Below are 136,228 nucleotides of genomic sequence, written 5' to 3'. Positions count from 1 at the left end.
TTACAAGAAGATAGGTGAGTCTGTAGTGAGCTGGGGGAGTCCAGTCCCTCCCAGGAAGGGCATCCTCTGACCCCACTTGGCCCCACAGGCCAGCAGCCCCAGCAGCCCGGAGCACCCCCCCAGCAAGACTACACGAAGGCCTGGGAGGAGTACTACAAGAAGCAAGGTGAGCAGGCGCTGGAGGGCTGGCAGGGCTGTGGGGACAAGTGCACGCCTCTCCCAACAGCCACTCACCCTCCTCCACCTACAGCGCAAGTGGCCACCGGAGGGGGTCCTGGAGCACCCCCAGGATCCCAGCCAGATTACAGCGCCGCCTGGGCGGAGTATTACAGACAGCAGGCCGCTTACTACGGACAGACTCCAGGTCCTGGTGGCCCCCAGCCGCCTCCCACCCAGCAGGGACAGCAGCAGGCAAGTGGGAATTGCCACCCTCCTCCTCCTCCTTTCTCCTTCCAACCCCCGGCCACCGTCCATCCTGCCTTAGTGGGTAGCGCCGGAAACCCCTTCCCCTGCGGGGTGTGCCCTTGATGCCTGCAGCGGGGCCGTGTGGCAGAGGTCTCCGGGAGTGCCCACGCGCCCGCCGGGAAGCGCACGCTGGGTCCAGAGGTTAACGAAGAGGCCTCCCTCCGCCAGCTGCTTGTTCCTGTGTAACGCTGTCGCGATGCTGGGGGAGCGCGAATCACACAAAGGTGGAACTTGTGAACTGGTGGGTAGTCCTGGGGGTGGGGGACAGGCAAGCAGCATCGCGTTGGTCGCCATCCCAGCTGCTAACCCACTCACTCAAAATCTGGCCACTTGGGAAGAAAACGTCTATTTTTCCCCCTCAATGCATCACTTTTTTTTTTTTTTTTTTTTTTTTTTTTTTTTTTTTGTTCTTTTTATTCTTTTATTTTTGTTAAGCCACGATCTTTATCCTGTGTCCAACCAAGTGACTGTTGCAGGCAGCCTGGCTCTGCGGGGATGTGGGGAGCCAGGAGCCCGCCCAGAGGGTTGGGGCACTGCTCAGCCTCTCGCTCTCGCGCTCGCCTCTGTGTCCCGGTCTTGTCTGTGAAGTGGGCATGACGATCGTTGCCACCTTCCAACCTACCTCACAGGGGTGTTGTGGGGACACCGTGATCTTTGATTGTCAATGTTGTGATGCGCCGGGAGCCCGCCCCCTCTTCTTCCTTCCTTCCTTCAGACAGGACAGCTCTCCTGCCCGCGCCTCTCTGCCTCTGCTTCTCTCTTGCTGCCGCGCTCCTCTCTTCCCCATCGAGGAGCAGTCTTGACTCCAGCGAGTCTGTGAGGCTAGCTCACTCACCTCCGTCCTCCTCCCTTCCACCTGAGCCAGCTGCAGGTTTGGGAGCGGCTTCCTGGCCCCTCCCGCCCCGTGTGGGTGTTCCAGCCTTTCCAGCCTCCTTGTCACCCCCAGTCCCTGCTCCCCCTCCCCGTAGTGACCAATTCCTATCTCTTCCCTCTCCGCAGGCTCAATGAATCGAATGAATGTGAACTTCTTCATCTGTGAAAAATCTTTATTTTTTTCTCCATTTTGTTCTGTTCGGGGCTTTTGTTTGTTTTATATTTCATGGTTTGGCGATAGAGCGATGGCCGCCTTGGGGGTGCCGGGGAGCCCTCGCGGTGAGTGCCGAGGTGGTGGCACAGGCTGCCAGGCTCTCGCTCTCTCGCTCCTTCTGTGTGTCTCATACTCTTCCTTTCAAAATCGGGATACTTCACGTTGAGCCAGCCTTAGAAGATAGCGAGAATTAAATCTCTGCCAAAAAAATTTTAAAATTAAAAACAAAGAGCAGAACAAAACCTATAAAATGATATATAAATATATATATATAAATCTCTATACCCCCCCAGCCTTCCTGAAACCGCCTGAGGGCAAAGTGATTCATTTTCTCCCTACTGTCCGTGGCCCTCTTCTTGTTTTTAAAATAAACTTTTAAAAAGGAAAAAAAAAAAGTCATTCTTGCTTTTTTTTTTTTTCCTTCCTTTTCTTTTCTTTTTTTTTTTTTTTCTTTTTCTTTTTCTTTTTTTTTTAGTTAGCGTTGGAACATTCCTTGGACCAGGTGTTGTATTGCAGGACCCCTCCTACCCGCCTCTCCTCCTCTCGCTCCTTTTCCTCCCTTAGCTCGGCCGCACGCCCCCCCCCCGCCCCCCCAGGACTGGTCTGGTCTTTTGTCTTTTCATCTGTTCAAGAGGAGATTGAAACTGAAAACAAAATGAGAACAAACAAAAAAATTGTATGGCAGTTTTTACTTTTTATCGCTCGTTTTTAACTTCACAAATAAATGATAACAAAACCTCCCTGTGTCTGCTGGGTGCCGTCTGTCTGTCTCTCCCTCTCCTCCTTCCTCCCTGTAGGGTTTTGAAGCAGATGTTGTTGTTTATAGATGTTTAAAAAAAAAATGGTAATGGTGATTGGAAATTACAAGCTTTGTGTTGTGTGTGTGTTTTTTTTAAGAAAACCAAAATATAAAATAGTTTTTTGCAGGTGCATTGTGCTTTCTTATCCCCCCCCCCCCCCCCGCTTTTTTTTTGTTGTTGTTGTTGTTAAATAAACTGCTTTTTGTTAAAAAAAAGAAAGAAAGAAACTGCATGCTGGCCGCAGTTCTGTTTGAGGAACAGGTTCAACCCAAGGGAGTGGGATGTGGTCCTCCAAGACTGCCGTTCACCTCTGGGAAGGAGACAGTGGCTGAGTCCTGGCAGGGCAGTCCCCTGTCCCTGTTTTTCCCTCTGGGAACTTGGGAAGCAAAGCACCCTCCAGGGACAAGGGTTCCCATGGATGCAGCCGTCACTGCAGAGCCTCGTGCAGTGGCTGTGCCTCAGGAGTGGCCCAGCTTGTCCTGTACCCATCTTTGGTTCTAACAGCCTGGGGTGGAGGTGTGGCTTGTGCCACTGCCCACTGAGGCAACTGGATGGCAGAGGGCACTGAGAGCTGCGACCTGTCTGGCCCAAGGTGGACGGTGGCAGGTCTCCGAGGTTATGGGTGAATACTAACATTTACAAATCAGGGTTCATAATCAAAAAGTAGTGGCCTGGGTCCACTGGCCAGGCCGACCACACCGGGTAGGAGCTCACCTTGTCCAGGTGTGTTAGGCACCTACCCCCACTGTAGGGACCTGGGAAGCAGGATCTGCTCAGGGCAGGGCTCCCTGGGCCCCTGGTGGATGTTGCAGGCACCACACCCCTCTTGAGTCCTGCACAGGCTCTGGGGTGGGGGCCGGCCCAAGCCCCCGGCCCCTACCAGCTCACCACAAACTTTCAATGACAGAGCAACACTTGGCAAAAATGTTCTCTGGAGCTTCTTCTGCCAAAATCTAGGAAAGGGGGAGCCCAAGAGTAAGGTGTAAGTCCCGTGGCAGGGACACTGCCCCCCACCCTCAGATACGCCTGGGACACCTGCAGGTTAGCCAGCCCAGGTGCCACCCCAAGGCCATGGGACATAGCAAGAGGGGTCAGGGTGGGAAATGCTGTCCCTTGGCCCAGTCCAGAAGGGTGGGTGGTGCAAGAGCAGCCCTCTGTCCATCCCATTCCAGCTAAAGGTGGACCTGGAGGTGCTGCACTTGAGCCCGGGATGTGGGAGGAGAAGGCACAGCTCAGACTTGGGACAGGGACAAGGATACACAGTCCCTGCATCCGCATTACGCTGAAGAGTACAGGAGCCAGGCAGGTCACCATGAACTGTGACACCCTGAGGATGCGTTCGTCTGTAAGGGAACGTGAAACCTAAAGGATTTCTTGGTGTTTTAGAGCCTGTTACGTCCTGTGCTTCACACAGCCTGTGCTTAGTGGAGGAAAGCCCCTGGTGTGTGCTGGGGAAACCAAGGCCAGCCTCGGTGGCCCTGAGCTGGGCAAGCTTGACTGACTTTCTAGGGTGTGTGACTGACCAGGGGGAGTTACCTACATTTCGCAGCAGGTTCTTCTGTTGGTAGAAGGTCAAGACAGGCTCACACAAGGTGTAATAGGTCGCCAGGTGACGAAACATGACCACCTCACAGTCTTCTGCCCTGTGTTCCACCTGGCCCCGGTGCAGCACCCGCCGGACCATGGTCTGCATGGAACAGTCAAACGCGATGACAATGTCGGGGGCCCGGCCCACCTAGGCACCAACCAAGGGGACTGGATGAGGAAGGGGCCCTGGGCATCAGTTCTCCCAGAGACCTGGCGTGAGAAATTCCGGGCCTCCCTGGTCTCTTTTGCTTAATTCAAGTTCTATGTACTTACTTTTTGGAGAGCTAGGTCAATTATGTTCACAGAGCTCCTGAGCCAGACAAGGCACATGGGAGAGTGGGTCTTGCTGCCCCGCCTGCCCAGGGCCACCCTCCTGGAGGCAGTGAGGGCATCTGCTCTTGGCCCTCCTGCTAGGACAACCTTAGAGTCTATGGCACAAACAAATATGCCTCTGATACTCTTCCTTCTTTTTTATGCAAGAGGTAAAAACATGATTTACCATGACTTCACTCAGCAGAGATGATTCTGTATCAGCACATAACACATTTCCTGACTCCATGACCACTGTGCAGTTGTCCTTCAGTCTCACCAGGGGACTGGTTCCAGGACTGCCCACAGGTGTCACAATCTGGATACCTGAATCTCTCATAAAATGAAATAATTCACACAATCTACCCACATCCTGTGTGTGTGTGTGTGTGTGTGTGTGCGTGTGTGTGTGTGTGTGTTGTACTTGGGATTGAATTCAGGGGCACTCTCCCACTGAGCTACCCTCCCCTGCCCTGTATGTATTTTTTGAGACTGGGTCTCACTAAGTTGCTGAGGCTGGTCTGGAACTTGTATCCTCCTGCCTCAACCTGAGTTGCTGGATTACAGGCATGAGCCACTCTGCCTGGCCTCCCATAGACTTTCAAATCATTTCTAAATGACTTGTAATACCTCATGCAATATAAATAAATATTTATATTGTAAATAGGTGTAAATAGGTAATTTACATTGTAAATAGGTGTAAAACTCTGTAAATAGGTGTTTATAGTTTATGGAATGACAGGGGGAAGCATACTTGTTCAGTACAGATGCAATTTTTTTTAAAAATATTTGTGATCAGTGGTTGGTTGACTTCACAGTGGCGGGAAACCATGTGTGTGAAACTGGCAGATACAAAGGGCTGACTATGTTATAAAGGAGCCAAGTCATCCTAAATTAGCTTATAATTTAAATGTGATAAGAACATAACTTTTTAATGGAGATAAGGTTGAAGAAATCAGCAGAAATGCCCAGGAGATGCTTGGAAGAGAAAAGCAACAGGTGGCAGAGGTCGGGGAGGGACATCGAATCCTACTAGATATTAAAACGTGACAAAGCCTCTATAATAGCAGCACGCAACTAGATAAATAGAACAAAACAAAGAACAGAAGTAGATCCAGGTCAATGTAGCAACTTGCTGTATGGCCAGGGGATATCCTACGTCAGTGGAGAAGGGATGGACTTTTAAATAAATGGTGTTGGGATAACTGGTTAGCAACTCAGAAGAAGCTAAAATTTGGCTCCTTCCTTCATTGTCCAAACTAGCCTCAAACAAATCAAAAGAAACCATATGGGAACTAGGAAAAAACAACATGGAAGAATCACCTTATATCCTGGGAGTGAAATAAATTACACCGCAAAATCCAGGAACAATAATGGTAAAGGTTGATAAATGGGGTGAACATTTGAAAACGAGTTGCCTTAGCCAGGGGAGTGCTGTGTGCCTTGGGCTTGGCACTTGGGAGGTGGAAGCCAGAGGATCACCTGAATCCAGGCACTGGACTGTGTGGCCATGGTGGCAACGTAGGGAGAAGGAGAGGGAGGAAGGAGAGAGGAGGAGGAGGAGGAGGAGGAGGAAACATTACTTGCTCTACAGAAAAAAAAAAAAAATAGTGTATAAACACACACAATAAATAAAGTTAAAAGGTAACTGACACACTGGGAAAAAATCTGCAAGCCATATCAAAAAAATTAACACCACTAATGTAGAAAGAGTTTCTAAGAATTAACGAGGAAGCAGAAATCCCTGGGGCTCCGGAGGCTGAGGCAGGAGGATTACAAATTCAAAGTCAGCCTCAGCAACATAGCAGAACCTGCCAAAATAAAAATAAATAAATAAATAAAATAAAAATAAAAAGCTTTAAAAGGGCTGGGGATGTCGCTCAACAGTTAAACACTTCTGGGTTCAATCCCTGGTACCGGGGGAAAAAAATCAGCAAGGAAAACACCAACAATTATTTGAAGAAAAATAAAAAGTATAGAAGGGGTTCACACAGGTGGCCTTTTAACTTTGGGGACTTAACTCGGTCAGAGAAACGCCGATAATACTGCACTGAAATATCACTTTTCACTTAAGCAGGTTGACAAAAATCCAAGACCCTGGCGGCATCCTTTGTTAGTGGGGCTGCTGGTACCCATGTCAAATGAAGAGCCGCCTGAGTGTCCAGCAAAATCATTTGTGCTTTGCTCTTTCACCCAGCAATTCCACTCCTAAGAATGCGTTTCAAAGATAGCGAAGTTAGGAGACGACAGTCCAAGTTAGGTAGCGTGGCATGGTCTGTGGAGGCAAGAGACTGGAAACAATCGAGAGCCACGAGAAACCCACTGCATACATGATCGCCCGGCTGTGCAGTGGGGTCCCATAAGGTCACAGGGAGTTCTCTGGACACAGACGGAGAACTGCATACGAGCAAACACTGAAAGTGGGGAGAGGGAAGGATGTGCAGAGAGAGATGGGGACACACACATCCCCACTTTATTTCTGAAAACAGCAACAAGACAAGAACTACTGAAAAGGCTAGCGCGGGAGGAGCAGGGCAGACGGGTGGGGAGGGGTACCGGACTCAGGATGTGTCTTCACATGGCTTTGGTTTTGGAAGCATGAAATAATTTCCCAGTTCAAAAATTAAATTTTAGGAACAGCTCAGTGGTAGAGCTCACACTTAGCACACACACACAATCACAAAAAATAAATGAGTAAGATGAAATATTTAGCATGCACAAGACCTTGGTTTTGATCCCCAGTGCCACCAATAAGTAAATAATAAACATCTCAAACAAAAAAGGAGTCCCTAATTATAAAAAGCCAAACGGAAACAAACGAGTTCAATTGTGTATCAGTCTCATCACACAATTAAAATTACAGAGAAAATCATTATTCCAAATGGCCTGGTATTTTTTATTTACATCCATCCATGGGGGGATATATTATAAGGAAGAGTAAAACTTTAAGAAAGCTTAAATTTATGTCAGCAGTTTTATTCTTAGGGAAAAAAAAACTGGTGGTACCGGGGACTGAACCCACTCAGAGGCACTTTCCCGCTGACCTATGCATCCCGAGACCTACTTTATTTTTTATTTTGAGACAGGTCTCACTAAGTTGCTGAGGCTGACCTTGAACTTGTGAACCTTCTGCTTCGGCCTCCCAAGCCGCTGGGATGACAGGTGTGCACCACTGCACCAAGTTTAGTAGTTAATAACAACATGTTGTTGGAAGCTATTTTGTATCTCATGGGATAATGCAAACGAGTACACTGATAGCAACCCAAATTTTTAGTGACAGGGAAGAGAGAAGTAAAACACTGTAAATGTCATGTGTGAACTGCTAAGATCAGTGTGGACTTGTGCTTTCAAAAGTATGTGTTCTAAAACGGCATGGTATTGGCACCAAAATAGACAGGTAGATCAATGGTACAGAATAGAGGACACGGACACAAACCCAAATAAATACAATTTTCTAATACTAGACAAAGGTGCCAAAAATATGCAATGGAGAAAAGATAGCCTGTTCAACAAATGGTGCTGGGAAAACTGGAAATCCATATGCAACAGAATGAAACTAAACCCCTATCTCTTACCCTGCACAAAAATCAACTCACAGTGGATCAAGGAACTTGGAATCAGACCACAGACCCTGCATCTTGTAGAAGAAAAAGTAGGTCCAAATCTTCAACTTGTTGGCTTAGGATCAGACTTCCTTAACAGGACTCCCATAGCACAAGAAATAAAAGCAAGAATCAACAACTGGGATAGATTCAAACCAAATAGCTTTCTCTCAGCAAAGGAAACTATCAGCAATGCGAAGAGAGAGCCTATAGAGTGGGAGAATATCTTTGCCACTCATACTTCAGATAGAACACTAATTTCCAGAATATATAAAGAACTCAAAAAAACTCTACACCAGAATACAAATAACACAATCAACAAATGGGCTAGGGATATGAACAGATGCTTCACGGAAGATCTACAAGCAATCAACAAACATATGAAACAATGTTCACCATCTTTAGTAATAAGAGAAATGCAAATCAAAACTACACTAAGAGTCCATCTCACCCCAATTAGAATGGCGATTATCAAGAATACAAGCAACAATAGGTGTTGGAGAGGATGTGGGGAAAAAGGTAATTACACTCATACATTGCTGGGGGGGCTGCAAATTAGTGCAGCCACTCTGGAAAGCAGTGTAAAGATTCCTTAGAAAACTTGGAATAGACCCACCATTTGATCCAGCTATCCCACTCCTTGGCCTATATCCAAAGGGCTTAAAATCAGCACACTACAGAGATACAGCCACATCAATGTTCATAGCTGCTCAATTCACAATAGCCAGAGTGTGGAACCAACCTAGATGTCCTTCAATTGATGAATGGATAAAGAAACTGTGGTATATATATATACAATGGAATATTACTCAGCTATAAAGAATAATAAAATTGTGGCATTTGCAGGCAAATGGATGAAATTGGAGAATATCATGCTAAGTGAGATAAGCCAATCTCAAAAATCCAAAAGACAAATGATCTCACTGATAAGCGGATGATGACACTTAATGGGGGGTAGGAGGTGGGCAAGAATGGAGGAAGGAGGGACTGTATAGAGGGAAAAGAGGGGTGGGAGGGGTGGGGGGGGAGGAAAAAATAACAGAATGAATCAAACCTCATTACCCTATGTGAATGTATGATTACGCAAATGGTATGCTGTTACTCCATGTACAAACAGAAACAACATGTATCCCATTTGTTTACAATAAAAATAAATTAAAAAAAAAAAAAAAAAAAGCATGTGTTCTGACCTGGGGTAGGGCTCAGTGGCAGAGGACGGACTTGCTTAACACCGGAAGACCTGGTTCGTCCCCAGACCCGCAAAGCGAAAAGAAAATATGAGTTTCTTCACTCTGTCCGCTGTTGGCTGGAAACACCCACAGTAATGTGCGCTCTCTGCCCCCAGACAAGCGCCACTTAACGAGGGTTCCTTGAGAAAGGGCCGGCCTGGGACAGGGCAGGAGGAGGGCCAGGGAGGCTCAGAGTCCTGCGCCAGAAAGCTGTGTTCAACGGGAAGAGGTCGCCGGGTCAGCATGAAGGGGCGCCTCGAGGCCAAGGTGCGCCATATTGAGCATCAGGAAGATAGCTAACTGAAAAAACAAATTAGAAATTTAAAAAGGAAGATGACTGCAGCTGACTGGAACACACTGAATAGGGACAGTTGCCCCTTGGCATCCACGGGGGACGGTTCCAGGAACACAACAGAACCAAAATCCAAGCTCAAGTCCCTTCCACAAAATGGCACAGCACTTGCACAGAGTCTCCGCACATCCTCCCACAGAGCTGAAATCCTCTGCAGATGACTTAGGACACCCCACACGACGTCGGCACTGTGTCAGAGGTGCTATGCTGGTGCTTCGGGAACAGCAACAAGGAAGCCTGTATGTTTTCGGCACAGAAGCCATGTTTCCCCCAGTTCTGGGGACTGAACCCAGGGCCTGAGGCACAGCTGCACCTCCGGCCCTTTCTGGTTTTTACTTGGAGACAAAACCTCACTGAGTTGCCCAGGCAGGCCTGGAACTTGATCCTCCACCTGTCTCATGTGCCATCACACCCAGCAAGGGGCGATTTTTAAAATGAATCTTTCCACCTGCGGCTGCTTGAATCTATGGATGAGAGACCCACAGACAGGAGGCCAACTGTGTGCACAGGAGTTCACAGCGAGCGAGAGAGCAGGACAGGAGCCACAGGACAACGGATCCTATCATCCGCACAGGGGTGGCTCCTGTCCACTGCTACAGGCCAAGGGCCAGGTGTTCATCCCAGCCCTCTCCTAGAGCAGGATTTCAGGATAACCAGAGTTCTAGTGGAGGAAGCAAACGTTCTTCATTAGGGAAAAATTCCAATGCATAAATATGGGGAAACTGGCCAGAAGGGAAAACTTAGCATTTAGCAACATTTAATTAAATAAACAATTCAGCTCAGCAACAGATGAAACCATTAGGCAAGAGGCTGATGGGCATTCTGCAACAGTAACGGCCGTGACCTTTCCTGAGGACGGTCTTGACAAAGTAGCAAGGAAGATCTAATGACATGAACAAGGAAAACTGATGTTCCCACAGTTCTGGAGACTGCAAGTCCAAGGTCAAGGTGTCTGCAGGGCTGCCCTCCCCCAGGTCCTCTCTCCGTGGCTGTGTTCCCACATGGTCACCCCTGTGTCTGTGTCCCCATACCTTCTTATGGGACCGTCCTCGCAATGGATTAGGCACACACTAATGAGTCCATTAAAGACTATTTCCAAATATATACAGTCACATTCCAAGGTCTTAGAGGCTAGGATTTTAATATTTATTTCATTTCTTGTGTGTATGTGCATGTGTGTGTGCACACGTGCTTGGGAAGGAACCAGGACCTCACACGTGCTGGACGAGGGCTCTATCACCGGCCACACCCAGCCCTAGGTCTTGGTCTTTTTCTTTTTCGGTGCTAGGAATGGAACCCAGGGGCGCTTGATGGCTGAGCTACACCCCGGTCCTTACTATATTTTTATTTTGAGACAGGGTCTCACTAAATTACCCAGGCTGACCTGGAACCTGCAATCTCCGGGCCTCAGCCTCACCCGGCACCTGGACGACAGGTGGCCCCCACTCCCTGCTGAGAGACACAATTCAGCTCCCAACAGACTCCGGCCTAAGAGCGCGGCCTCAGGCACCCAGGAGCCTCCGCCGCGCTCCGCTCGGACCTATCCGGCAAGCCCTGGCAGGACCAAACTGCTCAGGGACAGGCAGGATGTGATCCCCACCACTGTCAAAGCTCGGCAGGAAGGGACTTCTGTCTGTCCAACATGAGCTCTGGGTTTTGATCAGTTCGTTTTCCCCGCTGCCATTGAGCGGGTCTGGCTGTGGTGCTGCTGGGGATGGACTCCAGGGTCACACAGGTGCTGAGCACACGCTCCACGCTGAGCTTGTGCCGGCCCCCAGCGCTGTTCTCCCCTCTCCCAGGACCACCACTGGGCCCCCGAAAACACGGGGCCTGACACATTTAAGAAACCAACAAACCGTCTCGAGGAGACAAGAGGAGGCTCCTCCTGATAGATGGGACAAAGGTGATGCTGAGTCCCAGTTCATAGAACCGCAGAGGCAGGAGTTCTGAAAACCGCTGGCAGGGGTGGCTGGGGTGAAGTGCATGCTCAGCACGCGTGTGCCCTGGGCTCTGGCCCCGACCCGGCACCAAGAAACACTAACATAAATACGGCTTTGCCATCAGTGAGATGCACACCATGTGACACTGAGTGAGCTGAACACCAGGTTTCTTCAAGAAATTGCAAGAGGAAAAAAAAGAGAGACCGAGATAAAGGACGCACTGAGAGAAAGCGAGGCAGGACTCCCATCAGCCAACTGCAGCGCCTGCCTTGCCACCCAACAGGAGCGGCGGTTCCGCACGCAGACACCCGGGCAGGACCTCCAGGCTGCCGAGAGGAGGCCCCAGCGGGACGGCGGGCGCTCGGCTTTACCAGTCTCCTCTTTGAGAAACACATGCTAAGTAAAACACTCGTGCATGGAAAACAAAGTAGTGAACCTGGATCTGAGACCGCCTCTGGCTGACCTTCTGGGTGCAGGGAAGATGAGGGACACGGGAAGGGACACAGTGCAGGGGACAGACCCTGGTGGGCTGGGAGAGGCCCTGTGGAGACACTGGTGCTGGGCTCCCCAGGCTAACCAAGCCGCTTTAAGAGACATTCAGGAGACGCTGAAGAAAGTGAAGTTAGTACTGAGGAATGAACGTCCACGGCTTCAGAGGCCAGGTCACGGTCAGCGTGAGGTTTGGGGAGGACACAGATACACAAGCACCGCTGGGCAGTGGGCTGGACGCAGAGAGAACCAGTGTGGCCACACGGTGACGGTGGCTGTACCTGCTACTGTCCCACTGCCATGAGTTCCACACTTTCGTCACAAACATTGAAAGGCTTCACTGCTGGCTTCCCACTCAGGAGCAGTGAGAACAGAGCTGGCAACTCTCCCTCTCGGGTGAGGACAGTGACTGTGACCAGGGTGTCTGCTTCCACCGGCCGACCTGGGCTGGTGCCTCCGGATCTGCTCACTGCCAGCCCCGGTTGACACCCCCAAGCCATTCCCTTCCTTTTCATACTGCTTACTTTTTAAGGTAGTGATATCATTACTTGGATCCTTGGAAAATTAATGGCACTGGCCATGGGGGTAACTAAAAATGTTAGGTTCCGTCCTCTGTTTCTGTCTCTGCTGTTCAACCAAACACAGACCGAAAATATTAGAAAAATTGCATCTCCCAACAGGTACAGACTTCTTTCCTTGCTGTCAGTCCCTAAACAGATACAAGGGACAGCTACTCACACAGCACGGACACTGTACCAGGTGTTGTAAGTCCCTCGAGATGACTGAGGTCCACAGGAGGGGACAAGGGGTGTGTCTCAGTCTAGAGTGCTTGCCTGCAGGCATGGAGCCATGGGTTCATTCCTGGCACCCCCCCCAAAAGTAAACAAAATGTCAGAGCCTACAGAAGAGTGTGCACAGGTTCTATCAAACACTGTGCCCTGCATCATAAGGTCTCGAGCATCTCTCCATTTTTGGCCTCAGGGAGTCCTGGAACCAATCCCCATGAGGATGCCAAGGGGCTATCAATCTGCGCACCTCAGATAGTACTAGGGGGCGCGCTGCCTGCCCCTAGTCTGGGGATCCCGCCTTCATGGGACAGGTGTGGCCCCTGCTCCTCAGATGCCTGTGCGCGAATGCAGAGGCCCTGCAGCGCACAGGGCGGGGACGCAGGGTGAGCTCTGTGGGCGTGGTTCAGAGATGAGCAGCCCGGAGGGCGCTGGGAGAGCAGGGGCTCCTCAGTTTGGCGGGTGCACGTGGGATCCCCGTCAAGAGAGGACACGGAGAGTGAGTGACAGAAGGGGGTCAACTTGGACCTTACCAAAGGACCTGTATGGACACCAGATCAGGTGCCCTGTCCCATTGGGATCATTTCAATTCTACTTAGAAATGGACACGCTGGAAAAGAAATCCATGGCAGGCTGGAGGTCCTAGGCTTTTCTGGGATTTTTGAGATTCCACTTAAAATCCCTTCAAAGAAGTCCTGGCACTTTGATGGCATCAAAGGTCACTGGGAGCTGAGACAGCTGTCCCCATGTGTGGGTGGGGCCCTGCCCTTTGTTCACACCTCCGTGGAAGTAGTTCTGTTGTACTCACTGTGATGAAGTTAAAGGCTTCAAGCGGCCGCCTTTCTTTCCCTGCGAGGGCAAAGGCCCAGCTGATTAATTTCTCTGTCTGCCTCAGCCCCAGCCCAGCACCAAGCCTAAAGAGGTGTCCGGGGACAATGCCAGCTAAATGTACCCCACAAGTGGCTGCAGAGCCTCAGGACAGAAGCTGGAAAACCAGAGCCTCGAGCGTGTGGTCCACCTGTGTTCCGTCTGGACTACACAGTGCCACCCATTTTCTTTTAAGAATCAGTGCCTAACACTTAAAAACGGGGGAGCTTCCACACCAGCTTCTCTGGAAAACTGACTGACTTGGCAACTCGGGGGCCTGCACGTCCCCATGGCAATAGCAGTGTGAACGCTTCCTGAGCTTCTGCAGAGTCCAGTGCTGTTCTCAACACTCTGTGTGGATGAATTCATCTTCTGGAATGTTCCATGTGCTCACACCATTATCATTCTGATTTTTGGGGGGGAGGTACCGGGGAATGAACTCCGGGGCACTCAACCACTGAGCCACATCCCAGCCCTAGTCTGTACTTTATTTAGAGACAGGGTCTCACTGAGTTGCTCGGCGCCTCACTGTTGCTGAGGCTGGCTTTGAACTTGCGATCCTCCTGCCTCGGCCTCCTGACTCACTGGGATGACAGGCGTGCCCCGCTGCACCTGGCTCATTCTGATATTTCACAGGGGATCAAGGGGCTTGTCCAGGGTCACAAAATTGAGATGGTAGAGGCAGGAATGGAAGCCCAAGGACCCCCTCCACAAATGCCAAACCCGCCAAAAGGAGTGCAGACCATATTCCTTCCTTATGGACTGTGTGGGTGCTCGATCCACCTGCTCCTCACTGGGCAGTCCACCCACCAGGTGCCACCAAGATATTGCACCAAGATATTCCAATGACTTCCTTGCCCTGAGAGAGCTCACCAGCTCCTCATCCCAGGTTCTAGAAGCTTCATTTTCCTTTTATCATCTCTGCCCTGGGCCTCTTCCCCTCCAATCTCCATCCAGTGCAGCCTCACCTAAGGTGGGGAGAGAGGGACAGTCACACACACACACTCACTCACTCTCTCTCACTTTGGGGGCACTCACAATGCGCTCAAACTCCTTGGCCTGCTTCAGCTCCCGGGGAAAGCCATCGATGAGGAAGCCCCTGCTCTCTGGGTGGGACAACATGTTCTTGCTGATCATGTCTAGGATGAGGCCCTGGGAAGGAAGAGGGAGAAGTCAGTGCCTGGGCCCCTCCCCCACCGTCCTCAGAAGACCAGTTTCTACAAACTGGTGAGGATGGGGGAACACGATGTTCCACACTGCCCTGGATCCACACCCTGCTGTCCCCCAGTGCTGGGGATGCAGCCCAGGGCCCTGCACATGCTAGGCAAAGTGCTCCGCCACTGAGCCACATTCAGTCCTAAGCTGCCAGGGTTTTCTTTGTTTTGCTTTTTTGGGACAGGGTCTTGTTGTACCCTGGATTCCGGGTCTGCTCTGATGCCCTAGGGGAACAGGAAACACTTTTCTTTTTCCCTTTTTCTCAGTAAACGGGACTTGAACTCAGGGCCTCACACTTGCTAGGCAGGCGCTCTACCACTGAGCCACATCCCCAGCCCAGGGGAAACCGTTTCTGGGAACTGGGCATGTCAACCGTGTGCTGTGTGAGTATCTGCCAGGAGCAGACTGCTATTTAATCTTTACTATGATGCTTTAAGGTAGGCACTGGAATTAATTACCCTTCTTTACAGGTTATTAAACACCTTCAGAAGAGGCCAGTGACATGGGGTTACAAAGAGAATAAACATGTAGTCCTTTAGCACACAAGGGGAATTGGTTCAGTGCCTCCACATACACCAAAACCCAAGAATGCCCAAGTCCCTCATGTGAAACGGTGCAGCATTTGCACAGAGCCGACAAAAGTCGACCATAGACCTGGAGTCATGTCCAGACACACGAGGCCAAGTCCATGAGAACAGCTGTTTAAGATGGTGCTGTTTAGGAAATGCCCACAGAAGAAAAGGTCTGCGTATCTTCAGCAACTTTTTTCCTGAATATTTTTAATCCCCAGTTGGTGGAATCTACAGATGTGGAATCTGCTGACTATAAGATGTAATTTTATTAAGTAATTCTTAGGTACCAGGTACCTGCCCAGCATGACCTTTTTTGGGGAGCTTCTGGGGAGGGAGCCCAGGATCTTACACATGCTCAGCACATTGTCTACCACTGAGCTGCACTCCAAGCCACGACACAGCTGTTAATGTCGTCTCCCCGTTTTCCAGACAGGAGACTCAGCACAGCAAAGCACTGGCCAAGCTGGGAGCCACAGCCTTCCTAGAGTTTGTCCTGATGTCCACCCCGCACCTCCTCTGCCCATGAGTTCTCACCGTGGGTACCAGAAGCCCCTGCATCATGATGTCACGGATCTGCCGGCCCCGGTGGGTGCTCCTTTGGGCCTCCTGCCGCAGCAGCCGACCCAGCCCCACGTGGCAGAAGCCATACTTAATGGCCATATTCTTGCACTGTGTCTCTTTGCCACAGCCGGGGCCACCCACCACAAAGATGATAAAGGAGGACTTGAGGATGTCTGTGGTGCCCGGGAGGAGGAGGAACATGGTGAGTGCTGGTACGGGCCAGCTGGTACCGACGGGATTGTCCTCAAGCTAGTGTGTCTTAGGATGACAGTGGACACAGGCCTCAGGGGATAGCCTTTGTTGGCCTGGGGGGCCTCTGGGGGCACGTCTGTGCACAACACATGTCCAGGGGTGCCGTGCAGCAGTGTGGTGAGGGGGATCTGGGCCTGCACAGGCTAGGCCCCGGGAGCGGCCTCAGGGAAGTTGAGGAAACCGGGGCTGAGAGGGAAAGGACCTGCCCATGCCCTTAAGCACATGCTATGCTACCTGCCCAGTGTCCTCCTTCCTGTTCCTGAACTTGCCAAATTCCTTTCTCCTTGCTGTTCCCTCCACCAGGAAAATCCCTGCCTATCCCAATTTCTTCTGTTTCCAGTGCAATCATTAGGTCTTCCCCAATGCCTGAAAGAGACTCCTCTGTCCCAGAACCCCATTTCAGTCATGACTTTCCCTGCGTCGCTTGGTTTTGTGTCCCTAGCCAGCCTCTGTACTCAGAGGGGGAGGGCTGTTTCTGTGTTACCCATCCCTCTGCTTCCACCAGCACTCATGGTTCCTGGCATCTAGTAATGGATGGGGAATAAATAAATGTCCAAACACACCACACACATCTACAGTCAGTGGTTTATGGTCTAATTTTTGTGTCGTGCTTCCCTACCCCTTTGCTTAGCCAACTCCTATGCATCCCTCAGTGCCCACTTGAAATCTCCCCTTTTCCCTCCACCCTCAGAGCCCCACAGTGCTTCCCCTGTTCCCTCCTTGGGTGGAGATTCTATTTTTCCGAGTCTGTCTCCTCTGCTACATTGTAATCTCCAAGAAGATACGGAACTGTTTTAACCACGAGGGCCCAGAACTCAGAAGGCACACAACTACTTCCGAAATGGATCAGTGAGAGGATGACGGGGGATGTGCGGCTGTGTACGCCACGGATGGAGGGGTACCTGCACCTCTCTCCTGCCCTCTAGCCTCCTTTCCTTCCCCCATTAATCCAGCTAGCCCTGCGATATTACCCTTCTCCTGGGGCCTCAACGGCCTGCCCATCTGGGGCAGCTTGGACTTGTGTAAACCCATCCTGCCAGCATCCCTTGGGCTTGTCGCACCCCATCCCCGCCCACTCCCTGACCCCTCCGGGCTCTGCCCTACGTCACAAGGCCCTCCCCGCCCCCGACCACTTTGTCGGATGCTGGAGAGCCCCACTACACACCGGGGCAGGGGGAGGAAAGGAGCCCGCAACAGGCCCAAGCAGAGCCTAGCTGCTGCTTGACGCGACAAGGCGAGCCTTGGTTGCTACGGTGACGCGGCCCCCTGGCTCCCACTTCCGGAGCGCGGCGCGCATGCGCAAGGCACCCGGGCATCACCAGGCGTTTCCTCCCAGGTTACCCAGGGTGCCCCGCGGCCCCTGGCTGTGACGTCACGAAGGGGGTGTTCCCCCGCGTCGTGGTAAATTATCTGCGTTGTACACGAGTGCGTCTACCACCGAAGGCGGTTGATTTGTCTCAGATTGGGCCTGGGTGTGCGGAGTCTGAGATGGGGCAGGGAGGGGAAAACACAAGTGACGGTCTTGACTGGCCCACAACCACGGAGAGGGTGCCGTCTCCAGACGACTTCCGCTTCCGGTCGGGCTGCGGCGCAGGCGCGGAAGGAGACGAGGGAGCGCCGCTTCCGGGTGATTTTCCCAGGGTCGGGGGCGCCTAGTGCTTGGAGTCCTCGCTCAGGGTCGGAGGCTTGACACCTAGAGGGCGGCTTTCCCGGGACTGGGGGACGCGGGCTCCGCGCCAGGCGAACAGACTCCAGGTCGGACTGGACCTGAGCCACCGACCACTGACCATGGCGGCCCTGGTGAGTATGAATGAAGCAGGGTTCGGGGGTCCTGGCGGCGGCGGCCTGGCGGCACCTCCTCACTTGCGATCCCGCCACTTCTCCGCAGGGTCCTGGCACTCAGAATGTCACCGAGTATGTTGTTCGAGTTCCCAAGTAAGTCCCTGGCCCTGCCCCCGACTCCCCTCGCCCCCCAAAAAATTGAAACCTCGAGCTTCCAGGCGTTCTTGGCTCGGCGGGTGGCGCGCCCTGCAGACCGGGAGGCACTGGAGAGCAGAGCTGGGATTAAGCTGAAGCTTCACCGTGTTTTGAGGGAATGAACGAGTGTATCATACACTGCACGATTCAGCCCTCTGGCCTCTTATTCTCGGCCTCTGTGATCCATGTTGCCCAGCTAAGCAACTGTTAAAACTTATTCGCTATCGGCTACTTTATCATGTTTCAAACTGGTCAGGTCTTGGTACATACTGTCCCCTCTGCTACTAGTGTCCTCCCATACCTACTATAATTCCATCCTGTAAAATACAGTTCCAGCATTTTCTTTCTCCAAGAAGCATTCCCTGTCTGTGCTCCCTCCTCCCCAGGCCAAGTTATCAGTTACCCCCACATCTTGGGTTCCCCCAAATCTTTGTTACTCCTAATATTCTTCATGGGACTGTGAGGGGATGGGTCTAACTTGCTTGACAAAGTGGGGATCCTTGGAGTCTTTCACATGTTCTCAGCATTGTGCAGCACAAAGAGCTGAACCAGGGTGGATTTGTTGAATGACTAAGTTAGCACTACCTTTTCCTCCGCCCGCCAGGAACACAACCAAAAAATATAACATAATGGCTTTCAATGCAGCCGATAAAGTCAACTTTGCTACGTGGAATCAGGTAAGCCCCCATTCTGGGGAGTGGGGATGGGTAGAGAAACTGGCTCTGGACAATGTTAATAATACTTGTTTACCTGTAATGGCAACTAAGGTGTCAGATGCAATGGTGCACACCTGTAATTCCAGCTACTGGCAAGTCTGAGCCTGGAGGATCACAAGTTTAAGGCCAGCCTGAGCAATTTAGCAAGACCCTTTCTTAGAAAGGACTGGGGGTATAGCTCTATGGCAAGGCACTCCTGGGTTCAATTCTCAGTACTGCCATACACACAAAATAAACCAAGGTTAGCTTCCTCAGCTGTTCCCAAATGCCAAGCTGCTGGGTGTCCCTTTAAATAAGGTTTGTCAGACCAATTGGTGGCCATTTTGACCTAGATTTATCTGGGTAAGGGAGTGTACTGGTCTGGCCCCAGAGCTGCTATTGTCAACTGTTCTAGAAGAGACATTGGAAGCTAGTAAAGGGTTTTCAACTGGGAAATTGTACATTTTTCTTGCTGCAGTGGCTCTGAGGGCAGTGGAAGGGTGGGGTGAATACACTGGTATGGGTAAATGTTGATGGACTAAGAGCAAATGGAGGTTATGAAGAGTGGCTGGATTTGTTAGTGCTTTGGAAGGGGAGCTGCAAGGGTTTGTGGTCAGATTGACTGTTAAGGGATGAGGACCGGAACTACAGATGATTCCACAGTTTCACTTTCTATGGCTTCAGTTACCCACAGTCAACTGCAGTCTGAAATATTATGTGGAAAATTCCTAATGTAAACAGTTTGTAAGTTTTAAATGTCCTCCTATTCTGAGTAGCACGATGAAATCTTACTGTCTGTATCTTGTCTGGGACATGAATTATCTCTTGTCTAGCGTGTCCATGCTGTATATACTACCCGCCCCTCAGTCACTTAGTAGCTGTCTCCATTATCAGATCAATTGTTCTGATATTACAGTGCTTATGTCCAAGTAACCCTTCTTTTACTAAGAACCCAAAAGCACAAGAGCAGTGAGGCTGGAAAGTTGGATATGTCAAAAAGAAGGCATAAAGTGCCTCTTTTAAATGAAAAGGGGAAAGTACAAGATATTCTGAGAGAGCAAAGTCATATAACTTTCATTATGGTATATTGTTATAATTGTTCTATTTAAAAATTAGTTATTTTCCTGAGTCCCAAATTCCCTTTATCCAGATTCGTCAAGTGCTAGCATCCTGTGCTCTTTTTGCCAAGAGGGAAGTTGGCCTTGAGCATCTGGAGCATGGTGTAGGGAGAGTCAGAGGTGCTCCTGACAGGCGCACAGCCCAGGCACAGGTGAACCTCTGAGAGACTGCTTCCTGCCCCTCCAGGCCCGGCTGGAGAGGGACTTGAGTAACAAGAAGATTTACCAGGAGGAGGAGATGCCCGAGTCGGGTGCCGGCAGTGAGTTTAACCGCAAGCTCCGGGAAGAGGCTCGCCGGAAAAAGTATGGCATCATCCTCAAGGAATTCCGACCCGAGGACCAGCCCTGGCTCCTGCGTGTCAATGGAAAATCAGGCAGAAAGTAAGTGCAGGTGGGGAGGTGTGCCCGCCTAGGGTCCAGCCCCATCCCCCTCACACCATGCACTTGGTGGGTATCCCCTCTGAACCTCGGGTCCCCAGCTATGTGATACGGTGCCTGCGCTTCCTCCCTCATTTTGTTTTTGAGGATGAACCAAGTTGGTGCTTATGCCTGATTCTGTGGCAGCCCTGAGTGCCATCAGGGGCACCATGGGTGGGAACCTTGACTCTCAGGACGACCTCTCAGAAAGGGCAGCCTGTGGGCAGAGGGGGAAGGGTGAAGCAGGTTGGTGCAGGGACTCCAGGTATAACTGCATGTGGTGGTGATAGAGAGCTGGGTCATGCAGGGTCCTGGGTGCCAGGACACAGCTGGACTGGGGGCCCAGGGAGCCTTGGAAAGTTATAGGCTGGGAGGGACACTTAGAGCAAGATTGCCTGGATTTGAGATAGCAGCAGGTAAGGGTGGAGGCCACAAGGAAGCTGGGCAGTTGTTTGGGCTTGAGTTGGTGGCCTGGGTTGAGTGTCCCCTTCAGATCTGGTCCAGCCTGGCTTCTTGAGTTCTGGGTGTAGCCCATGCGGCAGAGCCATAAACGATCATGCTGCGTGAGCCCAGCATTGAACTCACTCTGCTAAGAGGGAGCGCAGTCTCTGCTTCCCAGCTGGGAAGATTGTAGCCAAGTTAGTTGGGGCCTGCCCAGGACCTGTGCTGGGCTTTCCTTGGGGAACCCTGGCAGGTGCTGTAGAGGGGACAGACACAGGGACACATGCAGGACCTGGGCAGGTCTTGTGTGCCAGTTTCATGGCCAGGCTGTGATCTGACTGTGGCTCCCTGCAGGTTCAAGGGCATAAAGAAGGGAGGCGTGACGGAGAACACATCCTACTACATCTTCACCCAGTGCCCCGACGGGGCCTTTGAGGCCTTTCCTGTGCACAACTGGTACAATTTCACGCCACTGGCTCGACACCGCACACTGACCGCTGAGGAGGCTGAGGAGGAGTGGGAGAGGTGAGCTGGCAGGGCCCTGGGTGCTTCCCTAGCAGCAGGCGAGGCAGCGCTGGGGTCTGGGCACTCGGGACCATGGCAGGTCCCACCGTGCTTCTGCCTGGTGCAGGATGGCACCGTGGACATGTCTGAAAAATTGCACGTGTTGGGGCTGGGGAGACAGCTAGCTCAGTCGGTAGAGTAAGCACGAGGCCCTGGGTTCGATCCACAGCACCCGAAAAAAGAAAAAAACTGCACGTGCTGTGGAGCGGCATTGCTCAAGGAGCCACGGCCCTGGGAGGCTAAAAGGCATCCTCCCTGCGCCCCACACCTTCCTGCAGCCATTCTGAGTTCTGAAACTTTCAAATTAGGCAGAGATGGCTCAGTTGCGACCCACCTCTCCCCTGGGTTAGCTCCACGGCCCCCTGCTGTCGGTATCTGCTCTGCCTCTAGACGCCTCTAGACGGAGGCTGCCTGGGCCCTGGGCCTGCCCCCGCCACCCACTGTGCTTTCTGTCCCGTTCTGTATTTGCTACATTGTTCTTAGAATCAGCTTTCACAGCTTCTAGGAGAAAAGCTTGTTGTTTTAAAGAATCAAACCCAGAGAGAGATGCCATCTCTGGGTCACAAGTTCAATCTGCTTAGCCAAGAAGTACCCTGGCTGGAGATCTTGATGGCCTTGACAGCCTTGAGAGCCAGGCCCTGGGACTGGGGACACCTGTTTTAAATTCGCTTTGTGTGTGTGTGATGCTGGGCATTAGAACCCAGGGCCTTGTGCATGCGAGGCAAGCACTTTACCAACTGAGCTGTATCCCCAGCCCAGTTAGCTTTTTTTAATTACTGTTTTTATTCTTTTTTGCTGTACATGACAGTAGAGTGTTGCTTGGTCACCACCCATTGCTTTGTTGTTTTGTTTTTAAAGATGTCACACTGTTGAACAATGGTCCCCACCATTCATCTCCAGAATTTTCCCACTTTTCCAAACTGAACCCCACTGAACATACTTAGGCACTGCCCCCAGCACCTGGCACAGCCATGCTGCCCCCAGTCTCTGGATCTGAGGACCTTGGGGCCCCTCCAAGTGGAGTCGCGCATGTCAATGCTGGGACAGAACCCAGGGCCTGGTGCATGCCAGGTACCTGCCCTGCCACCGTGCCACGCCCTGCCCAGGGTGCCTGCTGCGCTCCCCGAGCAGCCGTCCTCCGGTTCATTGGCGCTGTCCTCTGTCAGGGCTTCACTCTCTTTTTAATAATTGTGAAAATCTTAAGATCATGGTTCAAAACATAAAATTTACCATCTTCACCATTTTTCAGTGAACACTTGAGTAGTGTTCAAGACATTCCCAACGTTTGGGGACAGAATTTTGTTCCTTTCCAGACTACCCAGTCATTGTGTGCACTGTTAGATGCAGTCCCAAAGCTTCCCAGTCAGTGTGGTGCCAGTTTTTAAAATGGGTCGCCATGATCCATGGAACAGAGTATGCCCTGTCATCAAGAGAAAAGGAAAGGTGCCAGTAAAGGGTGATAAGGGGGCGTGGAGTGAATACGTGGTAGCCGGGTCCATTGCTGGGAGCTGAGACCCCCCCATCCAGGGCATCTCGTGGCCTGGGCCAAGTCCCTTACCAAGACTGCGTCTGGGTCCTGCTCCTGGAGCTGCAGGCCTGAGCCCCTGGTCACCCTCCCTTGCCCTGCCCGGCCCGGCCCACAGGAGAAACAAGGTCCTGAACCACTTCAGCATCATGCAGCAGCGGCGGCTCAAGGACCAGGACCAGGACGAGGATGAGGAGGGGAAGGAGAAGCGAGGCCGCAGGAAGGCCAGCGAGCTGCGCATCCACGACCTGGAGGACGACCTGGAGATGTCCTCCGACGACAGCGACGCCAGCGGCGAGGAGGGTGAGTGCCGCTGCCTCGTGCTGGCGGGCTGTCGATGTGGTGGCAGATGGCTGATGCCACCTTATGAGGCTTCTTTCCGGCCCCGGAGATACGGCACCAGGGCCACCGGGAGGCAGGCGTGGGGGCGCTGAGGCCAGCCTCCACTGGGGCTTGGCTGATCCGGGCCCGAGTTTCTCCCCTGGCCCTGGTGCCTGGGGCAGGGGTCCTGGTGTGTGAGCTTGGGCTTGGGGTGGCTCTGGACTGGGTTGTCGCCTGTGAGTGAGGTCAGAACGCAGTGGAACCCAAAAGCCCCCTCCCCTCCTGCAGGCAGCAGAGCCCCCAAGGCCAAGAAGAAGGTGCCGCTGACCAAGGCGGGCAGGAGGAAGAAGAAGAAGAAGGGCTCGGACGATGAGGCCTTTGAAGACAGTGACGACGGTGACTTTGAGGGCCAGGAGGTGGACTACATGTCTGACGGCTCCAGGTGAGGCCGGCAGGAGGCGGCTGAGGCCCTGGCTGTCCTGGGAGGCGCCCGCTCACCCTCTGCCTGCCCGCCTTACAGCAGCTCCCAGGACGAGGCCGAGGGCAAGCCCAAAGCCACGCAGCAGGAGGACGGGCCCAAAGGTAGGCAGGGGCCGCGTGGGGGGGCGCGGGCAGCCGTCAGCAGGGCAGGACCCTCCTGCTCACCCCCGCCCCTCCCCAGGCGTTGATGAGCACAGTGAGAGCAGCGAGGAGAGCGAGGAGGAGAAGCCACCTGAGGAGGACAAGGAGGAGGAGGAGGAGAAGAAGGCCCCCACCCCGCAGGAGAAGAGGCGCAGGAAAGGTGGGCGCCCCTGCCCTCCCCCGGGCCCCTGCCTGCGATGGAGGTGGGGATGGGCAGGCAGCAGGCAAGGGCCTTGCTCTGTCCCCTGCAGACAGCAGCGACGAGTCAGACAGCTCAGAGGAGAGCGACATCGACAGCGAGGCCTCCTCAGCCCTCTTCATGGCGGTAAGGAGCAGTCTGGGGCCGGGCACAGGGGCGTCTGTCCCCAGGCTCACCCCCCACCCTAACCTCTGCAGAAGAAGAAGACACCCCCCAAGAGGGAGCGGAAGCCATCGGGAGGCAGCTCACGGGGCAGCAGCCGCCCCGGCACGCCCAGCGCGGAGGGCACCAGCACCTCCTCCACCCTGCGGGCAGCCGCCAGCAAACTGGAGCAAGGTGAGCCCCTGTGCTGGGTCTCACTGCCTGTGCCCGGGCCCAGCCCTCCGCCCAGACTCAGTCCAGACTCTGCTCCAGCAGGGAAGCGAGCCAGTGAGACACCAGCTGCCAAACGGTTACGGCTGGACGCCGCACCCCAGAGCCTGTCCGGGAAGTCAACCCCGCAGCCGCCCTCTGGGAAGTCCACGCCCTGCAGCGGGTAAGTTGGTGAGGACATGGGCTGGGCAGGAGCCACCAGAGGATCTTGCTGACCCAGCCCCTCCACTCCTCAGTGACGTGCAGGTGACCGAGGATGCTGTGCGCCGCTACCTGACGCGGAAGCCCATGACCACCAAAGACCTACTGAAAAAGTTCCAGACCAAGAAGACAGGGCTGAGCAGCGAGCAGACGGTGAACGTGCTGGCCCAGATCCTGAAGCGCCTCAACCCTGAGCGCAAGATGGTCAATGACAAGATGCACTTCTCCCTGAAGGACTGAGACCCGCCACCACCCCAATAAACACGTCTGTCCAAACCTGCCCGCACACTGCCTGTTTGTCCTCCTGTGTTAGCAATCCCAGAAGCACCTGGGCAGCCCCCTTCCCCAGTCACTCTCCAGCGCCGCCTCCTGTTGCCTTTTAGGCACCTGTAGATGCGGCTCCTGGCAGCCCAGCGCATTGCACTGGCAGGACCCGGTGCACCGCCCCGTGGGGAGCCCGGGCCACTTGGCCTTTCCTCAAGGCTCTGCCTTCACCAGGCTCCTGGCCCAAGACCTGGCAAGTGTTCAGCTCTGGGGACTCTACTGTCCGTGGCCCAAACTTATCTTTTATTTTTCAGATTGACCGTTGGGCTTGGGGAGTGCTTGTCCCTGATGGTTTTGATTCCCTCGGGCATTTTGTGTTTATGTCACGCATCCTTACCTCACAGCCTGTCGGATGAGTCTGGAGTCTGCAGTTAGGAACATCTGCTCTGTCTTCTGCCTCCCCTTGAGGAGAGGCTATTTCTTGGGTTGTAATTTGGGGTGGGGTGCTTTTCAGGCAAGTCGTTCAAGATGGTTCTACCTTTGCTTCCACCAGCTACCGTGGGTAGCAGCCCACCCTGCCCGTTCTGTGTATGCCTCTCAGCTCCGAGTTTTGTTTGTTTTTTTATTGTTCTTTGGTACCATGGATTGAACCCAGAGGGGCTTAACCACTGAGCCACATCTCCAGCCCTTTTTAATTTTTTGAGATGGGGTCTCTCTAAGTTGTGGCCCAAGTTGCTGAGGCTGGCTTTGAACTCGCAATCCCCCTACCTCAGCCTCCCAAGCTGCTGGGATTACAGGTGTGTGCCACCAGCCCGACTCCACTCAGTCTTTGTCCTGAATGGCCACCAGAGCCTTGTGTCCTTGTTCCTGGCTTTAGCATCTGGACCCTATTTTCAGTTCCCTGGGATGTCTCTGGGGTGCCCTCCTTAAAAGTTAGGTAATGCTTCTGCATGTCCAGTCCCACCAGGTGCCCTGCCAGGACATTCCTAGACAGCAGTGTGGCTGAGATGAGACTTGGCTGCAGCCACTAGCTTTGAGTGACCAGGCTGAAGACAGAAGTCAGGCCTCTGTCCTTCCCTTAGCTGGAAACTGCAGGTGGAAAACCCCCACCCAGTTCTGCAGGCCCCTGGCTGCTGCGCGGGATGCCTGAGATAGCAGGCTAATTCCCAGGAACGCCCAGTGCGCTCCAGCTTCCCTCCCCGTCCTCTGCCAGCGTTCTGGGGCCTCACTCCTCACCCTGGCAGTCCCACCCCTGCAGTCCCTGCCATGTGCGTTTTGACCCTCTTCCCCCTCAGACCAGGAGGCGTCTGAGGCAGGCAGTGCCGCCATCAGTCAGGGTAAAAGCCCAGCATTCTAGGGACCTGGCTTCAAATCCCAGGCCTGTTGGTTCTGGATGACTTCAGACAAGGGACTTGTGGTCTGAAAGTAACCTGAATACGTACTGCAACAAGAACAACCACGACAACCACAGTCCCCTGCCAACACGTGGCTTCCAGTGGCAAAGGGGCAGCAAGTATCCCTGGGCTTGTGGCTTAGCTCCCAGGTGGGAGGAACGCCTGAAGGAGTTTTCTTAGGGCAAAAGGACATTTGCGATTTCAGTCACAGTTGCTCAGAGCTCATGCAAAGAGCTACCAATTTACACTCCCAATCCCGGGGTGCAGCGCCTCCAAGTTTTAACCTCTCTGTGTGGGATGGGGCACCTCCTCAAGTACAGCAAACAAGCTTTCAGTATTCTCCTGCCACAAAAGCTCTGGGCAGCTCCTAGAGCCCAGGCACAGCACTGACCACTCGCCTAGGGTCACGTGGGTGGGTGTGGAAGCCACCAGAGCCCATGCCTCGCTGTGGCCTGCTGCTGGCTCCACCTTGGACCCGGAAGTCTGTCTGTCTCCCCTCGGCTGATGCTCTTAAGTCGCAGGATGGGGCTGCAGGCGCGCGGTCCTCAGGTTTCCTTCCCAAGACAGGAATCCCTTCCCCGTGTCCCATGCTTGGCCATCCCTAGCCTCTCCCTTTTCCTGTTTTGATGCTGGCTGAGCCAGGCCCAGAGACAGGGGCATGATGTCTTAATCCTTCAGAAGGAAGCCATGCTGGAAGATTCCCCATTGACCTGCCCACCTGCCAAGCCGGCTTCCCAGCACACAACATGGGGATTCCTGACCCCTGGCATCTCCTTGTGGTGGGGAGGGACCCCACCCCTCCAACCAGACAGCAGGGGCAGGGGGGACACTGGTTGTCCACACTGGGCTCAGCCCTGGCTTCCAGCATGACTCGTAAATCAGGGGGCGACGGGGGTGTCGGAAATGGGTCTGTGGAATGTCTGGATGGGGTGCGGTGGGGTGGGGTGAGCCCTTAACTCTTAGAAGGACGGATGTGGGGCAGAAGGGACTGAAGCCTAGGCCTGGGGACTGGGGGCCAGTTCTGCAAGTGGCGGCAGTGAAGAGGTTAGCTCCCGCCAGGTGCGGATAAATTCAAGGCATGGGGCTCCCCCAGCCTTAGGACCTGCGTGTCACAATGGCCACGGGGAGAGTCCTGCTTGCCTTTCTGCTGCTCCTGTCCCTGCAGCTTGGCCTCAGCTGGAGCCCTGACACTCAGGGGGCTCCTGTGGCAGAGGAAGAGTTTTCATCCGAGTGGACAACAGAAGTTGGAGGGACCTGGAGGCCGCTGCTGGGTAAGAATCCCCAGGGACCCCGTGTGACCTCCCAGCTCCTTCCTGCTGAGAACTTGACCCTCATCTGTGCCCCTTCTTTCCCCCAGACACTCGCCAGCCCCATACCCGCTTACGCCGAGCCCCAGCCAGCCCCTGCCAACTGTGGAGCCTGACGCTGCCTGTGGCGGAGCTGGGCCTGGGCTACGCCTCGGAGGAGAAGGTCACCTTTCGCTACTGTGCTGGCAGCTGTGCCCGCAGCGCCCGCACCCAGCACAGCCTGACGCTGGCCCGACTACGGGCCCAGGGCCGAGCCTTCGGCGGGCCCTGCTGCCGGCCTACCCACTATGCTGATGTGGCCTTCATCGATGACCGCCACCGCTGGCAACGGCTGCCCCAGCTCTCGGCAGCTGCCTGCAGCTGTGGGTGAGGGTACCCGGCCCAGAGCCCTGGTTCCCTGTGCATGGAGCACTGGAGGAGCTGGGCTGACTTATTTATTGGAGGCCTGGAAGAAAGAAGATAAGGAGGGGCGGTGGGCTGGGCACTGGCAATGAGCACAATAAAGAATCTGCTCTCCTGGCCTTGTGACCTGCTAAGCTGGCATATGACCTCTCCACACTTGGCTGCGTGGACAGGTGCGACCCTGAGCCTGCCCTGCATGGGTCAGTCTCAGGAGAGCCAGAGCAAGGAGGCTGCTGTCCCTTCTCCAGTTTTATTCACAAACCCGGGGTCTGGGTGAAACAGGGATGGGGCTGGGGGTCAGCAGGCTGTGGGTTGCTGTCCAGGCTGCCCTGGTCCCAGCTCCTCAGGGAGGGAGCGGCAGATCACAGAGATGCGCCGGCTCCGGGGAATCCGACGCTCCCCAAAAAATGACTCTTCATCCCGAAGAATCTCATGAGAGAAGTCATAACGGGCTGAGCCCCTGCAAGAGAAACAGAGGCTAAGAGGGGGTGGGCTGAGGGGAGCCCTGCTCTAGGTAGACGGGGGTCCCAGTCGCCCCAGGGCAATGGTAGTCCCTGCTGTGAAGGCCAATGGAGAAGGGGCTAGCAGCACCGACGCTGACAGGGTGGGGCTCTTGGCTGGATGCACCTTAGGATGTAGAGGGAACCAGGCTCCAGCAACAGTTCCAGCCACTGCCCTGGATCCTGGGTGTGCACGAGTCGCATGACGCTGGGAGAAAGCAGGGATAGGCCAGCAATGGTGGCTCCACAGAACTGGAAGAGGCAGCAGCATGGTGGTCAGGGTCTGGCCTGGCCTGTCCACCCACCATTGGGAACTTCCACGTGCTGGCTTCTGCCCACCTTGACACTGTCCACGTGGGGCTTGATGTAGCCCCGAGGTTCCAGGTCTAGCACATGCACCCGGGACAGCAGGGTCTGGCCAGGGTCAAAGGCAGCTGACTGCACACGCTGCAGGATGGCCTGGCTGGCCTCTGACCAGCGGGACTTCTCTGTCTCCCGGAAGCCGTGGATGGCCTGCACCGAGGGCTTGGGTCATGTCTGAGAGCGCCCAGAGAAAATAAGGAACCCCAGGCACAAAGGGACAGAGTCCAGAGCAAGGGACTAGTTTTCCCAGCATGACCTTTATCCCTGCCCCCAACTCACAATCCCACCCCTAATCTGGCTCTGTCACAACGAAGGCCTTAGCTAAGTCTCATTTATACTGGGACACCCCCATCCCAGTCCCCTAGGTCAACCTCGGCTCCAATTCCAGGTCCCCAGGGCTGGCCCCACCCCGGTTTCATTGTTTCAGTCTCCGCCCTCAACCTGATCCCACCCAAGACCCTACTTAGTCTGCCCCAACCACTGACCCTCTCATCTCCTTCCACATCCATTTCTGACCCTAAACTTGGTCCGAAATATCCCTTAGCTCCAGATCCTGTCTCTAGTTAAGACCTTGCTCTCTTGTTGTCCCCAGGTTCCCATCCCCCAGGTCCCACCCCTCTGCACAAATTCCAGGCTCCGCCCCCACCAGGCCGACCCACAGCAAGGCCCCATCTCTCTAGGGCTCCCGGCCCCAGCCCCAGTGCCTCAGACACTGACACCTGCTCTAGGCCCCGCCCCCGGCGTGATCCCGCCCACTCCAGTGTTCGGCTTCCCTGTCCCCGCCCCTTAGCAAGACTCCGCCCACACCCCGCCCACATGGAGGCCCGCCCCAACACGCCCCTCACCCAGGCCCCGCCCCCGACGCGGACCCGGTCCCCTCTGGCCTCACCGCGTCCCAGTGATCGTACTCGTAGCGGCGGCGGCGCAGCTCAGGCTCCAGCTCCCGGCTCAGCGTCTCCTCTTCGTCCTTGCTTAGGAAGCCGGGCTGTACCACGGCCGAACCCCGCAGGCGTCTCAGCACCGCCGGGCCCGAGCCCCGCACCCAGCCCGACCCGGGGAGCGCCCGCAGCGCCAACCTCCCACTCCCGGCCATGGTCCGGGAGCCGGGTCACGGAGGAAGCCGAGTTCAGGGCACGCCCCGCCCTAGAGCCATTGGCTGCGTCCTCTCCGCCTCCTCCAGCGATTGGCGTTTACACGGCCCCGCCCCTTGCCCGAGGCTACTGGTTGCGGCTCCCTCGCCCTGTCCAGCTATTGGCTCCCCTGAGCCCGCCTCCGCTCCAACTTTGTGGGGCGCGCTCGACCTCGGCGGCTTAGGCTGCATTGGCGGTGTCGTCCGTCGCCCCTTCTCGCCCTGCCTCTTTTATGGGCGATGGGAAAAGGTTCAAGTTAGCTGGTTCTTGGCCAGGACCCGATATGAAGGCCAAGACGGGTTCTGGCCTGGCGTCCAAGGTAGGAGGACTGGGCCAAAGTCAAGGTTATGGAGTCGGCCTTAGAGGTTAGAGGGTTAGAGGTTAAGAGCAGAGTCCGGTCCGGGTGCGGTGGAGGGTCAAGAGAATAGGAGTCAAGCCTGTAAGTTTATAGGATGGGACCAAGTTTGCGGTTAGGGAGTTGGGAGTAAAGGTCAAAACCAGGCATCATTCATTTCCTCTTCTCAGTGCGTACTGATTTTTGTTTGGTTGTTTTTGTTTTGTTGAGGTTTAAATGTAGCACTGTGGTTGTCTAAATTTTAAAGATTCTTTAGATGATCCTAACCCTCCGAATGCTCCACCTTTTAAACAACAAAACCCTCCCTTTCCCTCCAGCCACATACTCTGTACTCCGCTCCCCGTTATACTAAAATGCCCTGAAAGACACGTATTGCAGTTTCCCTTGTTTTTCCTGGATTCACTGTAGCCTGGCTTTTGGTCCCCACAGCACCCAAGTGCTCTGATTTAAGGCCATCAGGAACATGCACAGTACCAAATCCAATAGCTCAGCCTGACAACCACTTCATCTGTACACTAATGGCTTCTGTGTCATTTTAACCCTGACCCTGGGATGTTGAGAGGCAAACATCAACCATATCACATTCAGCATCACTCCTGATCCTGCCCCCAAACCTGCTGCCCGCCCTCAGCTTCCCACTGTTAACAGCTCTCTACTTTTCTAACTGCTCGGTTTGCAGATTGCTCTCACATCTGTCTGATGAGCGGTCTTTAAAACCTATCTAGAGTCTGACTACTTCCTGCTGAAGGGTTATGGAAAATAATATTCCTATAACTCCCCTAAGAAAATGGAGGAACAGTGTGGCTCAGAAGTGGGAAAGGAAATTGGCTGAACATTAAACCTCTCCCAGTACATTCATAACTTTGGGCCCCAAAGGAAAGGGGTGGATATGGAATGTCTCACGTTTGCCTTCCCTGTGTCAACCTAGTCCTGCATGACAATGGGCAAGATTTGAATACTCACCCTTCAGGGTCTGGTTCTAACCTGTACAACTAGCCCCAGATGGTCAGAACTGCACGTGCACAATGATTACATCCTCCTCCTCCTCGTACCCTATAAAACCAGAATTCACTCTAACTGGCGGCCATTTTCCCATCTGGAAAGTGGACCCAAATGGCACCCGAATATTCAAAGGAATAAAGGCTTCTCTGAATCTGCGGAGGTCTGCTTCCTGTCCTTTTGCGCTTACACCTGCCACCCCATTAGAACTACAATTAATCTCCATCTGGATTATACCAAATCTCCTAATTGGACTCCAGAATTTTGTTTTTGTAGCACTGAGGTTGTACCCAGAGCTTCAGGAGTGCTAAGAGATACACTGCCGAGCCACATCTCAGCCCAAATTTCTGCTTTTGCTATGCTTCACCCCCAATTCCTTCAGGTCTTGGCTGAAATTTCACCTTGGCGAGGCCTGCTCTGACCACCCATGTAGAAATGTTACTCTCACACACATCTGCAAACCTGATTCTCTCTTTTCAACTGTCTACCTCCCCGCCAAGAGCGTAAGTCCACTGAAGCTGGCTTTTCGTGTTTTCTTCACAGCCTGGGATATAGGTTATGCTCAGGAGTTTGTTGAAGGAAGGGATGGTCAGAAACTTGGGGTCGGGGAAAAGAGGAGCCCTGGTGACATACACATGTGTGCCCAACGTCATGAAGCAAAAGTGCCTGAGACACAGAATAAAGAACACAAAGATTTAATTTAAAATCACAGTGTCTCAGCCAGACGGCCCTGCCCATCAGGCACCCCCCATCCAAAGTTCCTCCAGGGGCTCCTCCAGGCCCAGCAAGCAGTGAGAGCTGAGGTCTGGGGGTCTGGCTGGCCCAGGCCCGTGCTGTCCCGGAAGGGAGCTGTGGCTCTCAGGTGCTTGCCGTGGCGGGAGGGTCTGTTGGTGTGGCCACAGGCTCTTTCTGCACCAGCTCTGGCTCATCCTCTCCATCCTGGGGGGGATGGACCAGAACCTTGTCTAAGATGCCAAACTCCTGGGCCTCCATGGGGCTCATGTAGCGGTCCCTCTCCATGGCAGACTCTGGTGGTGGAAACAGGATGCAGGACACCATTAGGCTGAGAACAGACACCCGGACCAGGTCTGGGTCCCCCAGATTCATATGTCAAAGTCTCAGCCTCCGTGGGACAGTGCTGGAAGCTGAGGCCTGGGGAGGGGACAGGGTTAGATGCAGTCCAGAGGGAGGGGCTCCCAAGACAGGAGTAGTGCCTCCTCCTGATAGAGAGGAGGACTCCTTGTGGGCAGAGGAAAGACCAGGTGAGAACACAGGGAGAAGTGGCCTTCACGACCCAAGAAAACCCTGCCCAGGAATCAACCCTGCCGGACCTTGACTTCCAGCCTCCAGAACTGAGAAATAAATTTCTGTGTTGAAGCCACCCAGCCCATGGAATTTGGTGATGGCCGCCAGGGTTAGGATGGAGCCCCATTTGCCAGCTCCTGTGTAAGCTTGGCCTTCCTGCCCTCTGTGCTTCCCTCTCCCCTCAGGAAACGCCTATTCACATCTTCCCAGTCCTCACCCCCTCCCACACCCCAAGCAGCCTGTCCTCAGCCCAGCGCAGCACAGCTGGGCCTGTTCTCTGGTCAGGCGACTGTGCAGTGTTGACTGGTCCCTCCCCTTGCTGGCAGGGTCGCCCTTGCTGCCCATCACTGAGGTTGTTCCTGCTCGCTGCAGTGTCACACTCAACTGGGGAACAGGCGCCTCAGTGCACCCCCCACCTGCGGTGGCCAGTGTGGGCTCACAGGGTCCCACCAGCGTCCCTGTGCCAGCCTTCATGGAGACAAGTGCTCGATTCTCATGGCTACACACCGAGGAGGACGCGGGTCCTTTTCCGTGTTCAGCTTTGGCAGATGATCTGCCCAGCTCTGCAGAGGGGACAGGCCCCCCACCCCACTGGCGAGGGTGACCTTCCAAGTGCTCCGCATCCACATCCCCCTCAGGGTTTGGGGTTGTGCTTTATGTCTTGGCCCCTCTAGCAGTGAAGTGGCATCTCTCTGGGATTCTAATGCGCCTTTCTCCAATAATTAATTATGTTGTTGTCACTTGCAGCGCTGGGGATGGAGCCCAGGGCCTCCATGTGCTAGACAGGTGCTCTACCGCTGAGCCACACCCCAGCCCTTAGAGACATTCTTAGCTGTCTTAAGTGAAGGACACATCGGCAAGGAGTGGGTGGAGGCCAGCGATGCTACTCCACATCCTACAGTGCCCAGGATGAATGTCCACAGGGCCGAGGTGGAAAAGCTGTGGTGTAGAACAAGCCCACCATAAGGAAGTGGCAGGCCTGGCAGGGCACTCACCGATCACCTGCAGGCTCTGCTTGGTGTGCTTGGCATAGATGTTGTACAGCTGTTTCTTGAGCTTCATAATCTCCTCTGCCTGGATGGCAATGTCTGTGGCTTGGCCCTGAGGGATGGCCCCGGGGGAGTGAGAGGGCGGAGGTCAGAATCAGAGTCCACCCATCCTGGGGAGGCTGGAGGCAGGGACCTTCCCTGGGCTTTAGGGGTCCTTTCCAGGCAAGCCTCCCCAACACCCAGCTGCATCACCACCAGAAAGGCGGGTACTGGCTGTGTGTGTTTATTTGTATTTTTTATTGTTTGCATTTTTGCCATGCTGGGGAGGGAACCCGGGGCCTGGTGCATGCAAAGCACATACTACCTCTGAGCCACACTTCCAGCTTAACCTTCTAATCTTTTTCTTTTTTGCTGCAAACTATACTTTCTTACTTTCTGCATCTGGGACCTTGCTGACCAGGTAGGAGCAGCCCCGCAGGGCAGGATGGCAAACAGTGTGCCTACGAGAGCAGTGTCATGTGGAGACCTGCCAATCCCCCGTCCCCTGGCTGGGCTTTCACTCTCCAGCCACCATTGGCCTTTCCTGACCACCCCAGGGCCAGATACCAGACAGCCAGGGATGGCCCCCACGTGCCAGAGCCTGCCAAGCCCGCTTACCCTGCGTTCAGCTTTGGCAGATGGTCTGCCCTGCTCTGCAGAGGGGACTGGCACATCCACCTACTGGCGAGGCCTTGCCCATTCCTTCCCCAGCTCCTGCCCCCTGCCACACCCTGGTGCTTCCTGCATGGCATGTGTGCTGTGCCCTCTTCTGGGAGTAACAAGCTATCTTTTCAGTGACAGCTGTCTCCTGATCTGCTGGCCTCACCACACCTGAAAAATGATGAAACCTACACTTAAAGCCGCTGACAGGAGCAGGGGAGCCCGGTGGTGGCGCTCTTGCACAGCATGCCCAAGGCCTGGGGTTCAAGCCCCAGCACCACAAGAGCAGGAAAAATAAATAACACCAACACACCCAACTCCTGCCTGCCACTCCTGTCTAAAGCTCTGTCTGCACCCCAAGAGTGGCTCACAAGGTCAGGCACTCACCCGAGCGCCCCCAGAAGGCTGGTGGATCATGATGCGGGAGTTGGGGAGCGAGTGGCGCATGCCTGGGCTGCCGGCGGCAAGCAGCAGGGAGCCCATGCTGGCGGCCTGACCCACGCACCACGTGCAGATGGGGTTCAGAATGTACTGCATCGTGTCGTAGATGGCCAGGCCCGCAGTCACCACACCACCTGCAGACAGGGGCGCAAGTGAGGGGCTGTGCTTTCCTCAATCACCCCTAGCACTGGGGAGGGCTGAGAGGCAGCCCATTAGAGCAAGGGCACAAATGCAAATGTCCCCAGGGGTGGGGAGGTTGCAAACAGGTGAGGCACCTGGTGGGGGAAGAAAGGACAGTCCCTGCTCCAGTATTGGATGCTGTCGTGTGCACAGGTGGGGCTCAAAGGGCCAGATCTACCAAATTTTTAAGAGAAACTAGAAGCTGGAAGAAAGCAGTGGTTGAGAGGAAGGCCCTGTAGCCAGCTCCCTGTCCTTCAGGAAGTTACTCTGTGAGCAAGGTCTCTGCACGGAGACAACTAAATAGTAGCCACCATGTAGGGCTGTGGTGAGGAGACAAATGACTCCCACAACCTAAATATGTATCAGGCACTTCGAGAAGACTGGCACAGTAAGTGCGCAATCAAAATGGCTTTTTGTTGTTGTTGGGAGGAAACAAAACTCTACAAATTCTAAAATGTGAACCAGATCAAGTTGGTAAAACTGGGTGGAAGCAAAGAGACCACATCCTAGGGCTAAAGTCAGCAGCTGGTTGTGATCCTACACTTAAAAGCAAGCGACAGGCAACTGTTGGCAGTGTCTAGGCAAATTTGGGATTCTGAAGAAATCTCTCTGCACCTTTTCCCCTAGAATGGACATCCTGGACCACAGATGTTGTCCCAAGTCACCGAATGTTTCCAGAGGAGCGCCCCCAGCACCCAGGGCAGGCCCTGCTCACCAGGGCTATTGATGTACATGTGGATGGGCTTCTTGTTGCTCTCAGATTGCAGGAAGAGCAGCTGAGCGATAACCAGGCTGGCCACGCTGTCATCAATCTGCAGGTGGAGAGGGCAGAAATGTCCCCAGATTCGGGTGGGAGAGAATATTTAGGGAGAGAGTTGAGGGAGGTGCTGGGTATACGTCAGGGAACCAGGAGTAAGGTCAAACCCCAAATATGAGGGGTCAGGAATAACTTAGCACCCAGGAGATGTGGGTGGTAGGGACCCAGGGAGTTTGGAGGACGGGAGGAGGTTATCAGGGGACTCAGAGGTCAGAACGGTTGGGGACCAGGACTAGGGCTGGGAACGAAGAGAGGGCTCAGGTGTCAAGGAGGTCGTCAGAAAGTGGGAGGGGAGGAGCTGAGGACTGGAGGAAGGGGCGGGGGCAGGCGGGGCTGAGGCGCAGAGGGGCTTCCGGGGGAAGCGGGAAGGGACGGGGCGCAGCCGGGGAGGAAAGGCCAGGGACACAGGTGGGGGGCCGCGAGGAGGGCGCTCACCGGGCCCATGACGCACACGATGCGCTCCCGCAGGAGCCGCGAGTAGATGTCATAGGCGCGCTCGCCGCGACCCTGGGGGAGAGGGAGGAGGTGAAGGGTCAGGCGGCCGGCGACCCCACCCCCGGCCCTGGGGCCGTGTCCCCGCCGGGCCGCGGTACCGTCTGCTCCACCACGATGGGGATGAGCGGGACAGCCCGGGCCGCCGTCCCGTGCAAGCTCCGCCGCAGGGCCAGGCTGCTCCCAGGGGTCCGCTGCGCGGGGAAGCGAGCGGCGAGGCGAAGCCCCAGCGCCCGGCACTTGCCTGCCGCCACCCAGGCCTCCCCCGCCAGCATTCGGGGCCACATGCCGCCGAGCATCCGCTTCGGCTTCCGTCCGACGGCAGAACTACAGCTCCCAGCGTGCTTTGCGCCCGCGGCGCACGCTCAACGGGCCCTCACTTCCGGGAGAGTGGGTGGGGCCTGAAGGGGCGGGGCCAGCGGAGGAAGTGGGCGTTCTCCAACTCTTGGGTTCGATTTCTCTTCCTGATTGATTTGTCTTATGTTTACTTTTTTTTCCTTTTTAAAATTTTTTTCTTTTTCTTGGTGTTTTTTTTTTTTTTTTTTGGAGGGGGTACCGGGAATTTAACTCAAGGGCATTCATCCACCGAGCCACATCTCCAGCCCTATTTCGTGTTTTATTTAGAAACAGGGTCTCACTGAATTGCTTAGCGCCTGGCTTTTGTTGAGGGTGGCTTTGAACTCGTGATCCTCCTGCCTCAGCCTCCCGAGCCTCTGGGATTACAGGCGTGCTCCACCATGCCCGGCCTAATTCATCTCTGTATTTCTTACTATTTTTTTTAATCAACTCTATTGTGCTCACAGCTCCTCTTAGAAGTGGGATTCTAGAGAGAATTCAGCCTGGTGGGGCCAACTGCCCCTGAGACATCCCCATCCATTTTTGGTAACCTGTGAGATAGAGGAAGGATCCTCACGTTGTGGGAGCCATAGGTGCACATTGTGGACTCCTCCTGGAGATGGATCTGCAAAGCTTCCTAGGGAGTGGATGTTGGGACTGGGTTTTGAAGGATGAGTGGGAGTTCATTAGCTGGGGAAAGGCATTCCTATCAGAAGGAAGAGAATGGGCAAAGGGTAAGAAATAGGCAGCGGTCTGGTGAGGTTTAGGGCTCTCGTTTTCTTCAGATTTTTTCAAGGTGGATTCTTTCATCTTTCTGTTCTAATGTTACTTTCTAAGAATTGTCCCTTACTTTGCATGCAGAGTCTAGAAAAGTGTCTGATTCACAGTAGGTTCTGATTAAATTCACACTGAGCCAAAAGTCAACATGTGATAAGGAAGTTTGAGAGTAGAGGGCTTTTCCTGTTGGGGCAGCAAAGGCCTGTCATCAGTTGCCTGGTGGCAAATCAGGAGGCTGTGGCAGGAGGATGGTAAGTTAGAGGCCAGCTTCAGCAACTTAGCAAGACCCTGTCTCAAAAAATAAAAAGGACTGGGATATGCTTCAGTGGTAAAGCACTTCTGGGTTCAGTCCCCATTACCAAAAGTAATTAAGTCAGTCATTCTCAAGCAAACATTAACCCCCTGGAGAAGCGTCCCTGGACCACTTTTGTTGACCTGTCTTCTGTGTGGTACCACTGTCCAAAACAATTCCATTAATTTGTTTGTTTTCTCCTCTGTTGACTGTAGAACTGAGCTGTCTGGGACCAGAACTTCTGCTGTCTTATTCATCTCTATGATTCTTAGGAAGTATTAATCAGAACTTTTTGATTAGGCATCAGAATAAAAAAAGTGCATCTTCAAGAATTTTTTTTTTTTTTTTTTTGGTGATACTGGGGGTGGAACCCAGGGCCTTGCATGCGCTATCCAAATGCTCTACCACCGATCGCACTCCCAGCCCAGAGTGAACTGAAATCTTAAAAGAGGAGAAGGAACTTTAGAATAGTGCTTGGCACATTGTATTTACTCCAGAAATACTTAAAGTTTTGAGCCTGGTGTGCTGGTACACGTCTGTAATCCCTATGATGCGGAAAGCTAAGGCAGGAGAACAGCAAGTTCGCGGCCAGCCTCGGTAACTTAGTAAGACCCTGTTTCAAAAAAAAAGTGTTGGGGCTGTTGCTTAATGGTAAAGTACCCCTGGGTTCCATCTCCAGTACCACAAAAATAAAATAAAGCATGTTTTGTTGCTCTAAAGTTAGTTGGGCTCAGTAAATTCTGAATGAATGAATATTTTGGCCGTCCACTGCAAATCAGCCTGTCCCACGAGTTTTAAGTTACCATTCCATGATTGGAGAGGAGCTCTGATTTGCTGTTACCTTTGGGGTAATGAAGGCAAACAGGCCTGCTGCATTGGTAAAAATTCAAGATTTAAAAAGAAAAGGAAACTGTGCGGAAGAGGCTGTGGGTAAACAGACCCTGGTGAATGGTTCATGGACAGTGCTGCAGCTTTTCTGGGAACGAAGTTGACACCAGATTTGAAAGTTGCATAGTTAGCAAAGAATTGGAAGTAAATGTCCGATAAGAGAGGACTAAAAAAATGATTTACATTTAAAATCACTTTTAAAAATCTGGAACCCACATTGGGGAATTAACTCATCATTGCGCGACTGCTCTGGTCTCTACTTGTTAAGCATCTGTGAGGGAGGGAAGCACCCGTGACTGCATAAGAAGGAAATGTCTCTCTCTCCAAGTAACATCCGGGGCCTGGCTTGCAGGGTAGGCCACACAAACTCCAGGGACCTTCCCTCAGCTCACACCTCAGCCATCCTGACAGTGTTTTCAAGACCCAAGATGGCACATTTCCATCCCCAGAGAAGGATGGAGGGCACAGGCCAGCCAGCTGTCCCAAAAGGAAGCTGCTCCCCCCCCCACCACCACTTAAACCCATTGGCCAGAAGCTAGTCACAGGACCTTGCTGGGAAAGGTACTGGAAAGTGCATTTATGCACTCTAATGCTGAAGTCTCTGTGCCCTGGAAAAGAGCAGGAATACCACTCAGAGTCCCTGCCTTTCTGGAACTTACCTTGCGTAACCCAGATCCTCCTTTGAAGAGGGGCGTGCAGTCCAGCCCAAGGAACGGTGGTCCCCCAAAGCCTCAGTTTTCAGCTTTATGGTCAGCTCCAGCTGTAGAGAGCCACCTCCTTCCATGTTCCAGCCTCCCCAGGAAGCCACCCCCAGGGACTGAGCCCAGAGGTGGAAACAAGGATGGACATTCTGACTTGACTGGGATGCTGGTGGGCCACGTGAGACCAGAACCCAGCACCCTCTCTCCCCACTCCACGGCTGCTTCCCACGCCGTCACCACCAGGCCACTGTCACCTCCTCCCTTTTGTCATAGCATCCACTCCTGCCTGTCAAAAGCCATCCTCCCCATTGCGGCTGGAAGGAAGTCCTTTTAAAACTCGGGTGAGCCCCTGCCATCCTTCTGAGAACCCTCTGTGACTCCTGCCACTCAAGGTCCTAGTGAGAAGCCACCACGTTTTATGCAGTCTGACGGCTGCCCCCTCCTGCCCCGGCCACTGAGGGCACCTCCCTGCACCCTGCCTCTCGCTCTCCCACTGCTGCCACGCCGGCCTTCCCTGTGCCCCAGCCCACCAGGCCTGCGTCTGCCTCAGGACTCCTGCCCTGTTTCCATGCCTGGAATGCTCTCCCCCTGTGATCCCCACAGCCCCCTCCCCTCCTGCCCTCCAGTGAGACTGTTCTTACTCTCTGATTTCTAATTGCAACCCCTGCTGGGTTCAGGGTTGCGCAGGCCCCTAGTCCCAGCCACTTGGGAGGCTGAGGCAAGAGGATCACTTGAGCCCTTGAGCTCGGGGCCAGCATGGGCAACACAGAGACAAGGTCTCTTACAAAATAAACACCATAAATGGTAATAATAAAAGAAACTTGCAACCCCCAGCACACATTATTCCTTTTTCCTTCCTTATTTTCCTCCAGTGGAATGTTGAGCATAGTATTTTCCTACTCAAAGTGTACTCCACAGACAGCAGTCGCTGAGATCTTGGTAGAAATACAGACATGTGAAGCTGGGAGCCAGGGCACATTTCTGTAATCCCAGTGACTCTGGAGGCTGAAGCGGGAGGATCCCAAGTTTGAGGTCAGCCTCAGCAACTTAGTGAGACCCTGTTTCAAAATAAAAAATAAAAAGGGCTGGAGATGTAGCTCAGTAGTAAAGCACCCCTGGATTCAATCCCCAGCACCCCTCCACTCAACCCCCGCAAAAAAAACAAAAACAAAAAACAAAAAACAAAAAACCGGAAATACAGACTCTTGGGCTAGGGGTGTAGCTCAGTGGTAGAGTGCTTGGCTAGCATGTGCAGGCCCAGAGTTGATCCCCAGCACCTAAGCAAACAAAAGGGACTCTCAGGCTCCACCCAAGACCTGCTGGATCTAAATTTGCATTTTAACAAGACTCTGGACTGCTGGGCTAGGTGGTGCACACCTGTAATACCAGCAATTTGGGAGACTGAGGCAGGAGAATTGCAATTTAAGACCAGCCTCAGCAATTTAATGAGGGCTTAAGCAACTTATTGAGCTCCTATCTCAAAAACAACAACAAAAAGGCCTGGGGATGTGGCTCAGTGGTTAAGTACCCATGGGTTCAATCCCCAGTGCCAAAGAAAAAAGACCCTCAACTAATTCACACACGCTGAGTTTGAGAAGCCTCTCTTTGATACGTTGGCTGCTTCTCTTGCTACTCTCTTCCCTACTGAGGCGGAAGCCCAGGAGAGCAAGGACTTTTCTCTGTTTAATCCACCACAAGTCAACAGCCAGAACGGTGTTTGACACTCAATTAAAAAATGACCAGGAATGTGTGCCTTTCGGGTTTGTTGGTTGGAAGCCACAGAAACTGTCTCAGGCAAAAAGCGAATCCTGCAGGCGTGAAGCGTACCCCAGCCCGGGTGGGAATCCAGAGGTTCACCATGGAAACAGGCAGAATGTTCAGAGACAAGCACCGGGCACTGGAGCATCCGCGGATGCTGATGAAATCCAGCCCCGGTGCCTGGAGGGGACAGAACCACAGCCTGGGGCCTGGAACTGTAGCTTAGCCTCTCACTGCTCTGCGGGCTGTTCGTCCAAGACCACACTGTCAGGAGGGCCATGCTCCCTCTGATCTACCAAGGGGGCTCCTGCCTCCTTCCAGCCTCTGGTGGCCTTTGATATCTTGGGTCATGGACGCTTCACTCCTGTCCTGTGCCTGCACTTGGCTTCCGCCTGTGTCTCTAGCTGACTTCCCCTGTGCCTGTCGGTCCCAGGTCTGCTTTACAGACAGATGCCTGTCGTGTTGGATGGGAGCCCACCCTGGTGTCCTTGTTCCCGTTTCAGGTCCCATTGCATTCTTCCATACAGCTTTTTGGGGAATGTGATCCAAGCCACGTGGGTCCCTCTCTTCTCCTTTTCCCTCCAGGAGAAAGCAGGGGAGGACAGGCAGAGTCCCTCCTCCCCACTGAATCACCTGGAGCGCAGCTGCCATCGAAGGCACAGTGATACGCCTAGAGCCTCTGAGCCTGCAACCCGGCAGAATCCCCCGCTGCAGTACCCCGATGCCGGCAAGGATGGTAGGAAGCGCCCCCTGCAGTACCCTGATCCCCAGCAGTGAGGGTTGGAAGCGCCCCCTGCAGTACCCCGATGCTGGCAAGGATGGTAGGAAGCGCCCCCTGCAGTACCCTGATCCCCAGCAGTGAGGGTTGGAAGCGCCCCCTGCAGTACCCCGATGCTGGCAAGGATGGTAGGAAGTGCCCTCCTGCAGTACCCGAATGCGGGCAGTTAGGAAGAGTGAGACAGAGGTGAACTGCGGGCGGGAAGGGAGCTCATCGGCAAGGCCCTTGCCCTGCCCCTCCGAGCCCTGGGCTCAGTCCGAGGCCCTGAAAAAGGGTTGACCTCACAATAGCCACTTGGGGCTGCTGGATTTGGGAAAAAGCAGAAATAGGGAGTGACATAGTGCTATTTCATAGCAGCTGTGGTGAACTCTCTATCTCTCATTTATTTATTTATTTATGTATTTATTTATGTTTTCATGTATTTATTTATGGGACTGGGGATTGAACCCAGGGGCACTTTACCACTGAGCTACATCCTGAACCTTTTTTATTTTATTTAAAACTTCTCTTTTGGTCCTGGGAATTGAATCTAGGGGTGCTTTATCACTGATCTATATTCCCAACCCTTTTTATTTTTTTCATTTTGAGGCAGGGTTTTGTTAAGTTGTTGAGGATATTGCTCAGTTGCCCAGATTGACCTAAAACTGGCCATCCTCCTGCCTCAGACTCCTGAGTTGCTGAAATTACAGGTGCACACTACTGTGCCAGGCTGGAACTCCTGTTTGGAGGGATGAATGGGGCAGGGGCTCAGTTGAAAAGAGGCAGTGGTCCCTGGGTATTCACAGGGAATTGGTACCAGCACCCCCTGTGGATACCAAAATCCTGGAGTTCAAGTCCCTCATATAAAATGGCACAATTTATTCTGCATAAAACCTACACATATTCTATCAGAAATTTTAAATGGTCTCTAGATGACTTGTAACACCTAAGGCAATGTTCATGTGTGCAAATTGTTTTGCTGTATTGTTTAGGGGATGATTATAAGAAAAAATGTCCGTACCACTTTTCTTCTGACTATTTTGAGCCCCAGTTGTTGAATGCGTAGGTGTGGCATCTAAGAGATACCGCTGCCTGTGCTTCCCAATTAGGCATCTCAGGTTTAGCAAATGAAAACACAGCGACCTATTGAAGATATGCAAGGAATTGTTTTTAGCACAAGTTGGCCCCATGCAACATATTGGAGCCTATTTATGTTAAAAAGTTATTCATCGCACAGCTTATCTGAAATTCAAATGTAACTGGGCTTCCTGTATTTTATTTAGCAAAACGTTTCCAAATGGGCCATGGAGTTAGCCCCCATTAGAAGCCAACGTGAGGGACTTCTTGAAAGTTTGAGGTCACTTGCCCTGGCCCACCTCACATGTGATCTGAGGCGTGTCCAGATCAAACCTTCTAGACCCACCTGGAGATTTTAGATATAACTTTTTTTTTCTCTTGCGACAGTGTTTTGTTGTGTTGTCCAGGCTGGCCTTCTGCTCCTGGCTTCTCGTGGTCCTCCTGCCTCAGCCTCCCGAGCAGCCAGGTGGTGGGTGCGTGCCACCACCCTGTGCTGGATGCAACCTTTGTCCTTCCTGTCCTCAATCCTCCTTTCTGTCAAGGAAATGCTTGAAGTTGCCAGAGCTCCTCAGATCATGACATTCACGAGTCCCCTGCTCATGCTTTGGGCCTTTTTATATAGCCAGTTGTGTGTACTGTGATTTTCACTTGAATCATTCAAATTTCCAAACATGTGACAATACGGCATTATAGCATAATGTTCTCACGGTGAGAATTTTTGCCATTTTTAAAGCTAATATTCCATTGTACAAAGAGACTATGTTTTGTTTCTCCATTCACACGTCGATAAAAACCCTAATCCATGCTTGTCATCCCAGCGACTCAGGATGCAGGAGGATTGTAAATTCAAGATCAGCCTAAACAACTCAGTGAGACCTTGTCTCAAGATAAAATTAAAGGGCTGGGGATATTGCTCAGTGGTAGGGTCCCTGAGTTCAATCCCCAGTACAAAGAGAAGAGAGAGGGGGAGAGAGAGAGAGAGAGAGAGAGAGAGAGGGAGAGAGAGAGAAAAGAAGGAAAGAAGGAAGGAAAGAGAGAGAGAGAGAAAAAAAGAAAGAAAGAAAGAGAAAGAAAGAAAGAAAGAGAAAAAACAATAATGAATACTTTTTTTCTTCAGTGCTGGGGATTGAATGCAGGGCCTTATGCTTGATAGGCATAGTGCTCTACCAACTGAGCCACACCCCCAGCCCCAAATCGACACCTTTAAAAATCTTTTTTTTGAATAATCATGGTCTCCCTGGAAGGTGTGAGAGCAGCACAGGAGCTGGGGTGCAGGCAGTTTGGGAGCACATGCTTAGTACGCACGAGGCCCTGGGTTCAACCCCCAGCAGCAGGAAAAGAGCAGCTTTTCCAGTGGTGACATCTTACATAACAACACCGTTTCAAAACCAGAAAGTTGGCACTGATATGATCTAGAGACCGCGTTCGGATTTCAACAGCCAGACAAGCCTGGCCGAGGGCGTTGATGGGATTTCATCACGCGTACAGATTTGTGTAAGCAACACCATAATTATGAAGCTTAAATACATTTACTTAATGAAAGAGGCGTCGTGACCCTGCAGTGAATGGGAAGGCGACCCCACCTGCTCTAAGACGCGCCTGTGTCAAGGGCGAGGCCCGCGCATGCCCTTGTGTGGCACAGTCCGGCGGGACCCCAGGAGAGACTGTGTGTCAGGAGGCGTCAGACAGCAGCTCTGAGCCGGTCCCTGCAAGGAGGAGAGTGCAGAGGAGTCACCTCCTGCCACGCAGCCTCCGTGGGGCCCGGTCATCTGGCTGGAGAAACACCGTCGCTGGCCGTTGTGTCTTCACAAGGAACCTGGGAAGCAGGGACCACTGCTGTTCCCATTTTGCAGGCGAGGAAACAGGCTCAGAGGCGACATGGCCGGCCTCCGGCTGTCCCTTTCTAAATATGTGACCTGGGCGAGTTGCTTCAGTTCTGAGCGTCTGTGTCCTTATTAGCCATCAGAAGAAAAAGCAGTTCCTGTCTCAGGGCCGTTAGGAGCATTAACGAGATAATACTGAATGCCCAACACCCAGAAGAGTCTGGCGTGGGAGTGACGTGTGTGAGTGTGCCCTTCCTCACGCCGTCCTGGTCGCCGTACAGCTCCAGGGCACCTGCACTAAGGAACACCACCACCACTTCCTGACCCAGACAGCGAGCCAAGCCTCCACCTGCCGCATTTCTCTGTGACAATTCCATCTATAAAGGTCATTTCGTATTACAGGTGAGCAAGCTGAGGATCAGAGAGGTGCGTCCACTTGCCCAAGGTCACATGGTTTAGGAAATCAAGGAGGTCAGAAATCCAGGCCCAGCTTATCTATCTGTCTCAGAGGCCCTCAGTCCTTAGAAGCCAGATCCGGGGACCTCAGATTTGGAACTCCACGTCTCCCTCCCCCACGTGTGCTGAGCCAGAGCTCTGCCCGAGCAGCATCCCCAGCCACCACCACCCCGTTTAAATGTAAGACAAGTGAGACCAGGGTGCTCAGTCTGGCCTCAAACTTGCAATCCTCCTGCCTCATCTCCTTGTCGCTGGGATATACCTGTGGGCCATGGCACCCAAGCCCACTTGAGGTCTTGACCATCCATGAGAAGTGGCCTCCGTCCAGCCCACTTTCCACAGCAGAGACAGGAAAACAGAGGTCCCCAAAGCAGAAACCATAGGACAGAGTCTCCTAGCCAAGGGCTCTCGTGGGCGGAGCCAAGCCCATTGGAGTGGGTGTCCAACAGCAGCTCCAGTGCCAGGCTTCGAATGGTGCCCAGGCAGTAAGGCCTAATGGGAGGAGCCTGAGGTTCAGAACCGGCCTGGTTGTTACCACCGGCTAACTTTGCTCTCTCTGCCTCAGTTTGCTCATCTGTGAAACGGAGAGCATGGTACTCTTACCATGGAGGACTCTGTTCCCTTATTACCATTCTAGATCAGTCCATGGCTCCCAACTTGGGAGTCGGAATGGGAGGCCTCCTCCCTGCTCACCCGCGCCCCACCTGAGCAGTGCCAGCTCCGTGGTTGGTGCCCAAGGCCACCACCGCCACTGCGTAGCATCAGCCAGGCTGCCCTGGCGCAACCAGGGAGCTGCCCAGCAGGTTTTTCCTCTTGGCCTGCCGCGGGGCACCAAGCTGTCCTCTCCCACCTCAGCTGGGCCGGGCCCTCCTGGGCTCACTTGCTCTGCCTGCCTGTCTTTCCCGGGCACAGTGAGCAGGTGGCAGGTGCCGTGAGGATGCCCAGCATCTTCGCGTACCAGAGCTCCGAGGTGGACTGGTGCGAGAGCAACTTCCAGCACTCGCCGCTGGTGGCCGAGTTCTACAACACGGTGAGGCGGGCAGCGCCCGCGGGCTGGGGGCAGGGGTCGCACCAGGAGCGAGTTCGAGAACCGGCTTCTCTGCATCCTCGCTGGGGAATCCGCAGCCAGCCTGTGTGTGGCTCCGTCTTCTCATCGGTTAGACAAGGAGTGTCAGCTTTCATTCATTTATTTTGTCTTTATTTGGCATCGCCCCCCATAGTAGGAAATGCAGCAGGGCCAGGAAGGAGCAGGCTGCTGCTCTGAGCGGGGAACACAGCTATGCAGACGTTTGCAACCCGGGTGATGGTGCTGTAATGGGAGGTGCGCAGGCAGCTGTGAGGATACCCAGAGGAGGCCTCCGAGTCAGTAAGGGTGGATCAGGGAAGGCTTTGTGGAGGAGGTGACTGTGTCTGGCTTGTTCTCGAGGCTCCTCCAGCCCAGTGCAAATCATTTGTTTTCCTGGGACTATCCTAGTTTTAGCACTGAAAGTTTCACCTCCCCAAATTCCTTGGTTCTGGGCACAGTGAGATGGTCAGTCATCTCCCGAGGTCTGCTACAACACCACACTGGAAGTGCTTAAAAATCAGGTGGGTACGTGACATGGCATTGAACCAAAGCTTGAGAGATGTGGCATCATAGAAAGACACCTGCAGCGGAGCTCTTCCTGAGCAGGACTGCAGTGCCCAGGGAGGCAGGCTCTCACGGCGGGACTCAGCTCTGCGCCCTGCACAGTCTGCAGGTAGATGTGCCTTCTCTGGGCACTTCCCCGGGCACCTGCCGTGTGCCAGGCGATGTACTGAGCGTTTTACCTGAAGAGCCTTCTTGAATCTTCGCGATGACACAGGACACCCTCCCATCTTCTACCTGGGGAAGCTGGTATTCAGAGGTCGGAAGACATGCTTAGGGTCACCTGGCACTTACCACCAGGGTGAACTTGAACTTGACGACTCTAGGAAACTTTTTTGGGAACTCAAAAATGTGGGGAGCTCAATTCTAGGATGCCCGGGCTTGCTCTGGCCATGATAGCTTTGAACAAGTGGCTTCCAGGAGCTGGGAATGTGAGACCCAGTGGCTCCCCCTGATCTCCCTGGAGCTTGCTCCTCCCCGGCTGGAGATGCCCTTTCTGGTCCTCGGTTGTCCCATCTATATTCTGGGAAGGGGATGAATGTGCTGCTCATCAGAGGCTGGGAAGAGGGGTGGGGGTTCTGGGACTCTTCTCTCTGTGTTTCCCGGGAGCCCCTGTGGCCCAGAATGTTCTCTGTTGGGCCTGTCTCCACAGGGTCCCTGCAGAAGGCCTGGAGAGGGTGCTGACAGGGTCGGGGAGGGTCCAGCGCTGCCCTCTCACACAGGATCCTCCATTAGCCTGCCCCTGTGGACACCCTGGGAGGCTGCAGGCGGCCTCAAGCTTTCTAAAGTCAGGGCGGAGATTAGGAAAGAGATGGCCCAGTGTCTTATCTGGGACCTGCACCTCCAGTCGCAGACCTCCTCCTTTCCCTGCTTCGAGTGTGCTTGGATCTTTTCTCCTCTGTGGAAAAGGCTGTGATGTGGGGCACAGAGGCTGCTAGGAAGGTGGTCAGGGAGCCTCCTTGGGGGGGTCAAGAAAGGCTTCCTGGAGGAGGAGACTATCTGCCGGGATTAACCCTGTTTTTTATACTGAAAGATCAAACTAGGGGTTGAGAAGTGGAATCCCAGATAGGTTAGAAAAGGTTCCTCAGTGGGCACAGTGGTGCCTGTGCGTCACCCAGTGACTCTGGAGGCTGAGGCAGGAGGATCACAAGCTTGAGGCCAGTCTCCGCAACCTAGCCAGGACTCAACATAAAAGGAGCTGGGGTGCAGCTCAGTGGTAGTGCATGTGCTTATAGCATGCATGAGGCTCTGGGCTCCTTCCCCAGCACACACACACACACACACACACACACACACACACACACACACAGAGTTTCCCCAAGGTTTTCTCCTCTAAAGCACTGCTGAGTGATAATTATATCGTTCGGGGGTGGGGTGGACTGTCAGACTTGTTCTGCACAGACCCAGCTAGTAAATACTTTTGACTATATGAGATACATGTTCTGTGTCTCAACTCTTCAGCTCTGCTGATGGCTTGGAAGCCTCCTGGGAGATCTGTAAGTCACTGAATGTGGCAGTGTTCCAAGAAAACTTTATTTATGGATGCTGCAACACGGATTTCCTATCACTTTCACACCTTGCCAAATGATCTTCGCCTTTCACGTTACCTCTTAGCTTGCCAAGCATATGATACATGGCTTGGGCTGAATTAGGCTCAGGGGCGTGGTCTGCCCACCTCTGATACACTCACACGTACAAAACCCGCTCAAATGGAGAACAGGAAGGGGATCGAATTCTTTGCTCTGAATTAGGGATTAAAAGTGAATTAAAGCCGGGCTCAGTGGTGCACGCCTGTAATCCCAGCAGCTCAGGTAGCTGAGGCAGGGGGATCTCGAGTTCAAAGCCAGCCTCAGCGACTTAGAGAGGCACTAAGCAACTCAGCAAGACCCTGTCTCTAAATAAAATATAAAAAAAGGACTAGGGATGTGGCTCAGTGGTTAAGCCCCTGGGCTCAAGCCCTGGTACAGGAAAATAAAAAAAATTGTGAGTTTCAGGGAGCTAGGGGTGTAGCTCAGTGGTAGAGCTCTAGCCTAGCACGTGTGAGGCACTGGGTTTAATCCTCAGCACTGCATAACATTAAATACACAAAATAAAGAGATAAAAATTCAGTAGCTTAAAAAAATGAAGAGTTTAACCTAGGCGTGGTGACTTTTGTCTGTTATACCAGCTACTCAGAAGGCTAAGGCAGGAGGATCACTTGAGCCCAGGAGTTCAAGGCCGGCCTGGGCAACAAAGTGAGACCCTATTCAAAACAATAAAATAGATTAACATAGAATAAAGTAAACAGTTTCTTCCTAGTGGATGTGACACATCTTCTTTCTGCCATCTCCTGTGTGTATCCTGATGATTTGCATCTAGGGACACAAATATCCATTTACAAATGACGACCTGGTTCCAAACGAGTCATTACGCCTCCGGGAATCGGTATCAAAGAAATCAACCCAAAAGACAAGACTTGTATACAAAGTCATCCCTGAGTCATTTGGAATCGTGATAAATAGATGAATAAATAAAATGGAAGCTGCAGCCCGCTGCCTGTCTGTGGGGCTGAATACACTTCGGCGAAATTCTGTGCAGCTATTTAAGAGCCCTTGATCTAGGAATGTCAACGAAGGTCAAAGTAGGCAGCAGAAAACGTTTAAGACCTGTTCACATTGATCTCATCATGACCTGCTTATGAATCATGATTCACGTTGAGACTGTCACTCCAAAGAGGACTCTTTCTCTGCTTGCAGAGAGCTGGGTGAGGGCAGGAGGCAGAGCCCAGCCGCTCGGTCAAGGTTGTAGAAGGGAAGGGCAAAGGACTCGACCCAGGTGTCCCACGCTTCGTGAGGAAGGGCACCTAGGAGTTCCCTGAGCGCGGTAGAGTCTGGAAGTGGAGACCAGAAGAGGCGGAAAGGATGTACGAAATTCTGGAAGTCAAAGAGGAGCTGGTCAGATTGGGAAGGGAGAAAGTTGTTTCTGTGGCTGGAATGTGAGGAGAAAGGAGGACCAGCACTTCGTGAGGAGTCCTGCAGCTCGGCAAGGCTCCGCCACGGATCTAAACCCCACCGCCGACAAACGTTTTATTTGGTACCAGGGATTGAACCAGGGGCATTTAACCACTGAGCCACATCCCGGCCCTTTTTATTTTTTGAGACAGGGTCTCACTAAGTTGCTCAGGGCCTTTAACTTGCTGAGGCTGGCCTCAAACTATTGATCCTCCTGCCTCAGCCTCCTGAGTTGCTGGGATGACAGGCATGGGCCACCGCACCTGGCTCCAACAAACCTATCTTAACTGCCATGTTGGAGTGCTAGAAATTCATCTTGTGTTCACTGGCAAGCTCATTCTTTCAACAAAATGCTACACACCAAGGAGAGCTGGGTGATCCTTAGGTTCCAGAGAGGCTCAGCATGCTCAGGCCGTGAGCAAGGGGTGTGTCCAGAATCAGAAGCGTGTTCCTGTACCCCATGGTGAGCTTCAGGCAGCTGGAGGAACCAGCAGAAGCTGGGGGTGGGAGCCGTGAGGGTGGGGCACCAGGCTTCCGCTTGCCAAATGGGGAGGAGAGGTCGAGGGTGCAGGGCGCACCAAGTCTCAGGACTGCAGCGAATGTTCTCTCAGGCTGCTGGGCAAGGGGCATGACAGAGGCAAAGGCCCCGAGGCAAGAAAGCACATCCTGTTAGAAAATAGCAGGTGGTTTGAAGCCAGAGCGCAGGCTGCCGGACACGGAGGGACTGAAGAGTGAGAGGAAGGACTGGGGAGGTTTCTGGGCCAAATCAGCAAGGCAGGCTGAGGAGGAGTCCATCAGCGCCCTCGGGAGTCACCAACAGCTTCCAGCAGCTGAGAGTCGCGGTCTCAGCTTGACTGGTCGTCAGCTGTGGGCCAGGACTGCCAAGAGGGTCACCCGACAGGAGCAGAGGTCAAGGCAAGTGCTGTCTTGAGCAGGTGAGGGCAGGGCAGAAGTCAGGGTGGGGTCGCTCCAGTTAGCACCTGTCCCTCTTGGCCTGCCGGCCTCCTCCTGGGCTGCCGAGCGCTTGGGAGAGTTTGGATTTCCGAGTGGTGCGGGTGGAAGGTTCAAGGCCCCCGGCTCCCGGAGGCTGCTGCTTTGGGGTCTGCATCTCCTCCTCTTCAGAAGACTCTCTTTCACCCCCTTAAAGAACAAAGGGGCGGCCTACCTATCTGGGGAAAGGCAGGAGGCAAGAAAGAGCAGGAGACCGGGACACTGAAGAGAGACCAGAGCAGGGACAGTGGGAAGGGGTGCTGGCTGTCCGCCTCCTCCCTGAGCCTCTGCAGTGTTGCGGGTCCCAGCTCTTCTGTGAGTGCTGTGTGGCCCAGGGGACAGTCACCCCTCTCTGGGCCTCTGGTTATGTGCGCCGGGCAGACCCTAACACAAGCACACGAGCGATCTGGCGGCACCTCCCTCTTCTGCCTTCCTCCCCACTGACCAGCAAGTGAGGACCCGGGGCCTCTGGGGGGGCGCAGTCCTCGTCCTCAGGCAGGGAAGACATGACGAGTAGAGTATGGCCACACTCGATGCAACCCGGTGCGGACTTGATGTTCCCCCGGGACCTCTCTCCTGTGGACGATCCCATGCTGCCCACCGGGCAGGGGGCCCCCGAGGGACAGCGACCTCTCCATTCTGTTCCCACAAGGATGACTGAGCTCAGGGCCCGTGCCAGGCGCCGTCCTGGGCTCTGAAGAGGCAGAGGGGCTGATGTGCTGGGGAAGGCCACCACGCACTGCGTTCAGCAAGCACCCTCAGGGTAGGTGTCAGGTGTCAGCTCACAGGCCATGCAGGGGCTGGACCAGGCACACACAGCTGGAGATCCCTCGGCCACCAGCAGGAGCGAGCGCTGATGGACCCAAGGACCTCGTGCTCAGTGAGAGCCAGACACAGGCCACAGTGTGACCCAGTAACGGGAGCCGTCGAGGACGTAGAGTCCAGGGACAGGCGTGGATCTGAGCGTGCAGGGCTGGGAGGGCTGAGGGGCAAGCTCCTCTTGGGGGTAAGAAAAACGTTCTGGAATTAGGTAGAGGTGGGGGTTATAAAACCTTGAAGTATGCTGGAAACCACTGAATTGATTTCTTTAAAGGTTGATTTTATAGTACATGATGTAGATCTCTTTTTAAAAATAGAGATATAACAGAACCTCATAGCTTCTGAGACTTCTAAGCATTAAATGTATTGAAACTATTATCATCAGAATCTAAACTAGCACAGAAATGCAGAAGTGGTACTTATTGATTTGACACTTATTAATTTTATTTAATACCTAGCACTTCATATAATCCTCGTAAAAAATCCTATGCAGTAGTTACCCTCATGTCCCCGAACAGATAATAAAGACTCAGAAAGGGCAAGCTCCTTCCCCAGGGTCACACAGCATGCCAAAGAACCTGGTCCCAGAGCCCCTCACTTACCCACGTGCTCAGGGGCCCTGGTTCCCAGTGCTTAGCAACAATGGCGGCATCTGGCTTTCCCGAGTCAGCCTTGTGCTGTGGCTGGCGCCGGTTCTGTTCACCCTGCCCAGGACCAGTGCTAGTGGGCAGGTGTTCAATGGACGCAGGTGACTGTCCTTGAAGGTAACAGGCCAGGCGTGGGTGGTGGGGTTGGACCTCAGCGATGAGGGGGTGGAGCGAGGTGTTTGCAAGCGACACAGCGCGGATGGATTCAGCCTACTTCCAGCGCTCTGCTGGGTGTGTTGCGTGATAATTGTCAGGGACACAGTCAGGGATAAAACAGGTGTTCCCTGTCCTCAGGGAAGCCCCAGTCCAGTGGGGGAGGGCAGAGACAATAAATAAGTCAAGAAATTAGTTAGTGAAAAACAGAAGTGAGCCGGAAATGGTAGCCACGTCTGTAATCCCAGCAGCTCAGGAGGCTGAGGCAGGAGGATCTCAAGCCAGCCTCAGCAAAAGCGAGGCACCAAGCAATCATTGCGACTCTGTCTCTAAAATACAGAATAGGGCTGGAGATGCGGCTCAGTGGCTAAGTGACCTGAGTTCAATCCTTGGTATAAAAAACAAACAAACAAACCCAGAAATGAAATAGTGGCCTGAGAGGAGGGTGCTGGGGTGTGGACTGTGGGAGGGAAAGGGCCCCTAAACCAAGTCCTTCCGAGGGGGCGATGAATTCCTCCCCCCCACCCCTTCCTGCCTCTCTCCCTCTCAGTCCTCCTCACCTCCCACCCTCCTTCCTGCCTTGCCACCTTGATTTTCCACTCCCAGGTTCTAGTGATACAAGGGCACACGATGATCCCAGAGCCCTGCGCTGTCTGCACGTCGGTGTGGGGCTCCCAGGCATGGTTATGAGTGTTCCTGCCCTGCCTGCTTCCTCCCTTTCCTGGGGACTGAACCCAGGGTACTCGACCACTGAGCCACACCCCCAGCCCTTTTATTTTTTATTTTGAGACAGGGTCTCTCTAAGTTGCTGAGGCTGGCCTCAAACTCCTGATCCTCCTGCCTCGGCCTCCCCAGTCCCCAGGATCATGGATTTGCACCACTGCGCCTGGCACAAGCCCTGTTTTCTACAGCAGTTTCCCGAGCTCCTAGATGTGGGTGTGCTCCCCAGCCCAAGGTACTTAGTTCTCCAACCTCCTCTTGGAGATCTTGGCACTGGACATACCCCACAGAGGTAGGGATGTTGTTTAGGGCACTGGTAAGATCCTTGAGCTCCTGGTGGGGGTTCAAGGAATGGTCGTGGAATGAATGAAGGAGGAGGGGATGTGCCCTGGGGGGTGCCCAGGGAGACCAGCACGTCCTGCTGCTCAGGGCTGGGCTGGCTTTGGACAGGATCCTACACTGAGCCAGCTCCAGCCTCACCCGACCTGGGTGGGGTGAAGTAATGGGAAATGTGGGGGCCAGCCCTGGAGGCAGGGAGGGGGACCCCGGCATGAGGCATCGCTGATGTTATCAGAGACCCTGGAGCCAGCTGGGCCCTCCCATCCCCACCCCCCACGCCCCTGTGGTCCATGGTGGCAGTGCCACATCCGCAGCGGGCGTGCCCCTAGTCCCTCCCCTTTCACTGATGCAAGACAGACCCAGAGGCATTAGGTCACCCAGCCTGCGACAGGGGAGCCCCTTCCGCTCATCACCACCTGCCCAGTCCTCACAGGGACTAAAAACAGGTGCTGCGTGACCTCAGAGAAGTCATTTTACCTGCCGGGGACAATTCCTCATTGCCAAAGGAAAACTGGAAAGCGGGACTTGCAGGGTTGGCGTGAAGATAGGAAACAATCTCTGTCGTGCGGTGTGGTCACAGATGAGAAAGTAGCAGTTAGGGGCCTCTTATCCAGAACTTTCCACATGCAGGGCCCTCTGCAGTTTCTTCCCTGTGCTGGGAATCGAACTGGGACCTCACGCGGGCTGGGCAAGCGCTCCCCGCCGAGCTCCAACCCAGCCCCTTTTATTTTTCATTTTGAGATAGAGTCTCACTGCGTCTCCCAGGCTGTTCCCCGTGATCAAACGTGTACTCCTCCTGCCTCAGCCTCCCAAGTTCCTGGGATGACAGGCATGTGCCACCACACCCAGCTGCAAACATGTTTTCATGCACGTGCTTGAGTGACCCTCTGAAGATAGCTGGTCAACAGGCACCGTTCATTGAGCACCCTGTACGTTCCAGTGCCTGAGTACAAGGCGGAGTAGGGAAGACAGCCTCCCAGAGCAGGGGAACGGGAGCGCTCCAGAGGACAGGAAGCAGGAAGGAAGTGGATCAGGAAGACCCCACTGAGGAGGAAGTGTCCAGCAGTCGTGGTCCTGGCAGAATGATGGCCAGGAATGAGCGTCCTGGGCAGTGCAATCAGCATGTGCAAAGTCCCGGGGGCAGGGGCTGGGGGAGATGCCCTCAGCCCGGGTTACGAAGCTGCAGTGAGCCAGGCGGGAGTTTACTGGGCAGCTTTAAATCCTGCACTTTGCTTGGGATCCATGGGTGTGTTTTCATAGTGCTGCTGTGCCTTGTGTTTTAATAGCGGTACTGGGGTTTGGGACTGGTCTGCTGAACATCTCTGGCGTGAGTCGACTGACGTCCCCGTGGCTGGGGTTGGCTGGAGGCAGAGGGGGCGCTGGGTTCGTCAGGAATGCGTGTGCATTGGCACCGATGGAGCTGGACCCCTGAGGAGGAGGCTTGCGGGCCAGAAGCTGGGGGTGGCTCTGCAGTGGGCCCGTGCCTGTGTGCAGGGCCCAGGGCTCCATCCCCAGCGCCGTGTCCGCACAGCGAATGCAGGCCAAAATGTCCTAGTGTCTGATGGGTTTTCTCCATTCGGTACGGCCTTAGTCTGTTTCTGTTGCTAATAACACAGTGCCACACACTGGGGAATTTCAGAAGAAAAGAGGTTTATTTGGGCTCATAGATCTGGTCCAAGATCAAGGGACAGCAGCAAGCATTGTCCCCCTTTCTGGCAGACCCCTACCCATAAGTCCCATGACCCCTACCCATTAGTCCCATGGCAGACAGAGAGCTCATGCCCTCCAGGTATTCCATAGTGGGCACAGAGTCCCATGGGGGGGGCAGTGGGGCATACCTGTCACCCCCGCTACTCTGGAGGCAGAGGCAGGAGGATGGCAAGTTCCAAGTCCAGCCTCAGCAACTTAGTGAGACCTTGTCTCAAAATAAAAAATAGAAAGGGCTGGGGATGTGGCTCAGTGGTAGAGCAACCCTGGGTTGGATCCCCAGTGCCAAAAACAAAACAAAACAAAAATTCAAGAGTTCCAGGTGGGACAATCCACATTCAAACCAAGGTGTGTTCTGTCACCCCACTTTTCTTTCAACAACCAGCTGCCCCTCGCCTGCTGGTAATGATCTTGGTGCCTGTGTACTCAAAGTGCTCCTCTTGCTCTGGCCATGGGTGGGATGCGGTCCAGGATTCAGCCTGGAATTTGCACCTCAGACCTGGACGTGGACCTAGGAGCCAGCATGGTTCTCGTCCCGAGCACCCGCAGACGCTCAGAGCAGCTCTTGTGTCTGCTTTGTATTCAGCAATTCCCTTGAGTGAGCAGCCCTGGAATGAGGAAGTGAACGAATGAGTGAGTGAGTGAGTGAGTGAGTGAGTGAGTGAATGAGTGAGTGAATGAGTGAGTGAGTGAGTGAGTGAATGAGTGAATGAGTGAGTGAGTGAATGAGTGAATGAGTGAGTGAGTGAATGAGTGAATGAGTGAGTGAGTGGATGAGTGAGTGAATGAGTGAGTGAGTGAATGAGTGAATGAGTGAATGAGTGAATGAGTGAGTGAGTGAGTGAGTGTGTGAATGAATGAGTCAGTGAGTGTGAGCGAATGAGTGAGTGAGTGAGTGAATGAGTGAGTGAATGAGTGAGTGAGTGAATGAGTGATTGAATGAGTGAATGAGTGAGTGAGTGAGTGAATGAATGAGTGAGTGAATGAATGAATGAGTGAGTGAGTGAGTGAGTGAGTGAATGAGTGAGTGAATGAGTGAGTGAATGAGTGAATGAGTGAGTGAGTGAATGAATGAGTGAGTGAATGAGTGAATGAGTGAGTGAGTGAGTGAGTGAATGAATGAGTGAGTGAATGAGTGAATGAGTGAGTGAGTGAGTGAATGAATGAGTGAGTGAATGAATGAGTGAGTGAATGAGTGAGTGAGTGAATGAGTGAATGAGTGAGTGAGTGAGTGAGTGAGTGAATGAGTGAATGAGTGAGTGAGTGAGTGAGTGGATGAGTGAGTGAGTGAGTGAATGATTGATTGAGTGAGTGAGTGAGTGAGTGAATGAGTGAGTGAGTGGATGAGTGAGTAAGTGAGTGAATGATTGATTGAGTGAGTGAGTGAGTGGATGAGTGAGTGAGTGAATGAATGAGTGAGTGAATGAGTGAATGAGTGAGTGAGTGGATGAGTGAGTGAGTGAGTGAATGATTGAGTGAGTGAAATCAGCAGACTCCTCCTGACCTATGATTGGCTCACACCCTGACCAACCTGTGGTGGGCTGAAAATACCAGAAGTGGAAAACCCATTTAATACACCTGGCCGGTCAAACCTGGAAGCTGAGGCGCAGGGTCTGGCTGGGAACTGGGACCTTCGGCTGCCACGGTCATCAAGAGCATGTCAGACTGCATGTCGCTAGCTCGGGAAAAGATTAGAATTCAAAATGTGAAGTATGTTTGCCACTGAATGCAGGTCACGTTGGCACCATGGTAAAGTTGAAAAATAACCTGAGCATCTCCATGCGTATACATATGTATATTTCATAAACGTTCACATGTAACATTCAGTACATCCTTGCCATGTAGGTCAATATTTAATGACTGTATGTTTATATTTGTAATGTGAGTTCTCACAGTCATTTTCTGTTGTTTGCTACCAAAGAACCCAAGCTAAAGCTTGGTGATGATGACTGTTGGATTCAAATAACAGAATGCTAGTTTAAGAAAAAACAAAAGAAAACAAAAATTAAAACCAAAGACTTGCAACAAAGACAGCGCATTGGAAAAATATCAGAATGTCTTAGAAAAGGAAGGAGGAGTGGCTTGAGAAGCCCGGGACCCAGGGAAGCTCTGGAGGACTCAGGAAGAAGGGCAAGTAGTGTCCTTGGATATCTGCCTTTACTCTGAGCCTTGATGCCTCATGGTCACGGGTGGCTGCCGTGTCTTAACAATCACAACAGCATCTAAAAGGCCTCTTGAGATTCTTGCCAACGGTGTGACTCAATGTTAGTGACTCCTAAGCTCCAGAGCTTCACATTTCAAATTCTCAAGACAGAAAACCTAATTGACCCAGGGGAGGATGGGGGTCTCCTCCAGAGAGCTGGGGATATCATGACACAGATATTTGTCAGCGGAGGGCACCTCTGTGCTCTGGGGTAGCCACTGTGAACTGGCTGGCTGACCTGGGGATGTGTCTGACTTGTCTGTTGGAAGGCACAGGCCCAGTGTAGAGAACCAGGAGAGAGGTGTAGATGTGGGCTGGGAACCAGCCGCCCCACAAAGCCAGGCTAATTCCTCCAGTTGTGGTGTTTGCGCTGGTTCCATGATGGCTCAAGGACAGCCACGGGCAGCCCAGACCCAGAGGGACGCCTGCTCTGGACAGCAGGCGCCGGGCCCCAGCCCGTGGACGCCCGCTCGTGCTGGACGATTCCCCTGCTCACTGCCGCGTTCTGACCTTTTGAGGCAGTGTCCTGAAGACCAGGACTCCGAGAACAGCAGAGGCCTAGTTACAGGGCGTGGACGATGGAGGAGACCTGAACAAGGGGGAGTTCTCCTGGGAGGGAAGGCTGTAACTGAGGGAGCCAGCCGGCTGGTCTCGGGTGGCGGCTGCAGAGGAGAAGCGTTCTGAGCTCCTGCGTTGCCTGCCGGGGCTCCGACATATTGGGGGAGATTTTGCAGGGAGTCCAAGTCCTGCATCAGCAGATCGGGACCTGGAGCCATTGATTGTTGAAAATCTGCTGCGAATGTCTGATGACCTTAACTTTACTTGTAGCTAGTGACACCTGGGATGTTTGGGTCAACAGCAGGGAGGGTAGGTGGCATTGTGTGTATTTCCCAGGTCGGAGGTGGAGGTTAGTGTATTTGTTACCTTTTGAAGGCATCACCTACCTAGTGAACAAGGTAGCAGGGATCCAGTCCCACGTTAGGTCCCAAAGCCTGTTAATTGGGAAACGTTGGTTTCAACAAAATACCCAACTAAAAATCGCTTAAACAGAAAGGACAACATCTTAATATTGGGTTTTTTTTTGTACCAGGGATTGAACTCAGGGGCACTTGACCTCTGAGCCACATCCCCAGCCCTGTGTTGTGTTTTATTTAGAGCCAGGTCTCAGGGAGTTGCCTAGCACCTCGCTTTTGCTGGGGCGGGCTTTGAACTCGCGATTCTCTTGTCTCCGCCTCCCATGCTGCTGGGATTGCAGTGCGTGCCACCGCCTGGCAACGTCGCAGTGTTCATAGAAATGCGAGTCTGGAACAGGTCTGCCCCTCAGACTGCTGGGCTCTTCCCACCTTTCTGCTCTGCTGTTCCTGCAGGAGTCGCTCTCAGAGCATTGTCCCGACCTGGAGCATTCCCAAGACCTTCTTAGGGGTCCCTCAAGGTCACAGTTGCTTTCATGATCTTGTGAAGATGTCATTTGCCTTTTTGCTCCAGTTCTCTTATGCAGGCCCAATGGAATATTCCAGAGGCTACATGATGCATAATGACACCGTCCTCTCTAGTAGCCCAGGGAGTGTAGGCTTACGCAGTTCTGTATTTTAAAAATTTTCTTGATTTCAGGTTCTAATATGGCAAATCTTGATTGATGGAATTCATATAAATAAACTCTCTTGGAGCTTTTTGTTTATATTTAAAAATATAAAAGGGTCTTGAGACCCACAAGTTTGAGAACTGCTGTCCTTGACTATGAGGTTTTTTCCTACCTTGCTTTCTCACGGTTGCAAAATAGCTGCCACATCTTAAACATTGCAACACTGTGCCCAAGTTCTCTTGATGGTTCAGATTTTAATAAAGAGAACTGTCCCGTAAGTCCCCCACCAGACCTTCCTTCAAGACTCTTTGGCCAGAATTTTATTACACATCTATTCCTTAATCAATCCTTCACAGTGAGGGATGATTCATGCCTTGGGGCTAAGATCTGTCCCCCTAAAGTCCATGTCCTCCTGGTGGTTGAGCAAAATTTGAGTTTATTCAATAAAAAAGAAATGGGGATGCATATATATATATATACAATATAGGTTAAATTGTTGTGGCAAAGATAAAATAGTGGTTTAATAAAGATAGGAGTATATGGGTATATTTCTCCCTCTCTTTTTGGGGGGGTACCAGAGATTGAACCCAGGGGCATTCGACTACTGAGTTACAACCCCTCCTTTCATTTTTTTTATCTTGACACAGTGTCTCTTCAAGTTGTTAAGAGTCTCACTAAGATGCTAAGGCTGGTCTTGAACTTGAGATGTTCCTGCCTCAGCCTGCAGAGAGTTGCCGGGATTACAAGCATGTGATGCCACGCCCGGCTGTTTCTCCTGTGTCTAATTATAAGCTTTCAGGACAGGTGTGAAAATCCCTGGTGCCTGGGACCCAGGGATAACCCTATAGTTACTTTGCCATCTCTAGGCCATTGCCCTCATCTGCTTGGCCCAAGAAGTTCAATGTCACACCTGCATCCCAGTAGAAAGTGGGTAAAGACAGGTCATATGCTTTCACTTTACCTGGAACCACGATTGTGCTCACAGCTCACATCTCATTGGCTAGAACTCAGTCACATGGCCATGTGTATCTGCAAGGGAGTCTGGGAAAGAATTCTGCTCTCATAGAAGGGAGGGGAGAATCAGCTCAGCTTGCTCTGATTGCTTTTTCCTCCCCAGGTATGGGGTTTGTCTCTGCAGAATGACAAGTCCACCTAATACTGAACCAAATCAGCTTGGTTAGTGAGGAGGGTGGATGGCGGAACTGCTGATCCCACCCTCTGTCCTAACTGCTGCATCCTTGGAGCTCTTATTGTTAGTTACTACTCTGACTTATTATTTTTTAGTTGCAGATGAACACAATACCTTTATTTATCTATTTTTATGCGGCACTGGGGGTCGAACCCAGTGTCTCACACATGCTAGGCAAGTGCTCTGCCACTGAGCCACAACCCCAACCTCTCTGACTTAGTTTTTATTCACCCAAACATCAGTTGGAAGCTATGCAGCAGTTTCCACTGCTCTGGTGAATAGAACTCTAATCCACCTTGTAAGAAACTCACACGTTCTTGGGCTCTGGTCTCAAATTCTGGATTTTTCACTTGCTAGTCTGGTGATGGGGCTAGACCATTAGATCATTCTGAGAATCAGAATCTTCTCTAAAATGCTGTTTTGAGGACTAGAAGAAAATTCTGGAAACATTAAACTTTGCCTGGGACCTGAAACATAGTGGCTGTCTAAATACAGGGAGATGGGTTATTAAGCCACAGATAACCTTATCAAACAGAAAACTATGCCCTCCTGGGGCTCTGAACAGGTGCAGCCATATTTTCTGGTGCCTCTTTTTCCTCCTCTTTTGGCAGGAAGCTTTTTCTGGCTATCTTGAGCCACCGTGATCTTTCCTTTTTGTCTCAGCTAGCTAATACTGTATAACAAATTATCCTCAAATTTGATGACCTGAAACAAGGACAACTTTGATTATACTCATGAATCCATCTATTGTCTGGGTTGGGCTCAACAGAGCCAGCTTATCTCTGTTCTACTTGGCATCAGCTGGAAGGCTTGGCGGTGGCCAGAATCATCTGAAGGTTCATTGAATTGTGTTGCAACTGAACTGGGGAGAATCAAACGTCTGGGATTGGAGCAGATGTTCTTGGCATCTATCTCTATCCTGTGTGGTCTCTCAAATTAGTGGCTTCAAGGGTAGCTGAGCTTCTTGCTTGGTGGCCAGGGCCCCACAGTTTGGTGCTCCAAGGTAAAGAGGATCAGGTGGAAGCCACAGCTCCTTTTATGAACTAACCTCAGAAGATGCACAGCGTCACCTCTGCTTCACACTGTCAGGAGGCAGTCACTAGGGCACTGCGCCGTCTTACTTGGTTTCTGTGAGGTCAAAGGTAACATATGACCACACATCAACATTTCAGTCCACGGGAAGGGGAGAACCACACAGGGCAAGCCTTAAGTGGCTTCTTAAGGACTAACCAGGAAGCAGAGATGTTGATGTCCTTATCCCAGAAGCCAGACTGGGTCGCCAGGTCACAGAGAGTTGTGAAGCAGGTGGAAGCTGTTGTCTCCCATCGAGTAGCTGTGTGCTCAGCTAAAACCTGGGGGATCCTACAATGGTCCCTCATATCCATGGGACTGGTTTTAGGAACGCCCATAAGTAATGAAACTCACCGATGCTCAAGTCCCTTATATTACATGGCACTATTATTTGCATAGAACTTACGCAACCCTCCTGTGGATTTGAAATCATTTCCAGATGGCTTATAACACCTAATACAATGTAAATGATGTGGACATAGTACTTGTGTTATTTTTTTTAAATTTATTTTTATTGTACACAAATGGGATACATACTGTTTCTCTGTTTGTACATGAAGTAGAGGCATACCGTTTGTGTAGTCATACATTTACATAGGATAATAGTGTTTGATTCTTACATTGTGTTATTGATGGACAAATGACCAGAAAAATGTCCATACATGGTCAGTACAAAAGCGATTTTCTTTTCCTGAGTATTTTCATTCTGAAGTTGGTTCAATCCATAGTTACAGAATCTGTGGATACAGAGTTTCTCAGAATATATATAGAAGGTCAGTATATTGTCTTTGCCACACTCTGAGTGAATGAAGAAACCCCTAGAATAATGGATGGAGTAACAGATTTACTGACGAACAATGGATTGTTCACATCAGCTGAGGACTAGGTGTGTGGCTCGTGGTAGAGTCTTTGCCTAGGATGCATGGGCCCTGGGTTCCATCCCTAGGACAGAGAGAGAGAGAGAGAGAGAGAGAGGAGGAAGGAATGACAGAAGGAAGGAAGGAAGGAAGGAAGGAAGGAAGGAAGGAAGGAAGGAAGGAAGGAAGGGAGGGAGGGAGGGAAGGAGGGAGGGAGGGAAAGGTTAGCTGGAGGGGTGGTGAATGATTGACAAGTCCTGGGCTGATGAATTGCCTGCAAGGTGGCAGGTGATCCATCAGTTGATGACTGCAGGTTTGGACTGGGGGTGGCCCTCCCCTGCCTCCCTGTCTGACGCACCCCCTCCTGCGTCTCTGTTCCAGTTCAGCAATGTCTCCTTCCTGGTCTTTGGGCCCCTCATGATGTTCCTCATGCACCCCTATGCCCAGAAGCGCTCCCGCTGCATCTATGGTACCTTGGTCCTCTTCATGGTCATCGGTAGGTGTGGCTCTGCGACTGAGGGGAGGTGGGCGTGGGCACGGGTCACCCCCTGAACACCTCCCCTTGCTCTGCCACCCTAGGCCTGTTCTCCATGTACTTCCACATGACGCTCAGCTTCCTGGGCCAGCTGCTGGATGAGATCGCCATTCTGTGGCTACTGGCCAGTAGCTACAGCATCTGGATGCCCCGCTGCTACTTCCCCACCTTCCTTGCGGGGAACAGGTGGGCAGGGCAGTCTGTCTGGACAGGGTGGGGCTTGAACCCTCAGTGGATCCTGTGTGAGCCCACCTGCCCCCCCACCCTGGATCTTGCCCCTGAGCCCTTTTGGAATCCCTGGCTGGACCCCCTGGGGTTCTCCCCACTTGCCTCACTTACCTGGACTTCCAGCACCCCCTCCCCTGATCCCACCTGGATAGCCTGGGACCTTCTCCAAACTCTGTTTGAGTCACCTGGGGAGTCCCAGGACCCCGTGCCTAAGCTTCCCTGGGCCCCAGGGACCCCTCCCCTCAGTCGGTCACCTGGGCTCTTGGATTCCAGGACTTGACTGATTCCATCCCTACCTAGGCCCCTCCAAACCTTCCTAATCCTGTTGACCCACCTGAGGCTTCTAGCACCCCTCTCTCTCACCACCCCAGACACCCCTGTCACAGTCCCTCCAGGGACCCTGAGATCTCTTATCTGACCTCTCCTTAATTCACCAGGGCTCATGGAGCCTTCCTCTGTGCCTACCAGGGTTCTCTTGAGTCCCTTGTTGAACTCACTGGCTCCTGGACACTTTCCTGGATCCTCAAGACCCTCTCTTCCCCCTACCCAGCCCTTCCTGGGCCCGGCTGGTCCTCCCTGGGACGCTTTATGTCACTCTCCTCAGCCCAAGCTCAGGACCCTTCCTGGGCCCAGCTGGGCTCCCCAGAGCCCTTCCCTTTCCTGATGCACTTTGGCCACCACAAGATGACCTTGCCTGACCCTCCAGGGCCTCCACTGGCCTGCAGCTGACCCCCCTCTCCCTCCAGGTCCCAGTTCACCTGCCTGGTCATCGCCACCACCATGATCAGCACCTTCCTGTCCTTCCTGAAGCCCACGGTCAACGCGTACGCCCTCAACAGCATCGCCATACACATTCTGTACATCGTGTACCAGGAGTACCGGAAGTGAGTGGAGGCCACAGGTGCTAGTGTCCCCCCAGTCACCCCCGAGAACCCGTGTGCTCCAGGCACTGACTCCTTGACTCCAGGCCCTGGAGGGCATGCTCCTTCCCCAAGATGACCCACCAGCAAGCGGCACACACCTAAGTCTGTCCGACTGCAGAGTTTGTCCTTTTTACATCGAACCCCTAAACACGCCTAGGAGAGGAGAGAACAGCCCGCAGACCTCCACATCCATTAACCAGCCCCAGCAACCACTGACATTTTGCTGATGTGTGTTACATTATTTCCCCCAAATTTCATCTCTAAATTTTTCGGGATTTAACTCCTCTGATAATTATTGTTTTTAACCCCCACTGGGTCTTAGAAGGAGAGAGAGATGGTTCTCAAATGGGGTCATGTGTGGAAAAATGAATAAAAGTTATTTACAAAAGAGAAGGCAGAGTATAGGAAAATCACCACGAGTGGTTTAGAATCTCTGTGCTGATAAGCGAGGGATTCCATGACCATCCGGAGACATGGGGCAAGGGGTGATGGGAGAGGAGGAAGAAGGAAGAGACTGCAGGATCTCCACAGGAGCAACCCCAGGAGAGAGTGTGCTTGCCAGGAACTCAGTTGCTGGTTGCAGCCAGCCTGAGGCAACCCTGTTAGAAGAAGTAAATCTTCTAACAGTACCTTCCTTTTTTCCTTTGATTTCCTGTCCCTGCCAGGGCTCCACGTTGGCCAACCCAACTGGAAGCCTTTAGTTAATCCAGGTAGAAACCATTGGCCAAGCCAAGTAGAAACCACTGGCCAATCTAAGTAGAAACCATTGGCCAAGCCATCTGGAAGACTTTGGTCTAGCCAACTGGAAACTATTAGTTGACTCAACTGAAAGTTCAAGGACAAGGGAGCCTATGAATTTGGTCTGCACAGGTTGGCATCCCAACACCCCTCCCCAGATGCACAGAGATAGATGGAGAAGGGAAGGGGCAGTCTCGAGAGACAGATGGGAGGTATGGTACACTCACTTCCTACCAAGTTGGAACGGTGCTTTCTCAAGACAGCACCTAACACTCAGTGTGTGTGGACATGGCCTCAGTTTCTGAGAGGCACCCAGTTGTGTTTAAATCAAGATCTAGCCGTGGTCTTTCAGGTGCCCTTTATGTCCTAAGACTCTTTTTCCATCCACTTTCTTCATGCTTCTGAATTTTTTTCTTTTAGGGAATTATTTGTCTGTAGCACAATTTATGTTCCGAATTTGGCCAGCCTCTTCCTCTAGCATTTTTAAGTGTTCTCTTATCTTGTATTTCCTGCAAATTAATAGTTAACTCTAGGTCCGTTCTTTCTTTGTTTTTGCCAGAATATTTTGCAGTGACACTGGGTGGTTCCTGTTCCATCCCCAGATCCTGCAGTGAGTGGCCGTCCCCCATGGAGGGCTAGGGCTGACTGGGGGATTCGGATAGTTTCACCAGGTCCTTCATCATACGCTTCTCCACCAACTTTCACCACCCAGTTTCAGCAGCTTGACACAAGTCACCTGGGGCCACGACCTCGCTGGAGGCCGTGAAAGGGTGGCTTGCACGTTCTGTTGTCCTTTCTGCCTCCATTACCTGGAGTTCATCCATCCAGAAGGACTGTCACAAATCAACCTTGAAATCCAGTTTGAATAAGATGTCTAGATAATTGTTTTTCCTTTTATCTATCAACTTGTAGAGTAATGAATTGGTGCCCTGGGCATCTCTAGTAAAGACCCACGAAGCAGGTTTCTTTTCATTATGAACACATAGGTTTTTATATCTCCGACATGTTGTAATGCATGGCAGACATTAGGCTGTTTTTAAAAACTTTAAAATTTTTAAATAATAACATATCTACGGAAAGTTGTCCATATAGCATGGAATTATCATGTACCCTTCCTCAGTTTCCCCCAGAGGAAACATTTTATGCAACTGAAGTACAACTCAAAAGGAAGAAATCGATGTTGATACAATGCCATTAACTAGATGGCAGGGTTTATTCTGATCTCTCCAGTTCTTACTCACAATGCACTTTGATGTTCAAGCTGCTCAGTTCTAGGTGAGTGAACATAGTCGAAGCTTTTAACCAAAAGGAGCTGCCATCTCATTCATCCTGGTTACTCTCTTTAACAAGGACCCTGGGGTAGCTCTCTGCTCTTGACTTGTCATGGCCTCCAGGGAGTGCACCCCCACCCCAGACACATGCTCACTGTGACACACACAAGACACACTTCTACGATACACAGACACATGTCTTCATGCACTGACCCACAAGGACACATGCTTATAACCCCAAATACACAAGCATAGAAGGACTTGCTACTTACAAAATACAGATTATGCACTCAGACAAACTTGGTTTAGATCCCAGCCCTGCCAGGTAACCATGGGCGGGACCTGACATTGTCACCCGTACCTCAGATTACTCAGGTACAAAGGTGTTGTGAGGACTGGGTTAGCACCTGCACCTGGTGTCCTGTCACTTCTCAGCGAATATTGGCTACATGTGCAAACTAGGCAGCTTTCTGCTCCTGGAACAAACACCCGAGATGAATCGGCCTACAGAGGAGGGCGTGTTGGCTCACGGCGGTGGAGGTCTCAGCCACCATCAGTTGGCCCCACTGGTTTGGGGTCTGTGGTGAGTCTGCACGTCACGGCAGGAGCACTTGGAGTGGCAACAGGCCACTCTCCTCATGGCCAGAAGGCAAAGACGAGAGGAGGAGACCAGGGTCCCATGATCCCTGCAAGGGCATGCCACCAATGAGTGGACTTCCTCCCACTGGGCCCTGCCTCTCAGAGGTTCTGCTCCTCCCAACAGGACCAAGCTGGGGACCAAGCCTCTGACACATAGGTCTTTGGGGAATATTGCAGATCCAAAGTAGAGCAAACACCAACTTGAACCCTTAACCCCTACTCCTCTCCTCTTCCCAGCCTCAGCCTCATCTGGGATGGAGGAATTTCCCATCAGCCTTTGGCTCCGCCCTCTGAGCCCAGCCTGGCCTCCCTTCCTCCCCTCCAGGACCAGCAATAAGGAGCTTCGACACCTGATCGAGGTGTCTGTGGTTTTGTGGGCCTGTGCCCTGACGAGCTGGATCAGCGACCGCTTCTTCTGCAGTTTCTGGCAGCGGATTAATTTCTCCTACCTACACAGCATCTGGTGAGCACTTGCCCTGGGACCTGGGACCCCACAATTGAGTCACAATGCCAGAGCTTAGAACAAGGAGCCTGGGGAAAATGGGTGGGGAGCAGAGCAGGAGGAGATCCAGATCCTGGGGCTCAGGAGTGGGGGACTGGACCCTGAGGCCCCTTGGAAAGTCCGCCACATGAGGCGGAGGCAGGACTGAGCACCTTGTACCCTCAGCACCTTCTCTCTGCATCCACAGGCACGTGCTCATCAGCGTCACCTTCCCTTATGGCATGGTCACCATGGCCTTGGTGGATGCCAACTACGAGATGCCAGACCAAACCCTCAAAGTCCGATACTGGCCGCAGGACACTTGGCCCGTGGGGCTGCCCTATGTAGAAGTCCAGGGCGATGACAAGAGCTGCTGAGGCTGTGGCCACCTGTGGAGTCACCTGGGTCTGAGGGCAGAGGCCTGGATCTGGCCCAGCCTGAGGGACACTCCTGGTTCCTCTCCTTCCCCTTGCCCAGGCCCCTTGTCCTGCACTTCTCTGCCCCGAGGCAGGGGGTGAACTTCCTGGTGCCCTGAGTAGCAGTCTGCTGACCTGGGGGGATTGCTGCCTGGCATCTCTCCCTGCCGTGACCTGCCCTGGCCTCTTTCACTTCCTCCTCTGTGTCCACAGATGTCACATGATCTGGTGGGGTTGGATCACCAGAGGCTGGGATGATAGGGTCATGTGGCACCTGCTTGGAATGACCCCAGGCTGAAGCTTGCTGTCTGACATATTGAACGCATTGGTGATTTGGTTCTGTTTTGTGACAACAATGTCCCGGGTACTTGGGAGCATCCCAGAGAGCATACGTGACTTTCAGGTGCTGGGGATTGAACCCGGGGGTGCTTTACCACTGAGCCACATCCCCAGCCCAGTTTATTTTTAACTTTGAGTCAGGGTCTCACTGGGTTGCTTAGGGTCTCACTGAGTTGCTGAGGCTGGCATTGAACTTACGATCCTCCTGCCTCAGCCTCCCCCGAGTGGCTGGGATTTGATGTGTACACCACTGTGCCCAACCCAGACACCCAATCCTATACCCACAGGCACATGCAGAGACCTCACAGACCCCCCCCCCCATGCCCTTGAACTGATGGGGAGCAAGTCATGAGTGGCTAACAGCTGAGGGATACGGAGGCCCACGTGACAATCTGAGTGTTGGGGAGCATGGGACGTGAGAGAGGAGCTGGGCAGCTCATGGAGCCATGGTGGGGTGGTGCTAGGAGGATGCTTCTCATGGTGGTTAAGAGCCTAGGGCCTTGGGCTGGGGCTGGGGCTCAGTGGTAGAGCACTGGCCTAGCACGTGTGAGGCACTGGGTTTGATTCTCAGCACTGCATATAAATAAATAAAGGTCCATTAACAAAACAACAACAATAACAAAACCCTAGGGCCTGGGGCCACACAAACCTAACCTTGAATTCCTGGGGCCACACGGACCTAAATTTGAATTCCATGTCTAGCTGTATAATCTTCAGGATGTGATTTATCCTACTTTTGAAGTTCAAGCCTTTTGTCCATAAATAGTGTTTCTTCCTTCATAGGGTCTCTGTGTGAATAAAACAAGTTGATGTATGTATAGAGTCTTGCAAACACCCATCCATCACCCATCCTTTTTTCCATCCATCCATCCGTCCATCCTTCCATCCATTCATCCCTTCATCCATCCATCCATCCATCCATCCACCCATTCATCCATCCATCTGTCCATCCTTCCATCCATCCAGTTTAGCCATCTTGTTTGTCTACTCATTAATCCGTCCAAATTATCCAGTTATCCTCCCACATGTTTTCCTCCATTCATTCCCTTCAACAAATGTACCTATTGAGTTCCAGCTACAGGCCAGACACTAGGCTCTTTGCAAGACAGCAGACAATGGAATCCCTAACCAAAGGAAAGAGACACGTGTTAGACAAACAAGAAGACACACGACCAAGACACTCAGAGATACAGATGGGTGTTACAGAGAAGGTGGATCAGCAATGTTCCAGAGAGTGATGGGCTGGGGAACAGCCCTCTAAAATGGATGCTCAGACAGGTGCCCAGGGAATGGCAAGTGTGCCCTGTGGAGGAAGTGAGCTTGCAACCAAGAGCAACAGAAAGTAAACTGCCACCTAGGCTTAAATGAGGAGGAGCACATAGTTGGAGGTTTTTAAGTTGGGAGCCCTGAATGGGTTTCAGTGTCCATAACCACTTCGCATTGTCAGCAAAAGATTGGTGTTGGAGCGAATCACCTAGGCCTCTGGAATGCATGACTTCAGATAGGCATGCATTCTCGCATATTATAGTTGTGGCCCAGAGAGGGCAAGTGTCTTGCCCTAGACTGTACAGCCTGGACTTGAAGCTAAGTCAGCCTTTTCCCAAAAGGCTTTGCTTCACACTGAGTCATCAGTAGAACTGAACCTGGACTCTGGGTCTCCTGCTTCTGGGTCCTTCTTATTGTCTAGTTTTAGAAACCAAAGGATCTTCGCATGTGGCGCCAGGTTGAATTGAGGTAGTGGAAGGAGAAGAGTCTCTGCAAAATTGTGACATTATCTATAAAACCTGTGTCTGGGTATATTTGGAGGCATAGGAGATGTGCTTCCATGAAATTCCCTAAAGGGCTGTTTGACTCCCTAGAAGTTAAGAACCTCTGGTGTATCCCCATAATCCCAGTACTCAGGAGACTGAGGCAGGAGGACCACAAGTTCAAGGCCAGCCTGGGCAACTTAGCCAGAAGACCCTGTCTCAAAATTAAAATAAAAAATGAAAAGGGCTGGGCCATAGCTCAGTGGTATAACAACCCTGGGGTTCAATCCCCAGTACCTGCCCCCCCCATCCCCCGCTCAAAAAGTTAAGGACCTCAGTTCAGAAATCTCCCAGGGTGGCTAGGGGAGGAGTGGTAGAGAAGCTTCTCCCCATGTCTCTTCCCCTTCTCTCCTGGCTTATGTGGCCATGGTACAAAATATAAACAATCCTTACCAATAGATGACATAAAAGGACACCTACTGGGTGACTCTGTTCACAGGAGTGTGCAGAGCAGGCAGATCTACAGATACGGAACATTCTGTGGTTGCCGAAAACGGGGAGGGGACAGGAGAGTTACTAAGGGCTTGATGGGCATGGTTTCCTTTTGGGGTGATGAAAACATCTCGGAATCAGATAGGGGTGATGTTTGCACAACATCATGACAGTCCTAGACACCACGGATTGGACACTTTAATGTGGTTAATGGTTAATTTTATGTCAGGTAAATCTGACCTCAGTTGAAAATCTAAGAAACCTCCAGTCATTCATAGACAAGTTTAGATCATGGGCCCATCTTTAAACCAATCCCAGTAGCCAGAGGGATGCATGCCTTGGATGACTCAGGCCAGGGCTGGACTTCCTCCCTGGGAGTGGGGATAGGGTGGGTGCCACTCTGGCTACGAGGTCTGAGGGTCGGGGAGGGGCAGCTGAGGGCTGCAGCCCTCTCCCAAGCCCTGTGACCTACCATCAGCTGGCATTCGCCCAGAAGGGTGCCGCCACTACAGTGTCACACAGAGGTGACTTAAACGGTCACACTGACTCTGGGAGGAGGGTGCTCCCAAATCAGAGACCGTTACCAGAAAAAAAGGTGCGGGCGTTGAAGTGGGGAAATTGCAAATGTTCAGGGTACTAGTCCTGGAGAATGGCTCCTGCTTATATATTTTTGGTTCACTCCCAAACCATCCAGGGTTCCCCATCGCCTAAGGGGTGTCCAAGGCCTTGCTATGACAGTTAGGACTTTCTCCACATTGAAGACCTACATACACTCCGGCAAGTCTCTGCTGGCTGGCCACTGGGCTCTGCTCCAGCTTGGTCACATTCAACATTGTGACATGTGCTGTTTGTGCCTTTGTGGCTGGCAGCAAAACTGAGAGGTACAGAGAGCACAGGGGAGGCCAGAGAGAGGGTCCCAAAAGTCTCCCCAAGGGCTGGACTATCCACAAGGTGAAATGTAGGTGAAACGGCAGGTCCTCCCCTTGGGTGCAAACAAACCTGATCACTAGAGGGCGGTAGAGACTGAATGTAGCCGGGGCTCTGTTACAGACCAGATGTCAAATGGCAGGCACGCTGCCACTCCCTAGCTGTGCCACCTTGGGGGCCAGGGTGGAATGCCTTGCCTATATCCATTTAATTTTTTGTGACATTGAGATAACATGTAGGATGCTGCTGCTAAATGGATTTAACATGACCGATTATAGATCCTCAAATGATCATTTCTTCTGTGTTTTAATAAATCTATTCTCTATGCTTACACTGATGTGTTGGAATAGGAAACATTGTGTCCTATGAAACATGATTTGTCATAAGTCAAAAGTATCCATACAACTAGTCACAGTTGCCTGGTGCGTTGGTGCACTTAATCCCAGTAGCTCGGGAGGCTGAGGCAGGAGGATTGCAAGCTCAAAGCCAGCCTCAGTAAAAGCGAGGTGCCAAGCAACTCAGGGAGACCCTGTCTCTAACTAACATACAAAATAGGGCTGGGGATATGGCTCAGTGCTTGAGTGTCCTTGAGTTCAATCCCCGGTACAAAAGCCAAAACCAAAAACAAAAACTAGATATAGTAACACAAAAAGGGTTAGTAACTGTAGCTCAGAGCTTCTTAAACCAGTTGCACACTGGAATCCCTCACTGAGCTGGAAAAAGAGCAGAGGGGTGTTCTCTGTTGCTCCCCAAGAAGAAAGCCAGAATTCCTGAGGCAGAGCCTGGGCACTGAGATCCCCAGGAGATTTCAAGGTCAGGCAAGGTTGGGAAACCTTGGGCTAGAAACCATCACCTACAGCAGACTCTGATCCCCAGGGCTGTTTTCTTTGTTGTCAAGACAAGTGACTTAGAAAAAAATAACACTCATTTATTTCTTTCACAAATTTGCAATTTTAAAAAGTTACTAAGGATACATCAAAGATGCACAAGCATCAAGCCAATACTTTATTTTAGAAGACATTAGGGGGACTACAAAAAAAATGACAAGAAGCTAAGTTTCTCACTATTCAGTGTTATCTCATTTTATGCAAATATTTATTGAACACCTACTATGTGCCAGGCACTGCACTTGGAATACATCAGTGAAAAAGAGAAACAATTTTTTGTCGTTGTTGTTCTCTGAGAGCTACCATTCCAACTGGGGAAATGGACAATGAACTTAATAAGCACCTGTGTATCAGTAGCTGTGAGTGTGTGGAAATGGGAAAACTGAAGGAGGCAGAGCGTTGGGGGACTAGGGTGGGGTGACAGGATTAAAGAAGGTGGTCAGAGGAGATCTCACTGAGGAGGCAATTTGAGCAAAGACTTGGAGGAGGTGAAGCAGGGAGCCAAGTAGCATGCTAGGGGAGACTGTTCCAGGCAGAGGGAACATCGAGGCTGGAGGCTGCTCCGTATGTCCAGGCAGTAGCAGGCAGCAGACCATGAGGGGAGATGGAAGAGGGAGGTGTCTGGGTGTCTGCGCCAGCACACCCTTCCTGTCTGTGACTTGAGACCACACTACAGACTGAGATTTACTTTATTTAAGGGCAAATTAAATAACATTTGTAATCATCATCTTTAATTACCCAGGGTAAGGGTTTTGGAGAGAATGTTTTGGAAAACTGTACATTTTTCCAAAATGGTCACAACAGTATCTCCATCCCACATGCCCATTCCTCCTCTTCTTCCTCCTCCTCCCCCTCCTCCCTCCCCCCCTTCTCCTCTCCCTCCTCCTCCTCCTCCCCTGTTTTCTTCTTTTTGTGGTACTGGGGATTGAACCCAGGGGTGCTATACCATTGAACTACATCCTCAGCAATTTTCAATTTTTATTTTGAGATAGAGTCTTGCTAAGTTGCCCAGGCTGACTTGGGACTTGGAATCCTCCTGCCCCGGCCTCCCGAGTCGCTGGGATGACAGGTGTGGCCACTCCTCCTGGCCCACATTCTTTTCTTATAATACAACTTTTACATTCCCATGAAGAGATGGGTCTGGGTTCCATCCCCCTTGAAACTGGCTGTGCCTGGACTAGACTCCACATGACTTCCAAGGCTGGTTTGTACAAGGCCACACAGCTTTTGCCTGATTCCCTTGGGACACTAACACTTGGAACCCAGCCGCCATGCCATGAGGAAGCCCAAGCCATCCTGAGGAGAAGACCAGATGGGGAAGAACTGATGGCCAGCAGTAACTTTGGCAGTTGTGGATGATCAAGCCATGCTGAACGGCGATTCCCCAACCTCAGGGGCTGTCCTAGCTGTCCATGTTGCCCAAACTGCAGGTGCATGAACAAATGTGTTGTGTTGCTAAGCATGCTCTTGGAACAAGGATGACACCAGCGTGGTCCTTCTGTTGAAAATTTGCCTTCTTGGCATCTAGCAGGCAGTCTGCAGAAGATTTTTGGTAAACAGTTTCCCCTCACCCTTGCAGAATGGTGGCTTTAGCATCTGTTGATGACTCTTACCTAGAACAGCTATTATATTAGGGATTTCACAGTGGTGTTTCCTCTTATCCTTTCTACATCCATTGACTGGCATTTCTCTCTAAAAAGAGCTTTTGCTCATCCACTGGGGCTGGTTTCAGGCTGTAAAGTCATGATAAGTCAGAAGTGGAGACACAATGGTCACCTTCTAAGGTTGTGAATGAATTTTGTTGTTTCTATATGGACTCATGGATAGTTATATGTTTATAGGGCCGAATAGCCATTCCCTATATATCTAGAGCTATTTTTCTTTACCTTTTAAATCATTTTCAAAAGTCCAGTTCTGTGGCCTTCAGCACATTTGCATGGCTGTGCAGTCATCACCACCACCCACCCCCCAGAACTTTCCATCTTCCCAGACTGAAACTCTATCCCCATTCAACATAACCCCCCATCCCTTCCCCAGCTGCTTGCACCCACCTTGCTGCTTCCTCTAAGAATCTCCTGTGAATGGAACCATATAGTATTTGTCCTTTTGTGACTGGTTTGTCTCATGGAGCATGAAACCCTCAAGGTTAATCCCTGTTGTAGCATGTGTTGGAATTTCCTTCCTTTTAAGGCGGAATCATATTCCACTGAATATATCCACAATGTGGATAACCACATTGTGTTTATCCATCCACCACTTGGGGTTCCTTCTCATTTTTCTTTTGGACTCAGCCAGTAGGAGCCCCAGGGATGCGTTTTCAAAGTAAGTGTTCAGAACCTAATTGAAGGATAAACTCCCTGCTGAGTAAGGAGAGGGCTTTCTGATGCTCATCTTTGTAACAATTGTAGCTCAAGGTTCTCCCCTGACAGCTTCCTTCAGAGACAGACTGCTATCTCTCCCTACTTCTGCCCCTTTTCCTGGGGTTTGGCAGTGTTCTGAAAGGCCAATCACCCCAGTCATTACCAGGACTGCTTAAGCTACTGAGTACTAAGCAAGCACTGAGTTTTTGATTCCATAAACAGGGGAGGGAGATGGGGGCTGCATTTCTAACAGTTCCCAGGTGGTACTGACATGCAGGTTTGGGGACCACCTAGAACTACTGATCTACTTCATTCAGGTGTAAGGACTAAAATAAATAAATAGTTGTAGCAACATTAAAGTAGCTACTTCTTTTCTCAGCATCACCTTCAATGTATTTTTATTTTCAGATTGACCTTTTTAAATTAAAAAGGATGGTGGTACTATCATGACAGGGATCTGGCCTTCTTAGAGTCTTTATCTGGACTAACTTCCATTCCACTGATTTTCATTGCTGTTGGTTTGTTCTTCAGGACAAAGCATTGGTCCCTACCTAACAAAGGCTTACCTGATACTTAAATGAGAATTGGAGGGCAAACCTCCCCCGACAAACCAAAACCACCTGCTTTTTAAATATAAGAAAATTTTTAAAATACATAAACAAGGATCCCTTAATTGCACATAGAAGTCCTAAGGTTCCAAAGATCGGTGACTCACCAATCCTGAGAAAGACCAGGGTGTGTCTGTTTAACCTAAATACTGCTGACAAGTTCCTCTGAAAATTTGTGATACTACAAATTAAAACCACTTGTTGGAGGGGTCAATTTTATTTAAAATTTTATGAATAAAATGAGATTTTTTAAACTAGTTTTACTGACATAGTTATATATACTTATGGGCACAAGGTGATGCTTCCAGACATGTATACACTGTGAATGAGAAACTTGGGTTAATCAGTACATCCATCAACTCATATTTATTGTTTTTGTAACAAGAACATTTAAATCCACTCTTGTTGGTGCGGTCGCACAGGCCTGTAATCCTAGCAATCTGGGAGGATGAGGCAGGAGGACTGCAAATTCAAGGCCCCCTGGGAAACCGAATGACCTGTCTCAAAACAAAAATAAAAAGGGCTGGGGATGTAGCTCAGTGGCAAAGCACCCCTGGGTTCAATCTCCAGTACTCCCCCGACCAAAAAACAAAACAAAATAAAACAAAACAAAAAACCCAAAAAAGAAAAAAAGCCCTACTCTTTTTGAAATTCAAAAATATATGTAGGCGGGACACACCTGTCATCACAGCTTCTCGGGAGGCTGAGGCGGGAGGATGGTGAGTTCGAAGCCAGCCTCAGCAAAAGTGAGGTGCTAAGTAACTCAGTGAGACCCTGTCTCTAAATGAAATACAAAATAGGGCGGGGCAGGAGGCTCAGTGGTCGAGTGCCCTTGAGTTCACCCTCCAATAACCTGCACTCACCCCCGCTCAAATATATATTATATACACACACACACACACACACACACACACACACACACATGTCATTATTTGCCAGACATGGTGGCATGTGCCTGTAGTTTCAGCCACTCAGGAGACTGGGGTAGGAGGATGTTTTGAGTCCAGAAATTCGATACTCAGCCTTGGCAATATAGCCAAAGCCCAGACTCTAAATAAACATACGTCATTATTAATTATGGTCCCCTTGTTGTGCAAAAGATACCAGAACTTACTGCCCCCAACTGAATGAGGCTCTGATTATTTTGGTGTAGCACGATTTCAACTATGTTTCCTTCCTTTAGCCGTTACTACTCCTGTCTCCATTTTACAGATGCAGAATCTGAGATTCAGGGAGAAGGGAGCACAGGGCTGATCCGGCTCGCAGATTCAAGGTTGAAAATTAATCCCCAGTTGCAGGGCTCATTCCATCACACAGTAGCGACACTCAGTCAGGAAACAAGCGTCCCTGGGGTTCATTCCCTGGAGCATCCAACCTGCAACCTTAGAGGCGCCGGCGGGACACTCCCGCCCGGCAGCCTGGCCGCAATGCGCAGGCGCAGCGCGCCTGCCCCGCCCCCGCCCCCCTCCACGTGCGGCGCACACCTCGCGCTCCCCTCGGCTGCGCTGGCCTCGCGCCTCCCTCCCTCCCTCCTCCCGCCCCTCCGGTCCCGACCTCCCATTGGCTGAGGGCTTCGTCCCTCCGACAGCAGCCCCGCAGGCCCCCACCAGGCCGGAAGTCCCGCCGTACCAGCGGCTGTCGGTCCCGCGGATTGGCCCAGGTGGCTGTCCTTCGGGGCGGCGGGCCCGAGTCGGCGGCGGGGGCCCGCGGTCGATGAGCGGCCCGGGCTGGCGGTGGTTTCCGGTTCCGCGGGGCTGGCGGGCGGGCGGGCGGCCGGGAGCGGCGGCGCCTGACAGACAATGAGGGCGGCGGGGCGGCGCTGAGCAGCGGCGGCGGCGGCGAGCGACGCGGGGCCCGGGGGCGGGGCGGGGCGCCAGCCATGGACAATCAGGTGAGGAGCGGCCGCGCCGCCCGGGCGCAGCCCGCCCGGCCCCCTCCCTCCTTCCCGTCGCCCGCCCGCCCGGCCCTCCTGGGTCCCGGCCTCCCCGCCCCGCCTGCGCCCGCCCGCCCGCTTTGTGCGCGCCCGCCGCTGCCCGGGCCTTTATGTGGGGCGGGCGCGCCCCTCCCCCATCCGCGCCCCCCGCCCGGCCCCGGCGGCCCAGGAGCCCCCCGGGGCCCCGGCCTGGCCCAGCGCCGCCTAGGGCGCCCCTCGGAACTCCAGTGCGACCCAGACGCTCCCGGGATGCCCCGGGGGCCCCGACCGGCCCAGGACTCCTGTGCTGCCCCTGTGAACCGGGCGGACTCGGAGCCCTTTAGGTGCCTCTGGGGACCCGCCTTCGGCCCAGCGTCCTCGCAGACAGCTCTAGGGGCCCCGTGCCGGCGCAGGAGCCCCCTCAGTCCTCTTTGGGGACCCTCCCCATATTTTGCCCGACACTTTTCCCTTTTCGAGTCCAGGGCCAGCCCATGTCTCCTTTCCCCTCTGGACCTGAGTCGCCTCAGACTCCCTGACCCGCTCCCGCAACCTGCTGCCTGTTCTGTCCGCAGCCTTAACTCGGGCTTGAGTCTCCCCAGAACTGCCCTCAGCCAGCACTCCTTCCCTCCTAGGCCACAGTCCCGGCCTGGGCCTGGGCCTGGGCTGCTGTCCCCTCTGATCCACCCTACCATTCCTGAGCATCTCTTTCCTTTTGCACCCTGACCTGACCTTCCTCATCTTCCCGGGACCCCAGTCTTTGGAAACAAGGACTCAGGTCTGTTGTAGAGCGTCCCCTCTCTTTGGACCTGTGTCCTCAGCTTGCTTTGACCCACCATGCTGCCTTGGCTCCGGTCTGGTATCAGGCCATGGAAGTTCTCCCTTGAACCCCAGGGCCTGAAGAACCGTTTCCACCTTCAGGCCTACTTCTCTTAGACCAGAACCAGGAGCAGCTTCTCTGACCTGATCACCCACCATCCCAACCCTAGAGAACCCACTCTCATTTGCGCTTCCCACATTTAACCCTCATCCAGCTCTCTTGCCCGCAGTCTGGCTTCTCAGTCCCAGTCTCCCCAGAACCCTAGGCCTCCCTGTTACATTTTGGGTGTCCCACTCTGTCCAAACCCCGGCCCACTCTTTTAGCCACTACTTTTCCCCCCTCTCCACCTCATTTCCCATCTCTTCCCCAGTATCTTAGCGCCTCAGTCCAAACCCAAGGTGGATTCCCCATGCTCCCTAAACTCCTGTCAGCAGCTCCCTCTTCCATCTGGAAACCAGCCTGCTGCCTGTCCTGTTGGTTCCTTCTGATCCCAGTGCCCCTCTCACCCAGCCCTGTATCTCTTCATCATCCAGGTTCCTTCTGTTCCCCAAACCCAGGGCCACTGCTGCCCCCCAACCCAGGATCACATCTTCATCCTCTCCTGCTGCCCTGGCTTTCAGGGGCACAGAGCCAGGAAAGGCATTGTGGGGCTTGTGGGGGTGGCAGCTGAAATCTCTGCTGTTCGCAAGGGCAGGTTGGGGCGTCCCTTGGCTGCTGGCGCCACAGAGGCGGCTCTGTCTGTGAGGTGCTGTGTGGTGTAGGGGACCAGGGGCAAGGAATCTTCCCTCTGCCTGTCCAGTTGCCTGTGGCACAGGATCATTGAGGCAGGTGGCTCACGCTTCTGGCACCCACTCACTGTGGCTTCCCCTCCATCTTTGGTGTTCCTGTATCAGGAGGTGAGGAAGAGGGCATGGCAACTGGCTGGTGGATTTGCAGTGTGGTGTCAGTTGATTTCCTTTGGAGACATAGAGCCTGCTGCCTGTAATTCTTGTTGAGTTAACCAAATGGAATGTCCCTTCAGCGACTATTGTCAATGAAGTTCATCCTTGGGAATGTCTCTTGGTACCACAAAAGCCTTAGAATACAGCCCCTGTCCCTACTCCTTAGTCCCCAGAGATCTTAGACCATTCTCCTTATGATGGGCTGGACCCTGGATGTCTGGGTGACTGTCAGGTAAGTGGGATGGTGGAAAGAGGTGACATTCTTGCTCTGTGACAGAAGATACAGGTCCCACTCAGGTGGTGCAGGCCCTTGAGAACTGACTTTGCACTGTCCAGGATGCCACTCATTAGCACCTGTAGCTATTTTAAGTTTCAGCCATGTAGCTTAAAAAATTCAGTCTCTCAGTCACTCCAGTCGCCCTTTTGAGTACCTAATAACTACTACACTGAGTTGCCAGCCACCTTGTGCAGCTGTACAGAGAGGACATTTCCATCCGTGTAGAAAGTTCTACTGGGCAGCACTGGTCTTGATGGGTGCGGGAGTATCTGTAAGTGAAACCAGCCCCTGAGGGAAGGATGAGGGTCTGCAGTCTGGTTGGCCTTTCCTGCCATGCTTTCATGTAGATTTGGAAGAGACTGGGGAGCTGTAGCCCCATCTCTTGACAGTGAGACCCCTGGGGAGGCTGAAGAATGGTGTCGCCAAGTAGGTGAGTCTGACTCTGCAGCTCTCACCTGTCCCCATACCCCAGACCTGGAAGTGCCTCAGTGGGCCACACCGTGCTCCCCGGAGGCCTTGATTCTGTTTATTGTTTTGACTTTCCCAGAGGACTTCCAGGTTCAGCTAAGAAGGATTTCCCTTTCTACTCTAGTACCTCCTCATTGGTATCTTTCCCCACGGGCAGGAAAAGATCTTTCTGGTTCTCTTTGCTCTAACCTGCACCCACATGTGTGATTCTTCCGTGCTCCCTCTCTACGTCTGCACTGGTATCATCTGTGGCATTTGTATTTTCTTTGGCAGGGATGTGAGTGAGATCTTTGTTCAGCTCACTAAGGGGTCGTGTCTGGGAGAAGTGTGGTTTATCTCTGAGGCTGGGTTGTGATGTGGAATGGAGACTGAGTGGATGCTGAAAAGATTGGGCAAGGATATGGGAGCAGGTTGTTGGGGACTGGGGTTGTCCAGGGAGGTGGGAAGTGGTGTCAGCAGCCATGTCGTCTCCTGTTCAAAAGGACCAGGTAGCCTCTCATTCACAGAGGACTAGTCCTCCACAGTGGCCTGACTTCTGAGGTGGTCACAGCCCAGTCACATCAGAAGTTGGAATTGCTGCTTGCTGATTCTTTGCATGCAGAGGCTTCACCGTGTGGACTGGAGAATGACTGCCTTATGATGACACTCTTCCCAGAGGAAGGTTTGTTTTTGGTGTTGGTGGCACCAGTAGCTCCTTAACCAGCCATTGTACAGGTGTGGAGATGCAGGCCCAGGAAGATCCCCACATGAGTCAAGGTCCTGTTGGATTCTTTTTCTGGTACCTCTGCTTTTAGAGGTACCCCAAACTGCTTCTAGAAAAACTCAGAATATCTGCAGAGGGACATTTGACCCTACTCCCAGTTACAGGCTGGAAAGTTGCTGTGTTTTTCTTGTCCTAAAGTTGTTACATTGTAAAATACTTGAGGGCAGGCACCAGTGTCTTCTTCCCTTTGTGTCTAACACAAGGTTTCACCCTCCCTTTGACAACTGTTGGTTAAATAGAAGTAGCCAGGAATCAGTCTCTTTGCAATCAGGCCCTCCTACTCTGGGGACATGCCTTGATTGGGTTTTGCACATTCAGAAAATATCCCCCAAGACTGTTCCCTTAGTTCCTAGGAGAACTTGGGAGACACTGGGTGCCCTGTCAACACATCAGTGGGCACCTTGTACATAAGTGCCTAGTCCCTGTCAGGTACCGTAATGTCTTACCAGGAACCTGAACACTGAGGATTGTGGGTGTATTTGCATACCTACTTGGTCTGTACACCTGGGTTTCCAGAGAGAAATTCATTGAACCCCTTCTTATCCCTTTGTCATTAACCTTGTGTTCTGGGTCAGAGGAACCAAAGTAGATGGAGCCAGAAAAGGAATGGAGGTGCTGGCCACTGACCATTGGTACAGTGATTGACTTTGGCCTCGCTTTCTGGACAGGCAGTCCTCCACTTAAGAGATTGTCACAGGCGACGATCCACTCTTTCCCCTTCCTTCTTATATTTTAATTCCATGGCTGCCTTGAGAGCCCCCAGCTGGGCCTGGAGGGAGAAGGTGATTTGCCATTCTCTGGATTGCCAGAGCCCCATTACCTTGCCCCATCTGTGTGTGTGTAGTGCACATGGCCAGCAGTGTACGAGTCCAACAGCTCTGCACAACCAGTTGGGGCTGAAGGGGGATAAGACTTGGTGCTGTCTGCTGGGAGGGGAGCAAATTGGAGCGCCACTGAGAATTAGGTGCAGTTGTCAAGCTCCGGGTGTACTTATGCCACTTGATAAAGTGCAGATTCTCAAATCAGGGGAAATCCTGTAGATACGCTCACTGCTAAAGACCTGTCTTCTGGGTCCCAGACCTGGGGCAGGACTCAGGAGAAGCCAGCTGACTGACCAAATCAGAAGAAAGGGCCTGGAATCTGAAATCATATAGAACTGTCAGAACAAGGTTCTTTCTCTTTGCCGGGGGTGGAGGTAGTTGGGGCCATTTCAGTCCTCACCTGAAGAGAGCTGTTCTCTTCAGTGGAAGAAGGCTGGGAAGCTGCCGCTAGTATCTGTGCACCTGGCTTGCTGGATTAGGATTCTGGCCCTTTGGTTCTAAGTGCCCTCTGCCAGCTGGCCTGGATGAAGGGAAGTGTCCCAGTTGAGGCCTCCTGCCTAAGCATAACTGTCCCCAGATGGCCCTTAGAGCTCTTGGGTCGTCCTGTCCACTGGCTATCTTCTGGGAGATTTTCCAGGAGTAAAATGGTTAACACTTTCCAGGGCAGGCCTGGCTTGTTCTGGGCTTTTGTTGGGGAGCGGGCAGCAAGGTGACTCCCAAATATGCAGCGAAGTGGCAGTCACAGGCTGAGCCCCTTTGGGGTCACTTGCAGCCCTCCATTCTGGGAGTTCCAAATGTGTCCTCCAGGCAGCAGGTGTTTCTGGTGCCTGGGATGGACTTGCTGGTGTTGAGGCATCTGTGTGAGATGCTGGGGGCGGGGGAAAGCTGCTGGCCCGTGAAGTGCACTCATTCCAGGAGTCGGGAGCTTAACGTGAGCAGCTGTCCTTGCAGCCAGGCTGCCCTCCTTGAGAACCAGCTGGTTGGTTTGCTTTAAGTCTTGAGTTCTGGTGACCATGGAGGGAGTCCAGGTGGAGAAGAGGAAGGAGGGGACAAAACCATTGACTGTGGAATTGGCTTAACTGTGGTAATAAATTATCATGAGTTGACCTATCAGAGTGGTTGGCCACGGCCCAGCTTGCTGGCCTCCAGTGATGTGGTTCCAGTGTTTTATGGAATCAGGGGTTCCTTTTCTAACACAGTAGCACAGAATCTGTTACCCCACTCTTTTGATTTCTTAGTAGATTCCAGCCTTCAGGGGAGCGTGCAGGAGGTTGGGCCTGGGAGCCTTGAGACTGTCCACCAAGCCTCCAGTGTGCCCCTAACCAGGGGTGTTCAGGCTGCAGTTGGCACCAGCCCCTGGGGCATAGATGTCGCTGGGTGGTGCTTTGGGCACTGCCAACAGGCTGCAAAGATTACCCATCACTGCCTCGGAACCTTCCTGTTTACTTTGGCCACTGCACTGCAGTTTTGGCGCCTGCACTCTCCCCCTTGCTGATGGAACTGTGGTCTTCCATTCTTTCACAATAACTGCTCTGCCGCTGGCATGCCCTGGGTGGGAACTCCATGTCATCAAAATACCGGGAAACCAGCCGAGGGCTGAGTAGGAGCTGGGTTGGTGCATAGCTGATTCCGAGGAGACCGTCATCACGCAGGAGTTAACTCCAGGGAAGCAGAAGTCATTCTCCAGCACAGCCTTGTTATCATTTTCGCCTGCGACCTTCACAGCCGTTCAGGATTGACCCCCATTTCTCAGTGTGGAAGCAAGTCTGGTAGCAGGCAGAGCCAGTAGGTGTGAGGCGTACGCAGTGATTACAGCCCTTAGGGGTCCTGTAGGTACCGCTCGGGTTGGTTTGTGTTGAACATTCTCCCTTCTCCACTCTTCTCACACAGATGCTTGTGGTTGGTTTGATTGTTACTTATTTGTCCAGATAGTTAGTCCTCATCTCTGGCATTTTCTGGGGTGTTTCCCCTTGCGTGTTCCTCAGGTGCCTGGGCTGTGTGGGTACACTGACCTCTCATTCTTCTCTCCTCCTTGGTCGCCACCCCTGCTGTGCAGGTCTCAGGAGTATGGAATCTCCCTCACCATGGGCTCTTGCTGGCTCTCCCTTTTCAGGTTCGGGTTCCCTCTTTCTGGCCTCCCAGCAGGCTGCTGTGGCTCTTGTTTGCCTCTTTGCCTTTCCTTCCTGCAGCCCTGGCCGTACACAGATTGCCGGAGCACTTTTACTCAGATACCGTTCCCAGTCCATCATCCACTTACAGTCTGTTATCATCCCTGTTGTGTCCAATCTGGACGCTCCACTCTGTCCCAGTCCCTCCCTCCAGTGTCCTAAGTGAGTCACTGCTCTCTTTTTCTGGCAGCCCCAGAGGAACCGTCACCCTGAGCCAGGGGAACTCCTTCTGCCCCATTTCTTTTTTAAAAAATTAATTAATTTTTTAAATCGACAAAACTTTGCCCTGTTTCTTACACCAGGCTGCTCAGTGCCTGGAACCACAAGCTTCTTGCCAGCTCTGCACACACTGGAGCCACCAGTCCTCATCTGCCACTAGGTCTTTCCCTCTTGGAAGGTGCTCCTCAGAACTGTTGGATAGAAGGTCCTCTGACTAAATTAATCCAGTGTTGTTCAGACACTGTGTACTGTGTTTCCAAGGTAGAGGTGACAGGGATGAATAAGATGTGGTGCCTACTGTCAGAGACTTCTCAGGGGTCCCAGGGGGACAGCAGGAAACCACCCAGAAAGAATTGGCCGTGGACTTCATTGATGATTGGTTCTGGCACAGTGATCAGAAGGGGCCCTGGAGGAAGTAGTCTTTGAGTTGGGACTTAAGGTATGTGTAGAATTTTGGCTAGCAGAGAAATAAGTTTAAGATACCCTTGGCTGTGGAGCTGGAAGAAACTCGAGCAAATGGATGGGCGTTTCTGGTGTGTTTGGGGCTGGCCAGCCCTGTGATGGAGCTGGGACAGAGGTGTGCGTGTCTCCTGAGTTTTCTTAGTCCCGGGACTCGACACACCACCGACAGCACCAGCTTCTGTGTGTGCACCCAGGTGTGTGCGTGTGTGAACATGCATGCAGGGTGGGGGGCCTCAACTGAAATTTACACACCTGGAACTGCCTTGGATTCTGACTTCAAAAGTATTAAAGTGTGAAAAAAGAGGAGTGTTTTAGACATTTGAAAATAGGTGGGAGGTAGGAGGGGTGCCAGGAACTTGTACTTCATTCTGAAGGGGTGGTAAGCTGTGGGATGAGGGTAGCAAGGAGGAGACCAGCCAGGGTGGCTCACTCAGCCAGTGCTGGAGGTCTGAACAGAGACAGGCGCGCCAGGAATTGCACACAGTCACTTAGTGAACAAGAAGGTGGAAGGTACAGATGGGAGCTCTGGAGTTAGGGCCTGGAAGGGTGGCTTCGTCTGGGAGGGCTGGCGGAGCCCAGTGAGTGGGAGTGTCACTCAGGCAGCGTAGGACTCGCCCTGGACGTCTCACTCCTGCTTATCTTGGTACTTACAAACAAGTGTCCACTTGACCTCTGTTGCATTCTGTAACATTCTTGTATTTGATACTAGGTGTCAGGCTGTGTGGATTAAATGTCTGGGGAGGTTTTTACAAACCACAGGGATGTTTACCATACGTTTCCATCGGTGACCGACCAGGTGTTAAGAGTACTTTCAAGGCTTGTGGCTTTGTGTTCGGTGGAGGGGAACTGGCCCCAGTTGCCTTGTAGTTCAGGACACGGTGTCAGGCGTGTGAATGAGGAGGGAGCTCCACTGCTGGCAGTGGGTCCACCTGGGTCCTGTCAGCAGGTGGCTCTGCCCTTGCTTCTTCCTACTCACTGGGAACTGCCTTTGGTGCTTTGGAAACTGAAAACCAGTGTTGAGGGATGACCTAGGGAAGGAAGGAAGGCCCCCGCCCTCACGCATAAGTGCCTGAGAATGAAAGTGTGTGTGCCTTTGTGCTTAGGCGCCCTGCCAGGGATGGAGGATAGCAGAGTAGTCAAGGGAGTGGCCTGTGGCTACACAGACCCAACCTCAGATCTGATGCTGCTCCTTACCTCACAAGTGCCACTAAGCAGCTTGCTCTCAGAGCCTCAGTTTTCTTATCCACAGAATTGCAGTCTGGGTTTCACATCTGTATTCAGTGATACAGTTGGGAGGAGCTGACATTAAAGGAGAGCAAGTGGACAGCAGTCAGCAAGATGGTCTCTGATGGTCAGAAGGGCTAAGAATGAAGTATGTAGCCAGGCACAGTTGCGCACTTCTGTAATCCTAACAACTCGGGAGGCTGAGGCAGGAGGAGCCTCAAGTTGAGCCTCAACTTGAGTCTCAAGTTGGAGACTAGCCTCAGCAACCTTAGTGAGTCTCAAAAAATAAAAAGGGCTGGGGATGTGTCTCTGTGGTAAAGCACCCCTGAGTTGAATCCCCAGTACAAAAAAAGAAGAAGAAGAAGAAGAATGCAGTATGTGATGGAGAAGAGCAGGGTGCTGTTGGCTTGGGTGGTCAGGGAAGCTTCCCTCAGAGGTGAAGCGGAGTCTTGAATGATGAAAAGGAGCTAGTGAGGTGAGTCTAGAAGAGCTCCTGCAAGTTCCAGGACTTTGGGGCAGGAGTCAGCTGACTAAGAAGAAGAGCAGGGAGGAGGCTGTGTAGGTGGAGGCGGACGAAGGGCCCTGTGCCGACTTGCTGAGGAGCCAGCATTGGTGGGCCCTCAGCACAGTGCTGGTGCCCTGGAAGGAAGCACTTGGAAGCATCCATGTTCCTTTCCCTGGCTTGGAAGCCTGTCTTCTGCTTTGAGGCTTTTACCTAGTGTGCCTGTGGGCAAGGGGGCAGGATAGTTCTGCAAAGACCCTTGCTTTGAACTTTGTGCTGACCTGTTACAACCTCTCTCTCTCCCCCAGTGCACTGTCCAGGTCAAGTTAGAGCTGGGGCACCGTGCCCAACTGCGCAAGAAGCCCACCACAGAGGGGTTCACCCACGACTGGATGGTGTTTGTTCGTGGCCCAGAGCAATGTGAAATCCAGCACTTCGTGGAGAAGGTGATCTTCCGGCTGCACGACAGCTTCCCCAAACCCAAACGCGGTGAGTGGCACCAGACTTGAGTCCTTGAATGCTATGCTATCCAGCCTCCCTTCCCCAAAGGTCTGTCCCTGCCCTCCCTGGATGTGGGACCCACATGCCCGTGTATGTTGGTGCCTTCCCAGGCTGATGTCGAGGTGGTTCGCCCTCCTCCTCCTCCACACAGTGTGTGAGATCCTTCTCCAGCTGTTGTTGGTCACAAGGGAATGGAAAGAAGGTGGTGACTGTTGTTATCACATAAATGGCAGCCAGCTGGTGAGTAATCAGGACATTACTCACTGGGCCTCCGTTGGATTAGGGTGCCATTCTAAGAGTTCATAGTTTGTGGAGCAGAAAGAAGAAAAAGAGCTCCTGTCACCCTGTCTTGTCACCCCTCCCCGTGCCCCACTTAGGCTGCTGCTCGTCAAACACAAGGGCTTCATTTGTGTACCCCGCCCACGTCTCCACCTGTAGCAGGGTGGCCCTGGCCATTCTGCAGGACATTGTCTGATGAAGCAGAGGTGAAATTAACCCTTTTTATGATAGAGGGTTTTCTGGAAAAGGACCCTGGGGAAGGCTTTGGTGGGGATTTTGGGGACAAGGTTGTTCTCTTCTGAGTGCTTTGGGGGCTGAAGCTGATTTTCTCACCATCAAATCCCCAGCGTTAGGCTCAGGGCCTAGCACATTATGGGCGTCTAATACTTTTTTCCCCCCAGTGCCGGGGATGAACCCAGGGCTTCCTGCATGCTTGGCAAGTGCTCTCCCGCCGGGCCACGCCCCAGCCTCCAGCGAACATTCCTTGAGTGGGTGTGTTGGATGGCAGAGAAGTGTCTGCGCCAATGCTGGCCGCTGGCCCCTCCACCTGCAGTGCAGGTGTCCCAGGGCTGCAGGAGGAGTTCACAAAACTTGCCTGCAGGTGGCTAGCTATGGAACAGGGAATGAAATGTCACGGAAGTAGCAACCTGCACTTTGAAGGGACATGCAGTTGACATCACTAATGGCAGCCATCTCTTTTTCTTATAATTTCTTTCTTCAGTATTCAGCCACTCCTTTCCCTCCTTTCTGCTTTGTCTTTATCTTCTCCGCTTTTCCTTTCTTCCTGAGCCTCTTAGTGGATGGCCGATGCGGTTACTGACAATGGCAGATACTCATAAAGCACTTGTTAATTAAAAAAAAAAAAAAAGAACTATTTACATAGTACTTCCCTCTGGGCTCCACATAGGAGGGTCTGGGCTCATTCTCACCACATTGCTCTTTTACAGATGGGGACACAGGCTTAGAAGGCCAGGTCAGCTGCTCGTGCTTTTAAGGGGCTAGGAGGAGGTTTGCGAATTGCCCGTGGGCCACAAGCCACTGGTTTAATTATTGGCATGGCCACAGACCTTTGTCCAGGTGTCACCTGTGATGCTAGTAGAGCACAAGCTTAAGCTGCCTCCCTCTCTCTTCTCTGGCAGCGTCTCCTGTGTTCTCCTTCCCCAGCTCCCTTGCCTGTCCTCTCCCGTTCTTCCTGTGCTTGGAGCATGGGTACAGACTCAGGATGATGGCTTCCATCTGCTTGGAAGCTGTTTTCTCTTCATTTCCCTACATGCATACCCAAGCAGCTCCAGAAGTCACAGTGGTGCCAATTTGCCTTCATCATGCTTTTGTTCCATGCCTGGTGTCAATGCCTGTGTTCCTGGTGACAGACCTGCGATCTGGGGCCTCTCAGGATCCCTATGAGGAAGACGTGGAAAATAATGAGACAGAGCAGGCCAGGTACCTGCTTGGGGGAATGTTCTCTGAGCTCCAAGTCCCTGAAAGATGAAGTGGTGGGTGACGCCCATTCCGCTGTAGTGTCAGTTTGTGGCCACCTTTCCATTAGTGACTGAGACCTATTTGTTGCAGTCTGTCTGGGTGTCTCATATGGCAGCCACTTCAAATGTATCACAGAGACCTGCCTAGGACATCAAGCCTGTCAAAGACTAGATACTCATTCTCTGCTGCATTGGAGGAAACTGTGTCCAGTCACATTTTTCCAGTTTTCACTGTAAAGTAGATCAGCTCTTGGAGAGGGTGTGAGCTCCTTAGAGGATTCCATCCTCTGGAATGATATTTCATGCACTTAAAAAGTATCTTTCACATCAAATACACATTCTTTATGACAATTGAACAGAGCAGAAATGGTTGAGGTACAGAGTGGTACATCTCCTCCTAGTCCTCACCCCACCAGCAATCTTTCTAGCCTTTTCCAGAGTGTGTTCTTAACACCAGCTGATTTGTTAACTATTTCTTGATTTGTTTTTCAGATGTAAATAATGTTTATTGATTTGCCAGCATGAAAGATTGGAACTTATTCCAAATTACCCCTCTTTCTCCACCGTCCTCACTACATTGTTTCTAGTTAAATGATTCGCTTTTCATTGGTTTGTGGGTTTGTTTTTTGTGCTGGGAACAGAACCCAGGGCCTTGCACATGCTCAGGCTGTGCTTTTCCACTGAGCTAGGCCTCCAGTAGCTTCTTTGTGACTTGGCATGAGGTGAGCCTGGACCCGCTTACCTTTGGACTCCTCCACAGATGGAATCTGTGGTCCTTTGGGGCACCCTCTGGCTGCTGGGTCTAAATTGCAGTTTCTTTGCTCAACACACCTACACAGCCTCGTGCCACTTAGCTTGTTTCATTGTTCTCCTTAGCACCATCTTGACATATTAATTTATCTCCTCCCCCACCTGTAAGTAAGAGTTCTGTGTCTATTTTGTTCGCTGCTGTGTCCCCAGTGCCCGCAAGGATGCTGTAGTCCCTTACCAAGTGCTTATTATTGAAGGAATGCATGAATGAAAAGGACCTGAGGTAAGGGCCCCTGCTTTTCCTTGAGCCTCCTTCACCCCTCTGTTGAGGGCGGCTCTTGACATGTTTAAGTTTGTTGAACTGAGACCCAGATCTTCACTCCTCAGGGGAGTGTCTCTGAAAGCTGGAAGCAGCACCGACCTGGGTGATTGAGTGGGATGCCAGGTTTCTTTCCATGTTCCTAATTCCAACTCTAAAGCACTCAAGGTCAGACTGGTTCTTTTCAATCATTTTGGGTTAAAATTTGGCCCCAATTCAAGCTTCAAGTGTGGGCTGTGACTTTTATTTTTTATTATTATTTTTAAAAAATATTTAATTTTATTTATTCTAATTAGTTGTACATGGCAGTAGAATGCATTTATCCATTTTGATAGATCATATGTAAAGAGTGTAATCTCTCATTTTTCTGATTATACATATTGTAGGATCACATCAGTCATGTAGTCATGCATGTACATGAGGTAATAATGTCTGTTTCGGATGAATACATTACCTTTATCTTTTTTATTTGTTTATTTTTATGTAGTGCTGAGGATCGAACCCAGTGCCTCACCTGTGCCAGGCGAATGCTCCACCACTGAGCCACAACCCAACCTCTGGGCTGTGACTTTTTGAATAACTGTTTGCTGCTGCTTTTTGTTTTGTGTCTTCTGTTTTCTCCTGTCTCCACTGTGTCACTTGTCATAGGGAATGTTGTTTGGGTCTTTTTCTTCACCTCTGAATGTTCCATCCCTTCCCCCTCTAATCAGATTGACACCTCTCTCGCTTTCACTCTGGCCCTTTTCTTCACTGTGCCCCTGGGGGATTTAATTTGTTCCTCTTGGTTTGGGTTTATTTTTTCCTTTTACTAGTGCAGTTTCTCAGGTGCTGTCCCAAGAGGCTGATGACTTAAGAAACTTCCTAGGAAAGCTGTGTGGGCAGAGACCTCTTTGAGTTCTTCTCTCCTCAGCAGAGTGACGTGGGGGGTTGGGTGTCACATTCTGGCCGAGAATTACTAGAATTTTATGGTTTAGGAGTCTGGAAGTATCCTTCATCCCTTCTGAAGAGTTTGAGGCTGTGGGTCTGGGTGCTGCTGCTCTGTCCTGTTTTTCTTTCAAGAAGCATTTAGGATGTTTCATGTGACATGTTTCTGGGATTTTTGTTACTGTTGTTTGGTATGTTTCGTGACATTTTGGTGTCTTTATTTTAGTTCTGGAAAGTTATTTACACCTGGGACAGTTTCCTTCCGTCTGTGTATTTCCTCTTTTTTCTCCTTGGATGCTCACCACTTCACTTCCCTGGGCTTAAATCTTTCATCTATGAAGTGAGAAAAATTGCATCTTCTTGTAAGATCATTAAGTGAGCTGAGGTGAGCACCGCACAGTTGCTGCTTAGAAAGGCAGCTGCTGTCAGCAGGATCATTTAATCTGCTGAATCATTTCTTCATGTCTCACTTTTTTTTTTTTCTTTTTACAAAATGTGTCTTTTCGCCCTGCTGCCTGGAAGATTTCCTTTATTTTCTACTCATCCAATTGAATTGAAAAATAGTGTGCATCTGTAATATCTTCTTAAGAGCCCATGCCTATACTTTGATTTTCTCTTTTAGAAGTGTCTTGTTTTTAAGGTGAGCATGGTGGCATGTGCCTGTCACATCACCTACTTGGGAGACTCAGTTGGGGGATTGCTTGAACTGAGCTCAGTGGCCCTCTCCAAACTAAAAGAAAAAAGAAAAGTGTAGACCTTTCTGGCTGCCCCTGCAGGAGCTGTGCAAGAGAGAACATAGGGCTTGGCAGCTGGTCAGGTGCTGGGAAGTGTCCCCTGCTGAGAGCTGTGGCATGTAGGCAAGGCAAGGGCTTCATTCTCAGGCAGTTTTAAGTTTGAAAGCCTGATTGATAGCACTTGGTGACAGGTGAGCCCTGGAAAAGAAGGAGCCAGGTCACTTCAGGCCCTTGGGTGAGTATCAGGCAACCTGGGTCCCTGTCTTGTTGCACTGGGAGGTGCAGATTCAGGGGTGCATTAGAAGCCTGCTTGGGTGGGCGATATCTGAGTTCCCTTTCCAACATCCCCAGCAGGCTGTCCAAGGAGCCAAAGGAGATAAGTTGGAATGGAGATTTGGATGTAGGTCACCTGGGACAACTCCCCCCAGGCTGAAGATTCTCCCTGTTAACCCAGGGTTGTCCAATGAGAAGAGCTGCTCCTGCCTTATCCAGTTTGAGAGTGACAACCCCTCAAGAGTAAGCCACAAGGAGCTGGAGGTATCCATGTGGCTTCTGTTGTCCTCCGAGTCCCTGACACTGTCAGACCATGAGCAGTGGACTGAAGGAACGGATGAGTGAGCAGGTGTTGTCACTAGTATAGTGGTTTACCTGCAGACCCCGATGTCAGTGAAAGTGGCTAGAGTTCCTGGCAAAGGTGGCTGCTATAGGCTTGAGCAGGTCACTGCATGGAGGTGAGTGGCGGGACTGTTGTAGGGACAGGGCAGGCAGGGGATGGGAGAGTGATAGCATTGGTGTGGAGCTGGGCTCTGAGGGAACCTGGGCTGCATCGGGGGGGGCAGTGGAGGTGGGTAATAGGGAGCCTTGGCATCGCTGACCCCTGCACCTGTTCTTTGCAGCTGCAGGCTTGGGGAGCCACAGGCCCCTGCTCTTCCCCCTGCAGTGTGCAGACTGGGTTCTGGGCAAGGCTGTCCATTTAGCGCTACCTCCAAGGGCCCCTAATCATTCCAGGCTTGCCTTGCTTGCCAAGTTTTGTTTCTGTGTATACATGATGTACATACAAAGTTGATACTTGAGAGTCCTTTTTGTCTGTCTGTCTCTGTCTGTCTGTCTGTCTCTCTCTCTCTCTCTCTCTCTCTTTTAAGAAAGAACAGTCTTTTTTTTTTTTTTCACCCCTTGCACTGGGAATTGAACCCAGGGGAGCTCTACCACTGAGCTTTATCTTCAGTCTTACTTATTTGTTTATTTATTTATTTATGGTTTGGGGATTGAACTCAGGGGTACTCGACCACTGTCACATCCCCAGCCCTTTTTTGTATTTTATTTGGAGACAGGGTCTCACTGAGTTGCTTAGTACCTCACTGTTGCTGAGGCTGACTTTGAACTTGAGATCCTCCTGCCTCAGCCACCCGAGCTGCTGGGATTATAGTCATGCGCCACAGTGCCCAGCCCTTTTCATTTATTTTGAGATGAGTTTTTGCTAAGTGACTTAAGCTGTCCTTGAACTTGTGATCCTCCTGCCTCAGTCTTCCTGGTAACTGGAATTATGGGTGTGTACCCCACCGCACCCAGCTAATTAAGGTCTTAATATAAGAAGTCATGTTTCATCATGTTCTGCTGTTTTCCAGCAATTTCTGGCCCACTTAAGAATTAACTTACTTGTGCAGATACATACATATAAAGGTTTTTTTTTTTTTTTAACAATTGATATTGTTAAATGAATTATGTCAGATGCAGAAAGATAAACACTACATGATTACACTTATGTTGCATCTAAAGTAGTCCAACTCTGAGAAGCTGATTGAGATGGTGGCTGCCCGGGGCTGGGGGCGGGGCGTGAGGCAGTGACGGTTAACTCACGCAAGCTTTCAGTTAGCAGGATCAGTGAGTTCTGAGATCTGTGCAGCACAGCACCCATCACTGTCCGTACTGGAATGTGTACTTAACATTGCTAAGAGAGTAGGTCTTAACGTTTTATGTTCTTAGGAAGAGGAAAAACCAATCCACGGGCAGGGGGAAGCTCTGGGAGGTGAAGGATATGCCTCTGTCCTTGGTAGTGATGGTGCTTTATGGGCGTGGACTTACCCCAATCTCACTGAGATGTGTCATTTAGTATGCACAACTTCACAAATCCTTCCAACCTCAGGAAAGTGGTTAAAAAACCTCACAAGCAATTGGCAGGATTCTTCCTTTCTCTCAGGAGTGGTGGCCTCTGGATAGGGAGGAATGGAGAACAAGGCATTTGATCTTTATGTCTGATTTTACTTAAAAGCAGGGGAATACTATTTTCATGGTGTTTGCATAATGATTGCGTAATGAATGTTGGAACATGGATTGTTATTAATTTTTTATTTTTTAAATTTACCATGTTTTTAAGATTTTATTTTAAACATGAATGGGTTATTTTGGATGAGATTATAGGCATATATTATTTTACATATACTTTGCTGTTTGTTTTAATTTTTTTATTTTTGAGATAGCAAGGCTGTCTGAGTGACTTGGACTGTCCTCATTTGGTGCTAAAGTAGAACCTAGGAGCAGAGTCCTCAGACCCTTCCTGCGTTTCCTATTGTGTGTGTCCCTAGCATAGAGTGGGGTGTGTGCACAGGGTATAGCCAGTGATGAGGAGGTCAGAACTGTTGAGGGTGCTCTGTGCTGAGAAGACCGAGGACCCAGGTCTTGCAGACCTGAGTCAGTTGAACTTGTGCAGCCTTCTCTGGCCAGAGCAAGTGCCTGGAAGACAGGGTCTCACACCCCTTCCTGTTCTGTCTGCTGGATGTTCCAGTGGCCCACTTACCTTTCTCCTGTCCAGCTCTGCCCCTTTTAATTTCCCAGGCACCGTTTGGCATGGAATTTTCCTGACTTTCCTGGGAGAGCACGCCCTCCTGAAAAGCTGCCTCCAGAAGGAGGGAGGACAGTGGGGTGGGGGAGCTGCTGCTGCTGCTGGCTGGGCCTTTGGAAGGGCAGGAGGCTGATGGATGGTTTTCCCTTTCTTTTTAGTGTGCAAGGAGCCCCCCTACAAAGTGGAGGAGTCGGGGTACGCTGGCTTCATCATGCCCATCGAGGTGTACTTCAAAAACAAGGTAGGATCTTCCAGAGCAGTGGGCAGGATGTGCATCCCACCAGAGACCCCTAGGCAGAGAGTGCCACAGGCAGCTCATAGGGAAGAGGCAGAAATAGCTGGTACACACCAGGTGCGCTGCAAGCAGCTGCTGGTGGGGAGTGCTGTAGCCTTGGAAGATGAGTAAGCTTGACATGTCCTGGGGGGCGGGTTCTGTGAGGGTCCAGGAGGGTCAGTCACAGGGCCACTGGAAGTCGTCTCAATGTCACAATAGTGACTGGGTGGGTAGTTTTGTGCCTCTTCTGAGTGGGACCTTTGACCCTCAGGGGAAGGAGTTGTTAATGCCATTGAACAAAAGAAGCAAGTTACGTGTGTGACATGAGTATCGTATAGAGAGGAGGACTTAAGTGCGTCAGCGATGTCAACAAGGTAGTATGGACAGGAAGATTCCAGGAGATTTTTTCCAGTATATTGAAATTATTTTTAAGTTGACATAAATGTGCATTTATTTGTGGGATTCATCGTTGTAATTTGAGACATGTTTACAATGCATGGTGATCAAATAGGATAATTAGCATTTTCATCTCCTCAGATGTTATCATTTCTGTGTGTTGGGAACCTTCAAGCTCTTGTAGTTATTTTGAAATGTGTAGTAAATTGTAGACTACCATTTCTTACTATGATATGCAATGTTGGGGCTTCTATTTTCTCAATCTGTAGTTTCAAAACTTTTTTTTTTTGCTCTGTAGTTGAAAAAAGAGCCTGTTTTTGATGCTCACAGATGCCACCAAGGGGCCAGAGGTGGCATTTCCTGGCTCAGGAAACTGAACTGGCTTTCCGCAAGTAGGTCTCTGGCCCTTGGTGCCACCCACTTTGCTGTGAAGAGTCCCTTACTTACACCCGCTGGGAAATGGGAGTCAGGAATCACACTTTCCTACAGACCACCTGGCCTATTGGCCCTCTTGGGTGACACTCAGGTGTGCTACCTGACTGGAGCCCAATGACTTTTCAGCAGGAATGACAACCAGGTTTCACGTGCAAGGCCTCCTGAAATCCAAAAGACTGTTCCCAGACAACTGGTTCGTTCTGTGGTATTTTTGTGGAATGGAGGCCATGGAAGCTGGTAACTAGGCCCCATGGGGAACAGAGATGAGCCAGTCTGCAGGTGGACTCCTGAGGACCAAGGGGCAAATCTCCTGGTGGACCTGCACCCAGCCTCTCCAAGCACCCCTCAGTGAGTGTGTGGAGGGGGAGCAACACCAACAGCGACTTTCAGGGTGATCGAGAGGACTGAGTCCATCTGCTCAGTGCTCTTGTCTTGGCATTGTTTAGGATGTGGTGGGGGACAGATTCTCTGGAAATGGTTAAAACTTCCCTGGTTTGACTTAGAGTGCCTTTTTAAGGTCAGAGGCAGTTGGGGTCCCATGGGACTGTGGGCTTTTTGTGTTTCTGACACTTAATGGTTCCTGGCACCTTGACCTTCCTCTCCCTGCCTAGGGCTGAGCATACAGCCAGTTGGGGCTGCTAGGGTGGGTACTGATTCCTGGAGCCCTTTCTCCTGGCCCAGGGGACCCTGTATTCTGGGAAGATCACCCCTGCTAGGCTAGAGAACCCTGGCCAAGTGACCTCTTCCAGAGCAGAGCACTCAGTGCTAGTGCAGGGACCCTACTGGGACACCCTTGGCCTTTGGAGTGGCCTGTACAGTTTACTGTATGCCTACTGCTGTGCCTGGACTGCTCTCTGTGGTGGGAGGACGTATGTGGTGTCCATGTGATACCAACAGAAGGAAGGCATGGTGCTCTGAAGGTAGACAGGTCTGTTACTGCACAGGCCCAGCATCCCCAGCTTCTTGGTGAGCCAGTCAAAGCCCTTTGTAGGGGAGAGGAGTGCTTCACGACTGTGACCCAGGAGGCTGCAGCTCTCTTCACCTCCCCACTCCCAGCAGGAGTCTGCTGCTTTCCATCTTGTACGTGTACCAGGCCAGGGCCTGGTCCAAGTTCATGCTTGCCACAGGATATAATCAGCTTGGTGTTTTCATTTCTGAGACTGCAGTTAGGCCCCCATGGAGGCTGCTGAGGACAGGGACCCCAGCAGACCTGGCCTGGTGTCCTCCACACTTTAGCACATGCAGGAGTGGGGACAGTGGAAGGAGGTTGACCTCACTAGGGGGAGAGCACTTCAGCACCTGCATGCTTGGTACTTGGGAGGAGGCCTCTCCTGTCTGCTTTATTTTCTTTGTTTTGGTCCATGTTCCAGAGTGTCCCTAGGGTCAAGTTGTCATCCCACATTCATGGACATCTTGTTCAGCCCTTGTGTCTGAGGGTGACTGGGCAACCTACAGAGGGAAAATTGTATTCCCGGCCTTTGGGAGTGGCCTGTGCTCTTGCCTGGCCCAGCAGCAGGGAATAGCACATGGACGTCCAGGGTCTCCCTCCGCAGGCTAGCAGCGTGTTTGGAGGCAGGATGGTCAGGGCCTTGGCAGTGCTGTTCGTTCAACTCCTGCTTCCCATCCTTGCCCTGTGGGGGGAGGGGGGGATCTCAGGCCATCCGCCAGCCAGGCCCCAGGAGATTGGAGCAGTGCAGACCTAGCAGGAACCTGAGGGAGATGTTACCTAGGTCACCCACCTGCCTTGTCCTGCGGCCCACACCTGAGCAGTGCTTGCCTGGGCCTTACGTCCAGATTTCAGGACTGTTTTTGTCCTGAGTTCTCTGTGGTACTAATCCCTTAACTTTCTGCCCCTGATGGGGAAAGGGACTGGGTAGTCCTTTGGCCAGAGGACTGCCCCAGCTGGGCTCAGCATCTCCCCCGTACTGGGGATTCAAGAAGGCAGAGATCCTCTCTGGAGGGGTTCTCTGAACTCCTGCCTGCTCTTCCAAGACCTGCAGGGCCGCATTTCCAGGGTGGCTCCTGTGCTTCAGTGGGCTGTGCAGGACGCCATGTTCTTCTGCAGCACCCACTGCCTTGCTCTTTGGAAGGCCCCGAGCTGCTGCCACAACACAGTACCACATCACCAGTTCCCCTCTGGAAGGGCAGGTGTGCTGCTCACTGCTGTTGCCTCCAGCAATCCCCAGCAACTTTTGGCTTCAGGTCAGAGTGTTTTTTTAAAATCTGGTTTATCGAGGTGTAATTTACATATAGTAAACCTCCTGCTTTAGGTGTAGCAGATTTTTTAAAATCTCAGCATGTGTTTTCATTTGAACCCTGTTGGAGGAGGGCCAGTTTTTCTGTTTCAATGAAAGAGAGAGGGCTGTGTTCCAGTGCCAGGTACTGGTCTGAACAATCCCTGCAGAGGCTGCGGCAGTTGCACCTGGATTCCGCTGCACCTCTTCTGAGAGTTGCCATGTGTGTTCTCAGCACAGGCTCAGGATCAGGGCTGGCTGCCTGCTCGTGCTCTGCACCCTGTTCACTGGGAATCCTGTGTTCTTTGTGGTGGTTTTGCCATAGAGCTTTTTAGAGGGTCCTGCACTGAGGCAGTCCAGGAGGGACCCTGCCACGGACGGTGCAGGCACATAGACCCCTAATCACCACTGCAGTGGTGTGTGTGTGGAGTGCACCAGCTAGTGCCTCCAGACAAGTCCCGGGGGAAGGTAGCCACCCCAGGCAGTGGAAGAGGGAGGAGGAAGGTAGCCACCCTTGTCTGTGGACCAAGGAGCTCTTGGATATAAATCTCCTGGGGAAGGCTACAGGGATTGGTGGGGCTGCGCTTGGAGCCAGCTATGAGCAGACACACTGTTGCTTAAATAACAGACAGATGTGACCTAGGATGACTGTTGTTAATAGATTTGGGTTTTTGCTTATACTTATATGATGAGACAGTATTATTCTTTGTATTACATTCTGCCTCTATCACCTAAATGTGGGTTCCCTACTTCCCAAGTTTTGTGAAGATCAGACAGTTGTGAAAGATGAGTATCGGTTGATTACAAAAACAGTTTATCTAGGTTTGGAGAGCTGTTTGAACCAAGGCCATTGTGAATGTGTGTGTGCTGATTTTTCTGTCCTGGAGGTAACCAGGCTTGTATCTGGTAGTAAGCTACTGGTTATTCAGCAGCAGCAAGTTAGAAATATTGATATTTCACTCAACTGTATTGTACTCAAATAGCTATTATTGAGGGCTTGGTAGATATCTTGCGTTGGGTTGTCTGCTTGTCAGATACCTTGCATGAGGCATGCAGCTCTATTAGGTATCTTGCATGGGGGCATGTGGACAAATATAGTAGCATACAGATGTAATAAAATTAAAGTCTGCGATCATTTACTTACTTACAGAGTATCAGTCATGTCTTCAAACTTTGGTGTTATGTGTGCGCCTACACCATGCAGCATACTAGGGATTCACAGATTGTCTCAGGAGGCATAGAATGTGCCTTCGAGTATTTTATGATATTTATCATAAGCATGCAACATATAATACAAGATAGACATGTATGAAAATTGAATGTAATCTAAATAACAATGAAAGAAGTAACATTGTAAATGTATATTTGATGAACTATTAAAAGACCCAAAAGGATAGGTTGAACGTAAGGTAAGAAACAAAGGGGACAGTGACCAAGTTTAGCACAGGGAGACAGTCAAGTGGCCACCCTGAGTGGGGAGACCAACTCAGACCATAGGTTGGTGGCAGGTACAGCAGGGTTCAATTTTTAGGAACTGTTTGTGCCCTAATTAGGACCTCTCTGGACCTTAATTTCTCTCTCTGTAAAGTGGAGATCGTGCCTGTATCAACTTGGAAGACTCAGATAGGGCAGTGGGTGAGGCCTTACCCCAGTGGCCATTCCATACACACCAGTCAGTATTACTGTGGATGGCCAGGCAGGGAGTGCAGGGGGAGGAAATTCTGGGGGCTTTTGGAAGCCCGAAGGAGGTGGAGGTCCTAGGAACCAAAAGATGCTGTTTGACTTCTCTGGAGAGGGAGACAGGTCTGTAACCAGAGCAGAAAAGCTTCCTTCTCAGACCCAGGACATGAGCTTGTACAGTACAAAGATGAGCTTTTTGCTTGTACTTGCCTTTGAATGTGGCTTAGTCTGTAAAGTGAAGGAACTGTGCTTTACGTGGTATCAGGCACTGGTTTTAATGGAGGCTGCATTTTTCTTTTTGACCAGTTTGTAGGATGCTCTTTACAAATAAGTCGCTCCTTTCTCCCAAGGGAGCCTTCATCTGATCCCACAGGTCATGCATGTGTGTTGTAAAGAATTCTTTAAAATTAAGGTAACATTTGCATGATGCACATTCTAACCATTTTAAAGTATTGGATTAGTGGCATTTACCACCTCTCCTCTAGTTTCAGAGCTTTTCATCACCCCAGGAGGGTGCCCTGGAACTTTTACTCTCCATTTCTCCTTCCTCTTTTGGCAACTGCTAATCTGCTTTCTGTTACATGGATTTGTGGGGTGTGGACATTCTGGGTAAGTGGAATCATGTAAACATGGGACGTTTTGCACCTGGTGACTGCTTTCAGGCAGCCTGCTTTCGAGGTTGTGGCCTATACCAGGACAGGTTGAGGACCACAAGTTTTTCAGATTTTGGAGTTTTGGGAATTATGGGTTATTTGTATAGACTTCACCCATAGAGCATCCCTAATGTGAAAATCCAGAATTCAAAATGGTTCAGATTTCAGGTTAGAAATGCTCAACCTGTCTTTTCATGGCTGAGTACACTCTGTATATACAGTCAGTTCTCATTAGTTGAGAACAAACACTGAATTAGCAAATACTGCCCAGTTGTACGGAGGGAAATGCAGGCAAAGGTTCCTCTAGTCACAGTCTTTTGTCCACTGATGAATACATAACTTGGTTATGTGTGTTTCTGTTTAAAGACACCCTGTTCTGTACTGTTGGTTCATTGATATTGAGCCATGGCCATCAGCACTGTGAGTCCTGCCTGCGCGAGGCTCGTCGTCGAATGCAAATATTTCCTCTTCTTGCCTCAGGAACTCTGGACAGTGCTGTGGCTGTACGTGTGGAGTTCCTTCTAAACAGCCAGAGTGTGGGGGGGAGGGGGACCAGAAATGTGGAGAACGTGGCACTAAATGCACTGTGAGAACAGTGTTCACAGTGTGAGCTGCTGTAAGTGGACAGCACCACCTTGTCCCTTGACCCCTGGGCAGCCTGGAGTTTTTGCTGTTCTGCATATGTTTACAAATAACTATGAAAACCTTAGTATTTTGGGTTTATAAATAAACTTTAGTGAGTAGGTGACTTAACAAGCATGGAATCCATGAATAATGTGACTTAACTGTTCTATAACATGTCGACCTCCGTCCGGGGATAGACCGCAGCCTGCTCCTTAGCTGCCGTGAGTGGAGCTTCTCTTTGGGTTGGTAGGTGGCCTTGTTGGAGGACCAGTTTTCCACTACTTTGGGTTGATGCCTGGGAATGGAACTGCTGGGTCATGAGGTGATTCTGTTAAGTTTTGAGGACCTGCCAAGTCCTCCGCACTCGAGGGTACCATTTTCCGTTTCCGCCAGCAGTGTATGAGGCTTCTTTTCTCCCTGTGTCCTTGGCAGTGCTTGTTTTCTCTCACATTACAGCTGTTTTAGTGGCTGTGACCTTCAGCATCTTCTTACGTGATCCTTAGCTATTCGCATACCTTCTTGGGGAATGTCTGCATACAACTGCCCATTTTCAAGTTGTCTTTTTCTTGTTGCTTTGTAGAAGTTCTTTGTGATTGGCAAATATTTTCTTTCCTGTAGGTTGTCTTCACATTCTTGATAATGTCATTTTATGCACAAAATTAAGTTTTTTTGAAGTACAATTATCTGTTTTGTCATGATTGTTGCTCACACTTTTGGTTTCAAACCCCTGGCTCCAAGGTTCTCAAGAATCACTCCTCATGTTCACTTACACTAGTTTTATGGTGTTTGCTTTGTTGTTTGGAACTGGGGAGCACACCAGAGCCTTGGACATGCTAAGCACTTGCTCTACACCTCCAGCCTCCCGTGGAGTTTCAGTGTTTTTTTTTTTGGGTGCTGAGGATCGAACTCAGGGTCTTGTGCTTTAGCAAAGCAAGCACTCTACCAACTGAGCTATCTCCCCGGCCCCAGAGTTTTGGTTTTTATGTTTATGAAGTTGGTCCTTTTTAAGTGAACTTTTTTGTGTGTGGAATGAGGTAGGATCCAGCTGTAATCTTTTATGCTGTTTTCCAGATGACCCACACCATTTATTGAAGAAATTATTCTTTTCCCATTGAGTGATCTTAGCACCCTTGTTGAAATAGAGTGACCATAGAGTTTGGGTTTAAAACTAGTCTCTCAATTCCATAGCGTTGGTTTCTATGTCTGTCATTATACTAGGGCCATACCGTTTTGATTACTGTTGTTTTCGAGGAAGTTTTAAAATTGGGAAGTGTGAGTTTTTTCTAACTTTTTCAGATTTTACCCCTCCCACTTGAGTATGATTATGGTTATTCTGGGCTCCTTTATGTTTTCTGTATTCTAACAGAATACCTGGGACTGGGTCATTTATAAAGAAAACAGGTTCATTTTGACTTCTGGTTCAGGAGGCTGGGAAGTCCAAGAATGGGCAGCTGCATCTGCTGCTTCAAGACATGGCAGAAGTTAGAGGATAATAGGGTGTGTGCATAAGAGACAAAACAGGCAGGTGGCCTCATTTTATGAAAGTCTGCTTTTGCAGTAACTAACCCACTCCCGTAAGAGCCAGCGTTAACCTGGTGCATGAGAAAAGCCTTATTCCTTGTTAATGACCAGATCACCTCCTAAAGGTTCCACCTCCAACATTGTCACAATGGCAGTCAAGTTACAGCATGAGTTTTGGAGTGGACAACCCCATTGATACCATAGCATCTTTCCACATGACTATTTGAGATTTGGCTTTTCCATTTCTGCAAATAATTCCATTGGAATTTTGATAGGGATTGCATTGAATCTGGAGATTGTTACCATCTTAGCAATATGAAGTCTTTCAGTTCTGTGAACATGGCATGTCATTTCATTTAATTAGGTCTTTAATTCCTTTCAGCAACTTGTTTTTGTTTTTGTTTTTTTTTGAGGGGGGGGTGCTGGGGATCGAACCCAGGGCCTTGTGCTTGCAAGGCAAGCACTCTACCGACTGAGCTATCGCCCCAGCCCCAACATTTTGTTTTTGAGAGTCTTTTACCTCCTTGGTTAAATTTATTCCTAGGTATTTTATTCTTTAGAATGCTATGTAAATGCAATTGTCCTAATTTGTTTTTTGGTTTGTGCATTGCTGGTGGATAGACATGCTCCTGATTTTTTTGCATGTTTGCCTTTTACCCTGCATCCTTGCTGAATTTGTTCATTACCTTTAGTAGTCTGTCTTTTTAGGACCTTCTGTGATGGACTCATGCTCTCTGAGTAGAGCTGGTTTGACCTCTTCCTTCTCAGTGTGGTTGCCTTTCTTTTCATTGCTCTGGTCAGGGCTTCCAGCAGTGTCCAGTAGCGCTGGTAAGATGGACTTCCTGGTGAGTGTCTGACACCAGGGGAAAGTCTCCAGTCTTACAATTGACTGTGTTGTCCCCTGTTGGTTTTTCCATAAATGCCCTTTATCAGATTAAGGAAGTACCTTCTAAGAGGAGAGAAAAAAACCCAACAACACTTTTTTTCTCTACTCACAGCGTTTCTGACACCAAATGTGTTGGTTTCCCCACAACAAACCTGCTTGTGTCATCCTGATCACCCAGGAAGTTACAAGGGTTTTAGGAGCTCTGTGCCAGGACTGGGGGCAGAGACCAAACACATTTTTTTTTTTTCTTTTTTCTTTATTTTATTTTCATTGGCAGTGGACCCTTATTTTATTTATTTATATGCAGTGCTGAGAATTGAACCCAGTGCCTCAACATTTTTATTATGAGACTGAGATATATCTTCTATTACTTGTATACTTTTTTTTTTAAAAAATCATGAACAGATGTTGAATTCTTTCACATTTTTTTTTCTGCTTCTGTTGAGAAAATTGTGGGTGTCTCTCTCCTGCTACTAATGTGCTGTATTATGTCAACTGATTTTCTGTCGCACTGCCCTTGCATTCCTGGGACCAGTCCCTTTTGGCTATGATGCTATTAGGTTTGGCTTGCTGGTGTTTCTTTGAGGATTTTTTGTGTCTGTTCATAAGGAATATTGGTCTGTAGTTGTCCTGGGCATCTTTGTGCTTTGGTAACAGGGTAATTATGCTGACCTTATAGAATGTGTTAGGCAGGATTCCCTCCTCTTCTCATTTTGGTAGAGTTGAGTAGGTTGGCGGTCGTTCTTCATTTCATTGTTATTTTTTATGTGTGGAGCTGGGGATGGAGCCTCTGGCCTCGGGCATGCTCAGCAGGCGCTGGCCACGGAGCTCCAGTGCAGCCCTCTTTCTTTGAACATTTGTTGGAGTCCACAGGGAAGCCGTCCAGTTCTGGACTTTCGGGAAAGTTTTTGATGACTGATTCATTCTCTTGTTCTAGATCTGTTGGGAATTTCTACTGCTTCTTGATTCAGTCTTGGTAATTCATTTGTAGAAATATGTCCATTTTCACATTTGTTGAGGTATGATTTTTGGAGTGTCCTCTTACATTCTTTCACTTTCTGTCAGCTTGGTAGTTCTTACTTTTATTTTTGGTTTTGGTGATTTGTGTGTTCTCACTTTTTTCTTAGTTTAGTTCAGAGTTTGCCCATTCAGTTGATCTCTCCAAAGAACTAAATAATGTAATTCACCTCATTGTTTCTTGTTCTGTTTTATTTATCTCTGTTCGGTGAGAGAGACCAAGCAGAGTGCAGTGTGTGTGCAGTTCTGTCTTCGCCTCCCAGCATCTAGTCAGGACATGGTTTTACCAGGTGTCTGTGGCAGCTCTTTCCCGAGTCTTCCTCAGCATGTTTTGTCATCCATTTGTAGCTGTGACGTTTTCATTAACAAGTCTACATTCTGTCTTGAGTCCCTTCTCACTTCCATCTGGTTATTATCACTATTATTTTTTTCAGTTTATATTCATTGGAATCCATTCTGGGTTTTGACATGCTAAGAGTCATGCCTTACTGTGACAGTTTCATGCAAAGCAGTTCTGCCCCTAGACCACCACACACTGTCCCTTTGAAGCCACCTCCCCAGGGCCTCATCTCTTCCTCCCTGCGAGTTGCCTTTTCCAGATTGCCATATAAACAGAATCTGACAACATGTAGCTCTGTGTCTGGTTTCTGTCATTTAGCAAAATGTGCTTGCAGTTCCTTGGAGCTGTGGCAGGAGTGAATAGTTTGTTTCTCTTGCAGAGTAGCATTCTGGGGTGTGAAGGGTTGCAGTTTGTCCCTTCACCTGAGAGGGGTGTCTGGGTTGTTCAGATTTGGTAACCATGAGTAAAGTTGCTATGAACACTTGCATTCCAACCTTGGTGTGAACTTAAGTTTTCTGTTGATTTGAGTAAATACCCAGGAGTGGGGATTGCTGGGTCACGTGTCAGTTGTCTCTCAGTCTTCACAAGGTGTGGCCCAGCTTTTGCTAAAGTGGCTGTGCTGTTTTTCTTCTCCCCTCCCCTTTCCTTCCTCTTCCTCCCCTCTGTCCTTCCTAGTGGGTGTATAGTGGTCTCTAAACAGCTCTCCTGGGATGCAGTCCCCACGACACCACCCCCTCCATCTCACACGCACTGTCCCTCAGCATGGAGTGCCTCCAGAGCTGTGCCCTACCAGCCCATGACCGCTCTACTCCAGGGGAACTCCTGGGGCCTTCGATCCTCTGCTGAGCTGACCGATTGCCAGGTGTCCACAACGGCTGCTCCTGTTTCCAGGCTTGTCCAGCGTGGAGGCCCAGGCTGCACACCTCATGGTCGTTGGCCTGTATTTGATGGCAGCTGCCCTGTGCTGTGTGAAACATCTCCTGAGCTGAGTCGCCTCTCCCCATGGCTGAGAACATCCAATGTCTTTCATGTACTTATTTGCTATTCAGATATTTTCTTCAATGAAGTATTTGTTCAGAATTTTGCCTTTTTTCTTCTCTCTTAAAATTCAGTTAGTTTTCTTATTGTTGAGTTCTAAGAGTTCTTTATATATCCTGGGTACAGGTTCTTTTTTTTTGGCGGTACTGGGGATCAAACTCAGGGCCTTGTGCTTGTGAGGCAAGCACTCTACCAGCTGAGCTATCTCCCTAGCCTGGGTACAGGTTCTTGATGGGGTATAATTTGCAAATATTTTTTCCAAGTCTGTGGTTCATCTTTTCATTCTCTTATAGTATCTCTTGCTGAGCAGGTTTTATATTTTGATAATCAACTTACTGTTATTTTTTCTTTCCTGGGTTGTGTTTTGATATTGTATCTAAAAACCCTGGGCCAGACCCAAGGACCCTGGTTTCTTCTAGCCAGTCTTGGCAGTCCATGTAGAGATGCTGTGTCTGGAGGCAGAGGGAACCATCTAGAAGGTGGAGCTCCGAGGGCTGTGGTGATCATGTACTCTTCGCAATTGAGAGCTGAAAAAATTCTCAATGTACAGTGAGGAGAAGGAGTAATTGCTTAAGATTCTCCTTCGTTTGCTGGAGTTTTGATGATTTATTTACACAACAGATGTTTACTAAGTCTAGGGCCTGATGGCCAGAGGGGACGTGGCCCCATTTCTTGAGTTCACAGCTGAAAAGGCAAGGGAGAGCCACACAGTCATGGAAGCGACTGCATCAGAATGCATTCTCAGCTCCGTGAGGCCAAAGTGTAGAGACCTGGCTCAAAAGGGGAGAATTTCCTGTAGGAGCTGAGGTTGATGCAGAGGCCTGCAGGTGACAGAGTCAGTGAGGACAGGGACCCTTTTGGGCAAAGGGGCAGCTATATGAAGGGCAGAGCCAGGGTGATGGGCATGCAGATGTGGGTGCGGAAGGGAGGTGGGCACGTGGAGAGCTGAGCAGGGAACACACTGGGGACCCCCTGGAGTGTGTTGTGCTAGGGTGAAGTGATGATGCTTGCTTCTAGACCCTCAATAACTGGTTGATTCTTCTGAACCCTCTGGGCTCATTTGCCTCTTTGCATAAGATCTAGTGGCAGTGGCTTCAGAATCCTGTGAGGTTCCCATCAGCCCTCCGTCTGTAGTGTCAGTCATGTTATAGAGCAGACCTGGCTCAGCCTTTCCCAAAAGGAAGTCAGTGACTGCCAAACAGGAAGTACTTGTCTGTGTCCTGGGTTTGGTTAGAGAGCAGGTCAGGGCCTGGAGAAGATGGGTGCTGAAGTACCCACAGGGCGGGAGCTCCAGGGCTGACCTGGAGGTCCCCAGGCATATGTGGCTTGGTCCTGGGAGCAAGAGCGTGGGCAGGAGCCAATTGCTGCCGCATGTCCCGAGTCTCAGGCCTACCCATTGCCCTTTCCCTCCTTTCTCCCTCTGATTGGGGCAGCTCCTGAGGCCTCTGGCTGTGTCACTCCATGACCCCACTGTTTACCTGCTTTGTGGCACAGTGGGAGTACTTTCAGCATAGCTGGGTTTTGTGTTTCATTTTGAGTCATTAGCTAAGACCTGCAGTTGGACTTTTGATGTGACTGAATCTCCCTTGGGAATCCTCTTAAATCTGCTGCTTTCTTTTTCAAATGAGAGCTGGTTGCCTCCTTGTTCCACCTTGGAACCCTTGACAAAGCTGAGAGGTGGGACAGTCAGTTGCAGGTGGGAGAGGCTGTTTCAGTTTAGAGACACTGACTGTCCTTTCTCAGCTGGTGTGGGGCACAGCCCCCTCCCAAGTGCCCACATGGCTATTCTTCGAGCGAGCTCTGGCCTGGGTGCTGCTGCCCTCACAGTACCTGTCAGGGGCCTCTGTGGGCACAGCCTTTCACTGCCAGCTATCCCTTGGATTCACTGGCACATTTGGTACATGTACACAGTGACTTTAAGGGACAGTTCAATGTCGAAAACTTTGAAATGTAAAAGAAGTTCATGGGTCATCACAGCTAATATTAGTTATTCTCCTCTCACAAAGCCAGCCATTAGTGGACAGCGAGCCACTGTCATGAAGTATCTGTGGCCTTCCTCAAACTCAGTCCTCTGAAGCATAGGAAGGGCATTTGGCATGTTGAGGAGGAGGCGAGCGTGGTGTCATGCAGAGTGAGTTGAATGGCGCTGCTTCAGAGCCCTGACACCCTTGGAGGCCTCTTCTCCACATGTCCTGGCTGACTTGCATTGGAGAGCCATGGGCAGCTGCCTTGGCAATATGGTATGGCTGGTGATTTGCCAGGGCCACCAGATGCTCTGCACCCCTCTCCACCCTCTTTGGAATAGAAAAGGCTCACGGCTGCAAAACCTTCTCAGGCCAGGGCTGATCAGACTTCCGCTCTTGCCCTTGATTTAGATTGAACCTTGGAGAGAGCCTTGTGTCCATAGTGACACAAGTGGGGATCCAGGTTCTCCTTGTTCAGCATACCCTTCACCATCACCCTGAACTGGCAGGCATGGAAGCCCCCTGCCCCTGTGCTCCCTTCCCAGGCTCCCAGACTCCTGGAGACTCTGCACAGTTCAGGAGGTGGGCAGCCCCTTCTTGAGCCTACACAGCTCTCTCCCAGGGACAATTAACTGGTTGATGCTACTGAGCGGGAAGGCCTTACCAGTGGGTTGCTGAAGGAGCCAAAACAGAAGGGGCATTGTGTGGCACACACAGGGAAAGGTCAGGGGGCTGCTGAGTTGTGACAGGCCACACGAATGCAGGCCAACTCACTTGATTTGTCTTTCCATGTAGTGTCATTCTGTTCCCCAAAGTGGGACCCAGGATGCTACTGTACTTCCAGGAGGGTGGGGGTCTGGAACTGGGGAGAGAAGCCCCTTGAAAGGGCCAAGGTGCCCTTGGAGTACACGAGAGGAGGCACGGGGCCAGCAGTATGCCCTGTGTGGTGGTCCCCGCCAAGGCACATGGCTTGCCTTCACCAGTGTGTCCTCCTGGGTCCCTGGAGAAAGCTAGGGTACCACATGGAGTGGGAAGCTCCCCTGGCCACGTGCCTGAGGGCAACCATCACCAGCTTCATGCAGAAAATGGAAGTGCAAGTTGAAGGCCCTTGAGCTGCAGCTGCCCACAGTGGGATTAGGGGCTGCGAGCAGGCAGGCCAGGCAATAGCCCTGAATGGACCAGGCCTTTCGCTAGACTCTGCCTGACAGCCACCTGGGGTGGGGTGGGATGGGGCACATGCCTGCGTGTGCAGGGCACCCATGGAGCTGTGGACAGAGGGGCTGTGGCCCCTGTCTCCTTGTCTTATGGCTACCCAGTGGTACAGGTGAGGTATCTTCTTGTAGAGAGGGACACTGAGGTTCAGTGCTGTCAGCCTGGGTGCATTGCTGCTGCTCTCTTCCTGGGGTTCCTCTTGGGCTCCCCTTCCCCATCTCAGGCACCGGCCTAGGTTTCTTTCTCACATTGCCCTTGTACACATGCGTGCGCATTCAGGCTGCTTCCTTCCCCCCTTGGTGTTAACCTGGGAGAAATGAGTGAGCAGGGGCTCCAGATTGTGGGAGCCCACTCGGAGCCTAAGCATGCTTGGCTATTCCCGGAATGCTCTCTGCCATGGCGGGGTTGCCCTTCTGCCTTCTTGTTGCTTCTGATTGCTTCTGGGCCTGGGAGCACATTCAGGGTACCGCAGACACAGCGAACTCCCTGCCAGCTCTGCTTAGTTTGCTTGCTTTCTCAGGAGGTCAGTGGTTGACTGTCCAGGTTCTAGGCCCTTCTGCATGTCTTGCATTCACTTGTTAAGCATTTCTTTTAAAGCAGTGGGCTCTCTGCTCCCTCTTTCACAGCTCATTCTCTCCTGGCACCCTGTGGGGTGCTCTTTCCATGGAGTGTGTGCTGATAAGCAGCATTTTGAGCACCTGTATGTGGAGTGGGTTCCCTTATTTCCACTTTGCAGGTGGGGATGCTGAGGCACAAGCAGGAGGAATAAGCTGCTCAGAGTCACACAACCTGGGAAGAAGAGGCCAGTGTGGCTCAAATCTGCCTTCTTTGTCTCTTGCTGTAATATCAGTTCTTTCCAGGGGTGGCAGAGCAGAGCCCTCCATGGTGGAGTTCACAGTTCAGTTGGTTACAAAGGTGATCTGTGGAGGCTGTAAGGAATGGCAGTCTTTTCCCCAGCCCACTTGATGGCCTTGAAGTAGTCACGATGAGCAGTTAGTTGTGTGTACTTCCAAATGTGTGTGTGTGTGTTGCTTTCTTTTTTTTCTTTAATGGTGCTGGGGATTGAACCCAGGGCCTTGTGTTTGCAAGGCAAGCACTGTGCCAAATGAGCTGCATTCCCCAGCCCCTGTGTGTTGTATTTTTAGACTTACCATCTCTGGACCTTCCTGAGCCTGCACGTGGAGCTCCTGCCTTTTCTCTCTGGTGTCTGTGAGACGTCTCACTATTGTGGGAGTGCCTCACTCACTGCCGCTCCCCGTCCTTCTGTTACATGCTTACGTGACTGTTTGGGTCATACTGCTTCCTGGGATTTCAGGTTTGGTGGCATTTATTTCTTGGACCTCTTTTTTTCTGTTCTTTCCCTTGCTTTCTTACTGAACCGCCTCTACTTCCTTCTTGCTGCTGCAAGAGCGGCCCCCTTCATTTGCTGTGGGCCTGGCCAGGAACCCAAGAACCTAGCATGGGAGAACTTGGTTCAAAGGAATGGCAAGGCCTTGTGGATGTGGGGGGCTTTTGATGTGTGGATTAGCGTGTTTGCCTTTATTGGTTCTGTGTGGCTTCAACATATGCTCAGATGGCACTAACCCCTCAGTTTCCCCTCCTGATAGATGGTTAGAACAGCAAATCAGTCTCGGTTTTTTGGTGGCCAAAACCAGGCACTGTGTAAATCCTGTGGTACAGCAGAAAGGGAGGCATTTGCCTGGTGACCTTGGAGGACCGTGGATGGAGGGGCTTGCCCTGGGCCCTGCCTTCTGCCCAGCAGCAGGCTGGAGTCAGGCCAATGGGACACAGACGGCGAAGAGCTGTGCCACAGGAAGGCTGGAGGCAGAGCCAAGCGTATATACTTAATATTATTTTAAATAGAAAATTTAAAATATATAGAGTTAGAAAAAATGGCAAAGCAATCGAGCAGCTCTGTCTGCATCCAGCTTCAACAATTACTGAGCCGCGTGCGAGGTTTTCTCACCGCTACCCCCAGGATCACTTGGGCGCAGATCCTAGACATCATATCTTGTAATCTGTACATAATTCAGTGTCTGTAACAGATAAAGAGTCTTTTAAAAAAATGATATCATCATACCTAGAAATTAGCAAGTCAGCAATTCCTTCCCATCATATATCCAGTAATGTCAGTCTCCCTTGTCATCTGCTCTATGTGTTCATTTACTTTTGTAGTTTTTGGTGCTAGAGATGGAACCCAGGGCCCTCCGCATGCCAAGCACTTGCTCTACCACCAAGCCACACCCACAGCCCATATTATTATTTTTTTTGTTTTTGAGTAAGCCCCTTTCGTCGATCCCAGTTGCTGCCTTGGGAGCCTTCCCGGCTTCCCTGGTGTGCATGTGTTCTTTCCTCATGCAGAGTTCTCAAAAAGCTGGATTATTCGTCTTGTAGGGATGTTGTGAGGCATGTGAGCCCCCAGGGCTGGCTGAGAAGAAGAACCAGTGTGGAGTCCTCCACAGGAGGGGCCGCATTGAGGACTCAGTGTGGTTAGCTAGCTAGCCACTGGCCAGGAGCCTCGCCAGGGTCATGCTGGCACCTGGGCTTCCATGACCTTCTCAGCAGATAGGCTTGTAGGCTCATGGCATCAATTCCCCAGCTGAGCCCCAAATGCTGTGGACAGGGTGTGCACTGTGGGTTTTGGCACCAGCACTGGTTTGGCCAGTTCAGCTGCATCTTAGTTTGCTGAGGTTGGAGAGACGCTGGCTCACAACCCATGGCCTGGGGAGTGGGTGGCTGCCATTGTTTAGAGGGGGAGCGGATTGGGGTCCAGCCAGAATGACAAAGGGGAACTTCTGGGGTCACTGACTGACTACCTAGACCTCAGCCTGTCCTTACTTGGCGTGCTGCCTGGCCTCCATCCTAGAGTGCTGGCACATCTTGACCTCTCTCAGGAGGCCATGATTTCAGGGACAGCTGTGTAATCCCCAGGAGATGCTGAGCCTAAGGCCTGAGGTTAGTCCAGAGGGAATCCCACTGGCCACTGTTAGTGTGCAGTGACTTATGGCAGCAGTCTGTCCCAGGACCGAGGCAGGCTGTGCTTGGTGCTCCAGGTCCAGACCGTGGCCCTCCCTGCTTGGTCCAGCGCTGTGTTCTTCAGGTGTCCATTAGAGCATTACCTGGCTGCTCCTTGCCACCCCTGCCTTCTGCATTTGCTTGAATGGGCACAAACTACAATCTCCATGGGCTCCAGGCCTCCTGCTCTACCGCTCTTCACTTATTCATCTGCGGAATGGGAACAGTAGGACGCCTGTGTGTGGAAGAGCTTACATATGTTATGTGCTCAGAAAAGCGCCTGGCCTCAGTACAGGCTCCACCCTCATTACCTGACCGAGGTGGACAGTGTCCTAGCAGTGCAACGCCGCCAGGACCCTGCACCCTCCTGCTGTGTCTCAGGTGAGATACCATGCCTCCTCAGGCTCCATCGCTGCTGAGGACGCTGCTGTAGCCCACGCCACGTTTGCATGAATGTGTGTTGAGCGGTCACCATCTAGGACAGCTAGCTCAGGTCTAGGTTGCAGGGACACAGCAGATATCCAGCCTGCTATTGGTGGTGTCACGATCCAGTGGGTTACAAAGGTGATCTGTTGTTGTTATTGATTAGTTTAGTTTATCATTAACAATCCCTTGATCCATTAATAAGTCAGTGTTTAAAATGTTTGCTTCTTTCCCTTCGGGATCAGGATCTTGGTAGTTCCCCACCTTGTGATCTTAGATCCCTTTAATCTGTACATTTCCCCCTACCCCCGCTTTCCTCCATTCTTTGCCTTTGCAGCTAGTTACTTTGCTGAAGAAACTGGGTCTCTTGTTCTGAAGAGTTTGGAGCTGTTGGGCTTTACTGGCTCTTTCCCCCGGGGGTATTCAGCTGTGCTGCCTGCTGGCGGGTCCCCAGTCTGAAAACAGTCTCTTCACGGGCAGATCCCGTCTGGTGCTGTCTGTGAAGCTGGCCAGGCGGACATTGGAACTCTGGTTGTCACTCACAGGCCCAACAGCAGTGCCCCCGCCCTCCCCGTGCCTTCTCCAGCACACACCTGCATGGCTTGCCTCCTTTGACCTTCTTCACCTGTCCTGTGTGTCTACCTGGTGCTATCATTTCTGAGAAAGGTGGGATGGGTGCTGGCTGCCACCTACTCTCTGGCCTGTCAGAGTCATGCCAGCGCCTGGCCTGGCCCTGACATCCGGTGACCTGTGCTTGGCACATAGGCCAGAGGGTGTGACTTCTGAGACGTGATGCTGACTGTCCTGCCTGAGCTCATGCCCTCACCCTTCTGGGACAGGCTCCCTCTCCACAGAGAGCAGAGGTTCTTCCCTCCAGGGGACCCTGCTGCTACCCTTCTCCATCCTCCCCTTTCAGCCTTAACCATGTGGGTTCCTGGTGAGGAGACTCTGACCTGTGACGTGTTTCCTCTGTAGACCCCGCATTCTCCTTGCTGGTCTGGCCTGGAGCTTCTCGTCTTTTGTCTTGCCCATGGGGATCGTGCCTCCTCCAAGCCTGTCCAAGCCTGTCCAAGCCTCTGAGGAGTCCTCCTAGCCCTCAGGCCCTTGATAAAATGGATGGACACCTGGAAGGGAGTACAGGAGAGGTTCCTATCTGGTCGGGAAGCACTGCCTGACTTTGTAGAGGAAGGAAGGACTTGGTGACATTCTAGTGTCTCCCCACGGCAAGTGCATGATGGGCTTAGCCAGGGTCTGGTTTTCTTGTGGGGCCGGAGGTGGGTGGGCAGCACTCACCTGTCTGGGGTTCTCCCACATCATCCTGTGGAGACTGCCACTGCTTGTTCTTCGCATTCTGGCAGGAAGAGAGATGATGAGAGACCTTGTGATTTTGTTTTATTTTGGACGGAAAGCCCTCCCTAGGCCAATTACTTTCTGTCGCCTTACCCCAAAATTAGGACACATGCCCACCTGCGATAGGGAAAGGACATTTCCAAGTCTGGTGTGGACTGGGCTGGGTTGAAACCCTCTTTTCTGAAAACAGGGGCTCTCCTCCGAGACCAGGCTAGAGTCGGCCGCACTGGTCGGCGTCATCTTGAGAAGGCCCATCTGCTTGTCTGTCTGCCCTTCGCTGTACCCACTCTTCCTGGAGGCTCCTTTCTCCTTCCGTCACGGTGTGTCATCTGCAGTTCCTCTCTTTGTTGAAATGGGTACCTTGCCGGCTAGTCCTAACTGAGGCATGACTGGTCCCAGGGCTAGCAGCACTTGTGTGTGCGTAAACCATGACCTGTCCACGCAGAGTGACCTAGGAGACTTAGCCAGGTGGCAGCCCAAGCCCCTGACTCTGCCCCCTTCTCTTTCACCTACACAAGAAAATGGATGAGCCTGTGAGCTTAGGCTGCCAGAGGAAGAGGCTGAATGGAAAACGGACCCAGAAGCTGCTGGGTTGAGCAGCAGGAAAGTCTCCTTGGACTTCCTGAGTGCAGCGTCCCACCCCGTACCCCCAACACCCTGGTACCCAGAGTTTTTTCTCTCTGTTGTACAGTATTTTAATAGTCCGGGATGTAGCTCATGCCCCATCAATATTATCCCTTTGAAGTATGCACACTTTGAGTTTTAATATATTCACAATGCGTAGTCATCACAGTTTTTAAAATTCCAGAATATTCCTGTCACCCCAAGAGGAAACCTGGTCCCTGTCAGCATTCATTGCCTATGGGCCTGCTCCCCCAGCCTCAGGCAACCACGAATCCCCTCTGTCTCACTGGGCTCGCTTACTCTGGCTGCTCCATGTGAGTGAAGTCAGTCTGTGTCCTCCTATGTTGATTTATTTCCTAGCCACAGTATTTTCAAGGTCATGCATGTAGCACATGTCAGTGCCTGGTTTCTTTTTAAGGCTGGTAATATCCCCTGGGGTGAAGGAGCCACGGTTCATCCTTTCATCTTTTGATGGCCATTGGGTCATTTCTCTTTTGCTGCTCTGGACATAGGTGTGCATGTTTTTGTGTGACTATAATGTCTTCATTTCTCTTGGTTGGATACCTAGATGGTCTGGGTCATTGGTTACTGCCCACGTAGCAGATGAGGACCTGCCAGTTTATCCTAAGTGACAGCTGCGTTTCACATTCCCACCAGCAATGCACTCATTTTCCTTGTGTGCACATGTGTTTTAACTGTCCTGATGGGTGTGAAGTACTATTTCATTGAGTTTTGATATACATTTTACTAATGATTCATGATGCTGTTCTTTTCTTGGACTCATGGGCCATTCGTGTATCTTTGGAGAAATATCTGTTCACATTCTTTGTCCGTTTTTAAATTGTGTTGTCTTTATATTGTTGAGTTGTAAGATTTTTATTTTATTTTATTTTATTTTTTTAACATATTCTGAACAGTAAGCCCTTATCAGATTAATGATTTACAAATATGTTCTTCCACTCGGTTGTCTTTTTGTATATGTGTGCTGGGGATTGAACCCAGAGGTGCTTTACCATTGAGCCAGCCCTTTTTATTTTTTATTTTGGGACAGGGCCTTGCTAAGTTGCTTAGGCTCTCACTGAGTTGCTGAGCCTTGTCTCAAAACTTGTGATCCCCCTTGCCTCAGCCTCCCGAGTTGCTGGGATTACAGGTGTGCCACCATGCCCGACTGTGTCTTATCTTTTCATCCTCTTGAATAGTGTGTAACACAAAATTTTTAATTTTGATGAAGTCTAATTTTGGTTTTTTATTGTTGCCTGTGCTTTTGGTTCTTCCGTGAGAAAAATTGCCTAATGCAAGGTTATGATTTGTACCCTGGTTTTCTTCTGAGAGTTAGCTCTTCGATTTATGTGTCTGGTCCATTTTTTAGTTTTTTTTTTAATATATGTTCTGAAGTAAGGATCCAGTTTCATTCTTTTGCTTGTGAATACCCAGGGATCATTTGAGCACCATTTGTTGAAGAGACTGTTCTGTCCCTGTTGAAGTGTCCCTTGGCACCCTTATTCATGAATGCAGGCATAGCCATCATTTATGCTCAGCCCTCCATATCTGCAGGTTCTGAATCCTTGGGTTCTGTACCTGCAGATTCTGCATCTACAGACCTGGGATCAAAAATACTCAGAAGAAAAGAAGACGTGGGTCTGTAGTGAACTTGTACAGACTGTTTTCCCGGTCAGCATTCCTAAACAGTAGAGTGCAGCAGCTGTTAACATAACTCTCCATGGCATTGGGTTTCAGAAGTCACCTAGAGATGATGGAAGCACAGGGGAGGGTGCGTGTAGGTTCTGTACAGTCACCGGATTGAGGGACTTGAACCTCCATCAATTCTGGTTTCTGTTGTGGTGCTGGAGCCGATCCTCCATGGATGCTGAGGGGACTGTTAAAGGAATTCCCCTCCTGGCCTTGCGACTTCTCATGCCTTGATTTCCCCACACTCCCCTAGTTACCCATTTTTCTAACCAGTGAGCTGTCTTTGCAGTGGGAACAGATCTAGGTTTTGTGGGACCTGAAGCTTATGTCAATTGGGGTGGGATGGGACTTGAGAAAAAGAATAGGAAAATGACTTGTTCTGTCAGGTTTGTGGAAAAGTGACCCTGTGACCCTAGGCCTCACCAGGGCTGCTGAAAGAGCTCCCTTTCTAGGAACCCCCTGATCTTTGTTGGCATCAGAGCCCTTAGTCTGTCTCTTCTTCGTGGCTACCCCTGTGAATGCTCCACTCACTCGTCCCACAAGTCCCTCGAGTGCCTGCTTCACATTGGGTGCTATTCCATGCCTGGGGTGATGCCAGTGCAGGATGATGTGGATAAGCCACCTAGAAACCAGAGAGTTGTCTCACTTCTTTTCTAACCTTTGCCAACCAGTCGCTCTGGGCCGCAGCCTGTCCTGTGAGTTGGGTCTTGGGCTCCTTCTGGCCAGGTCAGGCCTCAGTATTGCCACTGGTGAGCTGTGTGTTTTTGAGTCTCACTTTCCCTTTTGTCAGCCACGCAGCGAGGGCTGAAGGGGAGTGCTCACACAAGGCTGCATGCCAGCAGCAGGTACTTCTTGTAAGCTCCAGAGAACATGTGACTGATGACTGTCTTTTCCTGGGGAGGCCTCCTTTGCTGTGTCCACTACAAGTAGTAAGTTAGCTTAGTTGAATGATGGAATAGAGGAGAAGCAGCAGAGGAGGATCTGGGGGCAAAACAAACAGGGCTGGGTAAAGGAGCAAGCAGGGCCAGCAGCTGGCAGCCTTCCCTGTCCTGCAGCCTCAGCCTGCTGCCCGCCCCTGACACGGACTTCCTTGTTTCCTTTGTTCAAGGAGGAGCCGAGGAAGGTGTGCTTCACCTACGACCTGTTCCTGAACCTGGAGGGTAACCCACCTGTGAACCACCTGCGCTGTGAGAAACTCACCTTCAACAACCCCACCACTGAGTTCCGGTACAAGCTCCTGATGGCTGGCGGGGTGAGTGTGACCCGCAGCGGGCTGCCCGCCTGGCCCAGTAGCTGCCATGCCTGCCCAGGGTGTTCTGCTGGCTCCTGGGCTGGGATGTATGAGTGCCAGTTGCGCAGCTGTTGCCCAGCAGAGCTGGCTAGCCCCAGGGGCTTCCCAGCCAGCGCTGGGCGTTGGCAGCTGTGAACCAGGAGTTGAAGCACTCGCCGTCCTGGTGTTTCCTGGGCGGCTGTGGATAATTAGCATCTTCCTGCGTGTGGCGTGAAGCCGGGTGCAAGGCCTGTCTATCCGCGTGGCCAGGCCTGTGCCACCCTTAGCTGGTGGGGCAGGGCTGGTACTGGGCACCAAGCCATCCGGGAGGCACCCTGTCAGCATGTGCTGCCTGCCACTCTGTCCTGGATCTCTATGTGGTGGCCTGAGCACAGCCTCCAGGTGCCTCTTCAGGCTCTGGACACAGGCAGGGCACTCAGGGTGCTGATGGCTGATGAGGAGGAGGACAGGCCACGTGGCTGCCAGCTGTACCATCTGTGAAGGCAGGTGGAGGCCTGAGTCTTGGTCAAGGGACATCAAAGCCACCTTTAGTGATCCAAGGTTACCGAGCATGCTGAGGTGCTGTCCTGTTTCCATGCTACAATCGGGCCAGGCATGTGTACGCATGTGTGTGTGGGAGTGTGCCTGTCCAGGTGTGTGGTGTGTGTGTGCCTGGGGGGTAGATTGTGTGGTGTTTGTGTGGGGTGTTTGGGGTGTGTGCATCCCTAGGTGTGTGCTGTGTTGACGGTGTGTTTGTGCAGGATGTGTGTATGTCATGTGTGTGTGGTTTGTGTGTGTTGTAAAGAGTGTGGGCTTTGTGCATGTGCTGCTGGACAGGCCCACTTCCAGGTGGCGTTTGGGCTCGGACACAACTCCTACCTTCTTGTTCGTACAGTTGGGTCTTTTAGGAGCTTTCTTCTTCTTAAATAAAAGTAATGTCTATCCCTGGTTGAAGGTTGAGTAAGTCCCGAGTCCTGCCATGCTCCTGTAACAGCGCTGTTTGTGGTTCTGCTCTGTCCGGCGAGGGCTGGGAGAGCCTGAGGAGGCCGCAAGACACAGGAGGGCTTACACGGAGGGGCCAAGGTGTGGGGAGGTCTGGTCCCAGACACCTCCCCACTCTGCTCTCCACCTGCTTTTTGTGGCCATGTATTTTCCACAGAGCATTTGTGGGCGTCCCCTGAAGGCCCACAGTCACATTTCTTTAGGAAGTAGTCAGCGTCCCTAGGCCTCTTGGCCTCTGCAAGAGGCATTTCCTGTGCTCTGAAGAGAGGAGGCTCTGAGGGCATCACCACAACACATAAAACAGGGCAGGGAGGAGCAGGTGAGCAAGTGGCCGGGAGGGGAGGTCTGGTTCAGTCTGCTAAGGGCCAGTCTGGAGGGAGCAAGTGGCCCAAGACACCTGCTGGACCCCAGAGAGGCCCTTGGGCTGTGGTCTGCATAGTGGTCCCTGCCTGGTGCTGTTGTTTCTTGGAGAGGACTGCCCAGGGGAGCTGGCTGGCCAGTCTGGAACTTCCTGGTCTTCCTGGGCTGACAGCCGAATTGTGCTTTCTAGCCCTAGGAGCGGCCTGGTTGGGACGGTGACCCTCCCAGGTGATTCCCAGGACCAGGTAACTGTGCCCCTGTGCTAGACCTTCCAGTCTCCTTAGTGTCCTCAGGGACAGTGTTTGTCATCCCACAGCAGTGACCCCAGCCCTGTCTGTGCAGCTGGTGGTGCTGGGAGAACTGGCGGAAGGAGCTGAGCTGCTGTCTGTATTCTCCCTCCACTGGGTCTCGCTTGGTGATCTGGAACTCAGGCTGTCCTTGGGAGCAATGGGAGCAGGGCTTCCCACTGTCCTAGCAAGTCAGAGCCAGCCCCATGCTCCTAGAGCTGTCTTCTGTTCTTTGCCCATTGGCCAAGGGCCTGCGTTTCTGTCAGGGAGCCAGGGCCTCACAGTAGCACCCTGTGGAGGAAGAAGCAAGCTGGCTGAGCACCCGCCCCTCTCCTTTGTTCTGAGGATCTTGGTTAGAGAAGAGACACATGGAAGGCAGGGAATGCTCTCCTTGGAGGGATTTGGTTCAGTTAATTTGAAGGGAGGGAAGGTGAACTCCCACAGGAGTAGAAGAAAAAGATCTGGGAGTGCATCAGCCAAAGCCTCCAGGAGCTATCTGTGACTGAGCCAGGCTTCTGTCTGTGAAGCTGTGCATGCGTGGAGCTGCCAGCCGAGGCACAGAGGATCTCACATGGCATGCTTTCAGGGAACTGGGCTGGTAGGGCACGGATGGGGGCAGACATGTCCACGGTGGTGTTGTGGGCTGGGGCTCTGATGAGCAGTTCACAGATGGGACAGCCCAAGGCTGTACTGCCCTCTTTTTTATGTATATGTGTATGTGTGTGTGTGTGTGTGTGTGTGTGTGTGTGTGTGTTTTAGATGTTAATAGACCTTTATTCATTTATTTTATGTGTGGTGCTGAGAATGGAAACCAGTGCCTCTACCACTGAGCCACAACCCCAGCCCCATGTACTGCCCATTTAAAGCCCAGTGTCCCATCGCATCTGCAGACGAAAGGATTGGCTTGTAAGGAATCCCAGGTGCTCAAGCTCGTTAGTGGGGCTTCTCCCGAGTCAAGGTTTTCTAAAAGTGCCTTTTATTTTGTTCCATCTCGCTGCCATCTGGAAGGCTTTCTCTGAGTGGCTAGCCCCGTCGCTATGTTAACCTATAGTGTTGGTGTTGGAGACCTTGCCCCAAGCACGCTGTCCCTGCAGCAGGTGTACTGAAGCCTAGTTGCTGCCAGGCAGGTAGCAACTTTCCTGGAAGGACCTGAGCCCTTCCTTTTCTGTAGCCTTCTAAGCAAAAGCAGGAACCGGCACTTCCCTCCCCGCAGGTAGCTGCGTGTGAGGCAGCTTTGCAGACCCTGCAGCCTCAGGCTCTGATTGAGTCAGCTTCAGCTGCTGCAGGTGGAGGGAGGAAGACTCATCCCCCAGGACGTATGTGACCTGCTGACCTCGCATCCCGGCAGACCCCTCAGAAGCTGCTCATTGCCGTGGGCCTTACTTATCGTGGTGTCCGACTGGCTTCTGCCTCTACTGGCTGGGCCTGTGGGCTCTGAATCTCAGCGCTTGGCTCAGCTGTGACTGCAGCCACCTTCAGTGCCTCTTGGCACACTCTGCAAGTCTTCTTGGCCTGGCCTTCCTGTCTGTCATGCCTGGGGCTGTGTGACCCCCACTGGGCCCAGCCATCCTGGGATCCTAGGCTTCTCTTTGCTCTGCACCACTGAGCCTGCTTCACTCCCCCTTGGCACCCAGCCCCTCCATGATTCTTTTGGGAAAGTGGCTCCTGCTCCACCTCTTTCCTCCCCACGAACCAAGCTCCTTGGCCTTCAGCTGCCACCGCCCCTTCTCATTGATAACATCTGTCTCTTCTTTGTCACTAGGTGATGGTAATGCCCGAAGGAGCAGAAACGGTGTCCAGGCCCAGCCCTGACTACCCCATGTTACCCACAATTCCACTCTCTGCCTTCTCTGACCCCAAGAAGACCAAACCATCCCACGGCTCCAAGGTTAGTGAGGGGGAAGGCCCAGCCACGTGAGACCTCTGGGCCCAGCCATGGCAGGACCCAGCCAGGCGCCCCCTCTGCCGTGCTGGGCCTTGTGCACCTGGCCTCTCCCTGGCATCTTGCTCCTTGAGCTCTCTGCTCCACCTTGCTGCTCACTGCCGCTTCCCTAGGATCACAAGGAATAGGGCCCTTCACCTTCCTCTTGAGGCCGTAGGCCCTACCCAGCACCCTCCTTTCCCCATTGAGCCAGCGCTGGGCCTTATGACTGCTCAGCTCAAAGGCCATTGTTGGACAGAGAGTTTCCATTGCAGGCTGTGGCTGCCTACCTTCTCCGGTCTCCTGAGTGAGGTTCCCACCCTCGGCTGTTCCCGGCTTCGCTTCTCAGCAGCGGCTTGCCACAGAGAAAAGCTTGCGTGGGGGTGGCCAGTGGGGGCATGATGTAGGTGATTGAGCTGAAATCCTCTGAAGAAGAAATGTCTATCATCTTATCTTGGCCCAGGTGGGCTGGTGGCACTCAGGCTGCCTGAAGGACAAGCTAGAAAATGCTTTGGATGGTATTGTGATGTGCTTATAAACGCATATAAACCCATGAGCCTGCATTGTGTTCCTCTGCGACCACTTGCTCCACTCAGCCCTCTTGGGAATCTGAGCTCCGTGTGGCTCTCAGGGCAGCTATTGGTCAGCATGTAACTGACCCGCTCCACTGTGCACTTATCCTCTCTGCGTTCTTCTTGCTTCACTTAATGTGGGGTTCTGTGAGCCTGGGGCACCCCCCTGGGACAAGTAGAGCTCTTAGGAAGTCTTAACTGTCTTACCTATGAGCACTGCTGGGGAAGTCACCACCCAGCAGGGTCAATCTGGCTCTTTCCACAAGGACAATAGGTCTCAGAAATCCTCAGACATGTAGGCATATTGAGTGTGGGATGTGGCCCTGGGGATCTCCCTTCCAGCCTCTGGGCCAGACAGAACCATTCCCTGCTAGGGATCTCAGCAGCTTCTCTTCCAGACACCCCACAGTTCTTTGGAAGTCCATGCCAACTAGGAAGGGAAGAAGTTGCTACGAAGGCCACCTAAAGCCTTGTGAAGAAAGCCTTCCCAGGTGGCTGAGATTCGGGGGGCAGGGCCACATTTCTTGCTGAAGCTGTGGGAATCTGCAACCCAAGGGCATGTCTGCCAGGCTCAGAGCAATAAGCGGGCCCTCCAGCTCTGTCCTCTGCCTCTCAGGAGCCTCTGTGTGGTGTTCCCAGGCAGCAAGAGTCCATCAAGGCTCTTCTCCATTGACAGCTCTCCAAGAAGCCGTGGCTTTGCCACCATGGTCCCAGCCTCTGAACTGTCATCTCTGTGCCATCCTTGTAGGCACAGGCCTATGAGAAGCCTCTCCCTTCGTTTGGGCTTGTTTGCCTCCAGATTGGTTCTCTGCTACCTGGGCCTAGGGAGCCCACGTGGCCAGCCACATGCTTGAGGCCAAAGAACCCTAGGCCTCACCCATCAGAATCCCCCATGCCAGAGTACGGTCGGCGATCCAGTGGTTGCTTCTGGGGATGAATCAGTCTCTGGTGGTCCTGGTACCCCCTTCCTCCCCTGGGTGGCAAGATGGGCAGGAGTGAGCCTCTGAAGAGCCGTTGGACTGCCTGCAGGGCTCACACTAGGAGGAACCCTGGCCACCAGACCTGCCCACCTGAAGACAAAGGGGCTCCTGTGGGGCCTTGTTGGGTATCAGGCAGTTGTCCAGTTGATCTTTCCCTCAAAGTCAGTTTTTAACCATTTTGAGGTTGTGGGCATCTTTGAGAACGAGACTACATGATCTTCATCTTTACCTTCGTGTGTTTTAATCCAACATGAATTCAGAGAACCCAAGGTCACAGGTACCTGTGCAGGCTCGTGGTAAGGTTCTTCCCCCTTGGAAGGCCCTGGTGGCACCCACGGGGAGCTACTTGAGAAGCCCATCAGCATGCTCCTGGGGTTTGCTTTCCTTCTGCCACTTGTGGCTGTGACATTGGGCCAGCTCCTGTAGCCCAACATATGCACTCACTGAGAAGAGGCGGGGATTTTATGTGCCTTCCTCTGTTTCTTGCCTCCCTCGCAGCTTGCTGGGGATTGGAGTCCCCTTCCATGTGCCAGCCCCAAGGGGAGTGCCCATGGTCTCAGCTTGCTCTGGAAGCTTGTGGTGTGTGCATCTCTTCCCACTGCGGTGGGTTGTCAGAGCTGGACCCGGTCACTTGACCTGCCCTTCTCCAGAAAAGGTGTCTCGAATCCTTTGACATCATGTGGGTTGTGGATATGCAAGAAGACACAGCACCTTGCACAGATCAGAGATGCGGAGATAGCTCTGTCTGTCCCTGGATTCACAGGTGGCTCTGAGAGCAGGTGGCAGAGGCCCTTCCTGCTGCTGGGTGTTTACCTGGCCAGCTGTCTGCTCTGTGTGTCTACCTCTCTCCTCCATGATGCTCTTGGCTGACTCATTGGAGCCTCCAATGGTGCTATGGGCTGCCCTCTGGTCTGGCTGCTGTTGGTTCCTCACCTGTGAGAAGTGTTCATCTGGAGAACTCTGGGGCCCACCGTGCACCTTTCCAACTGAGGGCTGGAGCCTGCATCAGCCCACAACAAAGACACCCATTCAGGATCGTGGGATATGTGGGGTGATTATGGAGAGTTGATAGGGAAGATGGGGCTCCTGCCTTCTCCACCAGCTGTGTTCGGAAAGGAACACAGGGACAAAACAGACATAAGAAGAGCTCAGCCTAGTGGTAGATCATGCTATCAGTCACAGGCACTGGCCATAGTGTCCCCCTTGACCGAGAGTACTCCCCATTTACCAGGCCTGTGCCCTTGCCCTCTGAGATAACGGAGGTAACAGATGCACCAGATGCACGCAGTTGGGGTCAGCTGCTCAGGCTCGCTGGGGACTTGGACAGGGCTGCTTTTACCTGTGTTCCACCTGTCCCCAGAGTATCACAGACCTAGCCGATCTGTCCCAATCCAAGTTCCACCCTAAATGCTTGAATTCACCAAGGCAAAGACCTGGGAATGTCTTTCATGTTTTAGGAGAACAGCTCAGGCAGTTCAATTCTGAGAGACCTGGGAGCTGTTTGTCCTGTGCAGTACCCAGGAACCCAGCAGGTGCTCAATAAGTGTTCATTGCCTAAATTAGATAAATGGCTCTGCCCCAGGCGTGCATTGAGGACTGGTGGGAGCAAGGCCTGAGAGTTGGGGGCTGGGAGACCTGCAGGAGAGGGGCCCACAGGGCCCAGGGAGGAAGGCCGAGAGCCATCAACGGGGATCACACAGGACGTGTGCTGGGGCCAGAGAAGATGGGGCAGGGCCTGCTCCCTAGGCCACTGGGGCCTCTGGCACCAAACGAGCCTCGGACCTCCTGGGCCGGGGGCAGCTACAGGCATTGGTGGGGCGGCCAAGGTGGCCCTGCTCGTGTCTGACTCACTGTGCTCTTCTTCTTGAATCCCTCAGGGAAGTCAGCTCAGTTCCAAGGGATCTTAGCCTGCAGTCGCCCGGGACCTGCTGACACTTCCCAGTAGTTTAAAGGGACAGCTCCATTTAAAACTCTCACCTGCTGCCTTACTTTTTCGCTTTATGGAAGATTTTCTCTAGCTGAGTCTCAATCAGGTGGATCATACTTTGTAGGGGTTGGGGGTGGTGGAGCCGGGTGGCCCCGAGATGCCAGCTAACCATGTCTCTCTCTGCCCCGTGCCCTCCCTGCTCTTGGCATTGCAGGATGCCAACAAGGAAAGTAGCAAGGCCCCCAAGCCACACAAGGTGACCAAGGAGCACCGAGAACGGCCCCGCAAGGACTCGGAGAGCAAGAGCTCCTCCAAGGAGCTGGAGCGTGAGCAGGCCAAGGGCTCCAAGGAGGCTGCACGAAAGCTGGGTGAGGGCCGGCTGCCCAAGGAAGAGAAGGCCCCGCCCCCCAAGGCTGCATTCAAGGAGCCCAAGATGGCCCTGAAGGAGACCAAGCTGGAGAGCATGTCCCCCAAGGGGGCACCCCAGCCCCCAGTCCTGCCCAAGGCTTCCAGCAAGCGGCCGGCTGCCGCGGACTCCCCAAAGCCCAGTGCCAAAAAGCAGAAGAAGAGCAGCTCAAAGGGGTCCCGGGGCGCCCCTAGCACCTCGCCCCGCACGTCGTCTTCCTCTTTCCCGGACAAGAAGCCACCCAAGGATAAAAGCAGCACCAAAGGGGAGAAGATGAAAGCCGAGAGCGAGTCCAGGGAGGCCAAGAAGGCCCTGGAGGTGGAGGAGTCCAACTCAGACGACGAGGCCTCCTTCAAATCAGAGGTGAGGGCCCTCCTTTCCTCCCCTCCCCGTCTGTGCGTCTGCACAGCTGGGGGCGGCCAGGAAAGGGCACCTGTGGGGCAGGTTGGTGGGGCACTGGGCCACTGGCTGCCCATGGCTGGAGTGCTGGCAGAGGAGCAGGCCAGAGCCAGAGTCCAGGGCTTGGGTGAGCTCTCGGTCCTGCCTCTTCCGTGTCGCTGGTCCAGCCTCCACACCTCACTGGGCCTCAGTCTCCCCTTCCGTCAGGCAGTTGGGCCCACTTGGGAGAACGGCCTCCATAAAGACGGTAGTTAGTGGGTCAGTGCTCCCGCCCTGTAGCCCCATGCCTAGGCCAGGGCCTCAGGGGCCACCTCGGGGCTAGCAGGAGACCATGTCTCGCCATCCCATCCTTCCCAGCCATTTCATGGCCAGCCTGGTGAGGAATTCACTCCCTCTGCTAACGGGGCTAACCCAGGAGTGTGGTCTTGCTGTCCCTGCTGGATGTTTGTTGATGGTGACTGAACTGTACCCAGTTGGTCCCTTCCTACCCACCGTGCCAGCTGACACACAGGGACATGGGTGCTTGTAGTTGGCCCACCCTCAGCGAGCAGCCTGTCCCTGTGAAGCACTGGGCTTGTCCTGCAACAGCATGTCCAGGAGGCCCTCTGAAGACCACCAGCAGGGACGACTTGCCACAGACCTTAGAGCCAGCCCTCAGCCTTGTGGCTGGACCTTGTGTCACCCTCCAGTGGTGGCTCTGCCTTCAAAGGCTCCATATGACATTCAGCTACCTGAATGAAAAGGTGACTAGGTCCTGGCCCCAGTGGCTTTTTTAGTTTCCAAATGGTACTCACTCTAAGTGGGAGCGCCTCCTCCAGGGGCGGCATGGAGCTGCCCTGGGAAGCGGTTCCTGAGAAGAGGTCAGAGGGGCTGTGTCAGCAGTGCTGGTTTTGTGAGTGTGTGGCTTCCAAGAGCTCCTCACTGGAGGTAACGGCACTGGGCATGGCTGTCCTTCCTGTGGGTAATGCCACACCCCCCTGGCTCTTGGGCACATATCAGACTGGCAAGGCTGAGTACCCAGCTTCTCACAGCTGGTCACCTGCCAGTGCTCCACGGGTGGTAGGGCCCCAGGCATCACAGAGGCCCTGGACCACCTCAGTGCCCGCCCTCCCTGCCCTGCAAGTCCTGAAGCCTCCTCAGCACTGGAGGCTGCTGTCCCTGACCCCTGTGCAAGCCACCAGAGCTCTTGGCAGGTCCCAGTCCCTTCCTGCCCACACCAGGGAAATGGTCAGTAGGCAGGTGCTACGTGAGATCCAATCTCACAGGCAGGCCTTTTTAGGCAAAAACAGCCAAAGCCCAACTTCTGTGTCGGAAAGGGATGGAGGCCGGGGCTCCACAGGCCTTGCCTGGCCTGTGGCCTCACTCTGGGTTTCTATGCTGGTATCAGCGAACACCCAGACATTTTGTGGGGGCTTGATATTGAGCTCTGTGCCCTGAGAGCACCGTGGTCCCAAGGCCAGAGCTGCCCCAGGAGACATGAGGCTTCTGGCTGGTGAGCAGCCCATGCACTGGGTGACTTCTGAATGGTCCCTGCAGAGTGATTCCTAGGCCACCAACAGCATGCCCAGTGATCTCTGGTGTTTCCCAGCCCTGGGGCTTTGGCAGAGCACAGGCTTCTGTGGCACAAGATACAAAGTAAGGCCTCACAGATGGCAGCCTACATGGCCTCTTCTTGACTATTGCAGGCCATCCCTGCCTGGAGGCTGCTGGTGGCCTCTCTGCCAGAATCTTGGGGCTACCACACCTCAACCTTCCCCTGTCCCCGCCATGCTGGGATGCACTCAGCTTGCGCAGAGCCTGCTGGGCTTGTGCCTAGGCCCAGCTCCCCAGTTCCTCCAGTGGTTGCTTGGAGTTCTTGGCTCTTGGGGCTCCTGAATCAGTCCCGTCCACCCGGGGCCAGTCTTGGGTCAGGAGAGCCGTGAAGGGAGGAGGAGGATAGGCCACGCCCCTTCTGGACCCTTGACATGGCCTGGCACTTTGGGCTTCCTGTGGTGTCGTCTCCGCAGGCCATGCCACCTCAAGGCTCTTTGAACCACCTCCAGCTCCCTTTCTTCCTGTCCTTGATTCCTGTGGGAGAAAGATGGCAAGTGTGGCTGGCTCCGCTGACGACAGTGGGCCCAGCGCATAGCAGGGGCTCCGGGACCCTCGCCTCTTTGAGTCCCGCTGACTGGAGCAGCCTGCAGGCTGGCCGCCGCCTCTAGCCCCCCACATTGTTCCATAGATGGGCATGAGTGCCAGGGGGCTGAGCCGGCACCAGCCTCCTGCCCCGGCTGCTCCCTGCCTTGCTCACCCCTCCCTCTGCCACAGTGGCTAGAGGAGGTTCGGCACCAACCTGGATGTGCTCAGCAGAGGCTAGCAGGGCAGCCCTTTTTGGACGGGGACACTGAGGCTTAAAACTGGGCGCTGCCTTGGCACAAGTAACAGAGGCAGTTGGAGAGAAAGCTGAGGTTGGAACAGGGCCCCAAGGCAGTGGCCGTCTGTCGTGCCTCACTTATTCTGCACCCTCAGATGTGTGCACACGAGGGGGTTAGGAGATGTGTGCAGGAGGATCCGTGTGGCTTCAGGCCCAGCCGGGGTTCGGGGGCAGTCCTGGATCCAGGTTTTGTTTGAGAACCCAGCCGGCTATCAGACTTTCCCAAGTGTCCCCACAGTGAGCAGTGGCCTATGGGAAACTATTCGACACCACACCATTTGCAGTTTGGGGAAGGGGGACCAGTAGGGACACTGGTGGGATGTGGCCTTGGAGAGGCTGCAGTATACCCTGGAGAACAGAGTGCAGGGTATGTTCCTCCCCAGGTAGCCAGTTGCACTCTGGGTTCAAGTGCACAGAAACCTGTGCCTTCCTGGTGCCCCTTTTATAGGCTGAGGTTGCCCTGGTCCCACACACCAAAGGGAGGGGCCCATGGGATCCTGGGCTCTCGAGGTTCTGGTCCCCCTGAGTCAGGGACTTCTCTCCTGGGGTCTTCTCTCAGGTCTGATGGCTACAGTGCCTCAGCCAGAATCCCGACTAGCTGGCCTCTTCCCCTTCCCTCCCCGCCCCTCTCCTTCTCTCCCGTATCCGCCCCTCCCCTTTCCTTCATCAGGAGGGCTCCATGTTTTTAGTTCCTTTAGCTGGTCCCCTGAGGGGCAGGCAGCAGTTTGGTGGTCTGGGGTGGCTTCCCCAAGGTCTGGGCAGCTCCCTGCACCGTGGGCCTGGACTCCTGCTCTAAGAGCTTCGCCCTTCCAGGTTTCACCACACACACCTTCAAGGAGCCATCTGCAGAAGCCCACGCCCAGAGCAGGTTCTCTGAGGGGCTAGACCCGAGATCAGCCCCTTCCCCATGTGGTGACTCCTGTCCACCCGGGAGAGGCAGCTCTGGGAACCTGCGCACACAGACTTCCCTCTTGCTGGGCACCTGACCCACTGCCCTTGCCTCGTTTGCTTTGACTTGACTGCCCCCTGGTGGCTGAGTCAGGGTGCACAGCTGCAGGAAGAGGAGGAAGGCTAAGCCAGCTTCCACATAGGTATCTGTCACACTTATGCGTGCACACATGTGCACACTCTGCTGGTCAGCTTCTGGGTGGCTGGAGAGTGGTAGTGACACTTGGGTGGGAGATGGAGCTTTTTGCTATCCCAGAAACCCAGGGTGGCATACGGGTCTGAACAAGAAGCTAGGCCTCCACGTTGGCTTTCCTGTCCCCACTTGTGCACCAGCTAGCTCCTGCTCCTGTTCTCCAGCTAGGCCAGTGGAGAGCTGCCCAGGGGTCTGCAGCTGCTGCTGCCCGAGCCCTCTTGGTGGAAAGAGGCCCACTCCACACACAAGCTGGTGTGTCCTGGCGCTGGAGCTGGTGGGTCCTGTGCTGGGCCAGGGTGCCTGGGGGAGACTGTGGAGGGGGGTCGTTGGTGTCTGCACTGCCAGAGGACAATGTACCCAGCTCTTCCCTTCTGGCCTGGGAGATGACTGTTTTCTTCCTCTTCCTTTCCTGCCGCCCCCACCGTGGGGGTGAAGTCCGCCCAGTCCAGCCCGTCTAACTCCAGCTCCAGCTCAGATTCCAGCTCGGACTCGGATTTTGAGCCCTCTCAGAATCACAGCCAAGGTGTGTGATGAGGGCCAAAGGCTGAGGTGGGCAGGTGGAGCAACCTCAGCCCCCACCCCAGGCTGGTGGGTATGTGGTTCGTTACCAGGAGATGACCTGCATGACTCCCTCCCGAGGCTGAGTGTTGAGGGGGCTCGCTGCATGTCTGAGGCTTGGCCAGGGATGCAGGAGGCAGGACAGAGTGGCAGCTGCTGCCGCCTCAGGCAGGAAGACGGTGGGCAAGCCAGGCCCGCAACTATGCAACCTACCTGGGCTGACATGGCTCACGTGTGGAGCTTGGCCCTGCGCAGGCCCCAGGGACCCATGTCTGCGGGGTTTGGTGTTGTGGGGCGTCTGTATTCAAAAACAAAACAGAAGTACTTCTCAGACCTGTGCCCCTTTGGGCTGTTTTGCTCCTCTCCTGCGTGTGGCCCCGGGCATCCATTCCATAACCTTCAGGCCTGCAGCCCCTTCTGACGGGGGCCTGGAGGTGCCAGGAACCCTCCTTTCTGGTGCCTCCCAAGTGAAGGGGGCAGCTTTGTGTTTTCTGCCCATCCTGTCCCTGCCCCCATCTGCCAGCTGGGTACCCATAGTGCTCTGCTGCCTCTCAGGCATTTGGCTGGCACTTAGACCTAGGCCACCAGCTCTGCATGTCTGCCCTCTCCCTGCAGGCCTCCATGTGGGGCTTTTGGGGAGAGGGCATAAGGCCCAGTTGACCACCACAGGCTACCCCAGGATGGGAGGGAACTGGCAACCTTCAGGACACTGGTGTGAGAAAAAACTGGGGCCCAGCCTAGACCCCAGCAACCACCCTCAAACCAGAAGCAGGTCTAGTGATGGGAATGAGACTCTCCTCCCTCTGGCTGGAATCCTTCGATGGGGGTGGGGTGGGGGAGTGTAGGAGTCTGACCTGGAATTCAGGCGTGGGCTGGGGGATGGGGTCCTTGAAGCCCACACTATCCAAGTGTTCTTATCGGCTGGTTAGGGAGGGGAACCTACTGAAGCGGCATCATGTGACCAAGGTAATTGAGGGCTTTGTGTCCCTCTGTTGCCTTGGCAACAGGAATATAAACCAAGATGCCGTCTGTAGGGGACTGGAACCAGGCGCCTCTGGAGAAAGGGGAGGACCACGGTGGGCTGGGAGCAGCAGACAGGGTTACTGTGAGGCTGGCTTGGCCCAAATAGGGGCGCAGGCTGGACGGGGGATCCTGTGGTCCCTGGGCACAGCATTTGAGCCCACGCTCTGGCCCTGCACCTTCCTCAGTGAGGACTGGCTTGTCCTGGGCTCTCGGGAGCCTCTGATCTCTGATCCTGAGGCTTCAGTGATGGAGGGGCCCTGTGGTCCCCCTGCAGGCCAGGAACCTGAGACCTACGAGGAAGGCCAGGAAGGTAGGGAGAGACTGGGAGGATGCAGAGGGTCCCTTAGGGTGGGGAACAGTTTTAGGGATTGTTGGCAGCCCTCCTAGCAGGAGGGACCTCCAGGGCAGACTGCATTTGCCAGGGGGTGGGGGGGCTCATCAGTGTCCAGAGGTGCTGTGCAGCCTTGGGGTGGAGGCACCTGTGAAGGCTCAGCAGAGACCTGCCCCTTCATCCGCCTCCAGGACCCCTGCGCTCCATGGTAGAGGACCTGCAGTCTGAGGAGTCCGACGAGGACGACTCTTCATCAGGAGAGGAGGCAACCGTCAAGGCAAACCCAGGCCGGGATTCCAGGTGAATGGGCCCAGCAGGAGTGGGCACTGGTGGTGACCAGGGTGACTGTCGGGGCCTGCTATGACTATGGGGCCTAGCATTGGCAGAAACCAGCAGGCCAGAGGGGGACCAGGACCAGAGGGTCTACTGGGAGGGCCCAGCCAGGGTCAGGCTCCAGCATGAGGAGACGCCCTCCTAGCTGGAGTTGGGCCCTGGCAGTCACATCTTCCCCCAGCCCGGGGGTCAACTGACTGTCCTCTCCTACTTATCAGAGCCGTGAGACCTCCTGGGCCTGGCCTCCCTCCTAGGGATCTTTCCCTGTGCCTGAAGGTGTGGCTACCTGGCAAGGATTGGGGTGTTCAAAGAGCAGCCCAGCATTCTCCAGGAAGGGATATTGGGGACAGCACAGCCGTTTCAGCTGCCCAAGTTCTAGCCCTGGAGGAGGCACATCGGGGACGGGAGCACACTGGTCCTCTGCACGTGTGTGGTGTGGGGTGGTGTGCTGAGGGCCACCTGAGACGCCCTGCATGGGGAGTAGTGTCTGGCCTTCCCCCAGTGGGGGACAAGTATGTCCTTTGGATACCCTGATACTAGGAGAGGTCATCTGGGGTGGGAAGCTGTGTGCTCTAGCCTCCAGACCAGGAATGCTCTGGAACAAACCCTGGCCTGGCTTCAGGACCTAGGTATCAGGTGGGAGGCTCTGGGCCCTGCCAGGGCAGTGAGTGCCAACTAGATGGCCAGGCTGGGGTCTGCTGAGGCCACTGAGCCTGTGTTCCCTCTTTAAGTTAGAGGTGCCTGTCATTCTGCACCAGCAGGCTTCTTGAACCACAGGAAGCTTAATGGACATGTGCAGCCCTCTGTACTATTGACTAACACCCCCCCCCCCCCAGAGTGCCCCCAGGGCCAGCAGGGTGTGCACACAGGTCCACACGTGCCGAGGCTCCCTGCCACCCCATGGGCACAGAGGAGCCCAGGAAGATTCAGGCCTAGGCACCAAGGGGGACTATGACTTCCCCAGGACAGGAGAAGCAGCAGGCTCCTGCCTTGTATGGTGACACTGAGTGTGGATTCTACACATGCACAGAGCCACATGCTGAGATAGACAGATGCAGTCCAGTTGGAGGGGCCTACAGCAGTTTGGGGGCCTGATGAGAAGCCCTTTTGATGTCCGCTTATAGGGGTATTTGCAGAAGGTCCTGGTGACAGCTTGCTGGGCAGGGAAGACCACACAGGTTGTGAGGCTGCAGCAGGTGCTAGCCAGGCCCCTCCCATCCTGGTGTGCTCCCTGGAGAGACCCAGGGTCTGCGATGGCGTCCAGCCACCACCTGTTGGACATGGAAGACGCAGAAGTGAGGAGTAAGCAGGAGCTGTCACGTTGCCCTGGCAACGAGAGCTCCAGCTCCAGCTCCTGGCCTCAGAGCAGGGGCTGCAGATGGAGCCTAGCTGCCTGCTCCTGTTCAGTGGGAAGAACAGGCCACGGCCTGGAGGGCCACAGCGCTCACCCTGTCTGGTTCCAACCTGGCAGAGGGATAGCCGCAGCCTTGGGCACGTTGTTCAGTAGGGGGGCCTGTTTGAGGCAGGAGAGGAAGTGTTTTAAGCACATTTGTCGGGGCTTCCCTGCACATCCAGAGTCCCTGACGGGATGGAACAAGGATCCCAGGCAGACTGCCATGGGGGGCAGTGGGATGGGCGGCACCCACAGGACCACTTGGGGGTCCCTCTACACACCCCTCTTACTATACTGCAAGAGGTGTTGGTAAGGCCAGCAGGGCTGTGCCAGGGTGTTTTGGCCAGGCTGAGAGTGATGGCCATGGACCCCAGGAGTGCCACCTCCCGCCTGCCTGCCTGCTGTCATCCCGGTAGATGTGCTTGTTACCATCCCATGTGATCACACAGCCTCTGTTAGGGAGGAGGAAACTGCCCCAGGGCCTCTCGTCACCACCAGACACCCCCACATTGGACAGCCCCGCTGGGTATCGGGGCCCTGCATGGAGCAGATTCTCTGGCAGCAGCTCCTTCTGCACTTCAGCAAAGGGGCAGAGCCAGGTTAAAGGGCAAACTCCTGGCATGCCCTGTCTGGCTGTGGTGACCTCACATGGGCGTGCTGGGCCCTGCTGGGCAGATCTGGAGGCTCTGCAGTAGGGCCAAACTCCTCATTTCGCTTCTCAGGCCACCAGGCACAACTTTCCCCACTCGGCCACCTAGAGCCCAAAACAGGCTGGTGCCAGCCCCGCAGCCTGAGTGCAGGGCGCCATCTTCAGGCCAGTGGGCATTGGGCCTGACGTGCTGCCCTTATCATTCAGGCTGAGTTTCAGTGACAGCGAGAGCGACAACAGCGCTGACTCCTGCCTGCCTGGTCGTGAGCCCCCGCCCCCTCAGAAGCCCCCCCCACCCAACAGCAAGGTGAGCCTGGGCTGCCGAGGTGGCGGGTGCAGAGAGCTCACTCACCCCACCGTCTTGGCGGCTGTCTTGGGTGGTCTGGAGCGGTGGGCCAGAGGGCTGGGCAGAGGCTCAGCAGAGACCTTGGGTCCCGCAGGCGTCAGGCCGGAGGAGCCCCGAGCCCTGCAGCAAGCCAGAGAAGATCCTGAAGAAGGGCGCCTACGACAAGGTGGCCGGGAGGGCGAGGGTGGCACAGCCTGGGGGCGCGGAGCCCCAAAGCTGAACTGTCCTGGGGCAGGGGTGGGCTCCCCACAGCTGCCAAGGAGGTGCATTTCCCCCGGGCCAGGCTCTGCTGGAGGGGCTGCAGGGCCGGGTGGTGGGGTGGGCGGGTCCTGGGGGCTGCGCTGAGGCTCCCGCCCTCCCAGGCCTACACGGACGAGCTGGTGGAGCTGCACCGGAGGCTGATGGCACTGCGGGAGCGCAACGTGCTGCAGCAGGTACTGCCCGGCCCAGGGCGGGCGGGAGCACTGCGGGGCCACCCACCCTCAGCCTCCTGTCCAAAGGCTGCCTGCCTCTGCCTTGCAGATCGTGAACCTGATTGAGGAGACTGGCCACTTCAACGTCACCAACACCACCTTTGACTTCGATCTCTTCTCTCTGGATGAGACGACCGTCCGCAAGCTGCAGAGCTACCTGGAGGCCGTGGCCACATGACCCTGGGCCAGCTGCCAGGCCCCCACCTCCAGGGTCCTGGGAGGCCAGGTTCAGGCCCCGCCTGCCCTCCTCTCTCTCAACTTGCCCGCCCGCAGCACTGCCTTAGTGACCGCCCTGCCCTCGGCCCTCACAGCCAGCTGCACTTTTCTGGGGGGCTTCCAGCCTGCCACCCACCACCCTGTTAGGAGCCTGGGGCCCGGGCGTCAGGCCAGTGCTGCGGCTCCCAGCCTCATGTGCACCGTCACCGGGGCTCCCCTCGGAAAGCGGTTTATGTTGAAGGCAGCGCCGGGCCTCGTTCCTGAAAGAGGAAGAAACTTCCATGGAACATGTGTGACTGAGGGCCCCTTGTCCGACCTCGGGACCAGCCCCCTGAACAAATGGTGGCTCTGTCCCCAGCTCCATGGGGGCTGTGTGCCACCGTTTCTCTGCCTGGGTCTCTCTGAGCAGCTGGGGCCACCTCCTCAGCCTGCCTGGGGCTTGGGGAGGCTCCGTCTGTGTCTGCGTCAGGCTGGGCCACGCTGCCCTCCGTGCCAGCCGGCACTGCGTCCTGTTGGGCCCTCACTGTGCCAGGCCTGCGTGCCGTGCAGCTCTATGTATAGTATATATATGTGCGCGCTGTCTGTCCGGAAGCCATTTCCGGTGTGCATTTCTGTGGCCGCGGTGCACATGGGGGTGGGGGGAAGGTGGGCTTATAGGTTAAGATGTCTCTGTGGGTTCTTCTTGTCAGTGGCCTCCCAGGGCATGGAGGAACCCTCCCTTTGTGGGTCCAAGGATGCCACTGCCTCCTGCCAGGGCTCCCAGGGCCAGTGAAGGTGACCACAGGGCGGCCAGTCCTCAGGGCACTGAAGGAGCTGCCCCCCACTGGCAGCTCCTCAGGTGAGCACCCAGTCTCTAGGGACAGACGCTTGAGCCCTGGGGCTGCTCCTCCTGTAGGATCCTCTTCCTCCCCTTCTGTCAATCTAGTCTTCGAACTTGGGGAAAAAATGAGCTTTTGCCAAATAAGACGGGATAGTCTGTGGTTTGGAGGTGCATGTGCACTCAGCCTGCGGCTGGGGTGTGGGCCCTGCCGGGCACAGGCCTCGGGCTCCTCTCTTCCAGCGGCTGCCTCCAGGGCTGCGATCACGCTGGGCGCAGCCCGGACGCTGAACTGTGCGCCTGGGATTCTCTGAGGACGGAGCCAGTCCTCCTCTCCCCGGCCCCTGCTCCAGGGCGCGGGAGCCCTCATAGTCAGCCAGCTCTCCGCCACACCACACCCCCAACTGTAGTCTGTTCGCGTGTCGCACCCTGACCGTGACGTGTGAAAGAGGACTGGGGCTGGGGTGGGCCCTGGTTCTCCAGCTGCTGGTGGCTGTCTCCTCCTCACCTACTGATGTTCAGATGCAGGAGGTGCCGGGGTCCCTCGTCTTGTCCTTGCCCTGAGTCTGCCTGTCGGGCAGATCTGAACACTCCTTGGGGGGACCCCAGCCCCAGCTCTCCTGCGGAGCTCCCCACATTCCCGGGGAAAGACCTGAGAACTCAGAGGACGCCTCAGTGCTGACGCCCCTGCGCCCAGGAGGAGGAGGGCAGGCCAGCAGCACTCCACGGTGGGACGCCTCCTCTGGGAACCTCCAAGACGTGGACAGGACACACTGGCCCGCACGGGCTGCTGGAGGATGGCAGCTGGTCAGCTCTGCGCAGAGGCGGCCAGGTCACTGGTGGGCCCTCCGCCAGGGGCTGTTCCTTCTCCTTTGTGGACATCGGCTGGTTCACATAGCAACTTGGGAAGCCCACTGCTCTGCCAGAGGGGGCGGGCTTCTGCCTGCCCCCACGGCAGTGTCCAGTCCTTTCTGCAGTTCCGTGGCCTCCGGCAGCTCTGACCCATTTCTCAGTTACCTCCTCTGACCGGAAGCCTCACCACTGTCCTCCAGAGCTGCTCTGGGCCCAGGACCGGTGGTGGCCACTGGTGGAGGTGCCGGGCAGCCAGGGCCTGACTGCAGGGTTCCCGCGGCTCCTGCCCCCGCTGGGCCCTGGGGCACCTCCACAGGAAGGGGCCCAGCGCGCCAACTGCCGCGCGTCTTGCGTTCAGCCACCTGCCCTGGTGCAAATCCCTGTGTTTCACTTTCCTGAGCAAAATGTAAACCGGTGCCGGATGGCGGGAGGGTCGAAGCCCTTCTCACCCCGAGGGTTTCCACCAGACTGTCCTGAGGAACCCAGGAACTAAGGAACGGGGACACTCCATCAGCCTGAGACCAACTCCTGGGAAAAAGAAATGAGGAGAATTGTGTTTGTAACGAGTTACAGGATTGTTTCTGTCCTGAATTTTAAACTTTTTTTTTTTTTTGTTAAATTGTGAAATTATGGAGGAGTTTTATAGAAAAAAAGTGGAATAAAGTCAGACGGGAAAGCAGCCCCTGCATGCGAGTGGTGCCCAGAACACGTTGGGGTCCCGCCCCGCCCGGAGCTTGCCTGCCTGTGACCAGGAGAGGCAGGAAGTCTGGCATCACCCTGGCGGGCCTCTGGGCAGGCGAGCAGCACGGCAGGGTGGACATCCTGGGGAAGTAGAGTCAGCCCCACCAGAAGCCCCGGGTGCAGCACAGCTTCTGGCTCTGGAGGATGGAGGCCCACAGGGTGGAGGCGGTGGGTGGAGGTGGAAGGAGAAGAAAATGGGGTCAAAGCCCTCCCCGACGGGAGTCTGGGAGACCACCTGTGGGTGGAACCCCGGCAGAGCTCTCCCAGGTCCTGTTGGAGAGAGCAGGAGTGCCATTCCTGAGTGGTGCACATTGCCAGCCACTGCCCTGCCCACAGCAGCAGCCAGCGACGGAGACCGCTCCTCAGCAGGTGGCAGCCAGAGGACGGCACAGCTGAGCCCTGGATCACTCAGGGGCATGTCTTCTTTCTCCAAGTCAACAGCCAAAAGGCACAGTCCCCGCATCAGGGCTGCAGCCTCCCCTGCCCTCTGCCCTTCCTTCCAGAGTACGGTTCTGCAGCTTTGAGGGCGGTTTTTAATCTGAGCTCCTGAAGTTGGGCTGTGGGGTCAGAAAGGGTCTGGAGCTGTTCCCCACGATGCCAACGCCCACTGCCGAAGCAAACCCGGCCTAGCAACCTGCGCTTTGCTGGGGTCAGACCATGTTCAAACCACGGCGCCCCTTCAGGCTCATGGGTCACTTCCCTAGTCACATCCAGTCTCCATGAACCATCCGGGGCGTTCTGGACCAGGTGCAGCGGCCACACCTGTCATCCCAGCTCCCGAGGGGCTGAGGTGGGACCTTTGCAAGGTGAGCCCCTGGCTGGGAAAGGACGGGACCCGGCTCTGTGGTGGAGTGCTTGCCCCACCATGGCGGGAGAGCACTCGAGGTTAAATGTTGGTTCAATGGCCAACGATTCCTTTTGATTCTTGGCGTTTCCACCTCTACTCGTGTGACTCACCCATTCCTGCATGTTGTCCTCATTTCCCTTCTAGCTCTCAGCACATTGACCATTCTTATTTTAAATTCCATATTCTGATTCTTCCAGAATATCTGCCACATCTGAGCAGCATCTTTTGCAACTGGGCTTTCCTTGTTGAAAGCCAGACGCGGCATGCTGGGTAACAGACTGAGGCAAGCAGCCTGGAGGGAGGTTAAGCTCTGGTGGGACCAGGCTGAGCTTCCTGCTGGTCGTTGCTGTTGTCAGAAGCTCTGGTCTCTTCTGGCTTCCTTGTTTTGACCCCTTGGTTGCCATGGGCTTCTAGAGATTCCTATTAAAATAGGCTCTGAGCCTTGAAGCCCTTTTCATCTGCAACTGTCCCCTCTTATGACACAGAAGCCCTGCTGATGTAATGGCAGAATGTGGTAGGAAAAGCATTCTAGAGTCCCAAAATTAGGCTTCACTTTCTGTTGATTTAACATAGTGCCTGAGGCTGGCTCTTTATGAAGAAAAGAGGTTTCTTTAGCTTGCTGTTTTAGAGACTGACGATGATGTCTT

At 52.7% G+C, this 136,228-nt stretch overlaps 8 protein-coding genes and 2 long non-coding RNA genes across 19 annotated transcripts in view; 6 read left to right on the top strand and 4 right to left on the bottom strand.

Moving 5' to 3' along the window:
* The window catches only part of KHSRP (KH-type splicing regulatory protein), an 11,619-nt gene extending 9,327 nt beyond the window's left edge, over window positions 1-2,292 (top strand). Inside the window, exons 17-20 of one of the 2 annotated variants that reach the window (XM_079115304.1) lie at window positions 1-14; window positions 89-166; window positions 251-411; window positions 1,465-2,292. The exon at window positions 1-14 is cut by the window's left edge and continues 187 nt beyond it. In XM_079115304.1, the coding sequence (XP_078971430.1) occupies window positions 1-14; window positions 89-166; window positions 251-411; window positions 1,465-1,473 (262 nt within the window). In that variant the 3' untranslated portion in view covers window positions 1,474-2,292. Of the gene's footprint in view, window positions 15-88; window positions 167-250 lie in introns of both variants that reach the window. The other variant, XM_079115303.1, reaches the window with a different exon arrangement.
* Window positions 2,293-2,578: 286 nt separating this feature from the next.
* On the bottom strand, window positions 2,579-17,570 carry LOC306646707 (adenylate kinase isoenzyme 1-like; the record flags this gene model as incomplete). 5 transcript variants are annotated; one of them, XM_079115350.1, is made up of 5 exons in its annotated part: window positions 2,579-3,305; window positions 3,893-4,087; window positions 14,551-14,664; window positions 15,834-16,033; window positions 17,278-17,570. In XM_079115350.1, 5 exons carry the CDS (start codon window positions 17,426-17,428, stop codon window positions 3,237-3,239), a joined length of 729 nt encoding a protein of 242 aa, XP_078971476.1. In that variant the 3' UTR covers window positions 2,579-3,236. The 5 variants fall into 5 exon arrangements, with proteins under 5 accessions (XP_078971476.1, XP_078971477.1, XP_078971478.1 ...); XM_079115351.1 differs by having other exon boundaries at window positions 3,893-4,039; XM_079115352.1 differs by having other exon boundaries at window positions 15,834-16,636; window positions 17,278-17,334.
* A 168-nt stretch (window positions 17,571-17,738) lies between these two features.
* On the top strand, window positions 17,739-24,858 carry GTF2F1 (general transcription factor IIF subunit 1). 2 transcript variants are annotated; one of them, XM_079115336.1, is made up of 13 exons: window positions 17,744-17,912; window positions 18,001-18,047; window positions 18,694-18,766; window positions 20,090-20,283; window positions 21,115-21,285; window positions 22,968-23,152; window positions 23,459-23,612; window positions 23,691-23,752; window positions 23,832-23,951; window positions 24,043-24,116; window positions 24,188-24,326; window positions 24,408-24,525; window positions 24,599-24,857. In XM_079115336.1, exons 1-13 carry the CDS (start codon window positions 17,901-17,903, stop codon window positions 24,801-24,803), a joined length of 1,554 nt encoding a protein of 517 aa, XP_078971462.1. In that variant the 5' UTR covers window positions 17,744-17,900; the 3' UTR covers window positions 24,804-24,857. The 2 variants fall into 2 exon arrangements, with proteins under 2 accessions (XP_078971461.1, XP_078971462.1); XM_079115335.1 differs by having other exon boundaries at window positions 17,739-17,912; window positions 24,188-24,525; window positions 24,599-24,858.
* Window positions 24,859-25,003: 145 nt separating this feature from the next.
* On the top strand, window positions 25,004-28,324 carry PSPN (persephin). The gene is made up of 2 exons (XM_079115362.1): window positions 25,004-27,492; window positions 27,579-28,324. Exons 1-2 carry the CDS (start codon window positions 27,336-27,338, stop codon window positions 27,896-27,898), a joined length of 477 nt encoding a protein of 158 aa, XP_078971488.1. The 5' UTR covers window positions 25,004-27,335; the 3' UTR covers window positions 27,899-28,324.
* On the bottom strand, window positions 28,162-29,927 carry ALKBH7 (alkB homolog 7). The gene is made up of 4 exons (XM_079115355.1): window positions 29,683-29,927; window positions 28,770-28,943; window positions 28,558-28,682; window positions 28,162-28,390 (listed from the first exon to the last, which is right to left on the bottom strand). The coding sequence occupies exons 1-4, from the start codon at window positions 29,884-29,886 to the stop codon at window positions 28,228-28,230; spliced, it is 666 nt and encodes a 221-aa protein (XP_078971481.1). The 5' UTR covers window positions 29,887-29,927; the 3' UTR covers window positions 28,162-28,227.
* A 2,029-nt stretch (window positions 29,928-31,956) lies between these two features.
* Window positions 31,957-36,552, bottom strand: CLPP (caseinolytic mitochondrial matrix peptidase proteolytic subunit). Its single transcript, XM_079115345.1, has 6 exons — window positions 36,302-36,552; window positions 36,144-36,215; window positions 35,607-35,703; window positions 34,658-34,845; window positions 33,578-33,683; window positions 31,957-32,305 (listed from the first exon to the last, which is right to left on the bottom strand). Exons 1-6 carry the CDS (start codon window positions 36,497-36,499, stop codon window positions 32,136-32,138), a joined length of 831 nt encoding a protein of 276 aa, XP_078971471.1. The 5' UTR covers window positions 36,500-36,552; the 3' UTR covers window positions 31,957-32,135.
* Window positions 36,553-45,910: 9,358 nt separating this feature from the next.
* On the top strand, window positions 45,911-67,591 carry ACER1 (alkaline ceramidase 1). 3 transcript variants are annotated; one of them, XM_079115347.1, is made up of 7 exons: window positions 45,959-46,095; window positions 59,960-60,094; window positions 62,341-62,455; window positions 62,539-62,680; window positions 63,469-63,606; window positions 66,619-66,756; window positions 66,983-67,591. In XM_079115347.1, exons 3-7 carry the CDS (start codon window positions 62,377-62,379, stop codon window positions 67,149-67,151), a joined length of 666 nt encoding a protein of 221 aa, XP_078971473.1. In that variant the 5' UTR covers window positions 45,959-46,095; window positions 59,960-60,094; window positions 62,341-62,376; the 3' UTR covers window positions 67,152-67,591. The 3 variants fall into 3 exon arrangements, with proteins under 3 accessions (XP_078971472.1, XP_078971473.1, XP_078971474.1); XM_079115346.1 differs by lacking the exon at window positions 59,960-60,094 and having other exon boundaries at window positions 45,911-46,095; XM_079115348.1 differs by lacking the exons at window positions 45,959-46,095; window positions 59,960-60,094 and adding an exon at window positions 50,405-50,617.
* Window positions 67,592-76,253: 8,662 nt separating this feature from the next.
* On the top strand, window positions 76,254-133,262 carry MLLT1 (MLLT1 super elongation complex subunit). 2 transcript variants are annotated; one of them, XM_079115333.1, is made up of 12 exons: window positions 76,272-76,442; window positions 85,434-85,614; window positions 93,108-93,190; window positions 115,433-115,576; window positions 119,006-119,131; window positions 122,858-123,412; window positions 127,438-127,525; window positions 129,106-129,214; window positions 131,497-131,596; window positions 131,730-131,801; window positions 131,998-132,069; window positions 132,158-133,262. In XM_079115333.1, the coding sequence occupies exons 1-12, from the start codon at window positions 76,431-76,433 to the stop codon at window positions 132,284-132,286; spliced, it is 1,671 nt and encodes a 556-aa protein (XP_078971459.1). In that variant the 5' UTR covers window positions 76,272-76,430; the 3' UTR covers window positions 132,287-133,262. The 2 variants fall into 2 exon arrangements, with proteins under 2 accessions (XP_078971460.1, XP_078971459.1); XM_079115334.1 differs by lacking the exon at window positions 119,006-119,131 and having other exon boundaries at window positions 76,254-76,442.
* LOC306646717 lies at window positions 79,939-84,831 on the bottom strand. Its single transcript, XR_013759944.1, has 2 exons — window positions 82,594-84,831; window positions 79,939-82,557 (listed from the first exon to the last, which is right to left on the bottom strand). It is a non-coding gene; the product is annotated as an uncharacterized lncRNA (long non-coding RNA).
* Window positions 100,132-102,037, top strand: LOC306646716. Its single transcript, XR_013759943.1, has 2 exons — window positions 100,132-101,166; window positions 101,277-102,037. It is a non-coding gene; the product is annotated as an uncharacterized lncRNA (long non-coding RNA).
* Window positions 133,263-136,228: the final 2,966 nt, after the last annotated feature.

The sequence above is a fragment of the Sciurus vulgaris genome, assembly GCF_902686455.1.
Source record: "Sciurus vulgaris genome assembly, chromosome: 16".
Lineage (NCBI taxonomy): Eukaryota > Metazoa > Chordata > Mammalia > Rodentia > Sciuridae > Sciurus > Sciurus vulgaris.
The sequence above is the reverse complement of the archived record's forward strand: the minus strand, read 5'-3'. Positions and strand labels throughout refer to the sequence as shown.

What these genes read in the sequence shown, in the direction of transcription:
- GTF2F1 (XM_079115335.1), top strand. An exon ending in GCTGAGGAGGAGTGGGAGAG is followed by an intron (nt 21,286 to 22,967) that starts GTGAGCTGGCAG and finishes CCCGGCCCACAG; the next exon opens with GAGAAACAAGGTCCTGAACC. An exon ending in GCAGGAGGACGGGCCCAAAG is followed by an intron (nt 23,753 to 23,831) that starts GTAGGCAGGGGC and finishes GCCCCTCCCCAG; the next exon opens with GCGTTGATGAGCACAGTGAG.
- PSPN (XM_079115362.1), top strand. Translation starts at nt 27,336, where the DNA reads ATGGCCACGGGGAGAGTCCTGCTTGCCTTTCTGCTGCTCCTGTCCCTG. An exon ending in GACCTGGAGGCCGCTGCTGG is followed by an intron (nt 27,493 to 27,578) that starts GTAAGAATCCCC and finishes TCTTTCCCCCAG; the next exon opens with ACACTCGCCAGCCCCATACC.
- ALKBH7 (XM_079115355.1), bottom strand. Translation starts at nt 29,886, where the DNA reads ATGGCCGGGAGTGGGAGGTTGGCGCTGCGGGCGCTCCCCGGGTCGGGC. An exon ending in CCCACGTGGACAGTGTCAAG is followed by an intron (nt 28,683 to 28,769) that starts GTGGGCAGAAGC and finishes TGCCTCTTCCAG; the next exon opens with TTCTGTGGAGCCACCATTGC. An exon ending in GGTTCCCTCTACATCCTAAG is followed by an intron (nt 28,391 to 28,557) that starts GTGCATCCAGCC and finishes TTTCTCTTGCAG; the next exon opens with GGGCTCAGCCCGTTATGACT.
- CLPP (XM_079115345.1), bottom strand. Translation starts at nt 36,499, where the DNA reads ATGCTCGGCGGCATGTGGCCCCGAATGCTGGCGGGGGAGGCCTGGGTG. An exon ending in TCGTGTGCGTCATGGGCCCG is followed by an intron (nt 35,704 to 36,143) that starts GTGAGCGCCCTC and finishes CTCCACCTGCAG; the next exon opens with ATTGATGACAGCGTGGCCAG. An exon ending in GCAGAGCCTGCAGGTGATCG is followed by an intron (nt 32,306 to 33,577) that starts GTGAGTGCCCTG and finishes TTCCACCACCAG; the next exon opens with AGTCTGCCATGGAGAGGGAC.
- ACER1 (XM_079115346.1), top strand. Translation starts at nt 46,003, where the DNA reads ATGCCCAGCATCTTCGCGTACCAGAGCTCCGAGGTGGACTGGTGCGAG. An exon ending in ACCTTCCTTGCGGGGAACAG is followed by an intron (nt 62,681 to 63,468) that starts GTGGGCAGGGCA and finishes CTCTCCCTCCAG; the next exon opens with GTCCCAGTTCACCTGCCTGG. An exon ending in GTGTACCAGGAGTACCGGAA is followed by an intron (nt 63,607 to 66,618) that starts GTGAGTGGAGGC and finishes CCTCCCCTCCAG; the next exon opens with GACCAGCAATAAGGAGCTTC.
- MLLT1 (XM_079115333.1), top strand. An exon ending in AACCATCCCACGGCTCCAAG is followed by an intron (nt 119,132 to 122,857) that starts GTTAGTGAGGGG and finishes TTGGCATTGCAG; the next exon opens with GATGCCAACAAGGAAAGTAG. An exon ending in CCCCCCCACCCAACAGCAAG is followed by an intron (nt 131,597 to 131,729) that starts GTGAGCCTGGGC and finishes TGGGTCCCGCAG; the next exon opens with GCGTCAGGCCGGAGGAGCCC.